Source organism: Pholis gunnellus, assembly GCF_910591455.1.
Source record: "Pholis gunnellus genome assembly, chromosome: 13".
Classification (NCBI taxonomy): domain Eukaryota; kingdom Metazoa; phylum Chordata; class Actinopteri; order Perciformes; family Pholidae; genus Pholis; species Pholis gunnellus.
Window position 1 is genome coordinate 10,628,574 of NC_136540.1, and position 144,179 is coordinate 10,772,752.

Below are 144,179 nucleotides of genomic sequence, written 5' to 3' on the forward strand. Positions count from 1 at the left end.
AAAACAAATCTGATAATTCAGCATAGTTTAACAAGGTAGAAACGTACAACAGTGATGAAGCATCTACTGTTCTCTCTCACTTCTCTGAATTTCCTTTAAAATATTTCCTTTTCCTTCAGTGGAGGACAGGGGAATTAAATGTTTACTTTTCAAATGATCGTTTACGGAATAGATTTGAAATGACTAGATCTGTCAACAAGACAGAGTAGTACACAGTACTATTGGAGGAGACACTATCTGGATGCTATTTGACGTTACTTGGAAGTGTGCGCGTAAAGTGAAGCGGTCTAAACCAAGTGATGAAACAATTCATGGACGCAGTCATTCAGTGGGCGTGAGTATGTGAACAAGAAAGGCTGACAACTTTAAAGATGGCTGCATAATGGCTTTAAAAACTAACTAATGTAAATATGCATTTATATCATTCTACACTATAGGCATCACATCGTTTTTTTTTTTCACACAACACACTACAGTCACCTCTTAGAAAATGATGTAATCAATCAGCAAAATAGAAAGTTTGCATATTTTTGCATTGTTATGATCCTCCAAAGTTTCACAGCTATTTCGTTTATATTGTCTAGTATGTTCTGCACTGTTCTCCACTGAGCTGCTTTCCTGCTCTCTGTATGGGAATGTTCGGGGGAACTGGTAGGCTGTATGTTAACATGTAGGCCGTTTCTTAACTGAGAACCGTAGTCTTGGGTAGACCTTGAGTTGAGGGAGAGGGTGAACAGGGTTTAAGGTGGAGGGGGGTAGAGAGAGGGGGGGGGGGGGGGGGGGGGCGGGGGGGGGGGGCGTGTGGAAATCCTGAGACACTGTGTGGCCGTTAACACAAGCCACAAAAACAGAATGGACACAGAAGGATGACGAGGCATGGGGCTAGGGGCCGAGTTGAGTGGAAACAGATGCAATCTTTTTGTTTTGCCATCACCTCTGATGGCAGGGGTCACCCTGTGCCAGGCGGCTCAGTGTTTGTTGGCCTCATAACACACTAACATGAGGGAAAACCTGCTGGGAAATAAAAGGGGAATTAACTGGGCTGGGGGAAACGGGCAAAACAGCTTTAAACACATCAAGCAATGAGCTGCGTAACACACAACCGTACAGCAGCCTTATCTGTCCATCTACACTAGGGGGGTCACTGTTCTGATAAAGCACTATTCAGTGAACTGCTGCCACACTCTTCTGTCAGCTTTGGTGAGACACCAGTAGACCCACACGCTTGATGTCACCACAACAAACAATGAAATTCATCTAACGATCACAAATACATGCAAGCAAACTGACATGTGCTTTCACACCTACACACACACACACACACGCTGGCATTTACACACACATACACAACCATACAAACTCTCTCTCTCTCTCCTTTTCTCTCCTTTTCTCTCTGTAGACATTAGTCAGAGGGCAAAAAGGATCTACATTGTATGTATCAGGCGTTCTATCAGATCCCAAATCATAAACCCTACAGGCAAATCATATTAATGTAAACATACACTTTATGTTGAAGTGGTTTATATTGCGTGACATGGAAGGGGTTATGTTCCAGTTGGGCTAGACTCCTCAAAGAATGCAACTTGGAAAGAAAGTAAAACAGGAAACCAGAGAGGAAAAAAACATAAACGTGTATAAAAAATGAGGCGTCCATATAAGAAAGGCTACAAAAACCTCCACTGGCCCTCTGGCATCGGCATACAGCAAAAGGCACCACAATATTACTCTATTTTTTTACGTTGTGAAAAAACTGGCACATCTTTTTATGCTGTAAATCAAAATGTACATATAAATAGAGTTTTCCCTATAAAAAAGTCTTTGCTGTTAACTAGTAGACAACGTTTGCTAAAATGAAAATAAATATTTCATTTGTTTAGAATATCTGTCAGTTATATAAAATAAAAATATTTCTTATAGATGCAGGTCTATACTATATTGATTTTTGTTGGTTCATTTTCACTCTTTAATGGGGTGTATTGTCCGGTTTGGAGCGTGAGTGTGTAAGTCTTGTATGCATGTTTCCATGCCCACTGTGCCGCCCCGATGAGTGAGAAGTCCGACTGTCCACCGGCCTGTAGATGGTGGAGGGCTCGGCATTCATGTTCTGCATACTGAGGAAGGGCGTGCTCTCCCCGTCCTCCTCTGACTCACTATCTGTTAGGCAGCTTCGAGATCCATAGTCCCGGGATGCCTCATATCCACGTGGGGCCACATGGCCATTCAGTCTGGATCTCCGCCAGCGCCGGCTACCAGTTCCACTGGACCCACTTCTCTTTGGTTGTTCCCGAGAGGAGAGATACTCCTGGGTGGTCTCATAGTCTTCTTCTTTAGCCAGCCGGTAGGGGCTGGAGGGCAGGCTGCCCCTGCTGTCATTTAGATAGGTACGACGCTGCTGCCGGTAGGGCTCCTGGCACTGGGCATCGTGTAGGGGCACCTGGTAGCGGCGCAGCAGCGGCTGGTCATCCTCAAGAGGGTAAGGGTTGTGGACAGCAGGAGGGAGAGACATGGCATGGCTGGCATTGGGGGATGTGATCTGGAAGGTAGGCACCTGCGAGGGCAATGAGTAATGGAAATCCACTGGGGAGAGGCGGGCTGGTGTCGTCAGAGCTGACACGTATCTGCAGGAAATACAGAGAAGAGTAAATAGTTAAGCAAGGAAAAGCAAAGAACAGAAGTGAGAGAGACTGAATGAACATTGCACCTTAAGTGCCAAGCTACTAGCAAGCTGTAAATGGGCACTAAAATATTCAGGAAGGAAAAAAAGTATTTTTCATACATAGAGTTAACTTGGGTTTGCCCTTTAGCTGAACTGCTGTAAGGTAGTTTTCACACTGGGATAAGTGGCGCTACTTTTTAAAATCTTTCCTAACCATTCACATACTTCCAATTGAATTGAGGATAGAGAAAATTCTTTTATAGGCGGAAAGGTGAAAAAATTACTCTGGAAAATGCGTGCTGGTACTGCTCAAGCTTGATTTCTTCCTGTCTGCAGAACGGAAATCTCTGTAATGTGGCATCCCCCAGGGGTCTATTCTGGATCCCCCTCTATTGTTAATATCCTTGGGTCTTATGAAACATAGCTGCCTATTGGTTGATGCTGATGATTTCGCAAAAGTGATTCAGAATTCAGACATGAATTAGACATAACAGATTATCTTTACAAAAGATTACAGTTTTGAATGCTCCAAATTTGCGGCAGTTTTTCGACGACAACCTGTTTACATCTGAGCCGCTCAGTCAGTTTAAGTCAGCGGAGGAGCAGCTGTTTTGGCTGCTTTAAGTCTATACTGAAGATTGTTTGTGAGTGAACTGTTTTCCTCCGCACCCCTAAGGCTCTGGACCAACCTGCCCAACAAGATCACCTAGCCAACCCAGTGTCCTACTTCATAACACCTTTCAAGTCTGGCTTTTACTTGGAAAACAGATTAACACTTTACTTCACTGGTCTTTTATTTATATTCGCAATAGTTTGAAGCAGCATTTCACCCACTCTGTGTGTGTTTTTTAGCAAGTTAGTGTCACGGTTGATCACCATGCAGACCATACAATTCCAAATCCCATTTTTTAATTTCAAGATTCACTCATTGTTACTGTGGTTGACATCTCAGGAAGCTTTGTTCTAACATGTGCCATGACCATGTAGGCACCATGGCTGAATGCCGAAGTCAATGTGCAGTTTCTTGAAGATGCAGAACCCCCTAATGACTCTTGGACTCTAACTCTAAAAACCAGAGACACTAATACAACTTTTTCAGTCCCGATACCAATACTGGAGCTTTACGTATCGTCTGATACGGAGTATCAATCCGATACCAGTATTGAATTAAAAATGTATGCCTCACTGTGTGGAAGTGACTGGGATCAGTCTTATATGTGTAAGGCAACACAAGGCTTAACTTAAACATTGTTTCCAAACTTCAACTAGATCTGCCCATTGTCACGTTACCCGATTCAGCTATTTGAGTCAGTATCAGACCGATTTCTGACTTGTGTCTCCAAGTAGAAAACCAATCTTAGACTTACTACTGACTTACTAGACTGACAGTCGTAACAGTTGGTTAATCATAACCAACTAAACATGTAATGTCAACACGCTTGAAAAGCAACTCCTAATACATATATGACCGACTGTGGATGAGAATGTTTGTATCGACTGTTTATTGCCTTTTAAGAAATGACAACATGCCGTGTGAGACACAAGCCTGAGACATTCCCACAGCACTGCTGATTCAGCTGAAGCGGTCACCATGATGGAAGAGGCGCTTGTTACCTGGAATGACTCGAAGGGGATGTTGGTTATGCAATCTGGCTCTGCACAACAACTCATTGGCCAAGGCTCTGTTTGTGCATAGATGATTGCTGTATGCTGACATTGTTGATACCTTCCAGCTCAAGCACAAGATCTTGTCTGGTTAGTTTTTGACAGTCAATCATGCACTGATCATTTGCTTGTGTTGCCAGCACTGCATAATCTAATTCATTTTTTAAGTTCCTGTTATGTGTACCATATTTACACTTTTCCTACTGGACACTGTCAGTCATACAGTCAGTATTTTCAAACAGTTGATGGATGCATGCAGCTATATACCTCTTTGGAACTCCTTGCTCCATTACTTTCATTTTGGCTCAGATGTTAAGGCATGACTGAAGCTGCCATGTGCTGATTTGCATATTAAACAACTAAGTATTTTGCAGCATTGGTTAATGTATTAGGTATGTAAGGTATGTCTACATCTGGTCCCAAGTGTGCCTCTGGCTGGCCTGAACGTTATGTACCTAAAACCGCAGAGCTAGTGGAACCTTGTTAAGGTACCAGTTGGCTCATCCAGTTGCACCTTTGCTGCAGATTATCACTATGCACACTGATCCAGTGAATACTTCTTAATGACTGGAAGTTTTATGCATTTGACCAAGATTGTTTTTTATTGCCGCTTTTTGTTTGTAAGAAGGAAAGGCGGCTTCATACCTGCGACCAGTGCACCTTTGACACATTTAAATAGAGGATACCTGGGCTTTGCATTTGCTCAATCAATTGTTTGCTATGTACGACCACCTTGTGCAAAGGATTAAATACCTCAAACTTCCCACTCGTCTGAGAATGTGACCACTTTTTTGTTTGTTAAAAAGCAATCTCATAAAGGATGTCTACTTTGTGGACACCTTTTCTAGCCTATTGTTCAGTCTCCATTGAATGGTACCTTTTTTAATGGTGACCCAACTGAAATGGATTGGCTGATGTTGAGCATAATTGAGGTTCCAGGAAGGAAGACATTAGGGTTAATAGTGATTCCAAAGACTTAAAACAAAGGTGAATGAGGGCCAACAATACAGGGTCAACAAAGACAGACTTCCTCTACCTAACTGGGACGTTTTTCCTCTCCTCAAAAAATATGTGTACCTTGAGCAAAAATACCTAACTGTTTTATGGGTGTTGTGTAGATGGTTAAACGCACACTCCATCATTTTAGTACAGGGTCCTAGTGCTCCCATTTCCCCAATTTTCCACCCAGCTCAATGTTAATGCAGGCTTATGGAGTGATGGATGCTTTGCTGTGAAACGTGTTGGAATTCAAAACATCAACAGTGAGTGGGGAGAGCATTTGGGGATTTGGAGCATTACTATCGGGCCCTATAAGAAGATCAGGGGGTGTATCTTATGCACTTAAAAAGCAAGTTCAAATTCAGGCCATGTGTATCATTAAGAACTACTAAAGTAGAGAGCCCGAAGAACTGAAAGCACATAATTTAGAGTGAATCAATTGTGTTTGAGCTGACATGTTCTAGTTTGTGTTGAAGGAGCATTCCAACCTTTAGGGAAATGTGCTTGTTTGCGATCTTGCCCAAATGAGAAGATTGATATCTCTGTGGCTTCAGTACGGAAATAGCCGCAGGATAGATATAGAGTTGTTGAAAGACATATTTCCTCACTTCTGACAGACTAACTAACTGCTTATTCTTACTTCTACTCTCTGTGCTAAGCTGGAATAAACTCACACTGACCCTTTTCTGTGATGCAGAGATAAAAAAAATTCTGGACAACATGGAAAATAAGTGTATTTCCCAGAATGTCACATTGTTCCTTCAGGAAAATGAAAGGGAACGCTAACCAATCAGAATTGCAAACTGGCCATGGGATAATGTTTTAGTAACTGTATGAGTTCCCATTGAAAGAAGTACTGTCTTTCACTCTTGCCTACCTTAGCGTATTTCATCATCTGCTGTGTGTCAGTTTCCACTGAGTTTCTCAGAGTGCCCTAACTGGCCTCTAGAGGCTTCTCAAAATGTTCACGACAAACCCAGTGCCATATTGGCCTCACAGGCCTGTTTCCCACCTGTCGCTGTGCGGAGAGTCTCCCAGCGAGTCAAAGGATTCTCCGTACTGCAGGCCCGGCCGATGGGGGTCAGGATAGCCACAGTTTGCAGCGCGCCGGGCCCGTGCCTCCATGCACGCAGGACTGCTGCATTTACTGGTCCCCACGGATGATGACATCATTCCCGGCGAGTCAGAGAGGATGCTGTCAGAATGTTCCAGGCTCCATGTCCGTTCCTCGTGTCTGAAAAATAAAAAAAAGGTGTTAAGACGCACACACCCCAGCATGTCCCAGTGTGATTCTTTTTTTTTTTTTCTATCCTTTTTTTTTTTTTAAATGAAGTGCGTCTTTTGATAAAAAAGCTTAACAAGCCATGCACCTGTTTGCACAGGGCGGGCATTTACCCAATTAACCGAATCAATCAATGGGTTTGTGCGCGATTGTGTATTCATATAAAAGGACAGTGCTGAATTTGAGGTAGGCACGAGGGCAAAGACAAGGACTGTATGGTGCATGCTTACCTGTGAGTTGATGAATGGGCTCGTGTGGAAGAGTTGTGAGATCTGGAAGAGGTATGGCTGGCAGGGAACGAGCCCTCCGTTGCATGCCGTATGACTCGTTCAGTTGCAGGGACATTCTTTGATATGTACTGTGTCGGGAAAAATGGATTTGGCAGATGGAAAAAAAAGGTGAAACAAAAGCTTTGATTGTTTAACTGAGCATGAAAACCATTTGGTGTACATCTGTGTGCGTTTACTTTAATAACGTTAGGAATCTTTTCAGAAACTCACGTCTACCATTGGGATTTCCTCTGGGCCTGGTCCTGGGTGATTGGGTCCGTTAGCAAGGTTACGATTGGGATGTTCTGGACACATGTTTTGTCGCAGATGATTGTGCATCTTCTTTCTTTGTTTCCTGTTGAGCAAATCTCGGTCATTTTCTCTCACGGTTGTTTTGTTTAGATGCCTTAAGTATTGATTTAACATGATGTTTTTTTTACTTGAAGTAACTAGATTAACTATTACAAACTATACCTAACTATAAAAAAAGGATACATTTTAAAACAGTAAACACACTAATCTATTATTCTCACCTACGCTGCGTATTACAGGCACTGCAAACAGTGCGGCAGCAGCTTGAGTATACAGTTTTTTCCTAATAAAATGCAGGTGATGATAGAAATCTGAAAGGAAATGTGACAAGAGCTGATCCATTCATCAGCAGGACTTACTTGGTTTTACAGTAGGCAACCACACACACGATGCCCACCACCAACAGAGCCACACAAATACCCGTGATTGTCAGGACTCTTTTCTGGTAGAGTTCCTCTGCCTCTGTCAAGATCACACCCACAAATGCACACGCACACACACACACACACACACACACACACACACACACACACACACACACACATTACATGCACACAGTGAGAAAAAATAACAGGGAAAAAAAAATTAGTTTCTTATTAAAGGTGCAGGTTCCCACTTTTTTTGTCTGTAAATCTACATATTTTCTTTTAACAATGCGGAGCAGTATGAAGCTTCATCGTCCCTTCTCTGACAACTCTCTGCACAGTCTAACCTTTCCTCACTAATAATCACAAATACAACAGAAACTGTTGCGGCCTGCGTCGCATTAAGGCGGTGTGGCTGAGGGCAGGGGCTCAGCAAGAGTTCGACTAATCTATTAAGCAACTGTATACCATGAAGTCATTTCAAATTATATAACTATACTATAAAAGTGTGGGCCCCTAATGGATGACCAGTAGAACCTGCAAACTGTGCAGTATAGCACCAATGCACACGAGATATAGAAATGTGCAATTATTGACATGATTCTCATTTACTTATAGAAGTCTTCATCAGCTCAGGCATTCAGTAAGCACAGTGATTAGATCTTATATTACAGTAATTTATGATGCAAGTGATTTTTTCATGAAATATTAAATATGAAACAAGAGAAATCTTGACTGAAGCTTTTTTTTCCTTTTCCAGAGAAGAGCTTGTGTGAGGTTGAGACAGACTTTTGTTTCTGACACAGTAAATAAATAATATTCAGAAATGGTATTACTGCTGGTATGACAACACAATGTGGTCCAGTGCTGAAATGTACTCGTATAATTACATGACCTGTGAAATGACGCCCTTTAGCATTTATTCTACACTCTCAACCACTGAAGCACTTTTCTGGAAAAGGTAGCAGCAAACGAGAGCTAACAATGAAGGAGGATGGAAATAGCGGCAGATAGAAGACAACATGAGTTTAGGTTCTAAATATAGCAGTGCATGCTCACATCACAGCATCTAGTCCTTGAAGGGTAATTCAAGCCAGTAACGGTTATTGTATTTCACACTTCAAAGTTACATTTTGCTATGCTAACGACGGGGTGATGCAAGAAACAAAATCACACATAAACAAAAAGAAAAGAGATGGCATATCAAAGGAAAAGACTACTAGGCATGAGACTAATAGGATCGGATAGAGTTGAAGATTGAGAAAAGACATCAGGTAGCTACATACATGGTACATAATGCTTGTTACAGACGGAATGACAAACCAAAAATCAGTCCAAAAAGGAAAGTATTCTACTGTGAGTGAGAGGGAAACTCTGTTAATAGTTCTACTTTTCCATTGCACATGTATGAGAGGTGCAGGTGATGACATCCATGTTAATAATGATTGATGAGGAACAGTTGCATCGGCTGAGGGTTTGTCATTATAATGAGTTATGGTATGAGCGGCTGAGAGATTGATTGGTTAATCGAGGGACGATATGATTAACAGTTCACACCACAGACGGAACGGGAGCAAGTCAAAACGAAGGACATCTATTTAGTAGCTATGCTAGGCCTGAGAGGAAAAACGGATTGTTCCATACCCATAAATTCAATCCCAAGATGCTCTGCCATTGCAGAGGGTTGACAGTTGGAAGAAAAACAAAAAGAAACAAAAGACCAGGTTAAGAGAGTGGCACCTTCTGACATAAAGTGGAGCAAACAAAAATAGGCATTACGGCAACTGAGACAACAAACACTTGTCAGTGGTCAGTAAAGACGAGAACACACTCACAGCATGCAACACACACTTCAAACCACACAACATGAAACTACATGGCTACACTACTGACATTTAAATTATGAATATAATATAAATAATAACTACATGTCTTGAGTTTGGCTCTGCATGTTCCTCTTGTGAGCAGTTTCAATCTACCGTATGTCTCAACTCAGTCCCTTGGTACTGTTTCTTTCTCCTTACTTTATTTTGCAAGTGATTTTTTAACGAGGTTTCAGATTTTAAAAGTGCTATTTCATCACATAACAAAACTAAATCTCCTAATGGGAATAGGAGACGTTGGGCGCAAAGCCACTATCATTATGTACGGGGAAAATATGCGTCATCTGCTGAGATTACCTGTGATTTCAGTTTTTCCGCTTTCTAATAACGCTACACTGTCAGTTCCCGAACACACCCATCACATGAACGGGCAAGTTCAAGGAGTGTATTTGTACAGTATCGGTATAATCACCCTGAATAAGAAGAATTATAGATAGACTTTACATTATGTGGCAGATTGAGGCCAAAGGGAGGCTGCACGAACCAGCTGAGTCCATAACTCTGGCAGCTCACTTGCTTTGGTTGAGTTGAAGTAAGTCTCAGCTGTTCTTATGACAACATGCTCTTGTAAAGCCAAGCCCTTACGGCTGAGGAGCAGAAACCATCCTCCTTCTCTTTGGTATCTCCTGGGGATGGGAGGTGCCCCTCCAGGAGGTGGGTCTTTAAGCACAATGATGTGTGTGAATGTGTGCCTGCTCTTTGAGAGACTATGTGATTTATTCTCCTTAACCGAGTAGAAAATGTGAAATATGTGAGAGGCCGTCAACGATTGCAATGTAGTTTTTCAAAAAATAAAGCTCACGTTAAAGCCTACATCCATCACATCTATCATGTCTGAATGTGGCTTTCAGAAACCTGATTTCTAACGTGAAAGTGTATTTTTGAACCAATGAGATGATATTACATCATACACTTGGACTGGAGTGGAGGCTTTTCGATTTCAAATTACAGCCTTTAATATAAGCGGTGATGCCTAAAATACAACATTACAAGCAAGTTCTTGATAGATGATAGTTTCATCATGGACAGAGGACATTAGATCTGATGGTTTTCACTCTCTTCTTTCAAATATTTTTAAAGGAGCAGAATGTAGATGCGTGGAGCGTCATCATTTGAAGCTTCGGGCCATTGACCGAGTGTCGATATTTAACTAGTTCGGAGTGAGCATGTGCTGACCGGTTAGTCTGCAAATTGCAACCAACTGAAACTTCTCCTGTGTGCCAGTCGTATAAGAGAACTACGTTGGCGGACGCAAAGACATGAAAACGCAATTGGCCCGATCTAGAGCCAGCGTTTGGTTTGTCCGTTCTGGGCTACTGTAGAAACACGGCGGGCGATTACGTGAAGAGGACCCGCTCTCCATGTAGTGACAAAAAACAACGATTCTACTTTTCAGGTGATTATACACTAAAGAAAACATACTTATTAATAATTTATTCCATTTAAGCCTACAAATAGTCAGTTTATTGATTTGAACACATACACATGTAGACTAAGTAATCAAAGCCTGTTCTGTGTTCGTGTGGCTGGGTGAGAACTGGAAATAAATGTCCTTGATGCAGTCGCACAGCTGCACTGAAGTTAGACAGAATGCAGAAAACTGTGTAGCTCCCACACAGCACTGTCTGCTCTGCCAAAAAAACAAGTAATTTCAGCACAGTGCATTACGACTTAATGCGAGATAAAATGACTTGCAGTTAAGAAGGGGGTTTTCGCATTGTACTCTGAGCCAACATACAACAAACAGTATGTGTGAGCTCTACAAGTCAGACTATATGGGATGAGACTCTGTAGGCAACATCCGGCAACTCCAGAAGCAGATGCAGTTAGTTATTCAACTGTAATGTTACATCGAATGGGACCCACATGTGCTTGCAAAGACAAGACGCGGACAAATATGCAGTAAGAATTATAGGCTTTGTATTTAATTCTATATTATTATCACACAGTATCTTTAACCTGGTGGTGTATATGCTTCCTTCAGAGAGTCCAAGCTACCTGAGTTCAAATCAGAAGACCTTCAAGGCAAGATCAACAAGCCGTAGTTCTCCACAAAGCTTCATCTAATCGTGGTATCATTTTACAGTTGATGGATGTGTTTTCTAATGTTGCCGTGTGGACGGGTGCAGCGTTGGCTTCTCTTACCCCAGCTCTTTTTGACACGGCACTCTAGTGCAGCACATGAACTCTTTGCTGAGGACATGTGCTGTGAGAGCACCATTTTGTTGCTATACTTCTGAAGCAAAGTTAGCACCAAACGCAATTTGCAGAATTCGCTGGTGTTTATGAAACTGAGGTCTTGAGGCAGTTGTGCGGCTGATTAGAAAGTGAACAAAACATTTCTGCGTGCTTGTTTGTGCATGTATATTCTACTTCAATAAACTGAACCATTGAGCACGAACACCAACGTGATGACGTCTTTGACTTTGATGATTAAGATAAACTCATATCAATCAAGAACGAGTGGAATTTTGTCATGCTAGCTATTGTTTCACCTAAATACTCATAGATGGCCATTAAAAGGTGTCACATTTTCACATTACTATATTTATGGAGAAATTCTACATGACTTATCTTGTTGGCCCCCAACAAACAGTTATTTATCAGAGCACCACTTCAGCCATTCAGTCATTTGACATGCCTATTACTTAATGCTAATTGTTCAGACCCATCTCTCTATCAGCTCCAAAAGGATTGGACATGCTTGTGTTTGCAGCTGATTGCATGAACAAGCATCATTAGTTAGTAAGATAAAGTTAGGGTTTTAGTGTTTTGCCATTTTACTGTGTTGTTACATGCTGCTGACTTTGTGCCAATCAACTTCCACAGAGCACCTAAATTCAGCCGCCTACTTGTTGCCATCAAACTAACTATCAGCTCGTATTCTGAGAGTGTGCATGCAACACACTGCGAGTTAAAGGGCACACAATATCACATGCAGACGAAACACAACAACAGACTGTACGATACTATGCCAACTTGTGAATGAGTCATTGGAAAGTCACAGACGCAACTACACTATTAGGTAATAACAGGAAATGAATGCAATCTCTCTACACCCAGCATGCACGCATGACACAAGGACAGTCTGACAGAGTGACAGAAGAGGAAATTGACATACGGTAGAAACTGGCCATAACGTAGGTTTGACAGCGATCACCAGTAAAGTCATTTGGACACCTGATGGAAAGAAACAAAGCCACAAAAAGAGAGGGAGGAGGAGGGTGGTGGGTGAGTGAGAAAGAAAACAGAAAGAGAGAGAAGGCAAGGGTGGAGTGAAAAGGAGAGTATGCGTAAGAAAAAGTGAAGAGGGGGAGGGAGGGAGGGAGGGAGAGAGAGAGAGAGAGAATTAGACCAACAGCACCACTACAGACAGCAGAAGCAGAGTGTTCCCATGGATGACACCACCGTGTCCATGGCGTAGTGCACAGCTCAATGCGTGTTGACCTGAGAAGGAGAAGGAGAAGGAGAAAGAGGAAGAGAACTGGGGGGGCAGCAGGAGTCCACAGATGTAATCCAGTGACAACTGTGTCTCTGTTCTCAGCTGCTCATATCAAGTGGACATACTTTTGAAAGGATTGGGCATGTACAACCGCAGTGGTTCAGTCTGTAAGCATCGTGGGCCGAAGTATCCATCCGGACATCTGGGAAGGAGCAGACAAGTGTTATGAAAAGAGAAAACACAGGAAGTGATGTGCACTGTAAATATTATGGGTTTAAATCCTTTCAAACATAATGGTGAAGGTCACAGTGAAGCCATATGGATGCTGCAAGAAACTTTGTCACTTCCAAAGATGATCCAACTCCAGTGATGAATGTGGACAAACGATCATATTTCAATTAAAAATGAATTAATACAATATTAACAACATTAATTGACATATACTAATATAAGGTGTGACACTTAACAGCCAATAAACTTGTTTACCGTCCAGACATTTTTTTTTAAAAGAGGGAAAAGACAAGCTATAGAAACAAAAAACTGCTCCTCAAAGTGACCCACAGTATACTACAAAATATAACGATAAAAAAAATGATATGTAAAAATGACAAAAGTAAACAAAAGGCATGTTTACAAAAACAGTTTTCAAATGATATATATAAAAAGAATTATATAGAGCTCAGTCTGTATTTTGGGGGATGAGAGAAATGATCATTAGTACATATGAAGAAATAAGTTCAAGGTATCTGTAAATAAACAATACACTGCTATATGATTAATAACTCAAACCTAGAAAACCGAATATGCTTTCTTCTGCTGGTGCCTGTCGAGAGCCTGGTATGTGTTCATAACCTCCAAATGTGACAAATGGCCGATACCAAAGGACAGGGAGGTAAAGTGGTCAAATCAAGAAGAAATAAAATCCTGAATTTCCAGTTCTAAAACAGCAATTTCATTATGGAGATCTCTTTAAAGGGGAAACATGACTGGACAGCTCTCTTTAAATTTGGTTTGAGATATAAATCAAGAGTCAAGAAAAATGTTGTGACCTGTAGTTTGTATGTATTTTTGTAACTGCACACAGACTACTGTAACGGCACCATCAAGTGCGTTGAGCCAAACCATATTTCCTTATTATAATCCCATTAGGATGAGCAGTTGGTCTTTTAGGGGCACCGACATTCCACTCACATTCACAACTAGACCACCAGTCCAACAAAGGTCATTGCTGGTGATTTACTGGTTTCACACAACGCCTCCCAGGAGCACCATAACATTCAGCATTAAATTACTCATCCTGAGCGATGGTGTTTAACTGGGGGGATAGCACCACCTAGACCTAGGAAACTTGGCTGAAAGATGAAAGAAATAAACTGTCACTGCATCATTTAAAAATCAGATGAGCGTGCAAATGTCCGCAGTGGCGCAGCTGCAAAGTCTATTAGCACTCTTTTATCTTTGGTTTCAAATAAATCACTGTCATTATTTATTATTCTTTGATCAATAATAAACATTTTGGAGGGAAAAACCTGAAGGTTGTACCATGTGTTAGGAGACATGAAGCAGGACCTATAGGTATATTCTACATACTGTATATACAGTAGAGTTACACAACCCATTGCTCTCTCAAGTCCCAGACAGAGGTCATTTGTTAAAAGTTCCCAATGCACCTTGTTGAGGATTCTGCTACACTAAACGTGTTTAACTGTGAAAACAATGACTCCCCGTATATCACACCATACAGACCCATATAGATAATATGTTAGATATATAATACTAAAAAAGATTTTTTTTAAATTTTTTTATGATTGATATGCTCAAATGAGGCTAAATTATTTGTGTACAAGTCATTACCAAGAAGGAAATCATCAGAAACAATGTGTTTACTTGAGTGAGTTACTTACTTTGGGTCGTGTATTAACCTGACGTCTCCCTAAAACAAAATGTATACTTCAAAGTGAAGGAGCAGGGCATTAAAGTAGGGCTAGCTGTCTGCGGGACTTGTTTAGCCAGTGAGTAATACCCACTGAAGCCTGGCCTATATTGAATGAGATGGCTGTGGGGCAACAAATCCCTGCAGGCCTTCACTGCATTATCCAACTTTTCTGGACCCATGCCCCGGCCATGAGTGAATTAGCTGCCGCAATTGAGTTATTGCTGCCTCCAATTTGTACACAGCGTATTGAACGGCTGTTACAGCCATGTCCTCATTGCTTGTCGAGCATTCTTCCTTGGGCCAACTGGGCACAGAAGCCTCGCCAGTGTTTCAGTTCTATATCAAACCAGCCAGAGGACTTATGCTATCGTGACATATGGTGGAACAGAACATGCAACAGAGCCTTTGACAACCATGGCGGAGAGATAATGTGAATATTTTGTGTTATAAGTTCATCTGATGATTATTGTCTGAACTAAGTGATATAATTTGGTCTGTAAAATGTCATGAAATATCTAAGAATGTCAATCACAATTACCAAAAGCACAAGTTGACATATTCAAATAGATTGTTTTGTTCGACCTATTGTCCAAAACCCAAAGATATTAAGTGTAATATGATGAAAAACAGCCAATATTCACATTTGGAACTTTGTTTGGAACTTTTGTTTTAAAAATGACTTAAATGATAGATTGATTATCAACATTTCTAAGAGATAAATGCCGATTGAATCAATGCATCTCGACACACTTTACTCTAAAAATCTGTTTTCTGAAAAACAGAAAGAAAACTGTTGAGTTTGAACTCCTCCTGAAGATTGTGCCAAATGAAGTCTCTTCACCTCGAGTCTAACGCCAACTGAAATGTAAATCTCAAAGTTAAAAAAGAGTGATGATGTCAACCTGTTATTTCCTGAAAAGCAGAGATACAAGGTCGCTTCAGTGCACTTTACACACGGGTCTTGATCCCTTTTGCCAAGGACCTCAAATGTAAGCAATGATTCTATTTACCTCACTGGGGGCCTCTAACAGGCATAAATATTTGCTCTCTACTAAACCAGTGACTCATGACATTTTAAAAAGGCTTTTCATGGGCAGCCCTCCTGTACACTAAACATGACTTAAAAGGATGAGCACGCCACCGCCTCACTCCATTATTAGTGTTAAAATACACAACAGGTGGGTAGTTAGGCAGACTGGCAGCATTTTCCTGTGATGTGTTGCTGCTGCTGCTGAAAAGAAAGAAGAACGGAAATCAAGTGCTATCAGGAAAATAAACAGCAGGATAAAACAAATGTGAGGTTAGGAATATCACTAGAGCAAAAAAACATCATGAAAGGAGTTCACATTAAGACTGCGGCACAAAGGAAGGAAGGTTGACAATGAAAGTTAAATTATCAAGGTGAATACAAAAGCAAAAGGAGGTAACTTACTTGCAGGAGAGCTGATTTATACCATGTATGAAGTAACAGTCGCCGCCATTCACACAGTAGGCCTTCTCTGTGTCGTTGCATCTTCTGGCGTGGCCTGAGCCTGGAGATGTCGTTGTGGTGACTGAGAAAAAAAAACACAGAAAAAAAACACATGATTGTTGAATTCATCTTTGTTTTGTCCATTTTACTTTCTTCATGATGATGATTTTGGAAGAAAATATAGAGGCATCATGATACATGATCGCACACAGGACTTTCCTTTAATGAGAACCTGCTTGTTATTTTTATCAGTATGATAGTCTTGCATCTCTACAAGTATTCCCAGATTTACTCATATTATACACTTGTATTTCCAGGAGAACTCTTAGTTTTCCATCCACAAATGTAATTGTGCCTCTAAGCAATGTTGACACTATCTCAAGAAGTTCTATGAGGAGAGATAAATATTTCCCTGACATGGCGTAGGAGTTGTTTACACGTTGACTCAGGTCCTTGGAATGGCCCTAAATGTCATGTATCTGCACTTAATCCCCCCGCCTGAATAGATATAATATGTTTGGGATGAAGCCTGCTTATCGGGACCAAAGCGGGGACATCTGAAGGGAGGGGAGTGCTGAGAGAGGTGCGCGGCGGCAGGATTGGGCTTGAGGAGGGAGGAGTGCGCTCCGTATGTCAGATGTCGAAAACATGATTGCAACTGTGTGCGCTATTAGCACCTTAGCACGAATGTGTTGGTAGGAAGAAAGCAGATTGGAAGACCTCTACAATCACATCAGCTTCGGCAGCTTGATGCTCGTGTCATGATCAATGTTGTGACAAGAAATTTGCGGGAGGATTTTACTCAGCTGGGCCATTGGCTCTGAATAGATTTCACAACTTCCCGTTTGTTACACGCTCTGCCTTGCTCACAAGCACACTCCTGGTTTTAGCTAAAACAACAGAGGGTTAATTCTCATGCTATTTAGCATTACAAAGCAAACAGACGACACCCGCGTGAGCTTCACTTGCCGGTGTGAGTCAGCACTTTGCATAATCCAAACACAATATTAAAACTAAAATTAGAAACGTTATGTCTTATTAAATTACCTCTAATACCAACAAAGGATGTCAACTTCCTTTGGGTGTTTCCGTTGGCATGTATTGAGGTGGTTCTTAAGCTCTGGCAGACATACAGGTTTCCTGTTACGAACGTCCATCCAAACAAAATAAATAAATAAATCTGCAGCTGGTTTAATGGGATGAGACGCGCTGGTATGAATTGTGACCTTTTGTTATTGGAGTTAAAAAGGTGTTATATTTGTTATGATACAAGTAAGTCATAAGCTGTCATGTTATTCTTCCGCTAAAGTTCCCTGAAGACGTTTCAATCTTTTCAACACAACACAGCACTCATCCACTGTCACCTCAAGACATTTTCCGAAAAAATTTCCAAGTCTACCAGTTAATCAGAACTACCTCATCGTCACACCTGACCTCTCGCTCGGAGTGCTGGCGTGTAAAACGCCTCGTAAAAAAGATCAGACAAAGCTGTTGGGAGGAAGGAACCTGAAAACATTGTAAAAAAAAAAAACCCTCCTACGCTCAAAATAGAAGCCTTGAGCAGTCTTCAACTGTAAAACGCGCCACACAAAAGGCAGCGAAACAAGCTGCGTCGATCTCTATCTGGGGCAGCGGCCCGTCCCAGAACGCACTGGTGGAAGGGAGGGGAACGTCCCGGACAGATCATCAGTCTGCAGGGGCGGGCTAACACGTAGACAGTCATGCTCACACATCATCACAGTCCACCTGGTTTACATGTGGGTGGACTGTGGGTGAAAAACAGACGACCCGGAGAAAACCCACACAGGGAGTTGGAGAACATGTAAACTTCACACAGAAAGGATCAAGGCTGATGTTTGAACCCTGGACAAGTTTATTTGGCTCCTGGTCACACTAAATCTCTTTCACTGTACTCACCGTTTTACTGGTTCTCATAATTTTTTGTCAAAAAGGTAACTTCTTTGATGTTGTTCTTTTTGAGAATGCATTTTAGTTGAAGTGATTGTTGCCCCAAAATAGCTTATTGCACAACCTCAAAATGATACTCTGACTACTGGGCTACATGACCTAATGCTTTTGCTCTTTGAACTCCAAATATATTCCAACCAGCCGCAACTTTATTTTTGTCTGTTTTAAGGTCACAGGTTTCTTTTTACACAGCGGTCCCATGGGCATTGATCTCTATATTAACATTAATAAAATATTCAGCGGGCCACCCACTGCACTTCGTTGGCCAGATTTGCATGACATTCGGGATTAGAATGATCCGGAACCACATTAAGGTAGAATACTCTCAGATAATTCAGTGTCCAGAGATAGACAATGGTGGAGCTCAGTGATTTTAAAATGCATTTGTGGTGACATTTTTGTAAAAAAAATCGTATCACTCTCCATCACTGTAAAGAAAGACTTGAGTTCGTATTTGGATGATGACATGTTGGTCTGCACATAGGATAGGATATTTGTAACATTTTCCCCACAACTTAGAAACATTCAACAAACTGCTGCAACTAGCTTGAGTTTGCACGTAACCCAATAAAAACAATCTATTTGCCTGCAGTCACCAACTGACCACTTTTTTTCCTCTCTTCTCCTTTTCTCTGCCATTCTCCCTTCTTTCCTTTGTGTCCTCCAATTACTCCCCCATAGCAGACACACTGTTGTAGCACAGAGGAGTGAGGAAAAGTTCTGGTTTCAGTTTGTCTATGAGCACAAAATCACTGAAAACTCGAAGGCAACAGAAAATATCAACAAGTGGAGATGCAATGATTCAGATTATTATGTCAAGTTTAAGTTTGGCTTCTTTGATTCAAACAGCTGGAGGCGAAAGCGAGGGAACTGTATAAATCACACGTGTATAAATCACACGGGTGCACCGTCTTCAGGTTTTATAATAAACCTGTAAAACTTGACAATAGTATGTAAAAACCTGCTGAGCAGCAGTAAAATGTTGACGACACTGAGATGCCATGGACTTTCTGTATGAGAGTCTGGTACTGCAGCCAGTGCCTGTCTGGCATATATGATGCACACGATGTGTTCCTTCAACAAGTTATGTTTTGCAATAACAAAGAACAACATTCTGTTTCAAAATCCTTATCCAGAAACAATATTACTGTACAATAAATGCCATGTACTGACTGAAAAACGACTGAAAAACATCGTGCATGTTACGTAGAAGTGAAAACCCGAAATTAAACACAAAATGCTTTCTCACTCTCTCTTCCCCCTTTGATGTTTTCACATAACAAGGCTTTCCACAATCTAACGACGGACAAATAGCAAATGTTGTAGTGACCCTGAGCGTTTTTTGAGTCTGAGTGCACTTTAACATGACAAACCAGAAAATTAGAACAGAATTGCCACAGAAATCGCCGGTCGTCACTTATGAGAAAACCCATACAAGGGAAGGTACATGCAGACCCTGTACCCAGTCATCTGGCTCAGCCAACACACTGTTTACTCAGGTTGCACCACATGTTTACTCCAGATTAAAACTAACGACAAGGCCTTCAAATTTATTAACAGGGTTAGAGAGACAAACACAAACAACAGAGGAGCATCGCATGTAGGGACGTGTGGTGGGAATGAAAAATACTATTTAAGTTATTGTACAGTGTGGCTCACAAGATAACTTTTATGGAAATACATTTCCTCAATAACTGAAACTGTCTCCAACTGAATATAAGACATCTGCAGTTTTACAACAATGTTAGGCACTAAAACAACAACAGCTAGCCTTTTTGTTTTCAACATATCACGACCACCGTAGGACAACTTTGTTGTTTCTGAGGGTTACATATATATATATTCCATAATCACTGACTGCGACCTCTGAAAGACTCGCACTTTGTGTCTTTTCTCAATCTGTGTTTGACTGTATGTGGTCTGTGTTGGTTTGTTTTATCCGAAGCAAGTTATTGCATGTGAACAGCGTTGGACTCATTTGTGATCATGCGGTGGGGCTGCTGTGAACAGACCACAGCAATTCCTGTTGACAGTTGGTATAATAACATGTGTAGTGAGTCATTGCCATGTAGAGCAGCTGTTTAGCCGGGTTAATGTGGCAGTGATTCCAGCATGTGTCCAACAAAGACAGTACATTGCACTGTCATGCATCAGTAACATATATTGGTTTCAACCCCCCCCCCCCCCCCCCCCCCCCCCCCACACACACACACACACACACTGTGTAATTCAAACAATTTATTTCACGAAGCAATCAAGACACAAATTCTGTCTGTCCTACTTGATCTCTTCTGTTCCACCCGCTCCAGTTAGTCCTGTCAACTGTTTCGACAGGATTGTTTCCTCTAAATAGTGTTTTGAAGTGACAATTAAGGGACGGACAACAGTGGGCAGCACTGTTAACTGAAATAGCTTTGTCTTATTTGGAAATTAGCAGTTTTTGTTCTTACTCCCCTTTTGTGTTTTTTTTATTGGTTGTCATCCTCTTTCCACAGACGGTTCCTTTTATCTGCATCCCCAAGAGGCGAGGCGGTAATGGTGAGGCTAAAAATGGTTGATTAAAGAGAAACCTTAGACCTTAATCTCTGTGTTTCACACTCGTCTTGCGAATGCATTCAATCACCGCAAAAGGATTTAAGTCATGGCCAGAATGATATCAAACTCCATTAAAGTCTTTAACAGAGAATCCATAAATATCACGCGGCACAATCCCTCACTTTACATAGGGGACAAGAGTTAAGGTGTTTTTGTGAAGGTTGACTCTGCTTTCCTGGCTGGATGTCGGACACAAATTCCTTTAACCCATGGAGGAGATCAGCGGCTCTGCTAAACAGAGTTTGTTTATTTGCACTTATGTGGCCCAGGGATTAGTAAAGTTTGCTTGGTTTTTTAACCTTGGGTTTCAACTTTCCCCGGCCCTGTAGCCCTGGGGCTGAATCTGAGTTGGAGTTGAAGAGGGGTTTCCTCTCGGTTAGCGAAAGCCACAGTGTTTAGCCATCAGCCCTTTGCCGCTGACTTTGATTAATCCTTCATGGCCCGAGAACTGAAAAGAAAAGCTGGGGGTGCAGGCAGGACCATCTGGAAACCTTCATAAACATGCCTGTCTTTCCATGCTCTCCAAAGGATTCTAGGAAAATCGTAAAAATGAAAAGAGAGGTCCCTACTGCACAGTTTTTCTTCCTCTTGAGGCACCCGTGCATATGCAGCAGAAAAAGAAAAGCGCTCACACTGAATCCTAGCCCCGCGCTGCAGCTCACAACCCAGCACCAAACGCTGAAGTGTGTAATGAAATACGTGTTCAATTGGCCTGTCTATGGTGCAGAGTTCTACACATGTCCCCCTAATTTATGACAAATGTTGATAATTTACCTCTGGTTGGCGTAATCTTTTTTACTTCTGCGCTGCAATTGAACAGAAAGCCATCTCAAAACATGAGACGGAATCTGATTCTACGCAGGAAGACAGCCAAGGCAGTTATTCAATCGGCGATGGATTGGTTCCTTCTGGACTTTGTGTGTTTTCACTCTTAAAAGCAATGTTATCAGGATAAAATGTATAAATTATGCAGCCTATTTGGGAGTTTGTCAGTGAGCGAGAACAGTGCGTCCGTGAAGAAAGGAAGATAAAGGGACACAAAGGTCCAAAAACTCAAATGCATAGCTAACATTAAGATCTTGACAATTGTTTTTTTTTTTGTATATAAACTAAATTAAGTGCTAGCTGGGCAGTAGTGTGTCAACAGGTAGCAAAATACAGCAAAACCACACAGGGCCTTTAACTCTTTCCTTCATCGTATCATTTCCCTCAACACAATTCAAACAAGGAGAAAAATGTAAACAGTCTGTCAGATGGGAAAGTGATGAACGTCTTAAGTACAGACCCTTCAGGAGACGCATAAAGAGGACGGTTTCTGTAATGGCTCTGCCACCCAGACATGCAGAGCCATTACAAATACAAGTCAGTTTTATGTACCAGAAAGAAGTTGGGAGCGCCCCTCCCCTCACCTTTAGACACTTGCAGGGAATGTCTGACATGTCTCCTGTTACAACTGGGACCAAGATCTTTTATCTCTATACTAAAGGGCTAATTCATATTGCATGCATCCTTGCTACACTTGTCTCTAATCTGACAAGACTGTCTATCCAGGATGGAATGAATAAATAAGATAAACAGATAATGAAAAAGCACAAAACACCAAATATGTGTGGTTCTCGTTCAAGATGAAGTTGTTGACAGCTGGTCTGATGTGGTGAAAGAGGATGTGCAGTGAGGGTTAAGATCATGCTTGCATAACATAGATGTTTAGCTATTTATATTGTGAGAGTAGTGGTATTGAATGGTGGTATTATAGTTCTATAGAAAGTGAAGCCGGAGGAACAAATGCACCAATACCAAAGAAGATACATGTTCTGCCTTGTTTGCAAAAAAAAAAAAAAAACAGAAACAAATGAGAAGGAAGTAAAAAAAAATAAAAAGCGAGATGGATACAGGAGTAATGAAGGGAAGGGGCGGGTTGAGAAAGAAGGTTTGACAACAGGATCTTAAGTTGGAAAATGTATTTCAGCTTGCCAAAGCCAACAGAAAACATGCACGCACCTTCTTCCACACATACACTATACTGTCGGCACACCCAATCAATGGCAACATCCAGCATCTGTGTCTTCCAGCATGTTGTACAGAGTTCAAAATGAGCAGGAAAGATTTCATACAAATACCCAAAGAGGAATTAAATTACTATTTACTGTAGGTAGGACTCACAAAAGAACCCATTATGAATGAGAGAGCACTTAAAGCTTGTTTTTCAATAGAAAATTATCCACAATTCAAGCACCTTCAATATGAAACAGGAATGTTTAGAAATGAACAAAATGGAGCCTGCCAGGAGCATTAATCTACCACCCACTCTTCATCAAGACTGACACTGCCACAACCAGTGTGTCTTCTTTTATATTCTTGTCTCCTATTACCATTTTTCAGTCACATAGCTGATATGCCTGGTCTTGCCTGCCTCAATCGTCTCAGCACTGAAGTGAAATCAAAGAGCAGCCCAGTGTGTGATTGCACAACAGCTGCGAATGCACTGCAAAGAAGCAAAGTGCACTTAGGAAAGGCAGGCTATGGTGCGGCTGCACAAACGGGTGCTGGTATGGCCGCTGGCCTGGCGGGCACCAGAATGTGTGCAGTTGGCAAACAAAGTGACACATGGTGTTTTCGGCGGCACAGTTCCAGACAGGGCTGCTCCATGCTATGTCCTTTCAAAAGCAGCTCAGGCTCAGCGTTATGTTACTGCGCGTCCTTGTTTTTGTTCTGAGGATGCCTGTTGCTTTAATTTTGCCACTCTGACCTGAGAAACTATTGTTTACTGCATCCTTATTTAAATGTTTCCATGTTATGCTCCTTTATGCTACTACTCCATTACATTTTAAAGTGAAATATTGTACTTTTTTACTTGATTACATTTATTTGATAACATGCGGTTCTGAAAAGTGAAGCCAATGCAAAAGTGCCTTAAATTTGCATTCTTTGTAATGGCCATCAGGGGGCGACTCCTCTGGTTGCAAAAAGAAGTGTGATTGTATAAAAGTCTATGAGAACATGACCCAACTTCTCACTTGATTCATTACCTCAGTAAACATTGTGAAGAAATGTCAAGTCTTCAATACAGCATTATGTTCATTTTGATGATCCCATTTAGAGTAAAATAGACAACAAAGCAGGATATGCTTTAGGGTGCGGCTACTTGACAGGTCACTACCGCAGCGGTTTCTGTGGTTTCGTCTTTAAACTTTTAGCCTTTCACAGTATGATTTCGGTTCATGAAAATGCCTTATTTTAGCGTTTATATGTACTTAGCTCCACCCTCTCGTGGAACTTCTGGTTGGAAAAATCCAACATGGCGACTGCCAAAAGGTGAAATGTGAGGCTTCAAAACGGCTGTGCACAAACTATAATTACTTGTTACTTTGCAGAACAAGCTTATGATTACAAAACATAATCATATAATAAATTATGATTTATTATTATGGATTAAGTTACCCAACAGTAGAAAAATGTGTTGAAAGCACCACCATTGCCGGGTGCAACTTTAAAGTGATGCTTACACATAATGCATTCAAATTCATAATCCAATATTATATTTTGATGCTAATACTTTAGTACTTTTACTAACATTCTTAAATTAGGACTTTTACTTGTAACAGAGTATTTCGAAACTGTGACATTGCTACTTTAACTTAAGTAAAAGATCTGAGTACTTCTTCCTGCCACTGTCTAAATGGCATTTCATGACCATATTTTAGACATATAACCGGTTCTACAGGACCTCCTGGATGGAGTTCTGGGGAAAGGCACTTAAAAAATGAGATCCTTCACATATATTACAGTGTTATATGCAGGTTTATAAGTTAGGTGCCACTGCAGTAATGTCTACTGCCACATACACCAGAAGCAGAAAGAGAAGCTTGTTTGGAAAAGTAGAAGAAATGTAGGACAGACAAAGAAGTCACCTACAGAAACTACCATATATTGCCAAAAAAGGTTTCGCAAAATTATTCTTCATATTTCATCACTTTAAAAGGACAAAACCTGAAGCATCCACAGCTCTCCTATGCCCTTCATCTTCAACAGCTGGCCCTCATTTGTGAGGAAAGGCAGACTTTGCAACCTTGTAGCAGATACAGAAGACATATACCACAGCTCCATATTTGGGTCTTGTGCTCACAGCTTGCTCACAGCTACAGTAGTGGCCAGCTGCTAGGACTAAAGGTTTCCCCTCTGCGGTTCCCCAAAAGCCAGAAAGCACACGGTCTGCTTGTATGTGTGCGCCGCAGCCCTCCTTCACTCATATACACACACACCACCCACACTCGCTGTACATCCTGAACAAACGGCCAATGGAGGCCCGGCTGTTTTGTTAGGCTGCCACCCTCTGTATACTAAAGGATGAGTTCACTGTGAGTGTACCTGTGATTAAAGTGAGGCCTATTCCATCCACACTTCCCACCTACACACTCAAAAGGAAATGGCCTGTACGCTCTGCTGACGTACACCATACAGAAAATCACCAGGGCTTACTCACCTCAACGGTAGTGATGTGACGAGTACAGTTACACAATCCCCAACAAAGCAGCAAGGAAGCAGCGTGATGGAGTAATGGGAGGTTTGGGATGAGAGACAGCTGTGGCAACCAAACTATAGTAGTACGCTTCTGAGCTTTAAGCAAAGGAATGGTAAGTATATGTTCCCCTCTATGCTCAAAGAAAACTTTGAAAAAGTTTGAAGACACACAGGATCGCTCATGTCCAATTCTGAAACATGCAAAGTAGTAGGAGGAGCGGGGAGTTTCTTTGATGTGGGTGAACAATAGTTCTCAGTGAGCTGGCTTTTTTCACTGGCCCTCCAAGAGACTGCTAAATATTACTTACTGCAAGCCTTTATGACGCGATGAATCATTTTCCGGCCATAATTTTGCCCCTTTCAAAGTATTAACAAACACAGCAGTGTTTATTAGTTGTTTGGCAAGTTAGAACAGAATCGTGCACAGTCATCAACAGTTGGGGTCACCATAGGAGAAAGACCACCAGGACAGCTGAGGGGGGCCTGAAAGGGAATCTTTTATAATGCTATTAATGAAGTCTCAGATACGTTCTGTCTCGGTCTGTCCTGGAAGAGTTAACAAAGCCCTGCACACAGTAATACCTCATGTCACCTCCTGCTCACATCACTCAGCTTTTCAAGTGTAACAGCTGCTTCCTTCCACACACATAGCAATAACCTCACTCATTCACACTGAGGGCTTAACTGTCCCACATAACACAGCCAGATTACTGGATATCCTACAAAGTGAGATGTGTTTTGATTTTCAATGACTTACTTGTTTTGTTAAAGATTTGGTTGAGGGCGCCCACTTATCGCGTCGGATCGACGAGATGAAAGTGAATTAAGAGAGCAAGCGAAACGTGATGAAAGTCTGAGAAACGTTTCTTTTTATTTCAAATCTTTTACTACTTCTTTTTTTCTCTGATTCTGACAATGATATCATTCAGCAGCTGCCTCGTCTCAAACACATTACCACATACGTACAAAGCTAATAACTCATACCATGCATAGCACTTGTCGAAAAGCGATATAATTACCGACATATTAGGGGGCTGGTTTAAGTGTCATGAGTCAACCACCTAACATTACTTATCTTCTACGACGATAAATTGAGGTTTTTGAAGTTAGACTATGCTTCTGTTGCTATGGGGGAAATACATGAATACACCTGAAAACTGGGCGGAGATTTGAAGAAGGGTTCACGAAATGTGGTGTACAAGACGCCACCAAATGTGCGTATTACACGCGTGATGAAAACAAACGAGCCCCAGGCCTAAATGCTCATACAAATACCTAGATGCCAAACAAAAGCAGCCAAAACATGGAGGTGTTTGTTTTCTTGCAGGTAAAACAAGGCTCAGCGCTGCTGCACGATGTGTGCTTACGATGCTGTGGGTGTTCATCCGCTCGTGACATAAACTCTTCCATCTACTCTGGATCTTCCCGGCTGTACCGGATGCTGCCCGCTAATACAGAAAGGCCCTGACGATAAACAAAAACAAAGTGGCAGCGTGGGTGAAGTGACGGTTTTGTGACTGCCTCCAGAACTAAATATTATTGTGGATGAAAATCTAAACAAGGTCTGAACTCTGACATGCTCCAGCTGTTCGTGAGGTAAGACGTGATAATAACAAAAGTGCATGACATTTTAGCTTGGAATGTGAAAATACTTGATTGATTTTTAAACTGCTGGTTTTGTGTGGTCATTGTTTTGCATTTGCTCAGATATTACATTTTGAGCTTTACATCAAGGTTATTTTCAATGCCCGTGCTAACAACAACTTGTTTCGTGCTATGCGTTTCTTTTAGATTACCACATCTTATGTGCTCTGTCCACAGCGCATAAATTGGATCCTGATTTCGTGGTCAACCCCGCCAACTGTCAAGACCTGAGATTCTGGTGCAATCAGACGGCCACCTCGGAGGAATGCCTGTCCAGACCCCGGGACTGAAGATAATTTTGAAAAAGTGGGCATGACTAATAGCACTGCGGCTTGATCCACAGAACCTGACAAGCTGTTCTCCAGTGGCCTGTAAATACAGAACGCTTGGCAGATGTGAAAGGTCTGTTCCTCTCATGGCTGCTGCTGCTGCTGCTTACCCACAGCAATCAATAGAATTGATTAGCGTACAGATACTCCACATTCAGCCACGACCACAACTAACATCCTTTTGCGTCATTAGAAATGAGTTTATCTTGTCGCTTGCGTAGTAAGAGTCAGTGAGTTTTGTTTTTACTACGCAGACTAAATGGAGACATAGAAGGAGCAAAGGAAGTTGTTGTTTATCTAGTTCAAAGTAGTACTTACTGTCATGCATATTCTACAAACCATGAGTCAGAGTGTCATCACATCAGTTAATACGTTTTTCTCTTGTGTGTATGAGGGATGAACCGGACCACAGGCCATTAAACATGATTTCACCTGTCTATAGGTTAATATGACATGTGACAATTAGGTCGCTAAAATATTAAAACTCTTCTAAAAATAATTACAGTAGAAGCTGACTGGTTTAAATTATTAACAACAAAACACATCTTTTACTCAAGGATATCTGGAGTGTAACACATCGGCTCTAACAACTGAGCTTAATTTGAAATTAATGGTTATAGACTCTTAGTTGTGTCCTCTGAAGGCAAATTCAGTATGAGGAACGGTTTTATGATGTAATGTAATTTTTGTTGTAATGGCCAATTGGCGACTTTACTGCTCACTAAAGGTGCAACATGTTCTGATTCTTTATCACTTTCAGATGTTTTTCTGCTGTTGGTCTGGTTTTCTGGCATACACTCGATGGTGTGACAGTGTAGTGCCAAATCACCACCAATCAGCACCATCCTTTCGTTCTGTAAAGGTTTGCATCAACAAATAACTTTGAATTGTGATTAGCAGATTATTTCTGGAGCTAAAACATAAGCAGTGCATGTGAATTCAGCTTCCCGCAGTGGCCTGAAGTCAAATTCAGCATATGGTATGTGAGAGTACAAACTACTTAAAGCAAAGATCCAACCATGGTATGTGTGACCAAGATGCAACACCTTGTGTAGTCTCAACAAATTGACCTTGCCACGTTGTTGCGGAGAATTATTGTTTGGTCCACAATAGTTGTGTCATTTCGAGTTAGTTAAGCATTAGCTTTGTGATGGAGGTGTGTGTGTGTGTTTGACTCCAGGATGGGGAGTGAAAACATACATGTAAAGGTGTGTGCACATGTGTCTGTGTGTGTATATATGTATATCTGTGTGTGTGTGTGTGTGTGTGGGCCCGCGTACGTGCGTGCATGCGCGAAATTGTTGCTGGTGGGCCCCAGCATCACTGCTGAGGTTGGAGCAATCATATGTTCAGCTGTGATTTCCATCAACACATTCCTGGACGCTCACACACTCTCTCAGTGGAGCTGCGCACAGCACCCCCCAAGGATGTGACCTGCAGCCTGCAGACACATGGCTGCCTCACAAGCGCTTATCACAACACAGCAGCCTGTAGGATAATGGGAGGCCTTAATCTGAAGCCACGTGGAGCCAAGCAAACTTTGACTCGTGTTGCTCCTTCACACGGGCCTTATAGAAAGCAGTCGATGATATACTACACCGTTCTGCAGAAGGCCACCAGGTCTTACCATGCCGGACTGATTACAGGGTAGAGGTCAGACCAAATGGACAACAAATGGTCCCTGGTCCTCTACACTGGGGGTTGGGCATAAGGCTGCAAACACCACTCTGGAAAAAAAGGCAGCAATTGTTACAGAAAAGGCTAAAAGGACATATTCCAGACCACCAGGAGACACACACACTCACACGCATGCTGTACACTCGTGTGCATTCTGTCACAATGCCGAAGTTGGCAAAACACAAACAATAAAACGGGGAGGAATGTCTTGTGGATTCAGAAAAGAATGAACAAAATTGCTCCACTGATTGATATCACGTTTTTTAAAAGCAGCTAAAGTGCAGCCACAGTAAAAGGAGAGAGTATTAAAACCAGTCTTAAGGCTGAAACATTGACAACAAGCAACTTAGACGTTCACCTCAGCAGAACATCCAACCATCTGTGCTGAAGAATTGCACAGTAACTGGCACTGCCCGTTACTGACAGAGTGCGTTTCTCTTCTCCTGGTCAAACAACAAAGACATGAGTAAAATCCCCAAACAGGTCCAATCATTCAATGTTATTGGCAAACTGCATGGCTGGCATGAAGCCAAAATGTACTGCGTGCTTTAAAATGCACGAGGGGTTCACTTTGAGTTTAGGTTCAGCCTTGAACCTACTATAGTTACTTTTCCCGCCCAAGGCAATCTGCACACCATGCTCCATGTCTCAGCTCAGAGTTGCAAAGGTGTCACATTTGTCTTGCTACACAAATATTGTTGGCCGGGCTGAGTAATGACTAGCTGTTATGTGTAGTATCAATAATGAGGGTTTATATGTTTTTTGCTTTTTTCATGGCAAGTGGCAGTGATTCTTGGACTCCTTTACATGACACATTTTGCACTAAGTGGAGCTATCACCTTTTATTTAAGGAATGTGTAGGCAACTCCTATTTAATCACACCTCAGGGCTACGTGTCAGGTTTGTCGAGCACTCCTTGTGTAATTGATGCTATGCATATCAACTCAAAGTGACTATGTTCAAACTAGTTGATCAAATATTTTTGCTGCGTTTGGTACAGCTGAAATTTAATTCGTGAACGACTATTTACTGAAAGAATAGAAATGCAGAAATATCCCCTGTCCCCCTAAATTAAGGGGGGGCAGGGGGGGGGGGGGAACCCTGAATATTGATCAAGAGCTACTTCCACACTTCACCTAAGACAAACGCAGCAACGACTCAAAACAGTGACTGGTACAGTGCAGGAGTCTGCGTGAGCTGCTGAGCTTGTGGTGGCCTGTATTCACCATGTGGTGGAGCTGAGTGATGGTTTACCAAAAGTCTGCCTTCACCAGAACAGACAGCAAGGCAGGCACAGCCATGTGCAACGTTCTCTCCCTCTCGCCGTGAGGGTGAGGATGATGCTCCTGTTTGACTTTCACTTTCTGTCTTGAGCGAGTCAGTGGGAAAGCCGATATTTCTAATGATTGCATTTTCCTCAGAGACTCCACATTGATGAAGCAGGTTCAAGCCGTGTTAGCATGCTTTGTAGAAAAAAAAGCCCAAGCCCTAGTAGCTGACTGTAGACATACCAGATACAGTAGGTGCCTCGGCAAAGCTAGCAAGCAACAACTGCATTCTAAAATGGGTGTGAAAGTCTCCTCTGCAACACAGCGGGCTCTTGTCTTCCTCCTCTCCATACTTTTGTCCCTTACTGTCTGTCTCTCTTTCCTCTAGCTGTATCCCCCTCTTGTTCTGTAGCGTAATGTCTTTGTCTGCTTCTTGTCATGCATTCCCTCGTTTTGTCCCCCCCCCCCGCCACCTTTATTCACGCTCTCTTCTTCTTTTTGCTCTCTCTGTCCATCTACATCTGCACCCCTCCCCTTGCTCTCCCTCCCTAAAAGGCACACATACACAGATAATACTGCGGCTACATGCTGCTTCGGCAACATACTGCAGCAGGCAGGCATACTCCACTGCAGCCCTTTAACACAATAGTCATATATCTTATGACCTTAGGATGCAAAGCAGCTTCTTGGTGGAAATGAATTATGTGTCCTCTGCATCCAAATCTAGCAAATAGCACATTTCCCTCGAACAGATGTTTTTTTGAAATCCAACCTGTTTAATAGGCAGAGAGAGCCCATTCTAGTTACAATCATTATCTGCAAATGTCATGTGTCTTTCTTTACTCAACATCTGCTGATTTCAGCCTTTCATCAGCATATGACAATCACAGCAACATGCAGTTTGCTGCCATTTCCTTTTATTGACGTACTGTATGTAGTTTCAGTGAAGCCCTCCCCCTGCCTATGGACATACCACCCCGGCTTCGCCCTGTCTTGCCTTCTCCCCTGAAGCGTGACAGAACTAGGCGTGCTGCTGTAGCACAATGGGACTTTTTTTTTATTTAACAGAGAACAGGCACATTCGCACACACACACACAAACAAAAACACCTCGGAGACAGACATCTGATGATCACGGCACAGGATAGGACATACAGTGATGCCATTGTTTGAGTATCCAAGAGTGACTAAAGGAAATGTCAGTGCTGACAGACAGCCACGCATAGAACACGTACATGAATGTGTAAAAATGTGTGCCACAAATACACACGGTTTTAACATCAGTGAATATTTTGGAGCAGAAGTTAGGGATATCATGTTTAAAAGAATGTGTGCTGGAAGTGAAAACAGTGTCTAGTGTACCGTAAAATTGCTCAGTCAGGTTTGATCCATTGTGGCTACTGTACGCCTCAGCCCACTTGTTCACTGCTTTGTAATATTATATTTTCTTTCATATCGTTGCATTACGAGCCCTTTTGCCGGCTAAGATCATCATATAGAGTTTCATGGGCCACCAGTCACATGTTCATAAGCCTTCATTAAACACTCAGGCAGACAGGTGCTACCACCAGGGATTCCCCCAACCTTTGCAGGATGTACAGCACAAATTAACCTATTTTATTTAATTGCCATTAAACATGACTCAGTGATTACCGTTTTAATTTTTCATAAATGTTAGCGCCGCATGTCTGGGGCTTTGAATTTTGCACGCTCATGAGTAAAAAGAAATATATCACTGCGCTGGAATAACGCCAAGTGTCATAACATGTGCACAGTATGCTGTATGTCACATGATCCAGCTATAAAACTCAACTGAAGCTTTTTTGATCTCGGGAAAGAAAAAAAAGAGGCGATGTGAGGCCCTGTTTAAATACAAGATGGATGACTTCTCTTTTGCACTATTGTTTGCTGGAAACCAAACTTGGATGTTGGAAGCACTGAGAATCTCTCTGTTTTTAAACACAATGGGCCCTTTCTTTATCTGAAAAGAGCTGCTACTCTGATAATGCAGCTCAGCTTAAGTCTCCCTTAACCGTAAACAATAGCGCTAAAGGGTGGCCTTGACAAATAAAAAGGATGAAGGGGGAGTGATTATTGTGCCTGAATGTGAACACAAGGACACTGAGTGATGCCTTCCTTTTTCCTTACCAGCTATATACCTCTCACGCCAACGTGGGATGTTTACGGAAGTCATCGTGGTGTCATGGTCAGCCATGAGAATTAGAGTATCTCCTCTCTAGTGCCACTGTGTTTTCTTCATAAGCGGAGAAAGTAACAGATATATGAATCTAGCCAACTCAGACATGGTTCACCTGCGGCAGAATGAATATGTTGTCATGCACGTTAGGTTTGACGAAAAGGAAACGCTATCTGCACTAACTCTGCTCAACATCACGGCCCCTTTGTCTGCACAGCATCAAAGTCTTGAGACATTACGTAGCGGTCTTCGAGTCTTACAGGTGAACATCCGATTTCTGACTCATGCGTGCCAGACAATCTGCCGTATAGTTCTTTGACAGTCCTGAACCAGATAACATCAAGTCCTCCCTTGATCCAGGCAGAAGCAAAGCTACATGAATTGTATCTGCTCTGTAAGGTATTTATATGCTTTTATATATATATATATATATATATATATATCTTTCATACTGGCTTCATCCACTCAGACAACAAGCCACCCACAACAGCTACACACTCACTACCCGCACTGCTTGGAACGAACTCAAACTCAACACCCAACCAAAAGGAAGCAGCTGCTTTCAAAACTCTCTCATCTGCTACAGTACTTTGCAAAACTCTGCAATGCACACACACCACTGCTGAACGAGCCTGTTAGATTCTATCACACACTCTAAAGACACTTTCTTTTTCTTTTTTTTTTTTTACAACTTTCATATACCTTCATGTTCTTGCATTTTACAGTCTGCTGCTTTTGTTGTGTGCTAGTGACGGTCAAAGGCACTGTGCAGTATAGTTATGTTGGATTTTCACATTGCCAGCAGACTGCAGTGAATGAAAGAAATAGAGATCACACCATACATTGCATTGAAATTCCACTCGTCTTCAAGTACGATGTACTGTTCCACTGATTAATGGGCCACAGACACATGTGTGGACAGTTGCTCTTCATGCATGTTACCATTGTCGCATGCCTGATTGCGATGGCTCCTTTTCATCCCTCATTTGGCAAGAGCGCAGTCATAAGAACATCAACAATGTACATTAGTGCCTCTTCACTTGTTGCTTAGGAGTCAGTACTCACTGCTTTGGACGTTGACAGTGCCAGTGGAGTTGTCCTTTCCCAGTAGGTTCTCCACCACACATGTATAGTTCCCAGAATCCTCCAGTTTTGCTCTGTTGATCTGGACTCTGGAGTTTTTCCTGTGGGAGACAACACTTGCACAGCTGAGTCAGGGGAATCGGGGCAGGGAGGAAATAGCATGGAAACGCAACAAGTGGAAACATGGGGGACAGAGAGGCAGACAACAGGGCACGCAGCAGCATGGCAACAACTCTTTGCTTGATAGGTACACATAATCTCTTTCTCTGGGGCCAAATTTGAGGGGAAAAACTGCTTACAATAAGCAAGCATAGCACCAAGGGTTACCTAGCATTCTCTATTATAAAGGGGACTCTGGGTTTTACAGCCCAAGTCAATATCCAATCTATAGAGCTGAATATGGCGGTGCCAGTGCTGCTAAGTTCCCCCAGTGGTCGACTGTAGAACTGCAACAAAATAAGAAAGAACACCTCAAACTGCAAGGTCATTTATGAATCTTTATGTCATGACTTATTAAAGAGCAAAAGGCTCATTTATTTGAGGAATGTCATCCTATTGTAAAGTCTATGGGCTGAGCAATGGGCCACACAGCAGCTTGTTTGGCTGAGCAATTTTTATTCAAACGAAATGGGCACCATGTTTGAGTCTTGTATCCAGCTTTTTTAATACATCCATGGAACAGGACCCCAACAGGAAACAATAATTGTGCAAGGCACTGTGGGTTTTGGTCTGGTTTTACTCGTAATTAAGTCACTGAAAAGTTTAACTGCGACATGCTAAAATGAGGTGTTACAATGACCCTGTAAGGTCAGTCATATAGCCGGCAATGTTTAGCTGAAGATTAGCCAGAAGTTGTATTCCGTCAAGCAAAACGTGACTCGTGGTACTTTGTGAATGTACTGAATTGAGGGTGGATGTGCTTTATTTCCTCTAAATGTTGCTTTTTAACTGTATGAGAAAGACACATGAGCATAAGGAGGGCTGGTAAATTGGCTTGATTTAGTAATAATCATTACACAATAAGAAATAAACCTTGGCAATCCCAAACAATAGATACATGTTTTGTTTTAACTACTCTATTGATAGAGATTTTTGAATTGGTTTTAAGCAAACACCTGTTCAGTCTTCCTCAGTCTCTTTTCATCTGACACTGTTTGCGTTAGCTTTACAGGACATGGGTGACTTATACTCACAGGCTGTTCCGTATTCTGATTTTTTGGCTTTTCTTCAGCTCGTTGCCATCTTTGTACCATCTGTAGGTGGGGTTCGCTGGGTTCCCTGTGGCCTCACACTTAACTATGAGCTTGCTTCCCTCGTCCACTGTTATTGGATTCTTCATTGGTTTTAACTTGGGAGCCGCAGCTAAAAGGAGAGAACGAGAAATAGTCAATGTTATTAACCACCATAGACACACACTTGATTATGGTTTGGTTTGCACAGTTCATTTAGGCTTGTGTGTGTTGGTGTTTTAGGAAAAACAGCGAGACAAAGAAGGACAGAGCAGAGGAGCCAATCATCATCTCTACGGACTGAGCCAACAACTCTCTCATGTGACCACCAGATGTTGTCACTAGAGACATTATCAACTTTGCCTCAGACTAATAAACAGGCTGAATTTCACTCCGTCTTTGCTGCTATAAAAACACCTGAAGCAATATTTAGCAAACATCCACTAGCTCATGAATTTGCAAGCACCAGCTGATGCGCAATTAAAGGCACGGGTTCGGCACGAAAAGCCACTAAAACGTTGACGCCATAATAGCTAGTTTGTTGTGACGAAAACATCAAAAAGAAACTTCTTTTATTATAACTCTTTCATCTGCTACAGCACTTTGCAAAACTATAAAACCTGTTCCATCACACATTTTGAAGACTCGCGTCAATTTTTACAACTTTCTTATTCTCTTGAGCCTGGTCATATCGTATACTGTACTGTTTATTACATGTTATGTTTGAAAAGAAAAATGTAGTCTTAAAAAAAAACGGTATATTCCCTAGTTTCCGTACAGTTTGTTTCTCAGGAGAAAAAAACCTAATTGAAATATGAAAAATGATCTTTGTCCAAACGCACATACACGCACACACAACACACACCAACACTTGCCAGCTGACAGCTGCACACATGTTTAGGAGAAGACTCATCCAGGGCGGAGGGAGAGAGAAGGGGTGAACAAGGGTCAACCAGGGGCTGGCCAAGATGCCCCCCCCCCCCCTCTCTTACACACAAACACTCCCTCTCTTTACGTGTAACATATACAATTTCATGCATATGCTAAACTGAGCGATCCTACAAACTACAGCTGTTTGCTGTGCCTCATCACTATGACAAGCAACGTGAAGAGTTTACACAGGTAACGACTTCAATTAAACATTGAAATAGAGGTGCACTAAAATAATCCCCTGTCGTCCTCCTTTTTGAGAGACTGTCCTACTTCACTGGCCTGGTAATGACGACAAGTCTGCATGAAAAAAATAAAGAAAAAAATGATGCTGTGTTTTTCTTTTTTCTTCTGGGATTTAAGTGGACAGTTATTTTCTGGGGTGCAGTTGGATCTAAAACAGCATTTTCATACTTCACATTTTCCGCTGCCATGACAAAGCACATACGTTAGCTATTGGGAAATAGTCATTCTCATGATTCTGCATTCTGTTGTTTATTATTGATTCAAACTCGGCTCACTGTATAAGCCACATACACAAGTGATCACAATGCAAAGAGCTTTGTCCGGCACATACGGGTCTATTCTAGAGCTCCGCAGTGAAGTACTGCGCCATGTGAGTATGTCTTGTGAGACCTGCCACTTCTGGTCGCCTGGCACTAATACTCCTGATAGGAGCCAGAGGTTACAGCTCTCAGTTACAGCCGTGGATCTCTTTGACATTGAACAACTTTCAGTTGATGCAGATCAAAAGTCTACCATCATCCATCTTTTTACTGCATATACATTTTTTGTCTCACTTTGAGGTCTGATGCCCAGATATGTAGATGTTTGCCTAGATTATTTAAGAAATACATATGCTATTGGAATTAGCTTAATTTGTACAGTAGCATGATCATGGAGTGATCTTTGACAGCGCTGACGACCTTTAATGTTTACTGACATTTGGACATGTAAATTAATGCAAAATACTGAACACCACATCTACTAAAAGAGCTGCCTGTCTGACGTACACTTTTCCATTGGAAGCACAGATAAGGAAGATGTCAAATTTAAAATAGCTCAAAAACAGCTCAGATCAATGGAAAAACAACTATTCTTAGTTCAATAGCATCTATTTGTTACTAAAATTATTCTGTAGCGGGTAAGACAGTGGACTTTTATCTGTGAGTAGCTTCCTGTTGGAAAATGTGAGGGACGATATTCATGGCGTTTGGAAAACAAAGACAAAGATTCTAACACAGACGTGCATTTGTGTCATGACACTTTGTAACCTTAATGACCTTATTATCAGGACGGATCTTTGTGCTGCGATTGCTCCAGCTGTTAGTTGGAGATTTCACTGTCCCAAAAGGGTTTAACACAATACCATTTTTTTTTTTAAAAAGGCTGAAATCATAACATTATATGGGCAGCACACATGCCGTGTATCGCCATTTCAAATCAACTCTGCATGGCGAGGGTTAATCGATAGCCTCCAGCAAGACCATATACTGAACATGAGACTCCTAATACTCCAGATGTTCTATATTAAACATTTACTGGTATTTAACAAATGCAACTGACTATATGGGACTTGATGTTAAATAAAGATCAGACTGCAAAATGCTCCATGGTCTGCTGATCCTCCTAATTTTCACATTAGGCGGGCTAACTGAATCAGTTGTACTGTACGTAATGACACAGATGTTTGAAAAGCAGCTTAATCACACATTTTCATGGGCTGCTCTAAAGTTTCAAAACTTAATTAAGCAGGAAAACTTTTCTTTGAATCTAATTAGGAAAAAAAAGTATACCGCTGTATTTAATGTCTTACAAAATGTCCATGCTCTCAAAACTGCACCTAAACATGATTTGCATACACACAAAACCCAGCACAATGCCCGAGCAATGCCGCGTCACTCATAGTCAGAGATCGGCAGGAATGAGTTTGCGCCATAAAGTAAGAATATTTTGTATTTCGTCTGGACACAGTTTTGTCCTTGCCAAGCAAATTAAACAAACTTTGTCCTTGCCTGGAATAGTTACAGAAACACAGGACTGCTCTTCTCATCAGCCCAGCAAGCCAGATGTGTAAGAGGGTCTGCTCCATCTACAGCATGCTAATGAAGACACGGGAGTCCATCAGACACTCCAGCTTTCAGATACAGATGTTTAACATTATACTGCATCAAGATTAGTCTTCACGGTCATGCCAAGTATTTCCAGCTCCTTAATCTGCGCAACATAAAATAAATTAATAAAGACGAATGCCTCTCAACATCCATAAACTTCTAAAAATCATAAAAGAATGTACCGTGACAGCGTGGTCTGTGATTTACAGTAGTTTCTCATGTTTGGAATGATAGATTCAAAAAACAGAGTATCATAAAGTTGATACTTTGATGGAAAAAACTTAAGTACAACACGATCAAGTCCATCGTACTCGAGATAAAGCATCTTCATTTTACCAACTCTACTTTAATGTTTTCCAACAACATAATAAAGAGTCAATATCATTGGAAATAGAATAATTTCTCCGAGACAAATGGTTATCTCATTTTCCATTACACCAGTGGAAAAAGTGTCAGGCAGCAACGACAAACCCCTGCCCGAACAACAGCCTGATTCTCTCTTTTTGAAGCGGAGGGGCAGCTGCAGACATGGACTATAAAAAACAAATTTGAGAATAGAAGCCTAACCGGCGTGTCAACAGCTCTTGCCTTGGGTAACAGTTGGAAACCTCAGCCCAGAGAGAGGTTCAAAAACAAAGTCACTTGATGAATTAACAATGGATTGCTCGTATTATTGAGTTAACAATTCTGTTTTACTTCCAGGGGCTTAGAAAAGGAATCTGAGGCATGCCTTTGTATTTCCCCTTCTAGACAAAGTATCCCTGATTACTCTGGTGATATGTCAGTTCACTGCACGTTGTCAAAAGACAAATTACATGGCGAGACAGCAAGAGAAATGGGTTCTGCATGTGGGAATGGTCTTCAGACACTGCACTTGAGTCACTGTAACACAACATCTGCTCAAACAGATCATTTCAACAGCCTCCCACCACAACCAATATACTGTACTTTCCACGAATAATGATTTGCTATATTGTTTACATGTTACTGAAAACACTCTCCTTCTCCTTCACTAAACTCTGCAGACATGCTACTAACAGGGTTTCACTTTGGGTGAGTTGGGAACAAAAGCAGCCAAATCATTTATATTTGCATACAAGCAGCAGAACTGGTCAGTTTGGTGCCCTCAACATGTTGAAACCAAAATGTTACCAATCGACCACAATCACTGTGTTTCTGTACATCCCTGCCAGAGAATAGGTGTTCCTCCACACAGTGATTACAAAACCGTTTCTACGTTTGTCTCATTGGTTAAGCAATCAATATTGCAGTTTTATCTGTGAACTGTTATTTTTGAATGTTTTGGAATATTCAAGACAATTCAATATTCAGTATAACTAGGCCTGTCACAATAATATATATGGACATGACCTCAAACATTTTTGATGATAGACTAAACTTAACTAGACAAACACTTTGTCAACAGAGCCTGAGAGTCCATTTTATTAATTTATGTTTTGTTTATTTCATCTATTTTAATATTGTTCTCACATTCCAATTCTAATGCAGGAATATTTTGAAGAATTAATAGTGCACTGCACTTTAAAAGACTTTCCTTGATTCAATATATTATCATTATAACAGTATCATAAAATGACAATTATATTGTTTATCGCAACACAATTTATTATCATGACAGGCCTACGTATGATAACTAAATGACAACAAGTTATCATAAAGGGAGAACATATTTGCTAACAATCATCTCTATGGCCACCACATCTTGTAGTGCTAAAACAACACAGTCCAAAGTTACCATGTGTTAAACTTCAATAACCTTCACAAAATCTATAATTTTACAGCAAAATGATTTCTGCCCAAAACAAAATTACGTTTCATTGCAAACTGTCAAAAGACTAAAGTTATATTACTTTTGCACAACCTAAGTAGAAACTCAGTTATAAGTCCTAGCCTTTAGTGGTCTCACTGCCCTTTCGTAATAATGATTATTGTGACTACTTATGAATATTTCCAGAAAACAATTAGATAAACAACTATAAGTTTTGTGGATGTTCACTGCATAGAGACAATGTTAACTACAGGCTGGGGAAGAAAGCCAAAGAGATATGTTTCTCATGAGTTGGTAGATCAATCCAGATGGAATCCTGTATTCCAATTCAACAGTTACAGAGAAGGGGACTTGTTGCTCTGCTTCTGCTAGATGTGTAATCAGATGGACACAGTGATTTGGATTAAAACTACATCTGCCTTCTTTCTAACCCGGGCTTCTGACATTGATCAACAGGCATTATTGTGTAATACTGCCGACTAATTTACAAAAGAAACAAACAAAAAGAGAAGGATAGGGAAAAGTGGACACACCAAACATGCTACATCTAATGTCTTGAAAGATATGTGTATTTAATATCTGTTGGTATAATGAAGTGAAGGTCACTTCTAAAGTAATTGTCGATAATGGTCAACGCTAACAGCACTGCAAATCTATGTGTAGAACATGCACTCACAACATTACATGGAAGCTCTTTGGTAAACCAGCGATTTCAAAAGTTTCATTCTTAATTTGTCTCGAGACATTTCCTTTGAGAACCACCCTTCAAGTTTGCTTACCAATTAGTGGTTTTGATTCGCCATGTTGAGACTATGACAGCAAACTTAACACAAAACATTCTCCGTGCACGGATCTCCAGGTGTTTTATAGGCACTATAATGCTGAACGTATAGGCCGGTTGAAGTTGTACTAGCTGGATTTCTGATTAGTTTTCCAGGTGTTCTTTTGCACCAGCACTCTAAAAGCCAATGTTGTAAGAGCAATTATAAAAAGCAAGATCATACCTGAATCGTCAGCTGAGACTGTCTGAGGCATCACCACCTCCTCTGTCTATTGGTTGTTGATGAATAATTTGAGTTGCTCTATTTCAATTATAAAGGTGTGGTAGGTGTTAGTACATGATAAAGAAGCATCTGGCACAACATGAAGGAGCCTACTCTCCGCTTCCACAGCTAATTATTACCACCGTCACTACGCACGCAAACCCAGTCAGAAAACAAACTTGTTGAGTTTTGTCTTGAATATAAGATGGATGGTAGAAGTGAAAGGATTACGAAATTATCACCAACACAAGGATATTCAGGCAGACTGTATAGGGATTTCTAACTACTCTCCTTGTCTTATTCATACCAAAGTTTTTCCAACCGTCGGGGGTATTTTCCCTCTCTAACCCTCGGCCTGCTTCATTAGAAAAGCCCTGAAACATTATTTAAAAAGAGTGTCAACTTTCAGCCACAATACACAGGCCTTTAAAAAAAACGAGAGACTGGAGGCAGCAGAAATCCATAAATCAACACTTTGGAAATACTTTCTGTTCCAAATCCAGGTGACGTCATAGCCAGTGAAAGGGCAATTATAGCTGAGAAGTACCTGCTGTATAATCTCCTTTAATAAAAGGTATGAAACTAAGTTCTCTGGGAAAGTATGGTACAGTGACATCGCAGGAACGAGACAATACTGTCTCGTTCCTGCGATGTCGGTGATGGTTGACTGACAGCCTAACACCCTCAACGAAGCGCCCATGGGCTAGATTACATACAATTGTACTTTGACTCCACACGAGCACATGTACACGTTCACGCAAACATACATTGTATATCGCATTATCCAAAATGCAACGTACTGTTGCATCGATGCAAAAAGTTTGTAGAAATAACATCTTGAAGTAGTTGCAATGAATATCAAGTCTAGAGTTTTAACAAATTAAAAAATGTAAAGCATATGACAGCCATACTAGCAACTACGACTACTGAGTGCTAAACAACTTGACTGCAATCAATATTCAGGGAAGCATCATCTTATGTCTGGAAACAAAACCACACACATGTGCCTTTCATTTTCTTACCTTCAGATGCTTAAATATAACTGTCAGGTAGCACTTTCAGACAAATGGGAAAATTGTCCAAACTAAACTATCATATATCCATATTTTGGTGGATGTACGCAATGTCCATGCCAAGATACAAAACAGGCGCTAACCTCCATTTGTCTGTTTGAGCAGATTTCACTACATTTGGGTTCGTCTGAGCTGCTTGGTCAGAACACCAGCAAACTAGCTAGCTAAAGGATCTTTGATTATCTTTTGAACAGAGCAGACAATAAAGGTAGTATACAGGAAGCCGGCATACTGTTCTGATGCTTTATATTTTAACTACTAGAGATATCACGCATAGCCGCACTTCTGGTTGTGCAGACTTGTTTCCAGGTTTGATATTTCTTTTGAACATGATTTATTGATAAACCACATCCTCAACAACGTGATGTCATTTGTGAATAATTACAGGCTGGCAACATATATTAAAGAGCCAGATCAGACTGAAGTAGTGGGTAGAGGATCCATCTTTAAAAGTGGTGTTTAGTTCCTCTCCTTTTATTTCGGATGACCCATTTTGGGAGCCTTAGGCCCAGAGCACCTGATGCGTTCACGCACCACACGTGAAGTACGACTAGTGCAGACACAACAAGCAACACCCAATGTTGTCATCATGGCCTACTTTGAAAGCTCCATTTTACTAAGGGTAGTAAGCATGACGTTTCACACAGGTTACCCCATTCACCCACGATGATGACACATCTCATTAATGAGGAAATTGATGATTCCAGATCAGAGTATCATGCTCTGGATAATTTTGAAATTTGAATGTATTGAATGGGACAATGCCATATAACATAGCCCTGCAAAGACGTTTGCTGCAAAGACAGTTTATATCTATTGCTAATTATCCAATCTTGTCCCTGTTTGGGCTTTTACATGTACAGTTTAATTAAAATATAGATCATAAAACCACAATACACCTTTTTAATTTACAGTACAATCAGCTAGAAAATTGGTACAGCTCTGGTTTGCTTTTAACCAGCACGTAACCTTTGAAGTAAAATATTCTTTATCTGGAATGAATTGGATTTCAGTTGGTAATGGGCTGACTGCTCTTTATGGAGAAAGCTGATTTAGATCGATGTTGTGGTATTTTACAGTTGCCATTGACCATGCGCCTAGTTACTGTCTTCCTATCATGTCTCTGGGGCTAGACTGTTAATCTAACAAACAATGAGAAAAGCTCCCAAAGCCTGTTAAAACTGACATTAGAATTATCAGCTGACTGATGAACAGCAGTTACAATGTTAAATGCGTATTGGTGAAATTAAACAATAGACAAGTATAGTTTATTTAGAATTTGTGAAAAGAGAAAATAAACCTGACTATGTTCATCTCACGCGCCTCTTCTCTCTGTGTACGGCAGCTGTGCTCATTGATTAACAAAGACGCCAAAAAAATATTCTGCGCACATTCTGTGTCTCTTGTAGTTCGGGGAGCTGTTTATCGCACGTTTATAGATCACAATCAAACTTGGAACGAGGACCAGCAATTATGTATATTCAACTTTTCATGAGTAATAAAACACAAAAATGAACCACGGATGCCAGAAACAGCTACAATAGCACATTTAAGCTGAAAAGAGGCATGAGTTAAGCATCTAGAACGCCTGCAAAAAAAGATCTTAAAAAAACGCTAAAGCCAGTCTTGAGGTTTATCTGTTGGAAGCTGACAGTAGTGACATCAGCAGGTACAAAATGGCTACCATCATCAAGAGATGCTGTCTAAGTTACAGCATATGTTCACACCAAGAATGAGCAGTCATAGTCGCTGCAGTGATACTCATGGTATTGTCCTTAAAATGTCACTGAAACGGGGGTTGGGCTTCCCCGTGACCTGAGGTCAAACTACAGTGACATGCTGCAGCTTGTAGGATCCACCACTGAGCCAGCACAATGCTACGTTCAAGACTCTGAGAGACAAGCTGCGCTTCAATTCAATGTCAAAGTAGCTTCCAGCTAACGTACAGACAGACTTTTATGTTGAATGACTCACCACATACTCACAATTAAGACGAAAGCAACTTGAGCAACTGTTAACCCCGTCACAAAGTGTGGAATGAAACATTGTGTTCCGCTATACGTACATCACTGCTATGGAGAAGAAAAAAAAAACGTTCAAACCTGTGATATGTGGCAGAACATTTGTGAAAACTATGCCATGAATTAACACAAATCCTTAAAGCACGGTTGAAGCCATTCATTCGTTTTTCAGAGAGCTTATAATACAACTGTGCTTTAGCTGTGTGAGGTCCAGAGCTGGTTTAGCTGAAACTTCAGTTTTAGTTGATTTTTGTAATCAAGTCATATCGTTTCACTTCCTTGCAATTCCAAAGTGCTGCCAAAATCAGATGTGCCTCTACACGCTGTCCCCATCGGGAGCCCAATCCACGTGACAACCTAGCAGCACGCTTTGACGAGCCAAGGGGATACTTACTTTGTCCCATACTTCCGTGAAAGAGTAACACAAACTTAATCTCACTCTTTCTCTCCAAGACTCTCTCTGTCTCCTACACACACACACACACACACACACACACACACACACACAAATGTAATGTACAAAAACATATATGTATTTGTATATACATACAATGTTACACAGAAACCACCTTTAATTTAATTTTACCTGTTGTTGGATCCCTTTGTCCTTTCTTACCGCCCTTCTTTCTCCCTTTCTTATCTTTCCTCTTGCTCTCCGTCATGCTGTCAGAAGAAAGTAAATCCTCTCAGGAGAAGACACAGAAAAAAACCCAGGTAGTCCTATTGGGAACGTGTGGCAAGTGGGCACCACCAGACTCTGAGCCTGTTAGAGCGTCTCTCCTGCTATATAGACTCACACCAATCAAGTAAAGCAAGGAACCACCTACTCACAGCAGGGCAGAGGGAGAGAGAGAGAGGGAGGAGGGAGCGGGGAGTAAAACAGGGAGAGAAAGGTAGAGAGGCACTGCTCAAGACACTCCAAGGAGAGAAGGGAGAGAATACAGAGGGAGGGAGGGGAGAAAGAGGGAGGGAGCAAGTAAGGCATTTCCCATTGCTTTAAGGCAATCAACTGTTCCCTTACTAGATCTATCAGATTAGCAGTGGCTCTGCCAGGCCCTGCAGCCACCGCTGAGGACAGACAGAGAGACCCGGTGGTCCACACAGAAATCTGCAGTCTTCCCATTCAAGCTCCCCTTGGCCCTGCTTGTAGCCAACTTTTCTAGTTCCTACCTCGGGAGCATCTTCTCTTTTCTAATGAGCCACGCAAGAAAAGTGCAGCGAGACCACTTAAGTTGTCCCCTCTGCACTGCTGACCCCACCCAGATAATTCAGGCGGAGATTTGCCCCTTGCCAGGTTGATGTCGGGGTCCCAAAACATTTCACATCTGGTTCAGATTTGCCGAGCACAGATTCTGTGGACATGTGCAAGAGAGCGGCGTGTGAGGTGCCGAATGTCAGATCACAATCTGCAACAGACTGCTGCTTGCAAAATTAGACAAAATCATCTCTGGCTTCCTTTGCTGCTCCCCTTCCTCACCTCTCTTGTCTGTCAGCCCCCTCTCAGTAGTACAGGCGAGTTGCAGCTTGTTTGTGGTTGCATCTCGCTCTTTCACTGTCTCTGTTAGCCAGGTGTCATCAATGTCCACGCAGCAGCAAGGATATAGAACTATTAAACCAAGCTTTACCAGTCCGGGGCCTTCTGCAAATCAGTCAAATCCTTTTTTTCTATTCTGAAAGTTGGGCATCTCAACCTTCTGTACTTTCTATGTATGTCAATAGAAAGTTTGAGGAAAGTAGGGCAAGGGGAGACGCGTATAAAGGTGGGGCAAGACTGAGCTGAAGGCCAGCAGCAGCACATGTGTGGCGGAAGAAAAAAAGCCCAAATCTAAGAACAGAATTTTCAAAGAGTGGCGATCGATTCCCTGCCTGACTTAAATACAGCAAGAGAATATTTGAGACAATATCTAATGCAAACATGACTTCAACAACAACGCCACAGCCCGTCTGTTTGTCTTCATGTGACGTGGCCCAAACTGTGACTACATGATGATCGCAGTATTATGTTAAGCTGCTGTATCAAAGTAAGGTTTTTTTCAAATTTCATGCTGACTGAACTCGGCTGTCCTAAAGTGGCAACAAAATAAAAATGCATCGAAACTACAGCAGAGTGAAAAAAAGAAATCTGTGGGTGAGTCATCTGCGGGGCCCTCCCAGGGTTGGTCTCAGTTCAGCCCTCCGAGGAGACTACACGTTTCTTTGGAAGCGGCGGCAGAAGCAGGGATTGGAAAGAGGGCAGCAGAAGGGTCATGTCTCAACAGGTCAGCACACTCAATGGCATAAGCCCCATCTGTGGGCAACACAACTGGAGGGGTCAAACCGAAGCCGAGGTTTGACACGCCATTCAGGTCCAATATAGGGCTTTTCCCACTCCACAAACAAATTGCTCTTTCCTCTCTCCTCTCGTCCCGGTGGCTGTTCTCGATGATCTAATCTGTCAGCAGAGGTAACTGAGGGCTGGCAGGGGCCACGGTGTGTCAGAGAGCTGCCCCTGCCGCCCTATCTCCCCCCAACCTCAACACTCACTTCCTCCTCTACGTCTCAACAAGATGAGACTCGTTCCCAGGCCCGCGTGTCTCTGGGTGGGAGTGTGGTTTATGTATGTGTCAGAAATGTGAGTATCTGTGACGTCAGGACAGAAGAAATGGCACTTTCAGGATGATGGAATGTAGATTTAGACCATCTGTGTGCTGCTCACAGCTATTCTCAACCTGCTCCTTCAAGAAGAGCCACACAAGATGCTAATTAGTGAAATGTAACATTAGCTGACATGAGTTATGAGGGTGTACTGCACATATAGCTGCAGGAGCATTGGGAACAGGTTAACCTCGAGGTTAGTTTGGACATCAATATTCAGCTCTTGTCTCAAAGTTTTCACAAACTTGTCGAGCTGCTGCTGAACTGTGAAGGATTCTCAAATTTGCATCATGTAGCCGTATGGCTGCTAAAATGTGTGAGTTCTGTGAACACAACTCGCCACAGCTGTGTCCCACTTGGTAGTTACATAAAACATGGATATGCAAAAAGTAGAGGCACACACACAAGGAAAGGGGAAGGAAATGGGTTCCTGTTAGACTTTATTTTTGTCCAAGAGCCTTGAACAAGGTTGAGCTTGTGGAGTGTCTGAAATGAACGCCATTTTTCAGACCCAGACACAAATATGGTTATGGACATGTGCATCTAAATCTCTTTCTCTTTTTTTCTAGTCTACTCAAAAGCATCTGCTGTTTTTCAACAGCCGTGGGGCCGTCCTCGGATCAGGGTCTGGAGGTGGAGGGGCACAGTGGGCCAGTGTGGGAGGAGCATCACTTGAGGAGCACATCCACACACAAAAAAAAAAGAAAAAAAAAGAAAAATGAGGCCAAGCCCTAAAAGTTCTGCTCATAAATGCTCCACAGGCCCCATCTCTGCCTGCCTCCAAATCCCTCCTCGCTGCCCCCCCTAAAAAAGGGGAGACAGCTTTCCTGTATGATGGAGCTGAGCAGCTCCCTCCTAACAACAGCATACCTGCACATCATCACATTGATACAGCTCAACAGCACTCCTGCCCTTTCACAGGCACCAGAGTTTATCTTTTTAGACATAATGGCTAAACAGCCATTAGGTTGTGTTGTTTACATCTGTCTGCTTTTTGCAAAGTGTATAGGGGTGGGGGTGGGTGGGTGGCGGAGGCTTAAAGGAGCATATAGTGCCTGCTTTTAACACATGTCTGTGGTCTTGACTATCAGAGGTGAGGTATGGTGGTGGTGGTGGTGGTGGGTGGTGGGGGGGGGACAACCTCTAAGATAAATAAATGGAGAGGACAAGGGGGAAAAAAAGAGAGGAGGGAAGAAAAAGGGAAGGGTAAAAAGTGTGAAAAAGAAATTTGGCAATGAAAATAATGTCCTCTTCATCAGATGACAGAAAACAGCCCCACCTGCTAATATTCACCTTCCAACAAGGAATCTGCTTCAGCATGCACTGAGGTGTGATGTTGGAATAACACATGCAGGCGGCCCGATTACTTAAATAAAAAGCTGCACATCCAGCAGCAGTTATCTGTTGTAGTACAGACAGGAGATTGCGTTAAATACAATCTGCTTGATAATGCCAGTCTTGCTGCTTTTCTGTTTAAATGCATAGAGTCTGTGCAAGTGGCTCTCTGTATAAATGGCACAACATGAGACACTGAGGACGTGTGTCACTGGGCAGGCTGGTGAAGCCCCCTTACGGACAGACACGACACAAATCGGTGTCGGTGACATCTGGAGGCCCGAGGAAGGGGCTTTATCCTCAAGGTCAACTGAGATTCCAGATCTGAGTGTTACTAATGACTCTGCTCAGCAACAGCTGAGATCAGGAGCGCAGAAAGAGACCAGATATCACATCCAGCGTCTCGCTTACCAAATAGCAAACGGATGGGCGAATTCAAACCACGCATGGCTGTTTGGCTAAAAATCATACGAGAAAACAGCAAGAAAGCATTTAAGTGTTAAACAAGGAAGTGATCCCGGGTGGATACAGCTCTTTGACGTTTCCGCAGCACATTGCTGTCACCATGGTAACCACAGTCTTAAGGGTAGCAACTAGAGTATGTGAGAGGGATGTGGAAGGGCGGATTGAGGATGAGAGACGGGGAGAGAGAGACCCGAAACAAAAAGGACACAAGCGAGAAAGTAGAAGATAATGTGTAAGACATACAATGAGGGGGGGGGAGTGGCATTAAATAAAAGAAGGGGTAACACGGGAGAGCGGTGAAGAGAGGCAGAGCGAAAACCCGAGAAACAGAGAGCGAAACAAAGAAAACACAGAGAGAGCGGTATCCACTGAGCAGCTGCAGCCTGGCCACTGTATCGCTCCACAAGAGAGATGTCCACGGGGTAAGCCTGTGCCAAGCCTGCCGGGAAGCACTGCAGTAGCATCTCGGAGAGGGAGACATGACAAACATCAGCACTGAGCATGCTCCACTCTCAAGGCCACGGAGAAAATGAGATTTCAGCTCTTTAGCCTCTCAGTTTGTTCAGTTCTCCAGCTCTATCCCAGCCTCCATCTGTCACTATTGAGCACATCACACACCACCAGAGCCTCTCCCTGCGTTCAGATGTGGCTCCTCGCTCGGATCAAATCTGACCGATGTGTCAGATAACTGACTGATCTAATGGTAAGAGGCATCTTTCCCACTTACGGCCACACTGACTCATATTGTGACAGGTTTGATCGGGGCTGAGAGGAGCAAGTGATGAGCATAGCAACTCATCAGCCAATGGGGCATGATACTGCAATAACAGGCCAGCACCACGGCAGCCTCACACACACACACACACACACACACACACACACACACACACACACACACACACAGCCCCGTGGCCTCCAAACTCTTACTGATCGTCTTCTTTATCTGGACGGCTGCCTGAGCTGCATCACAAATGACAGCCATGCATTTGAGTCAGACCTGCAATTAAGCTCATGTTGATTTATTTTCTTTTTGTGCTATTTCTTGTTCTGCCGGCAGACAGACGGACACGCCCATGCTGAGACACAATTGTGTGCTTTTCAGTTTTATGACTGAAAATTGACGCCTCTTTATGCAATCAGTCATGGCTGAATGAATGACGAAGTATGCAAGAGAGAGCGTGCCCTGTATGTGTCCGATGTGTGTGTGCGAGCACATAGCAGAGGCTTTAGAGGATGTCGGTTGAAACTCAACTTCCACTTTGGCCGCAGTAGCGAACACTGTAAAATGATGTCCCCCTCGCTGGTTAACATTGGTGATAAAACTTTGCATCGAAGTTGACGTGCTACATCCTCATTTATATCTTTCCTCACTGATAACAAAGAGCCTCTCATTTGGACAATAATAGCTTATTGCTGCGATACCGAAATAGCACAAAAATCTTCAATGACAGATGCTGTCTGAGCATGACTTTGATGATCCTCTTAAACAAAAAATAAATCTGCTCTATCTTCTTAAGGCCGCCTGATTGAAACTCTCTTTCACTCTGTATTTTTCCTCTTTAAAACGTATTTATTTTTCTTCCTCTCTGTCTGTCTCTCTCTCTCTCTCTGCCTGTCTCCCTCCCTTCAGTCCAAGGGAGAGATAAAGAGGTTTGTGTGACTGTGATCAGATTGACTTGAAGATAGGAGGCTGGAAGCAGATCTCTTCCACCTCCTCATTCTGCTCTTTCTCTCCTGCTCTTACCCAGATGAATAGACAAACAGTCTCCCACATGCTCTCACAGTTTATCAAACACACACCCACATAGAACCAGGTCTTCATGCAAACACATATGTGTGCTCTCACCAGAGAGAACAACACGCACTCAATCTAAGTGTCCTCGGGCCGACAAAGTATACACTGTCACACTCAAACACAAACATACCCCCTCAAACACGTACATACGCATACGCATATAAACACACAGGTGCATCCACATGTAAATAGAAGAAGCACATGGGTCATTGATGCGTTCAAAATGGACCCGATTTCCACTCCTGGTGGACCTAATACAAACCATTCCCCTGTATTTCAATTACTAAACAGACTTTTAGGACACCGCGTCTGAATCACAGCATAGCGGGCTTGTTGCGACTGTGTTTTTTTTCCATTGCGCACACATTTGTCATTCAAAACCCAACTGACTAAACTTTTTATACGTCTTACATGTCGTCATTGCATATCATGTGTGAAACAAATATGTGAATAAAAATCCAAGAAGCTACCGAGTTTTTTTGAAAAGAGAATTTTCAATGTTCAGAATAGCCATAAATGATATATGTTGTAACTGTCTGTACATGCAACACTTGGACACAATGACCCTGTATTATACACAATGCAACGCCTTCACAAATTTGTTCGAGCAGAACCCATGACTACAATCGTAAATAAACATTTAAATTGTGGATTGAAATAAGTCCATGATGAATGTCACTTCAATCATCAATCAGCGTTTCATACTTTCTAAAATTCACTTTAAACTGCAGTAGTGTAAATTACTACGAGGCAAAACAAGGGAAGGTTGTGCTCTTATCAGTAACCGCCCCCCCCCCCTTCAAAAACATGCGTGCATCCGCTCTCTGCTTGGCATTCTTCACAACATCAAATCAAATTCCTTCTGCGCTCTGCACTTGTCCTTTATCTCCAGAATGTGCTTTTAGAGCAGCATAAACATGTCACGATGGGGACACTGTGAGGAGTGTCACACAGAGTGAAAGCAGCTTCTTGGTCAAATCATTTGCATTTCTGCTTTTTGCCTCTCATGGCTGAGCTTGGGCTTATCGACAGTCTGTCTTATCTCTTTGTTTGTTTTTCACCAATGGCTTTTCCTGGAAAACAGGCCACTACGCATGTGTAAGCTCAGATCACGCTTTGGCGGCATTAGCCCAGATCAAGGCGGTCTCAAACTGAGTGAGCTTGATATGTGGGCAAGAGAGTGGCCTCGGCGGACGGTGCCGTGATGGCCTCACACTGTGATCTGGCAAGTCAGGCATGGCTGACAGGAAGCCAGAACCGTGGTTGGGTCATCTCAGAGCGACAGGATGACTGCAGAGGAACCACAAAAAACCCTGCCACCCCTCCAGAAGCAGTTAAATTCATCGCCAAGCGCACCAGTGACTGACAACCCCGGTACTAAGAAGGAGGATAAAGCTATAAAGCTGTAATTGTTCTAAATAGGCAAGCCACTGCGGTTTGAGCAGCTTAGCGAAGGAGGAGCGGTGCAAAAGCTTTAGCCTAAAATCTAATAGTTGAGTTTTAGCCAACAGAGTATTAATTGTTGCTCAAATGGCATACAGTAATAAATACAAAACCATATTTGCAGACTGAGTGGAGCACAGGTTAGTGTCAACCTGTTGACTGCAAAAAATAAACTCAAACTGTTGACCAATAGTTTTATCAGCATGGCATTATAGACTTTTCACAGGATAAAAAAAGAGAAGATGTCCTTTGTATTAGTTTTCATGCTACTTTCTTTTCTTTTTTTTTGCAATGCTGGCTTGCTTGCAGCGGTTTCCTGGCCCTTGGCCATTGGCTGTATGATAACTGCCTGCTTGCAATCCTAATGTCATGAAGACAACAAGGGAATGAAAAGAAACATGCCTAGACAATGCGTAGCAAAAGCACACATCCCAACAGATGTGATGGAGGAAAAGCGGAAACGGGGCTACAGGGCTCACACTACAGGGACTTTCTGTAACACTGATCTTACTCGCTTTTACAAGTACAACAGACCTCTGTGAGGAATGTTACTTTCTCATTTAGGGTAAAACATCCCCGGAGTTAAGGGCTATCAATATCACTAGGGAGATATATTCCTCTTTTGTCTGCATTTGCTGCAGTGAGGTGATGGTTAGTGTGCTGGTCTGTGGGCCAGCTGGGACACATCTCAGTTCACCCGTGCACGCACCCACACACAAACACGCGCACATACTGAAGCTTGCTCTATGCTGCTCACTATCTTTCAACAACAAGCTGAGCAGGGACCAGACGGAAAGAGGTCCTATTTGTGCAGGAAGATAAATACACTTCTGCACCCAGTCCTGTCCCCTCCAGATTAGAGCAACACAATAACGAGCAGAAGCACTGGTGGAAGGTCAGAAGAAAGCAAGGGTAAAGGATAGAGTAACAGCCGACTACCAAAACACTCACCCCCGCACACATACATGCCGGAGTAATCACAGACAGACACGCATGCTTTTATCTTTATTTATCAGAACTTAATATTGTCTAACTTAGCAACGGTATTTTGTCCCTTGTACTTTGCATGTGAATTTAACCATCAAGTGTGTTGTTTGTGAAGTTTAAGTATGTCCCTTATGAATATAGATGACGCCCCTGTGGGGATATTTTGCTATTATTCCCAAATCAGTCACTCTGGAAGAGCTCCAGGACTTTACAACTTGACGGCGTCACAGTTTTTTAGGAACACAGACAGCACGCATGGGGCGCTGTGGGTGTCAAGTATCTGGTCATCCTGTAGTGGGACGACGGTGAATCAAAATGTGTCTAAATATCCACAAACATACTGTAGATATCCAGGAATGTGTGGGTCGAGTTGTTTACAAGTCATTCTATGAGTCAGCAGTGTCATAATCTTTTATCAGCTCCTCCTCTGTGTTACGTTGAGGAAGGTATCGCTCAATCACGGACCACAGAATTAGGCAATTCATCTCCGCTCAGCTATGAAAGCACGTATTCTCTTGAGTCTGCTGAAACAAAACTCTGGCTCAAAGTAGAAGACCCCTCCACTGTTGAGGGAAACATGATTTTTCTCTTGGTCCACTTCCAAACACTGCTAACAAGCCATTCCATTCTGTTTAAAGTCTTTTCATGTTAAGACACACATCAATCCACACCTACAACATACCTGAGGAAACAAACCTTCTCTCAGGATATGTGCTGTGTGTGTGGGGTGAACATGGCCGGACACGTCCCTTAAACACACCAGGAGGCGCCCAGCAGGAGTGCCGGCAGCCCCTCTTTTCAACACTTCGGCACGCTGCACACAAACACAGTTGCCCTTCCCATGGTCCTTTTGTTCCCTATCGTTTCGTTGAAGTTCCTGTCATGGACACTGTCAGCTTTCTCTGGACATTTATAAAAGACAGTTACATTACACTTTTGGACAAACACTCACTTCAACGTATGATATTTTTTTTGATCATGCTTTTTTGATCTGATCATGCTGCGCAAATGCAGAAAAACTAGCCATCTCACAACTGACGCAGGAAAACATGCATAAGCTTGCCGACACCGAATTATAACGGATGCACTGAAATTTAGACAATTATACAAAGAAAAACACACCCAAGCACTGGCAAGCATCTACACAGACCTGGGAAGAAATGTTCTGTACCTTTTGAGACTCCCTGAAGCTAAACTTGATGCAGACAAATATAATTAATAAAGAGTTTTAGGTTCATGTATGTTTTAAAAAAGGTGGTAAAGGTAGGATATCTGGGTAAACACCGTTTTGTATCTGAATATAAGTAGCATGCCAGTCCCAGTAAATTCTCAGTTTCCTGTATTGGAAGAACAAACTATTACCATACCATGATGTAAAAAAATGGCCTAAACACCGCCGTTTCTGATATTGTAATCATGACGTTAACATAACATTCTCAAATATAGCAATAAAACCAGGAGTTGACGCAGAAACGGGTGCATGGCGAGAGTGAAGAAGTGGCCTGGGGGGCCTCTGGTAAATGAATGAGTCTGCAGTGAAAAGGCTATCTCCTGCACTGTCCTGCAGTGTCACGCTGCTTCCTGTGAATCTACCTGACACCCCGGTGAGGAGCCGCTGCAAAGAGGAAGCCCAAATGAATAACTGACGAGCAGGTTTTCGTGCACAAACTGCTGTAATGAATCAATTCTGCAAGCTTCGTATTCTAAACAGCGCCGACTTACATTTACACTTTTAAACAGCATCACCAAAGCACCTCTCAACCAAACACAATAAGATGCACAAACGCGCATCAGAAATGTAGACACGTAGCATACCGAAATTGCAACGCTGCTCAAGTTTTAACTTGTGTCTTTCATTGACATTGGCAACAAGACAATGCACTTATTCTTTAAAATGTTGTGTGACATTGCACTATAAATAAACTAAAGCTGAGGTTGACGTTGACGTTAAGCTGTTTACACAAACCTTAGATACCCTGCGTTTGAGGATCACTGTTGACATCTATAAACCAGTTTATGGAATATTATGGAATGTGTTTTCTGTGGTGCTACGCCCACAGCTAGAAAGAAGTGAAAGAACATGAAAATGTGTGCCCGCCAGCTTCACCCTCCTTCCTTGGACAGAGCAATAGTAGGTTACATCAACATGCCAAAACAATGTTGATCTCAACAGTAATTTGTGTGATCTTGACAGTCCCCAACAACAAGCCTGGTGTTATGGGCAATTATACTGTTCATAAAAAGTATCCATCAACTGCGAAACTAACCCTGCGTCAGTATGAGTTTGCAGAGATAACAAACACCACCAGTGGGTAGAAAAAGATTTCACATGCCACAGTAACCAGTTTCCTTTTAGAGGGAGCAAAGCGGCTTGATCAGGTTTCAGATCGGGCTTTTCAGAGTTATGCCGTTTACGTGCATTGATCCAGAGCCGGATAACCGGACTGAACAGGGTTAGTAATGAAGCGCTCAATAGATGTAAACAAAGCCAAATGCATTTGAAAGAATGTTTATAGCTCTGAAAGAAATGATTAGCAGCGTTTTAACCCAAATATTAGTCAATCTTTCAGTCACATATGTGTAGTAGAGCTCAAGGGCAATAAATACTTTATTTTCTGAATAAAACACATTCCAGACTCCATGCCAAAACAGACAGAAAATAATGTTTTATAAATGGAGGTGAATGATTGATTTGTTTGTTTTTTTACAAAAAGACCTTCTTTTCTGTACACCTAAGTTAGTTGTACAGTACATTTGCCTATTTTTTAACTTCCCTGATTTCTTGTTTTAATACTGTTACTATTTGTGACTGTAAGGGGTTAATTTTGTCAACAATCTTTCATGCTGTGCACAGAAAAAAACATGTTAAATATTTAATTACATGCACTGGCTGCAGCCTGTAAAAGAAGAGTATTGCAGCCCAAGATAGCTGCAAATGACTGAATGATTCAAAAGGCAGGGTAAACTTAAACTGCCTTCACGAAGCAGAAGGATACAAGTCGTGAAGAGCAGGCCAATATGAACCCATGGAACAGTTGCATCAGTTTGGGAAAAGCAGGTTTCTGCTCAGCGTCTACGTTTTTTTGTGATTCATCTGCAGTGATATTTTAATGTTTGGCACTTTCCTTATTTTGTTCAATGTTTATTGAAATTAAAAAAAAGAAAGAAAACTGTATTGAGGACATCATGTTTGAAATGTATTCATTTAATCTAATACTGTTGCATGTAAAAGTTACTGCTCCTTTGTTTTTTGGTTAATATATACAGCACTGGAGGCAGCCTGGGATTTTTCTATCTACACAACGGCTCAGAGTTATTACTGGACATCTTTTTGACCTCAGTCCAACACTGTACATGATGGCTTCTCCCTGAGGGACAACATTATGGTTAGTTTAGTCAAAAGAAAAGAACACAGCGGCTTAAAGCCAACTGCAGTATTAAAAGCATAGCAGTAACACCAGAAAGATGACTTCCTTTTGTGAACAAAATACAAACCAAATGGCCGTGGCTTTCACAGTTGTTATCCTGTGCATATCTCACAGCCTGTGCCGTGACTGTGGGCTTTTGAGTGTTTTTGACACAGCTCCAGCCGCAGGGGCAGGGAGTCTAACAACTGCTGTGGCATTCCCAACGGACTCATCCCTTTCAACTTTTCGGTGTTTCTCCGGCTTCCTGATCCTGATCATATACTGCCTCATTGTGGTGAAGGCAACATTCTTCAGTGGGCTGAAAAATGGAGTCCTAATTGTTGAAAAAGCAGAGAGACGGGGTGTAAACTGTGATCACAGAAGCTAAAGACAAATACTGCAATGTTTTTTTGTTGGACCCCTGTTCTGTTTAGTGTGACATTCACTGTAAATTCTTCTTTGTCATTTCAGAGTACAGTTATAGTCAATAAATAGAGGTTTGGTTGTTACTGAACAAACAGCTGCTTGCTGATGGGCAGTGACAGTAGGGACAACGCACAAATAGCTAAACTACATAAAAGGATTATGAATCTTTTCATAAATTTCAGTTCTGCAACTAACAAAAATATCTACGCATTTTGACAGTGTATTCTTATTGTGCTTGCAACTTCAATGCAAGGGACTGTGTTTCCTGTTCAACCGTTTATCTGAGAGATGAGATGAAGGGAGTGAAGGCTGGATGTAAATACAGCTTGATGCTCTAGGTATTCTAGAAATGTAATGTAAACCTCAAGTTATTTCGCAGATAATGGAACTTGTGACATCTGTGATTGAAAGGCATACTCACAACAGTAATCAAATGTCCAAACAACCCTCCAATAATGAAGTTAGACCCCGCAATAATCCATCACAAATAGATAAGATCTTAGTAACGTGGTAAAATAATTGCTTCAAGGTGTTTACATGAGCTGTCTTCATCTTCCCATAGGAATATCAAGGTATATTCTTCATTCAGGCCTTGTGGATGCAGCTGTGGAATCACACACAAATACCAAATGATCTCATGGCATAATACTGATAGCATCAGACAAATCCAAATGCAATTTTATCACCAAACCCGTAAGACATGTGTCCCTCCTGAAAACAGTCAAAATTCTGTTTTGCTGCTCCAAAAGCAGCTTTCATCCCATTTTATGAATTTAAACCAGAGATTAATGGAGATTATTGGTTGTGACATTATGTACTAACTGTAAAACTAATCTGCATTCTCGCCACCACCAGCCGACCCAATCCTGCTCCTCTGTCTGATTTCAGCCAGCTGTTCTGCAAGCTGCAGTGTTGCAGCTGTAGCATAGATATATACCAATGATGGAGTACTATATAAAACAACAGGGTTTCTTTTAATGAAACAGAACATGATGACTTGTTTCTTGTAATGTGAATGCATGTAGCCGTGGTTAATAAAAGTTAGCAGTAAGTAAGAGCCTGGCTCTCATTCAGCGGAACAAGCAGATGAACTGAGAAAATATCAACCACATTCGTAATAATATATTTCCCTGTTTGCTCTAATAATTGTACCTACAAAAGGACTTTAAAAATAGAACAACTTTGTATTGATAACCTGACATTTATACAAAAAAGATTATTAGTGGTTATTAATACGTGTGTGAACACTGTAAGGAGCTCAAAACAGGTTTTAAATGCACGATGCATATTGAGCCGGAAACGATCAAACGATCGGCCCCCTTTTTCACTGACATGGTCCTTTGCAGACTATTACCTCACCAGTCCCCAAGATCTGAGAACTGTTTTTTAAGTTCTTTAAAAAATTGACTGCAATTTGAGTAAAATTACGAGCTTTCAACTGCATGGCATTGCAGACTTGTTCCCGTTGTTCTTATCCGGCTGAATTTAGAGTAATCCCATTATTCTCCATGAACCCAGACACAGTTGTGGATTACAGCATGTCAATTCATAATCATCCAAAGCATTGCTTTGGAGTGTGTGAAATCAAAGGGCATGTTAGACAGAAAAGTGTGTGGAAAATGTCTGTCACAGTAGAGTGGTTAAACCACTCATGTAGAACTAAACTCATGTTAAACCACTCATAACGGCTGGTAGTGTTTTAGTTCTGTGGTGAAGCACGTTAGAGCAGAATTAGGAAGTGATGACAACTTAGTTTTGTGTCATATCCAGAGCTTTCACAAGCAAACAGTGCTGTAACTCATCAAAGGGAATAATTTTGGATCTTTTGTTGTGATATCAGTATGTCGAGTGTAATCCAGGGTTTTTAGCCCACTGTAGTCTGTCAAAACACAACTTTGTTTTCACTTTCTCCTTTTTGGTGTTCTAGGAGTGTAATCCAGAAAATCTCCACAAATCTCACACAATTCCTGTTGGAATTCCATAAACCCAATATGAACTCTGGAGCAATATAGCTGTAACATTTTTAACACAACATTACAATTGGAATAAAAAGGTAATAAAACGGAATATAATCATCTTACACTTACTGTACATCTCACTTGTTTATAGTCCTGTTATCTGTTCGTTTGTGCACTTTATTTTATATTTCACTTTATTTTATATTTTACTGTAACTTTTAATATGTTTCTACTTTTCGCACTGTGTTGATTATTGTTGATTGTTTAATGTCGTGCATCACCCGTCATGTCAAATTCCTTGTATGCAACATACCGTGGCAATAAATGGTTCTGATTCTGATTCTGATTCATCAGATACAACATGATCTGCTTGAGACACTGGCAGCCAGTATGAGAAGACAGATTTGATAGTTTAACATGAGCCTGTGTTTGCATATATTTGTTGTAATCTATCTTCATCAAAAGATCATTTCCTTGTCTTCTTTGGCAGGAACCCCGGGCTCCCAGTTTATAGATTGTCCTGGAACATCGGAGCAACCATTGATACCTGTTACACCTGCGCTTGTCTTGGTATGACAAGTCAAACTGTACACGTTGAGAAAGTTCTATTGTCAATCTGACTCAAATAAAGATACTCCATTAGGTTTCGAAAGAACTATAGTGCTGTCAATTCTCTAAACCTCTGTGAATTTAACAAAACAGAGGTCTGGCTGCATGGAATTATTTAACATCACTGTAGCTGTCATTATTAAGATGACTTGTTTGTCCAAACTACGTATGCTGCTAATGGCAAATAATCTTTCTTTCTCTTTAAGAAACGCCAAGGTACAGAAACAACAAGAAAATGAAAGTAGCAGTGAGGCCATGGTCAAATTTCTGGCCCAAGAAAATGTGAAGGAGCACCGGGTATGACAGGCGAAGCTGAACGTGGCCAAAGTGAGGAGCGAGACTTTCAAATAAAACCTGCAGTGCCTGGCTCAGTTTAACGCTAGAGTCAAGATACATGCTATCAAATGAAACGACCTGGAATAAGTATGAATGAGGGGCACAATTTGGTTGATAATGATTATGCTGCCTTGCGTTAGCTGGATGTATTAGACAACTGTTAAGTTACATTGTGCTATTTACAAACTATTGATATTAATTATATTCCTACACATCTAACACTGCAGTTGTGGGACTTTGCTTTAGTGTGCTGGCTTTAATATGAACTAGCACAATGCTAGGTTGGCCTGTAAATGAAAAAAAACACGGGTTAGCCTGGACAAAGCTCATTACTCATACTGATCACATCTATGTTATTTATGTGCTCTCACTTTTATATGCCACAGATGTCATATACTTGTGTTTAACCACATTTAAAAAATCAAATCGAACAAAGGGGTCAAGCTGCTACTTGTTACAGTTCCAAAATAGTGTGTGGGTAAACGGAATGGAGGAACATACCATGTAAACTACACAGAGCTATCAGTGGTATCTTTTACATGCAAACCTAGAAATGCATTGGGCAATGCCGGCAAAACATTTTGGTAAGAGTGTTAGGACAGCGAATGACATGCAGCTTAACTAACTGCAGCTTTACAGACTAGATCCTCTTAACAATACACACCCCTGATTATTGCAGGGCTGTATTAGTTTCAGCTGTACAGCAGATCATGCACACATAAGCACAATGTAGAAAAGTAGAAAAGATAAATCACACTTTACAACACGCTACAGCATTTGTGCAGCACTTTAGTATTAAATGTAGTGTGTGTATGAAATATTAAGACAAATAGTTATACTCCATGGGCTTTAGGTCCAGAAAAATCCAACCGGCTGATGATTGATTTATTAACAGTACATTTGACTACCGACAAGTAACTGAAAAATGCAGCCTTCCTACGCACAATACCTACAAATTAGACATTACGTCAAAGAAAAACAATGGCTCTTTTGAAACATACCTATACAATAGGTTACGTACAACGACAACTAAAGGACTAACATCTGCTATATATGGTATCACGGCACGTTCTCATTCCATCTCGTCACATACGGACGCTTTGTTAGACCCCTTGGCGTAACTTTAACTGGGCTACCCGTTGCGTGGTCGCACAGAACACCTGGCTATCGCTGTGAATTCAAACAAAACCAGTTAGGTTGCGGAATAACATCATGTTTGGGCCTAAAATAAGTACGTAAACTAAGTAAAACGTAAACAACGTAACGCAAGTACAGAAAACAAGTCACAAACATCACTAATGTAACACCGGTCTCTAACAATGGTCTCCAGGTCTTCCTGTGATTGTTTGAGCCCTCCCTGTATGTTTTTTCGGCCTTTATACTACATCATAACACACTCGGAGCATTTTCTCTGAACGTCTAATAATGGCTTTGTAGTAACATGCGGACGCTAAAGGTTGCATCGTGTGTCAATATCAGACGGCGAGGAGTGTGTCAAAGCGTCGGTATTTGACGCACTGGCAATGAGAACGGGCCGGCTTTCATTAATAGAAAATGACCTGACTATGACTAAAACATCCACAAATTGAAAATGGGAAACAGATTTAGGCTATACTTATGATGAATAAGATTCATAACATTTCTCCCATGTGTCAGAGATGTAGAATGACAACAGGAAACTACTACATATGCTTTGGAATTGCCCAATGATAGAAGAATTTGGGAAACATAGAATTGCATTAATGTTAAAGATAACAGGATTTGTAAATTAGGCAGGACCCCAAACTGTGGCTATTGGGGGGAATGAGCTCAGTTAATGTGAAGTAATAAATACTTGCCGTGAAAACAATGCAATGCATCTGAAGATTCACCTTCACCAAAACACTGTATTGTGTTTATTTGTTCATGTTTCCTTTTATTATAGGTTAGGATTTGCTATCGCTTATAATTGGATCTATATTTAAGTTGATGTATCATTGTTATGTTTATAATGTTTACCTTTTTTCCACAAGTACATTTGCGTGTCCGTTTATGTTTATTTCTCTTTTTTTAAATCTTTAATACAAGAACAAATGGAAATGTCTATGAACCTAACTGCACTGTAAGTTGAGCATCATCTATTTTTTAATAAAACAAAAAAAAGAAAATTTGATCCAAAACATTCCTGCATTTTTAGATGGATAATGAATCCTACACTGATGCAATTTTAAAGTACTGCTGAATGTGCAGCGCTTCAAAGTGAATGCTGAGAAGACCATAGTTGAAGCAAAACATGAATTTAAATTCCTCACTCCTGTATTAGTCACATAACCTCCGCAAACACGCATCCTTCTTAAGAGCTTCACAATACTTTACAGAAATAATGAATCAACTAACACTGTAGTGGGCTAGACAAAGTATTGGCTTAGACAATACTACTACCGAAACACCAAACGCACAAATCTGTGCTCTGCAGACAGGTATCAACGCTGAATCACTAAACCTCAACTCTAGCATGAAAACGCATCCATCATTGCAGAATTGTGACATTTGTTGACACAAAAGCGAGAGACCCAACATGCTCACTCTGCCATAATAATAGCTCCTAAAAGTCTGTCTTTAGAAATTTGGAGTAAAAGACTGAGTGTGAGAAGATGCGTAATAGGAGAGGAAAATGAGGGGCCAATTACTGAAAATGGTCATGCCCTTTTTTTTCATACATCTTATACTGTAAATATACATCAAGCTGTCTTGTCAGAGTAGAGCAGCCGAGCGGCGATTCACCAGGGCCCAAAGTCTACATAAAGGACCCAGTGAACATATAAAACAAGCCCGACGAACATACAGTCGAAACAAACCCATGCTTCTTGCTGGCCAATCTCATTAGCCTGTTCCTCTGCCCTGGGCTATAGACACTACAGCACTGACAGTTGAAAACACTTCAATCAATTCTTATCTAAACAAACACATCCTGTTCTACAATAATCTTGGTGGTGAAATACAGTAAATGAGTGCCTTTGTCACAATCAACAACTGTTTTCTACATTGCCCTTGAGTGCGCTATCCGAGTATAATGACCAGCCGGTAAATGCTTGTTCAGCCGGATAAACTTGTGGTTTAACAGCAGAACCCAGTCGCCATCAGCAGCTGTCATTCATGTCCTATATCTAGTTCTTCTAAGGAAGTCTCTCAATTCACAGAAAAATGCACAGCTTGAGGCAATATTCGGCCTGTCCCCCACCTCAATGCAGCAGCTGCTACGTGCATACAATGAGACCACACGGTGACAGATTAGTGATAGAGTGTGCATTCACAACGTCAGTGTTACATTAATCTACTTCAGAGACATAAACGGGCTTAATAATGAGCAATAAATAAATCTGCAGAGTGAGAAGTATGAAGGTGGTTTTAGGGCGATGTGTTACTCCTCGACTCAGATGACCTTTTTCTCCGTGCACAAGTGTTTGCACCGTTTTTACGGACACAATGCTCCCACCAGTCTGCACACACCCCCACACAAAACAATGCAATTCTGTAGGTCTCTTCCATGAGGTCTTTGGATAGACAAAAAGCTAGGAACCTCACCTACCACATTCATTCCACAGACTTTAGATTTAGACTGAGCCAAGAGGGACAACAATACTATTGTTATGCTAAATAATAAAGGCTAAAAGGCAGATGTGACACACTTGCAATTACAGTTCTAAGTACAGCAATGTCAGACTCTGTTCAAATTGCAAACATATCCACTCTCATTGAGGCAGATGTCATTTTTCCTTTGTGTCATAGCACAAAGCACACAATGAACAAAGTTTGGTAATAGAGGATAATCACGACATGCCAACTTGTTTAGATGGCGGCCTCCTGGTTCAGTGCTTTCATACCAAGACTAACAACATATATTCATCAACAGCTAAATAGGCAAGGCAATACAAAGTGTGCACTGAAGAATAGGGCCATATAATGTCATTTCAGGTGGCTGTAATCATGCAGCATACAGTCCACTGCATGTGAATTGTCTTATTCTTTAAAACAAATATTTCAAATAGGCATGTGCCTGGATTACATTTTAGACACATTTCCTCTTAAAGATGATGGTGTTGTTTAATATGACATGTCACAAAGCAGCACTGGACTGTCAGGAAATACTTGCTGCCATGCTTTTAGATACAGTACTGAGATGTTTACAGTCTGTACTACACGTTCTCTTTACTTTACAGTACAATAGTGTTGCAGTTCCAGTCAGATACAACTTGATCTGCTTGAGACACTGGCACAAGTATGAGCGGACAGATTTGATAGCTTAACATGAGCCTGTGTTTGCATTTGTTTGTTGTAACCTCGAGCAAGAGAAAAGTATTTCCTGGTGTGTTCTTTTATTTTTTTTTGGTAGGAACCCAGAGCTCCCAGCTGAGTCCTGAGGAAGGGGTGCAGGTGGCAAGCACTGTAGGTAGGCTGTTTTTCAGGCAGCCGGAACACAACACCTGCATCACTTTGTATCTACGTTCAGTGCCCTGGTTCACACACTGGGGAGCTAGTGCACCAGAGGGATTTAAGGGAAGTTTGGGATGTGTGCTAAGTGGGCCTGAAAGCAATATCTGGACCCTGACAAAGCTGCTTATGCAGCAGTTCAAAGTTCAAGGCCAAGGCGTAATGGCCTAAAATATAGATTCACTGTTTCGTTGTTAGGGGACTAAATATGAGGGAAAGAAACAGTAAACAGAACATTGTTGATCTTGAGTCCCTGCTGAATAAATTAACTCAAAGGGACAAGCTGTCAAGGGACTGACTGTTTGTCTGTCTGTTTAAAATGGCGTGATGAGGGAGGAGGGCATGGTCAGAGGAGATACAGCGAATAGATCAATCACACTAAGTAAGAAGCCCCTCAACTACAATGCCCACCAATACAACATGAGCTATGTTGTTGGGTGCTTTGAACTAAATAAAAAAGATCAACGAAGGCCCTGAAAGTGGGCGTGGCAACTCCCTCAGGTAATACAGTGGGGTGTCGGTGCCAGTTTGATCACGTCACTGATAAGCTTATCTAAGTGGCAGAAGGGGGATGTTCAAGGAACTCAAGCGGTAATAAGGTCCCTTTTGTGTCACCTCTCTATTGGGATGATGAGTTTAAAACCAGAGTGGGTATGGCAAAATCAAGAGGAGAGGGAAGCATTTGTGTCTCATGAGTGCAGGCTAAGAGGATGTAAGAGGGATGCACACATCATGTTCTAGACCACAATGCTTGAGTGGAAGAACACCTGTGTGTGCCATTCAATGGTTGTAAAAGAGATGTTTTATTATACGTGTGACACATTCTCTAATTGGCTAAAAACATTCAGAGTATTTAAGATGAGCTGCCTCACATTTTGAAGTTGTGTTGCAGGCTGACCAACACGGGACATCAGTTGTAGGCACAAGTAAGAGAGCGGCTCTGTGACAAGCGCTGTTTTTAAGATCCAATTGCAGAGAGTGACACTACTTTATAATTAAAGCAGGATGGAGACTCATATTACCCTGGTGAAGAGCAGGAAACACACTCTCTGTGGCGTTTGAGCTGTTGCTCGAGCAAAACTACTGACAAAATGACCCATAAGTTGCTAAACAATGCATCATTTTGAAACACAAATGTGTGTGAATTCACGGACACATGCACGTTAATGACAGTATGTGTGTGCAGCCGACTGCATCAACACCAGTGCAACAGTATGCTGCACTGTTCTCAATCAATAGCCTAAACAAAATCATTGGCCTCGATTTTCATTGGTGAAATCTCAGAGCAAGACATGTGGGCAAGATAAACTACTGTCCATTGAAACAATCTAAATACACTTGAATACCATCATTAACAATGGATATACTAAATAACACCGTATCATAAATAAATTGTGCCTGGTGGGATTTAAAATGTCCACCTAAGGGTGACATCTACTGACCAAAGTCCAAACCTGAACCACGTGTGCATGAATCTAAAAAGGAGAAGTATGGGTGGTAGAGTTGATAATTTGGTATTTCTCAACAACAACCCCATGAGTTCCAGGTTAGGACTACACCACACACTGCTAGCCCTCTGTTTGCACTGAAGACGCATGTGTGCACACAGGACTACGATAGCCTAGGCCATAGTGTGGGGTATTAAAGCATTATAGCAGGACGGGAGCCTAAATATAGCCTAGGAACCAGTTTGCTTAGGGCAGCGTGATTTTCAACACGTGATACCGGCGATACCGGCCGCTGTCCCTGGTCCTGAAATTATACCGGGTCCATGGACTGCATGTGGTCGATGTTCACATAAGAAGCCGCTACAATCTGGGAAAACACAAAACTGCATACGAAGCCATATGAAGTAAAAACATGCAATAGAATGTGCCTACAGCGTTTTAAGTATAATGCGGGTTTGCAGGATGCAGATACAGTTCGATACACACAAACTGCAATTCCTCACAAGCAACAGTGTGAGGCGCATGTCTGATGCGGTTCAGGGGAGAGAGAATGGGAGAGAGAAAGAGAGAAAGAGAGTTTGATTGATCATGTGGGCTATGGGAGCCTGCGAGAGTTGTCGAAAATTGCTGCATAGACGCCCCTTAGGCACCTATTTGGTACCCAATGACTCCAAACCATGTCTGTGGCCAAAATAACCACAATTCACCAGAGTGGCCGTTACCAAAAGCCCTAAACCAGGCGCTGTTAACAGACCGTTCATTCTTCCGGGTTGGACTTCACCGGTATTCCACAATACATCAACTTACCGCAGTCCTCACACAAGATCTTTCCAACATCCTTTTTTAGGCTCTTCACACTCGTGTCCCGAGGCGCAAACGATGCTTTGAAAATCAAGGGCTCGTCAGTGGGGTCCATGAAAAAAATGTACTTGTGGTTTTTCTTCACTTTGGTGCACAGAGCCTCAGATCCAAATTCCCCCACGGTGACGAGCTGTTCTCGCTTCAGACCCCCGCTGTTTAAGGGCCAAACATCTAGCACTTTGACATTCACACGGTACGGCTCCGCGGAGACGTTCACAGGCGTAGACTGCACCTTGCCCTCGATCACCACGGTGGATTTGTAAACCTGGTCCTGCAGGGAATCCAAACTCGGGGAGTAGCAGGCGAATGAGACCCCGATGACCAGCATGGATAAATGTACTGAATCAAGCCTCATGCCGCCTGCTTTGGCTCGGTGGTCGCTGGGCGCGTTGCGGCAGGGCTCTCTCGGCTGCGGGGCGATGGCGATGGAGCTGGGTTAAATGAAGAGACAGCAAGTAGGCTCCAGTAGCACGGCAGCGCGGCAGACCTTGCATAAGTGTCCATGCCATCGGGAACCACTGCTTTTTCGAGCGCTTTCCAATGGGTAAACAGCAGCTTCGAAACGGGGGAAACCGCGGGATGATGCTGGGTTTCAAATCCAGTCTCTGCTTGCTGCTAATAATAAGGCATCGTAGATATAGGCTAAGCGAGGAATTGGCGGATTCTCCCCTCCAGAAGATGCCCCCCCTATGCTGCCATAGTAGCCTTAACTGCAAGACGACGCCACTCTTATCTTTGCCCAAAAATTGCAGTGGTGGGGTACTGCTATGATGGTTTTCTGTATCATCTGCAGCGGAGGGAAAAGACGCAAAATGCTGCAGTGAACCACAAGTTTGGTAGTCCGGTCGCAAAACATAAGCCACGTTTCATTCCCCCCCCCCCCCCACCCCCCAAAAAAAAAATAAAAGAATATTTCTGCTCGGCAGCTATAACGCTAATACGGCGCCTTCCACCGTGGCTCTCTCTCCGCCTCCCCACTAGCCACAGACGGAGAGAAAATGCCGATTGCCAAGGGGCTCCGTCAACAAAAACGCAGGCTCGGAGCACTGAGACACAGGCAACCGACGGACCAAAGGGTCGATCTCCTCTCTCCCGAAACCCAGCTACTGTATGTCAATCACTCCATGGTGTTTTATCAGCGGCGATCTCACGTTACAATGAAACAAACGGAATCCTAAATCCATGACCGTCCCTCCTCAAAATCGCATCTCACTGTAGCCGAGGCATTACTCCGATAAGGAAATAGGTTCACGTTGAAAAATGCATCCGCATATATAGTCCGGTGGGCCTAAAAAAAATCATATGGCTGCGATGACTAAGGCTGCGAAAGCATTTCAGATTCTTCAAGAGACTGTTTTGAATGAGTTTTGCGTCTCATCCCATTAAGTCATGCCCTGCATTCAGGTCACATTCGCTGCTCTGCCTCTAAAAAAAACTGATGTTGAAGCACCGCATTAAATCCATACAGCTAAAACAGCTGCAGCACGGGGTCCAAATTAGAAAACAAACAAACATATGAATCACTTTAGAAGGAGAAAAAAATCAATGAAAGTATCCTTCTCTGTGTTCTTAATATGATAATGTAATGTGTTCACGTGATATTATGGCTCCGAGGGAACACTTTGCCATAAGACCTAACATAATGCAACAATATTAACAGGTCATCATCAATAGCAATGCTTATGATTATAGTTATGATTGTAATGGTTTGGTTTAAGCCAAATAGAATGCGGGTACAGGATGTTGAACTGACAGTATTCACAAAGAGCGACATCTGCCGACCACAGTGTATTTATGAGCGATTAGAAACATACTTGCTGTAAGTGTTACTGTAACTCAAACGGTAAATGTACTAAATTAGCAGGGTACCACATTTTACTCCTGTCCAATAAAATGTGTTCAGCGTGGACCATAGGGCAATACGTGTTTGTATTGAATTTGGGAGGCTTAGAACAAACTAATGTGTATAAAATACACCCACAACAATACATATGCTCTTTAGATCTGGCTGCTCTCCGTGGTGCTGAAATTCTACCAGGCATATAAATGTCACTCTCGTAAATTAGGGCCCATAGAGTGCTGATGTAAAACAATGTACACAAACATGTATTAGCCTACTGTGTGATCTGAAGCCCTCTTTGCTGTATCAAGAAGCGCCAATGTGCTGTTTAAACAACACTCATCGCAGCATGGAGCACAGGATGTGTGCGTGGATGTAACACTCATCTCCTCAGAGATTCAGCCGTGTAGATTGAAACACGCGTCATAATATCGACCCCAAAGGACACGGTGTCGACAGGCACCGCTCACTTTCTTCCCTCACAGTTGCAAAGACTGTTGCCCTACCTGTTACCGCCACAGCAAAGCTGCAATTCCTCGATCGCACCAAGGGGAGGCGCGTGTCCTCTGAGTTCCTCCTCAGTGCGTGTTGACATCAGAGGTGAAGCGTGCGGCGTTGAACTTGTGCGTGTGTTTCTCTCTCCGTGCCACGACTCGCCGTTCCTTGTCCATTTTGTGAAAGCAGGCAGAAGCGGTCTGCTGCGGTGTCACAACGGCCTCCGAGCGCATTCACATGTGCCATTTGCCTCGTCTCGTCCTCTGCGGCTCGCGGTCGTGTCTGTGAGACGCTGCCCACTGCGGACTGAGCGGTGTAAGGTAGGTTTATGGGGGGTCTCGCTTGGTCGGATTGACGCGTTATTTACATGTCATCCCGGATTGTTAATGCCAATGCAGCATTTAAGTGTCCTAACGTGCAGCCAAGCATTATGTCATTGCCTCGCAGGGTTGACAGAAGCAAAATACGTGCTTGAGCATTACAGCCGTGCCTGTGAAATAATAATAATGGAGCTGCATTTGGAGCAGCGCCACTGCATTCCGGTGTTGAGATGTAGGGCAAAACTTTGCGAGGTGATCCCAGCGGCAGCCTGTTACAAAATGAGACGACACGTTTTTGTTTTTTTGGGGCTGAAATCTGCATTGGACGTGGCTTCGGCATCCAATCACAACCGATTTGGCTGATTAATATTCATGGTTAAAATTGGTCAGAAAAATAGGCGTATTGATGATAGATTATTAAATTGACAGGTTATTTGAGGTCTGTTGGAGCATCTGAGATGACAGGCTATACTGTTGGGTAAGTGAATTAGGCAGAAATGTAACATGGTGAGGTTTTGGATTAGAAAGCCGGATTATATTATAAATGGGTACATTTTATGGGCAATATAGGCCCCAAGAGGAAAGCTGATATTATATTTTACGCAGGTAGGCTTAATTAAAACGTATATCTCATACCAAAACAACACCATAGTTAAACTAAAATAAGCTATGTATGAATGGCTTACCTATTTTGCATGCATACATACTGGTTAAGAAAAAAAAAGAACAAAAAGAAAGAGCACGTCACAAAAGAGTGACACAATAAGGTAAGGCCAGTCGCTGCTTTGCTGAGTTGAGGATAAACGCATGCGTAAGTTTCAGCATAGTAATATAATTTTGATTGCTGAACATCAAAATGATATAACAAGCTTAATTGTCCTCCTTTTTATTATTTAATATGTTTTAATTTCCTTAAGTATACGTGAATGTTGGGTTGTCTTAATACGATCCCTTATAATTTACTCACTTTTTTAATTCCCCAAACATTATTGATTTTGTGAGACAAGACGTGATGTCTGTCGTGGAGCAGATCAGGAGGCCGCATGACCTTTGCAGGGCACATCTTAATGATTTTATACAATAAATCTAATTGATTAGATTTAAGGTAAATACAAAAGTTATAGAAGAGACTAAACTATGGTAACTCCTTTTTATCCGGCATTCTCACCTCGCCAGAATTAAATAAGCAGAGTAGACGTAATGTTATGTCAACGTTATTTTAGGCTTAGGCTTGTTATCAATAAATGAACGTCACTTATTTCTTAGCATGTTTATTAGAGTGTTTTAAACCTAATGGTTGTTATATTATCAATAATGGACTTAAATATTTTATTTCTCTAATATGATAGTATTTTTATTTATTTATTATTTCCTTTTACTTCATAATTGCCAACATACAACTTAAATAATTAGTTCTCCTTTGGCATTCAGACTATCCATATCACAATATTGGCCTAAACTTGTCCATTTAATATTATTTTATGTTATATGGTCATTCACTTTAGGATTATGTCAGTGTTGTAGGCCAATGAATTGTGGAAAGCTTTATTATTTACAAGTACAAAGCAACATTTGACATTTACAATTATTATAAATATAATAAATGTCTTAATATTTCACTATTTGACATAATTAAGAGTTATAAGTATCTAGTAGGCTTATAGAATAAATGAAAGGCATCGTTAAATGTAAACAGATTGGAAGTATTTTCTGGGTTCGACTTCCTATACATGTTGCTGAACTCCACTCAGGACAGCCTGTGGGACGCCTACACTGAAGAAACGTTCACGTTTCTTATCTTTTCCCGACAAAACTGTCAATGTGGTATTTTTTTAATTTTTTTAGGCAGAACAATAAAATGATAAGGATGTTCAAACAATGAGATCATAAAAAACTCGAAAAAGGATAACAGACAGTAACCTATAATAATCAACTCGTTTTAAGCTAAATTAAATGTTACGGATCAATGCTTACACTTTTAAGACGAATATTTGTGAAGTGCATAACGAATATTGACTGCAAGAGTTTTGGACGAGCGTCTAATTTAAAAACTGAACGCTTATCTCCGAGATACATCGGTACTAAAAAGGAGAAGGCGTGCGTGCATGTTTGAGATAAGATTCTGCATCTATGTAGCCTAAGGGTTTCACAATGTGAGGCTAGAAACGTACGTGAAATTCTCATATAGTGATAGACATTGTATTACTCTCATGAATATTTAAATATGACTTTATTGGCACAAATTATTAACCCGTAGTATGTAAAGGCCACATTGAATAATAAGAAAAAAAGTCTTATCTATTATTAGTTCTTAACATGCAAATAAATTATCGGTTAAATAACTCAAATATAAAAGTCTGACGTCTTTCTTACAGCTATTTTCAAAATAGAGTACTAAGCTTATTTATCATTTTCTTATATATTTTACAAGTTTGTTGGTTTCAGAAAAATATTAAACGCTCATAAATGCATAGGCTATATAGCAGTAGCAAGTTTACAGAAACGAATTTAGGCAACATTTTCTAAAAGGCCATATGTAGCATATAGATGGTTCAAGTGAAAGGTCTGCGCAGGAGGACAAGAAGGACGATATGCTGTGGAGAAAGTATCACCAGCATGGGAACAGTATATTTTCACAAGTGACCAATAAAAGATGTGTTGTGTGAAGCCTATTAAAATGTGTTAAAAATGTGTTGATTGGTTACTTTTTATTTTGGAGTATACATAAATGCAAAATTAGAATGCTCTAATTTAAATTTGAAAGCTGTTTGCAATCAGCTTGGGCATGAATTACACCACATCATCTCATATACAAAGATCTAAATAGCCTATGAATGTGTAGGTATAAACATTTGCATGTTTTGGTCTTTTTAAAAACAATAACTGTCTACGCTGTACTAACGTCTAAATATGCACAATAAGAGCACAGCAAATTATGCGTATAGGCGATCATTTGCAGGCGTATCCAACACAGATTTATCCAAATAGGCTTCTACTTCATGATATGCATGCTGTAGAAAAAAAATAGCTGTACAATTAACATCACTTGTCGTTTAATGCGATGGCAGCATGCAGTCAGTAGGCCAGGTAGAAGCCCTAAATATAAGAGGTGGGCCTATTAGCAGCGGAGCCACTACTGCAACACACACAACGGTCAGACCATGCGGACATTACCTGGGTGAGGACACATTGAAAAAAAAGTCTCCTGTCGGTAAGGTGTGGACTGACAGTACAAAATGACGTGACTTGGTGGTTACAAGGCCGAAGATGAGCAATTATACTTGTATGTGTTTCTCGTGAGCGCGCTCGTGTGCTACAGGCACTTGTGCCGAGGCTACATGAGCATATGGATGGAGTTGTTTTAAGTTTCTAAATGACGCTATTTTCCATGGAGAAAATGTTTGCGTCTGAAATGACTTAAAGCTGAACACAGCTACACTTCACTGAAGGAGTTTCTGTTTTCTTACCTGTTATCTTTCGTACCTTAAACAAATGGATATCTGTATTGCTTTTAATCTAACTAGATTGGCTGAAACGCAAACGTAACAATCACCTATTTGACACAATGCAGGGAGGTAAGCTTTGCGTCCCTAAAATAAGTTCCTAAAAACATTAACATGGGCAATACTGCAAGTCATTGTCATGCCAGGAAGCACATTTTCAGTTGTGAGAGAACAAATTATAAATAGACAAAACAAATATTTGACATGAATTAGAATGCTGTGTCATTTCTATGTTAGCCTATTCTATTTAGGCCCTAAAGTTAATATAGCTTAAGATGAAGTAACCTATGAATTAATTAGCTGTGGGTCTACAGGGCTGATAGTGGGCGAAACAATGATTCACTCATGGTTATTAGTCTTATTGTTGATAGTAGTTTATTAGTTTACTAGCCTAATACAATGCAGTTGAATTATTAAAACTATATTTCATTTTGTTGAAGTTTAAGCTACTTGAGGGACTTGATTGCTAAGACTTCACATGAGTTTAGTCGTAAGAAATCAATGAGCTTGGCCTCATTTTGTATCTCTACACAAAACCCTTAAACGTGTCAATCTACCACAACTAACTTATTTTTTGTAAAAAAATTAATTTATATATATATTAGCACATTAAACTTGCACAGACACTTGTGATGTATTCTTCCAGTCCTACGATGGAAGAATAGGTGTTTCCTACTCTTGCTTTAAAGCAGAGGGCATGCTCGGGTCTTTCCAGGTAGCACCATGAACACCATCACTTTCAGAAGCTGTTTCGACGAATCGAAACTTAAGCAGACTCCGGGAGACGCGTTTCTTCATCCCGTTGGTTTGGTTTTCGATATGACTGACAGCTCCTGACATTACACCGTATGAGAAAACACAGCGTCCTCGCTCTGCATTAACGCCCCCCCCCCCCCTCCTCCTTCGCCTTTATATTCCTTTCTGTGTAGATCTCGCGAGAGCTCCGGCGTTCGCTGTAGCTGGCCGTGGCTTTGCAGCAGACAGAGGGAGAAGGCAGGCAGGCAGCATCATGGCGGACAGAGACAGTGGTAGTGAGCAGGGAGGAGCAGCGCCGGGCCCAGGCTTCGGTTCCATGCAACCAGCGACAGGAGGGGCGGGCTCGGCTTCCGGGCTCCAGCACGAGACACAGGAGCTGGCGTCGAAGCGGGTTGACATCCAAAACAAACGCTTCTATTTGGACGTGAAGCAGAACGCGAAAGGCCGCTTCTTAAAGATAGCAGAAGTCGGGGCCGGTGGAAACAAGAGCCGCCTCACTCTCTCCATGTCCGTGGCGGTCGAGTTCCGTGACTACTTGGGGGACTTCATCGAACATTACGCCCAGCTGGGTCCGAGCAACCCGGCGCTGGTGCAAGACGAGCCCCGGCGAGCACTGAAAAGCGAGTTCTTGGTCCGGGAGAATCGTAAATACTATATGGATCTGAAAGAGAACCAGAGGGGACGGTTCCTGAGGATTCGACAGACCGTTAACCGGGGGCCCGGTTTGGGATCCACGCAAGGCCAGACGATCGCTTTGCCTGCACAGGGACTTATTGAGTTTCGTGACGCTTTGGCTAAACTTATTGACGATTACGGTGTAGAGGACGAACCTGCAGAGTTGCCCGAAGGGTCATCATTGACTGTGGACAACAAGCGGTTCTTCTTCGACGTCGGATCCAATAAGTACGGGGTGTTCATGAGGGTGAGCGAGGTGAAGCCAACGTACCGCAACTCGATCACGGTGCCCTACAAAGTGTGGTCCAAATTTGGGAATACTTTCTGTAAATATGCCGAGGAGATGAAGAAGATCCAGGAGAAGCAGCGGGAGAAGAGGGCATGCGAGCTGCAGCAACAAGAGGAGATGCAGGCGGACGATGGAGACGAGGATTGATATAGATAGCAACAAAACAAAAAACAAAAAAACATGCAAGAGTAATGAAAATAACAAGAGAAATATAATTAAAAACTCTACTGTACAAAGAAAGAAATCTAAAGATTTAACTGTAATGGTTTAACTCCAAGGGAGCATCACCCACAATATAAGAAACCTCCACAACCTGACAGTTATGACATGTTGTCACTCATCGCTGGATGTTACCCCACTTATCCACCATTAATACAGTAACAGGCTGCTAAACGAAGTAATAACATTATATTTGAACATTGTTTCCTACTTGACAAACAATATTGAACTGAGTGTTTATTTCCCTTATTAACAGAAAACTTTTGTACCAGTTAAAGCTATTGTAAAAAAAAAAAAAGAAAAAAGAAGTGTCTGCAATGTTCAAACCGGAACCGGAGGAAACCCCTGTTTCCTGTTCTCACGTGAGCTAATGACTTCAGCACAAATCAGATATTCTTAATTTTCAAAAACCAAAATTCCAAAAACTCTGTAAAAGGTTTTCGCGTGTACTTGCCATCCTATTTCCCTTTTACCTGTGAGTAGAGATGTGTTTACACATTAATCATATGAGGGCTAGGCCTGCTTCGAAAACTGGTTTTAGATGTCATGCAGTATAAAAAGGACCATTTAGGCATTTTCATCCAATGAAATAAGTGCTCTATCTGTCGTGCAATATGCATTGCATAAAAATCAAATATATATTGAACTGGTCAACGGCTCGTGATGACGTTTGCCAGAGGCATTCAAAGAAATATTAATATTGTAGTTTTGTTTCAGTTGACATTGTTGCCATGCGGATGGATATATTATAGACTACCTTTGTGTCTCGTTGTTAATGCAATGTGTTCATTTTAAAAAGGTACTAAATGTGTAATCGATAGAGGAAACGCAGTGACGACGTGTAGCAAATGGCCTGAATTGCAGATTTCTTAACAAGACAAACACCCGACACACTGTGCTAATTGGCGTAGTGGTCTGAAAAAACAAAACAAAAACAAAAGAATCAAAATATTCAGCAGAGCATTATTGGTTAGTACATCTGAAACATCTTGTGATCTTGTTCAAGTCATAAAAGTCCAAATGGGGCCAAGGAGTGCTGTTGCTGCATGTTAATCTGCACTAAGATAGATTTCGTTGGTTTTCACCAAAATATTGGCTCAAGGACTCTTCCATACGTATCTTTATCCGCCTGTAGTGTACCAATCTCAAGTTGGAGTACTGAGTGATTTCCATCCAAAGGCTTGGTGTAGTTGTAGTGGAAGTTGTTTTCAAAGCGTTGATCGTAAAAGGAGTGACCTTGCGAACAGAAATCGAAATATCACCATCACGTTATGGAGGGGGAGGGGGGGGGGGGCACTGAGTAAGCCGAGGTGAAGAGGGTTCAGTTCACCCACTGGTGAACCTTCAGCAGTGTGTCAGTAGATTTGCCCTCCCAAGTTTAAGACCTGAAGGTGTGAGGTTCAGTGGACACACATTCACAGCCCCACTTTAGATTTGTAAGCCCATATATATGTTCTGTTTTGGTCTAATTGTAAATATTTGGGCTGCCACACGGAAAAACAACTGGTTTCCAGACCAGTTCGGTCGCATCTCATAGATGTGTGATAGCAGTTTTATAAACTCTGTCAGTAAACTCCAGAGAAACTGGCAACAATCAGATAAATGTCAGATTTACCTCAGAATTTAATGATTGCTCCCGTGTTTAGACTGACTGGAAACCAGCAACCTAGACAGTCCTTGACCACCTGTTGTTGGAGCCTCTGGTAGAGCCTGAACGATACCTGATTGGGAGCATCCTCTTCAGCATACAAACAACCTGGTGCCTTAGACGCGCCGCATGCTTACACGCTGGCCTGGTGCTTTGGATCGCAGTTTGGCTTCTTTTCGTTATCGTTTCCTCTCCTCTTCCTTCCAGTTTTTTGTTTTTGTGTCTCAGCCCCCTTGTGTGCTAGCGCACGACTCGTGGTGCTAAAAGGGTTCGTTACAAACCCTTATGAAAAAAGCTGAATTTCTTTTTTTTTTTTCCTCCTGCTACCTTCCTTCTTTCCTAACCTCATTGCCATCCCCATTCTCCAGCCATCCAGGTATCGGCCTACATGTAAACATGGAAGGGGGGGGCGGTCACCTAGATGCAAGATGTTGCAGAGGAGTTGGCTCTTCACTAGCTCGGCGCTTTAGCGGGGGCAGAGCAAGGGGCCGATTGGGAACATCAGTAGTAGCCTGAAATAATATCAAGTACCGTTTGACAGGCCCTCCCCTTTTGAAACGCTCGTTCCACGGCTTGGGTAGTTATGTGTAAGTTGTGAGTCGCTCAATTAATGGGGAGCAGCAAGCATGTCTTGCTTTCTTTTCTTTTTTTTCTCTTCTTCTTCTTAGTTTTACCTTTTCAGCGTTATTCCACGTTCTTTGTAATTTTGGAATGTTTTCGCCCACAAAAAATATATCTATTTTTTCTGTGCAACATTTCATCACTGTGTGCAATATCGTATGTGCCAATGGTGGCAATATATGTATATCAATTAAATATATGATTACTATTTGAAAGCATGTGGCTGAATTCCATGTTTATTTCTCATGAAGGAGTTGTATGCCTTTATTTGCACTCAAAGCTCCATCCTGGAGGAAAATATAGTAAACCAAGGTCTTAGCAGCCTGCTGGGTTAAGCAGTTCACATAAGTACTTTAACTTGAAATACTCACTGCAAGTGTATGCCTCTTTTTAGGAAAAGGCCCAACTTGGCTCTATGGGTTGTTGAAGGTAGACTATAAACACACAATGGAGTTTTTGTGAAAAGGAAAACTTAAAAAAAAACAAACGAGTGAAATTTCCATTTTAGCTTTAAGCTAAGAAAAGGTGCTTCAGTCCAATTCTCATTAAGGTGTATGGTGAACTGTCTTCAGTGGTTGTCGTGTGTAGCACTTTGCTTTCCCAGGTTAATGAAATGCCTGACCAATACTTGTTTAAAATTATCTCAACAAAGAATGTCTCTTATTTTTTTCTTTTTTAAGATAAAGAAAGTATTTGATTTGCTCATTTGGTTTTGATGCATTCAATATAATTTATGTACATTTGACAAATTTCAAAAATAAATTTTATTTACCCAATGAGGGAAAAATCTACATTGAAAATGTATGTGTTCTTTACGTTTCGTTTGTTGTTGGAGAAAAAAAATAGAAAAAAGACCTTCTCAAAATGTCCTCAATTCACTGATGAAGAGTATGTTTGATTTTGATGTAGTGTTGTCCACAATGTCTGACTACATTTACAATGATACTAATTACTAAAGCTTAATTTTACAGCCTTTAAAATGCAAACTTTGCAATGACAAGTTACTGATGACTCATGTCTTCTTAGCGATTTCTACATTAGTACTGTATGTATAATACTGGGCTGTAAAATAAAGCATTACTTTGTTCTCTAATCAACCCGACTATGCTATTTGTGATCATCTGTATGCAACGATTGCTGTTCTATGAGCTTTACTTATCATTTGAAAATTTACAGTTTATTGACCCTCTAAAGTTTTGTTTGCAAATAGCCATTTCTGATCCGGGTTTTCTGCTATAGTGATTCACACGAGAAAAGCAGGTCACAGAGTTTATTAACACTTTAATTAACTTAATAGCTATTTACAAGTTCGATAGGTCTCTAGTCCCAAGCTACAGTTCTGGTGTAATGCTTATTAATGGTGAGATGTAGAAGAAGATAATGAATAGTTTATCTGATCAATATTAATAAGAATAAGCCAGGCATTATCCTGCACCAGATCGTCAGCTGCCTCGGTGTTGTGTCTGCTTCTAAAACGAGTTGCTATGACATGGGGAGATGTCACCAGGGCCTTTCACGTCGAGAGGGTTTTTATTACTTTAAAACAACCTTCTCGTCGACCACCTACTGCGTCAGAAGAAACCACGTTACAAAAAAAACTTCCCACCACCAGAGAGGTCAGAGTGCAGGGCCCGGACATGCTCAAAGGCGTTCCTGCAGGACATTTATGTGTCTGGGCTTTGTGGGGGGAAATCGAGGGTCTCTCAGCCTCTTGGCCCCCCTGCTGGCCAGGAGGAAGGGTGACAAAAAAGAAAGGAGGAAGGAGATGTGCTGAATTGAAGATGGATTCCAGCCCAGATGGCAACACAAACCCACACAGAGGATTGGTTTTAGGTCATCACCGCTTTGGAAGCACGAGACTATGCTTGTGAAAGCACAGTGCACTAAATCCTTTTATTTTCGATTGGGAGTTTGTCAGCCAGCAATAATTGCTCACAGGTATGCTGCTAGGGAAGATTAAGAAAACAGGTCCAGCTGCCACACTGCTAGCTGTTCTTATTTAAATTGAAGCTGCAACATGGTCGGCATCACCTGACAGCACTGCACTCTGAGTGTCCTGCTACATTGTGCAACATCCTGTCACCTTTTACCTTTTTTTTTGTGTACGAGCGCCTGCATGCGGGTTTACTCGTGCTGTGGTGTCGCTGAGCTTTCCAGCATTATGTTGGGAAATGCTGCCTCCTTGTTACCCGTTGCTGCCATTTTTATTCATCTTTCTTATTTTGTGCAATATGCTGAAGCAGTTTGGCCATGGTGGTGGTGACGTAATTCTTAGCAGGCTTCTATGGTTTTGACCACTAGAGGATGCTCTTTACCTATAAATGAGAGGCTCGGCAACAGAAGGGAGAGAAGATGGCTTCGATGTGGTAGAATTAAATGCCTCAAGGCACATGGACAGTTTTTTTTTTACCAGAGCTTCCTGAGCTTCTTCCTGCATATGTAGAGAAACACTACATTCACGATAGGCCACTAACTAAGCTTGATTGCTTAGTTAAAATAAACCCTCCTTGAACACAATGTAACATTTACACCACCTGAGCTCATGTTTTTATGTCACAGTACTTGGCATTATATCAAGACTTCCGTCATGCAAATTTCTTAAGGACAAAGTCGTCATTTAAAGGAAGAAGAGGCGAGAAGGCGTGGGTGCAGTATGTGTAATAATGTACCACATTTCAACGTTTCTCATTACTGGACAGACTATTTCCTCTAAGGCTGATTCAGCTTTTCTGTCACAAGGACCGAGACAGGAAATCCTTCCTCCTCAAAGCAATACGCCTCTACAACACCTCACCTCTGTCTATTAGAGCTATCTCAGCTCTTTAAATGTCGGTCTAAACCACAGTCCACTCTGTTGTTCTCCTTCAGTAACCTTTCACATGGGGAATTCACACATGGTTATACTCTCTCTCTTTACCTCATTTTAATATATATATTTAAAAAAACTGCAATCTTATATTCTAGTCATACTAGTTATGGTATATTTATGGTGTATATATACTGTATATAACCTGTATCACAATCATTTGGGATCAATAAAACATCTATCTATTACTTTTTCATTTTTAAAATAACCTAACTAAATGTAGGCTATGTATAAACTACTAGAATTTTTTTTCTTATATATATATATAAATGCACTGTTGATGTAAAATGTATTTAAATGTGGATTTTTGTGGGTGGGAGAGCAGTTACGGAAAATGGAGCTTGAAAGTTTAGGTTATATGGGAATTTCCGCCCTTTTTTCTCTTTTTTTTTTTACAACTTCTTTAATGTGTGAGTTCAACTTCCTGAATTGCTGTCTTCCCCTTTTTAAAATGAAAAAAGAGTGTTTGTTAGTGTATGTGCCTGAGAGAGAAACAGAGAGAGAGAGAGGCAGAGAGAGAGGCAGAGAGGGAGGGAGATTATGGAATGCTGTGATGTCATCAGCCCAGTCATACACACAAAGACAAGGAGGACCCATAGCCGCTCTGACTCTCTCAGCTTAGTTAGCATACTCTGCTGTGGAGCGGCTGTCTACATCCCACTGTGAGTACTTCAGCGAATTCTACCCTTCTCTTACAACTCCCCTTTGTTTTGTATCACTTACGTACTTTCCCTTTCCCTGGGTTGCCTTCTCTGCACCCTACAATGTGTTTAGCAGACACATCTGTATTCCAGCAGTGTGATACTTCTCAGTCTGAGACAAGCTTTTTTTCCCTCCAAGTGCTGCTTATGTGGTAGCCATTGTTTAACTACCCACTGTGATTGGAGGAGTCCATTGCAATCTCCTTATTAGAGAAACCGGCTCATGCTGTCCTGGCCTACGACCCCGTTGTTGTTGTTTTTTTCTCTTACAACCAGAAACTGACAATGTTAAAATGGAGCCGCTATCTCACGGGAGTTTGGGGGAGAAAGGAACAGGGGTTTGGGAAGGGATGTGTGGTGGGGAGGGGGAGGAGGAGGGCGGTAGGGAGGGAGGGAGGAGGGTTACTGATGACAGAAACAGTCCCATTGCTTTGGAATCTCCTCCCATTCTGGGCTACAGTCTTGTCAGTTTAGAAACAGGGTTTGGGCTCTTCCGTATTCATGAAGGGAGGGACAACATAGCCAACTGAAACCGACTCTCTAAAGGAATGACTGGAAGGAAACAGTTTCTGAATGCAACAAAGGTGGGATCAAGAAATATATAGGACATAAGAAAACAATGTAGTATCTATAGCACACAACTTGATCTTCCAAATGTTTGTTTCAAGTGTTTCCTGTTTTTCTTTTCTTGTAGAAAGTCCCAATGATGACCTCCAAAGACAAAGAGTACTGACATCTCAGTAGGGTGGGGAAACCGTCAGCACAACACAGAGAGGAAACAGGACTTTGTGCGTGAGTTTGTACCTTATGTACAACAGTGTGTGTGAGGATGAGCATGCGCCTCGATTGATGAAGAAGAGTTTATGGGGGTAAATACGAGTGATTTCAGGATCAAAAGGAGCTGTGAAAGTCTTCTTCGGATGACATGAGACTATAAACCAAACGCTGTCCACCTCAAGAAGCTGCTGGCCAAGGGGCAGCACCTCCTACCTCCAACCACTTGGCCAGGTGGTGCCAAGTTAACCCACGACTCAGCCGCCAACATGCTCCAGCAGATTTTAAAGGACATGTTCATCGAACCCGATGTGCTGAACGCTCTTAATGAGGACCAGAAAAAGACTCTGTTCCTGAAAATGCGCCAGGAGCAGGTACGACGCTGGGAAGAACGGGAGGAGAAACGAGAGAGTGAAGCGGGGGACGCTGAGAGCAAACGAACAAAGCCAAAAAAAGGTAACCACACCAACACATCACCTTTGTGAAGTTGTCTTCTTCCTGTTTATCTACCGTGTGCTGTTGGCCAAGACAGGCACAGCGTTTACCAGAAGGCCATTTGGCAAGTTTAAAGTTTCCTGAAATGAAAGCCCGGGCTAACAAACACCAGCTGCTCCACATTAATGTGTCTGTAATGCAGCATGATATACAGACAGAAACCAAAGTGAGTTTATACTTCACTCGCATGGAGTTCTATTTATATCCGAAGTCCTAAACAATTACAGCAGATTGATGATGTCGGTGAATTCACGTTGACATCACACTCGCAGATGACGCTAACATTTACACAAGCAAAGTCAATTGGATGTCATGGTAAAATAATATTCACTCTGAAATGAGTGTGTGAGGAGACGTGTACTAATAGTGTTTGAAGAAGTGCCATTGTGATTGAGATATTTACGTCACGGTGACTGTAAAGTATGCTGGCTGCGTGAGTACGTGTTCACACAAATATTTTGCTCTCAGGCTCTCACTTAGATCATTTTGTTCCCTGTCACACCACACCACGGTGTGTGACAGGGTCAGAGGTGTCGCTCATGTGTGGGTGAGCGTGGGTTCGATGGAAACTATATTGACAGAAAAACAAGTCGGCGAGTGTGGGTGGGGGGGGATGCAGAGGTAGTGTGATAGCTAAATGGGTTTATCAGGAACTGTCTTCTTCTCTAAAGCGAGAGTCTCAGTCAACAGCATACATGCAGCAGTCAAACAAAACAACCAGAAACTCAGAAGGCCACAAGTCTTTCCTGAAACCGGTTTGACGAATGGTTCAGAATCTTGCCTGTCTGCATTTTCTCTTTAGTGGTAGCAAGTACTATGACTCTGACATAATGACTAGTTCTATTTTTATTTTCCAAAGGACTCCTACTGTCGATGTCAAAGCAGACAACCCCACTTGAATATTACTTATAGCCAATCAACAGCTAGCACACTGCAGTTGGAGCATTAACTGATTGACGTAGTAATGTGATCAGCCTTGTCTTGGCTAATAACAAAGCACTTATCAGCTGTGGCGCAGAGTGAGAGAACAGTGGTCTTTCTATCTCTTAATGACCAATGCAGCTGTCCTGAGCAGGCTGGATGGAGACTGCAGGCTGAAATCACATGGCCACACGGCTCCTCTCCACACAGGCTGCAACGCAGAGGAAGTGGTGGATAGTTTGTGTTTCTGTGTAAAAAATAGGAAGTGAGTCAAGACTCAATCCCTCAAACAATTAGCAGGGAGCGAAACAGGAAGCATGCAGGAAATGTATGTGTTTTGAGAAACAAAGAGAGAGTTATCTGGACGGCCTTGTGGGAGAGCTGACATGCCAAGTTTGTTTTCATGCGTTGAATGAAGCCGGCGTCTCTCCCGGCTGCCGGTAACAGTTTCAGCCTTTAGCCTTTTTTTTCGAGCATGGGACTTTTTCTGTGGCTAGGCTGCCTTTATGGTCATTTGTGTTTATGTTCTCTCTGACCCATGACTATATGCTGCTGCGTTTGTGTGTATGGTATGTTATGTTGTGTGCAAACCGGTGACATTCACACCAGGCAGAGACATGACTCAGATCAGTTACTTTGGCCGTGTTCTGAAGATATGCAAAAAGTTTGAAAATGATGTCTGTCAGTGGGGCCGAGGACATATGCCAACACAGTCACATTCATTTCGTCCCTTTACTCAGCTGACAGGATTCATCTCCCCTGACAAAGGTGTTGTTGTAGCTGTCAGATTGGGCTCATAACTAGTTTACCAAGGTATTCTCTGACTGCTGCGTTTGTCATCCTGGCATGCCCTGCTACGATACGATCCACAGGGCAAGCTGGCAAAACCAGTTCACTATGGAAATATGTTAACCTATTTTAAACCCAACAAGCTCTCTCCCTCTCAGCCAACGTCAGCTGGTTTCTCTCTATGAAGTAACTTCTGTATGCTCCCAAACAGTCACAAAACAGTGGAAATTGTTATATGTCGCGGAAGTGTGTGCGCCCTATTGTGCTTGCATGTAGACTCAATGTCCTCGCACAGATTGTATCGATAGTTTAGGTTTAGGAATTGGGTTTAAAAATGTGCCGAACTTTGCTGAGATTAGGGAATGAAATCAGTAAGTGGAAGGTCCTCACAAGTATATTCATACAAAAGACGAGGGTAGCGTTTCCCTGTCAGCTCTGCTCATAGCATCTATATGAAGGTCTGCTCTCATTTGTGATTTGCAGCTTGGGTCCCACCAGCTGTTGCACCGGTTGGCCTAGCAGCCTCAATTTATCCAGTTTTGTAGGTCAACCTAGAAGTTAGCATCACACCAGTTCCCTCATCAAAAAGCCAAATGGGATTCGCAATATTCTGTAGAAAATAAGCTTATAATACTTACACGTTTTGATCAGCAAGATAGTCTTTACAAATGACTTTTATATCGGCAGATGTAAGAAGCTAATGTAAGGCTAGAAACTAGAACTACACTAGTCTCATGTCGCCACTTTAAGACACTTAAAAGCTTCAAATTTCACAAGAGGGGTATTTACTGATGTAATCGTTAAACATAAACAACAAAATCTCTTCAGCTTGTGTTAACCACAGATCTGATTTCAGGGATCTCCCCAAAAACCCATTCAAATAAAAACATTGACTTCGAGACGAGGGAACCAGAAGTGCAAAAATGCTGACTCACTCACCCTGTTTTCAGACTCAGCCTTTCCTGTAAAACTATCATAGAGTGCTTTTGTATAAACATTTTCATGATCGGTGCCAAACTAACTCTATTCGCTATTTTGTGTTTGTGTTTCCTCCAGCCAAGAGTAAGAATGTGAGCTGGCTGCTCGGTCGGGATGGAGATGTGGCGGTCATCATGATCGGGGAGTTGGATGAGCTGAGCTCCAAATTCATCTGCTCAGGATTTGGAGAAAAGAAGGCGCAGAGTCTTCAGAACAATGCATAGTAATATACTTTTGTAATATAACACAGTGTTGTCTTGTTTAATTACACGCAGTGTACAATATGTAACATGGAACAATCTATTAGTGTTTCAATGTTGTTTACAGACTGTAGTTTGACGGGTTATCAGGGCTTTCTGTTTCCTTAATCATGAGGTTGGCATATGAACGACAAGTATGGCTTTTTTAAATGACACGGTCGGTTTGTGTTTTGCAGCCATCAAACCATCTTGAAGAGCAGAACAACCACAGAACCTGTCAGAACTGAAAGAGAGAACCTCCCTCGTAATACCCAACCTGGAATTTCACTGAATTTAAAGGTGTGTAGCCATTTGTCTGTGACCCTAAGAAACCAAACATGTCATGATTCTCAAGCTGGGGAACGGACACGATTTCATACTTTTGCTTCTGTTTATTTGTTGTTTTTTTATGTGAAATGATTGTCTCATGGCCTCTTATCATTATTTGATCAAACAAAACAAAACAATATAGGAAAATCATTATTCTGTTAACTGGGCTGGTTGAACAACTTACCACTCCGTATATGAATGCAAAGATATAAAAAGACTGATAGAAACAAAAGAGATGTAAAAGACTGGCATTGTGAATCACTGGTCAGACCACATTGTTTTTTTTTGTCTCCTCCCCTCAATCAACCCGGTCTCACTCTCAACTCATCAAATGCTGATATTTGGTCAGCTCTGATACAGACGCACCACTCTTTCAACTAACTCCAATGTAAAGCCACCCACCCGCGTCATTATTAGACGCTCAGAGCAACTGACTATTATAAAGAGTGAGATAGGGGCCGTTCACATGTTGCTGCTAAGAACGTGTGGAAATCGCCAGCCGTGCCGTTTTCATCCTTTTATCCAAGGCGTTTGCTGTTCGCCGTGTGCAAAACTAAAGCTAAGAGTAAACATTGACATTTTGTTGACATCACGTCAGTGGTTAGTCATGCGAGTCAAGTTAACGTAAAACCACTCTTTTCCTAAACAACCTTAGTGAGTGGTTTATGTTGCCTGAACCCTAACTTCATGTGAAGACGGAAGTATCTTTTTGAAAAGACCAAACGCATTTAACAAGAAAATGTGGGGCCTTTTCCACGCTCTCTTAAAAAAGAGATTTGCTGCGTTATCATGGCAACCTCGCACACACTGAGCCGGAGCGAGCCGGGTCTCATCTGGCCTGACCGCGACGGTTTCTCTGAGCTAAAGCTGCATGCTGCTTGCACAGTGGAAATATGAGCATCCCAGCCAGTCACTGATGTTCCTGCACTCGCATCATCACACTCACTGCACAGATATGTTTCCAAAATAGTCTACTCATCATTTGGAATATTTATTTTTTTCTACGATCAACTCTTACTTAACTTCCCTGCTCATTAAAGTACCGAACTGACTCAGAGTTAAGGAGGCTGATGTGTCGCCTCTAGTATCCTCCAACATGTCGCTCTCTCTCCCTACAGGGGAAGTGTGAGGAGACCAGCGCCGTACCCCCTCTGCCGGTGAGTTGGAGCAACTGCGTGCTATAATTGAGCTCTGTGTTCCGGGGTTGCATCATGGCCTGTAACACTCATGTAATGTCTTCGTTAAACCCACAGGTGTCAGTGAGTGAGCATTCATCACCTACAGCAGCAGAGAAGGTATTTATGAATCAAAGTAATTGTATTTTTTTTTTTTTTTTTTTAATAGTTGCTGCAATCCAGTTTTAGCATTTTGACGCTCTTTGTAAACATTCTAGATGGTGTATAAAGCAAAAGAACAGTTTAGGTTCTAGTGTCGTCTGCACCGCCCCAACACGTTTTTTAAAACAGGTGTGATTAACAACGTGGCAATCAGCTCTTTGGGCTCTTTGAAATGTGGCGTTGGTGTGCCTACGTGTCTTTTCATGGCAGTTCCACCCTCTGTGAGTAACAGGAAATGGTGGTTGGGCCAGCTGTCCCCTCACTCCCAGCCTCTCTGCGGATCGTCTTTCCCCTCTCTCTGTGTTCCTGCTCGTCTGAGCCGCCGCACCCCTCACAGCTCTCTCCGGGGGAACAGCTGAACTGAACTGTCCTCCCACTGGCTCCATCATCGCTCCAGCCTTGGGTTGTCTGGGGAGTATGCTCTCCATCTCCCCTCGCTTTTTCCTTTCTCTTTCTGTGTTCATGTGCACGCAAATGTGTGCATGTGTGTAGGTGACACGCGCTGCAAGAACAGCTGAATCACAGAGGCAAGGCAGGATTTCTGGACTGCCCTAGAACAGATGGTTGATGAACTTGATCAGGGAATTAAAACGCCAGAGATAGAGAATGCGTCAGTCGCAGATGGATGGGATTGTGGGATAGTCTCTTGAGGTTTGGGCGCGTGAGCTCTCCTCCGTTCTCTGTTTTTCCCTCCTCTGTGCTACACAAGGAGACGTCTCTCCCTCACTTCTTATTTCTATACCAAACTCTCCATTTTACAGGCCCCAACACATCGCTGGGCAACCCATGCCGATGTGGCAATGAAAATCCACACCTTAGGTGGTTTGGCCAGTCTGACAGCCTGAGCCTCCCCTTGCAAGATTCATTATTCTGTTGAATGTCTTGTACGTAGGTAGAGTGATTTGTTTCTGGGGAACAGGAAGGGGCTGGTTTGGTGCTGCAGATGTATTAGTGGCTGTTGCTAGCCCTGCTGCAGATTTTCTCCAGTTGATTTAGAGAGGGGAAGGAGTCAGCCTGGGAGAGGAGGAGAGAGTGAGATTGTTGATTAAGAAGGCGTGAGATCAGGAAGGAAGATTAGCGAGGCTGCTTGATTTCCAAGTCACCTTATAATTTTCTCTCCACACGTCCTTAAACTCTTAATCAGTGGTCATAGTTCTGTGTGTTTCATTATGTAGTCTTTGGAGAACTGTAATTTGGTGAATCATTTATCCAATGATTTAATCAAACATGACAGTTATTTCACTGTATGTGAATTAACCGTCAACGCTGATCGCGCTCCTCTGTCCCCCTGTTGTCGCTCTTCCCTCTGCAGCCCGAGTTGAAGTCAGCCAGTGTGACTGAAGAGAAGTCAGTTCCCGAGCCCTCCATCTGTGCCAGGCTTCTCATGAGAGCTAGCCCTGTCAATGTGAGACCGGCTTCTGCAAATGCAGCACCAGTCTCTGTCAACACGAGACTCTGCCTCGCAAATCTGAGGCTGGCCGCCGCCGCACCGTCCCCTTCCCCCAGCAGCACTGTCAAAATGGACTCTGGAACAACCAAAGGTGGCCTGTCCTCACAGGAAGCTCAGAAGCCCAAGGAATCGCAGAGCGGGAAAGGTGAGTGAGCATATAGATCACGGGTAAGGGTACATAACGGGTCTGATGTCAAAAGAAAGAAAGAAAATCTTCCTCTATGTCCATTAAATGAGCTCCTATCTTTCCAGTCCACACAAACGGCAACATTAATGATGGCTGGTGTCATCATGGATAAACAGTCAATACAGACATCCATGAAATTGGGATATCCATAAATCCTACCTGTTGTGTTCTTTTAGTTAGATGTTGCATATGTAATGGAGAAAGACTGGATACAGATGCGGGTTGAGAATGAAATCTACAAATCCACAACTGTAGCCTACATGACAGTCGTCACAAGTTATTGCTTCTTCTCTGTGAGCAACGATGGCTGCAGAGAGCTGAGCAGAACCAGTCTGAACAAACTTCATACTACAGGTTTGTTAGTACTGCAGCAGCACTGAAGAAGGATTTATTTCTGCAAATCTAACGTGCTCGCCAAATAGTGCCTCAGCCTGCTGGAATCTTTATGGTCTGGCAGAGTAAGTAGAGGCCAGCCAAGAGGGGCAAAAAAGCTTCTGCGACTGGGAGTTGTGTTGAGGTGGCACCGCATCGCTCCCACACACCTGTTTTGTTTGGTAGCTTAGCACTATTGTCAAGGGCGAGTGTTAGCAGGGAAACTGTCAATAAACACTCTAGCTTGGCTTGAGGTGCATGGTCATACAGCCAGATCAAGTCTGACAGACTGATGGTGAGATGGACCACTGGTCCTCCAGAACAGAATTACAGGATTTGTGATGTGGGCTGAACGTCTCAAGACGTCATGGTCTCTAACAGCCATGCTATTTTAGTAAATGGTCAAATTGAGCTCAATTAAAAATCTTACATTTCTCCCCTGCTATTCAGTTATTTGGCATAAGTATTAACCCTGCACTTGGTTGATTGTTAATTGGTCAATAATCACATCATTTTACTTTAATTAAATATCTTCGTAACAGTTACCCCCAATTAGTAAGGAAATAAGGTCATATGTTTTGGTGGATTGGACACACTGTTTTGGGCACATGAGCCTTTAACCATCGCATCTAAATTGAAATGTTGTATGCCTTACACAATGTTGTCTCTGCTATTTGGCAGCCTTTGATGTCAATAAAGCAGTAAGGACTGGTAACTTTGCAATGGGGAGAGTGGTGGCAAAACTAACTGATTAACTACACCCATTACAGGCATTACATTTAAACTGGTCACCACCATTTTACACAAACCAGTGGGATGATGTATCTCTCTTTGTGTCTGTTATATGGTCGGCGTTACTTGAATATCTCTGCCTGGCTCATAGATAGTCGGGATCTTTTTCTTCTCAACAGATATCTTGGGCCTTGATATTAATGTTATTGTCACCAGGTCTTTCAGTATGCTGTGCAGATTACCTCTAGTTTGAATTATCATTGTGAAACCCAGACGTCCTCTTTGAACACAGCACCCAAATTCATGAATTGACCAAACACTCATTCACCATACATACAGTGACCCAGATATTTAGAAAAAATGGGTAGTGTAAGTGGACATTAGCACCATCCAGTGGAAAACAGTGAAACTGTAGCAGAAAAGTGCAGTTGGGTAGAAATCCTGATCTCCATGAAAAGGTCCCTCTGCTGGAACAATGTTCATGCTACAGCACATTCAAACTGCAAACACATTGCTACTTTTGCTGGAGGTTAACTTGCTCTGGGAAGACATACTTTAGTTTTTTTTTTCAGAATAGCTTAAACGCATCATAAGATAATTTCAGTATTTGAATATTTTGTGGGTTAAGAGTCCAACCTGTCAGCATCATCACATATGTAGCTTATAAATAATAACACAAAACGAAACATATAGCATTCTGTTCTAGCTGCAAGATTGCTTTGAACACGATTGTGAGATGCTGTGCTGGGTCAATGCCGTGTTTAACTAGTGTAGTTTGAAATGTATGAACAAAAAAAAAAAAAGACATTATCAGTTTAAAATGATCAAAGTCAAAGTTTGTCAATGTAGATTCTTTCTTTCACAAAAAAACGCAGCCTGCATGCTTTCTAGCATCTAGACAGCTGAATTCATTTTGAGCGTTCCTGGCAGGTTATTGTAGATTTTGGAGGCCGTGAAAATCTCTCCAAAAGCCAGACACAAGAGAGCTAACATTCTCCTAATATTGTCACCAAGAGGCAAAATCCTGGAAGCGTTTATAAAATCATGTTTACAGACGGCCGAACATAGAATATGATAATCAAATAGTGAATTCATGCTCTCAGTGCGTGAAGTAAGAAATCTGTTTGTGGAGGCATGTGCGGTGAGTGAGGCGGATTATCAATCGGATCAGTTTCACAGATCACAAATGACCAAAACCTGGATAGAAAGAAAACAACAACAGATACGACTCAAATGAATCATGGTGGCACAGGCATGTTTATGTGTGTGTGTGTGTGTGTGTGTGTGTGTGTGGGTGCAGTGGCTGGATATGAGACCAGTGGGCAAGGCCAATGCCAGGGCAGCAAATAACAGACAAATGAAGGAAAAGAAAGGGAAAGGAACAGCTGGCGTGATGGGAAGTTGAGGTGGGCTGAACACAGTGCCGAATAAATGTGTCCTGACTGTGGACAAAAAAAAAAATACTGACAGAGTGTCTGTCCTTGACAATGGCAGGAAGCTTGTTCCAAAGGGGAGGAGGAGGCCGATTAGGATAAGGCTCATGCCTCAGCTGTTTTCTTTAGAATGTGGGTGATGGGCAAGGATTCCTGCATCCTGTGAGCAGAGACCGTGGCCCACACAACAGTTGTAGAAGATGAACTTAATGATCTGCGTTAGTGACACTCATTTATCGGTACAAGTGCCCGCTGGAGCTGGACTGAACTTGTTTCGACTTCTACAACACTTGAGAATTCGAGAAGTTGTAGAGCAGACCTTGTTGTTTCATGTCGGAACTATTTACTCTCAACCATAGCAAGGTTTGTGGAATATCTTGAGGAACCTGGTCATGATTTTTTGGAAAGAGCAAGCGACATTGCTGTTGAGTATTTCAAATGTATTTATTTTGGCACTTTGAGCCCAGTACCATTATATTCAAGAGAAGGCAGACATCTTTACGGCCAATATTTCCGAAACCAGGCAACTCGCACCAAAACATTCTAGATTGAAAAACAGCACTACAGGTAAAAATAGGTATTTTTGATTTTGGGGTAAACTGTCCCTTTTAAGAGATTTTATCGTTTTGTTCTACAATATAAAACACTTCAGTACATAGCCCTCTTGTGAAGCTTTTACGTGTCTTTAAAAAGGCGGTTGCCAACAAGTGGCTAAATGATACTACAAAATATCACGCCGACAGTCTGCGTTCACAGCCTCGTTGTGCCGCGGCGTACTTAGTTTATAGCCCTAACGTTGGCTTTTTACTTCCGACGATTGAATTCACACTTCAAAAATCACAAAAGTGGCTTTCATTTGTGAAGATGATCTTGCTGAACAAAACGTGTACGTATCAGAAACCGTGTTTATTTACTCTGTGCAAATGATTCGCTCGTAACTAATCCCTTTTTTCACAATTTCTCTCTTCAGTGTTTATTACCTGAAGCATCTTCTGTGCTGTCAATGTCACAAAGAGGACCTCATTTACTGCAAACTGCTATGATCAGTGTCCTCTCTCAGCAGGAAACATCACTGTTTAGGGACAAGGGCTTATACAAACCGGGTTTTTCCTTTAAAATCTGTAAAAAATGATGAGGCTGACTGATAACTTGTTGCTACGTTAGTGTCATGTGTCATCTGCATGAAGACACATTACCAGATAATACGATGAGCGGGTAGTGTAGTCAGTGGAAGAGTCATACGATTTTAGCATATATGCGTGAGCATGAAGGAGTATGAATCTCCAGCAGCTGGCGGTATGTGTTCATATGTGTGTGTTCGTGTTTATAAACCCTTCGTTGTCTGTCTGTCGGCCGGCTTTCCTCTCCTCTCTCTTCACCTTCAGAGGGAAGGACACGCATTCCAGCGCTGCTTCCCGACTCTAGCCCTGGGCGACGCTCAGCCAGAGCTGATAAGTGACAGGGGCCCCAGCCCCCACACAGGAGGGCCACCCCCCCCCTCCTTGCTTCCACACACACACACACACACACACACACACACACACACACACCTCCTCTCCTCCCTGCCCTTCAGTCCACAGACATGCTGCTCGGGAATTCTGCCCTCTGCCCCACCTTTGCCCCCCCCCCCGTCTCCCGAGCCCCCCCCCCCCCCCTTTCTGCCAGAGACGTGGAGGTCTTTAAAGAGAAAGATTGGTCTTTAATTTTCGCGCTAGCCTGGTCAGTGACAGCACTTCCCGCCCCCTCCTCTTTGTCCTCCCTGTGCATTTACGAGTTGGACTGAGATGTGAGGAGTGGCGTTCGAAAGCTCAAATGGGAGATTAATCAATCTCGGCGAGTGATTTAATGCAGAGATTCCTCTTTCATTTTAATCGGTGTTTTCGCAGGTAGCTTTAATGACGGTTTCTGCTGACAGGGCTAAGAGTGCAGCTGCTGGGGAGAGTTTCGGGCAGAAAGGCGTGGGGCTTGAGCATTTTGTAGGTGTGTTAAGACAGGTTAGTCAGGTTACCTGTGACAGAGAATTAGGGTTTTACTTCAAGAAATACTCTTCAAATGTGTGTGTATCCGTGTATACACACATAGACCTATATATTTGTATTATTTCTTTACGACAGTCCAAGCTCACAGCAGCAATTCTCCCTCTCCTCCTCTTTCTCTCTCTCCGTCTCTCCATTAAGCATTCCACTCAGACCCTGCGCCGAGGCTCTGAGCTCAAAAAACTCTCTGACCATGGGTGTGTATGTGCCTGTGGATGTGTCTTGTGCGCTGTATGTGTGTGCTCGGTGCGTGCCTGAATGTGTGTCAGCCTCAATTGCTGGAGCCTATCCAAGGTTTCCGTGGTGACCACACAACACAACGAGACAATCAGAGGCAAGCCCACGCAGCGCGGCGAGAGGACATTAACACAGGAACTGCGGGTCAGGGGGCAGAGGAAGGCAGGGCAAGACGGGGGGAGAGGAGGATGAAGAGGAAGGTGGAGGGAGGTGTTGGAGCCACAGAGCGAGGGGGAAAGAGAGAGCGAGGAGAGACGGTAAACAACAATAAACAATAACACAAGCTTAAAGGCAACTTTAGGTCTCCCACTCTCATGCCTGCAAGATATCAAGAGCTTTAAAGGCTTCCTGGCCCCGGGAGTGCCTGCGTGGTTTTGGCTGTACCCCACCTCTGTGTCTGTGTGTGTGTGTCTGTGTTTGTGTGTGTGCGTGCGCGCGCGCTATGCGATGGTGTTAGTCAGAGACGGCTTCATGCGTGACTGAATCCATGAGCAGGAGGGCTGTGCGAAAGTGCATGTTTGTGTGCGAGCATGCACGGACCTGAATGTAACATGAGAACATGCGTGTGTGTGTTTTCAATTCAACCGTTAGAAACTGTGTGTATGCCTGTGCATGTTTTCACTTCAATTTGTGTGTGTGTGTGTGTGTGTGTGTGTGTGTGTGTGTGTGTGTTTGTGTGAGTCTGTAGCCGTGCACGCGGGCGCTCTCACATATCTCTGTCCCCCGGGGATGACGCTAAAAATATGTGGCTCCTCAAGCCTTCTGGTGTCTGAGCAGCGTCTGTCTGCTCTCCATTGCCGTCCCTGTGGCACCCCCCCCCCCTCCCCTCCCTCCCGCCCCTTAGTTACTCCTGTTCCCTCCATTCCTCCCGCAATTACACCCTCTTCAAAACACAGTACCTCAGCAAGCGCAGACACACACACACACACACACACACCAACTACACCCAGCTGTGTCCCTACACTTCCAGTGAGGATGACCTCTGCTCAGCCAGAGTGGGATAAAGGCAGGCGAGAATAAAGCAGGTAGAAAAGAGTGAGGAAAAATGTAGACGCAGTATTTTGAGGGAGAAATTGATCAGGTAGCGTGGAAAGACTGGATTCCTGCTTTTGCAGCAATGGCATACATGCGTTCAATGTGTAACTCTCATTGGTTTATGGTTAATGGTTTTAAACTGAATTTCACCTGGATTTTATGTTCCCATGCTCCTTAATGGTGTTGTGTTTCCAGCTGCTACGAGACACTGACCGCTGTAGTTTACAGTAAACAATGTCCCCCTGAGGCACAGCCCAGAAAATCGTCCCATAATACACAATGAAAAGAAAAACAGAGAAAATGCTAATGAAGCAACGATTATGTACCAAAATCCCTCGAAGGAAGTTAGGAAAAAGTTTATTTCAGGATCTGACAGTTTATAGCAGATGCAGAGTGTAGCACTTAAAACAAAGAAACTGAAATTGCAACTACAAATAAAGTTACAAATACAGTTTAAAGAACATGTATTTATATAAACTTTGGCAATATAAATTCTGCACATGGTATTTATTTTTTAAAGCTAGAGTTTTTAAATCCAACTATCAGCCAATTATGAACAACAAAAAAAATGCACACTCCAAATTCCAATTTGTTTTTATTTGTTTCACTTTTTTTACAAAACCAAAATAATTTAAATGAATAACCCCTTTCTGTCAGGTTGTCCCACATTTTAAGGAAATCTAAATCTCTTTTTGTCAGATATTGGTGCATCAGAAGCGTCTCGGAGGGCTGCCTCGGAGGAGGCCGGGTCATCAGGGAGCGCAGGGCGCGGCCGGGTGGCCCAGCTGATGAAAACCTTCAGCGTCGAAGGCGCTACAACCCCCGCACAGACCCCCTCTCGCGGCGTCAAGCCACCTCTACCCAACAAGCCTGGCCACTTGCGTCTAACGACCACACCTACGGTCAGGTAATCCTCACACACTGATGCACAGACGCCCGCCCAGCTTCACGCATCCCGGTGAATCAAATAAAGCCGCGCTGAACAATGTCGGACACCTAAGGTGGAGCCTCGGCCAGCGGGTTTAATGGGATGAGCAACACAAAAGCGAGAATGAAGAAAATGGTAATGTTCACAATGTTGCCATCACTCCCAAAGCACAGCAATGGAAATGCTTGAATGTAATGGTTTTGTTGTATTTTTTGGAAGCTTCAGTACTGTAAACACTCTTCGTGGGAAAGAAATTCCAAAGCAATTGATTGCAAAGTGTATGTATTTTTTTTTTTTCTCCAGGGAATTGATGTCTATCACATGTTTTCACTTGATGTTGATGCTTTCCACTTTGTGTAACATGCGGGAAGAACACACGTTTTTTTTTTTAATGTCCAATTCACAAACCCTATACACACACAATATTGTTTACTTACCAAGGACATTATTGTCAGACAGTTTGTATGAGCTCATATGCAGACACACGTGTGTGTGGTTCAGGACAAAAGACTGGGCATGGGCAGGCATAATGGGGTAGAATAAGGCACAGTAGGGTCCTCCTTCATCTTGCTGTCTCCTCCTTGGGAATACTTTAGGGTTGTTTATTTGTCACAATGCAATGTATGTCTCCCTCTGCCACCTGGCAGGAGCCTCACTGCGACCTGTTGTGGACCAGTGACAGTGCCAAATGCATCGTCTGCCACTCCCAGTGGATCAAGTCAGACAGTCGCTGCCAAATAATCCAGCTCCGTGTTACTCTTTCTGCAATATTTCCAGTACTATTTTAGAGATGCTGGGTTGTACTTTTTCAGTTTTTTTTTTTTTTTTCACATTTTAAATAGGGAGAAAGATGTTTTGTAATGGGATATTTAACATTACTGCGATGTTCACTTGTAAAGTGAGAGACTTTTTTATCTTTGTTGTCAAGCTTGTATGGTGCAATCAAAGAAATAATAAAACTGTCTAACTTGCACCTTGTATCTTTTAAGTACTCTCTTATTTTCTATTGTCATCTTCATAATTCCACACTGAAATGAACAGATTTATTTTTAATGTCTTGTATGAGATGAGAAACGTTGATTAGCAGAATGCAACCCACAACACTAACATGCCATAAAGGTTGCAGCGAGTTCACTGAGAATATGTGCAATATTTGAAATGTCCAGCCTCAGCACATAGACCTGCATGCTTCACCAGAGCCAGTGTAAAATTTGAATTCCAGCAGGGCCACACATCCACCCCCACGCTGGTTATTACTGTGCTCAGACATTTCTTGCTTAATTTCCAGCGATGCTCCCCAAGCTTTGAATTGAAATTCAAACGTTTGCCAATGCTAAACTTTGAAGGCGTATTTTCACATTTGTATCTGTAACTTCCATTGCAGATCGCAGTTACCTCAGTTAATGTTTGGCAGCAGGCTAATCTGTACAAATCAGCTCGCTGGGGTGAATAAAAGCTACACTCGAATATTGTATACGTCATTACAGTAATGAAGGAGTGAGAAAGGCCCTCTGCTGTGGTAAAGTGGCAGAATAATGTCCATTAATGAATCTGGTTATGGTGTTAAAGCAAGAGTAGCACCACCTGTGTCTCAGGAGCGATTTGCTGTCAGATGACAGACGGATTTAAAAAGTATATAACTATACTTTATACTGTCAATAATTACGAATGGCATATAAGAGAAAGCAGTAGTCCTATCAGAATTAGTTGCACACTGAAGTTAGAAAGAAATATCACTGGACAAACCTCATACAATATGGCCAACATGTTCTATGATAATAGTCAAGATCAAGATTTTTTTTTACTGACATTAAAGTAAAACTAAATTACACTGAAAATGTACTTTAAAATGCTTCATTTAAAACAAGTTGATAGTGATTGTTACAGGGGGTGAAAGTGTGTCTTGTTCACCTCTGCAGTACACATTTACCAGCTCAGGGAAACATATTTCAAAGTCAGGCTGGTGACTCTTGTAGAACCGTTATACTGCTGCCAAAACTTCACTTTACTTGCTTTACAATTATGTATGAACATATGTAAAATCATTGTTTTGTTCGGTAAGACAATGTCTAATTCTACCAAAAAAAGCGTGTCAACGGTTCTTCTGATGTGGTTGGAAATGTTGAAGTCTCTGTGTCAAAGCATGAATTCCAAAAGACTGCACTTCTGTCCAAATACACATGGATCTTGAGCACACACACACACATTATTTTTCACAAAAGTGCATCTTGCTTTGACAAACAGTCCGCAGGGAAGCAAATTCCAGAAAACGCGCATATGTACCGTTTACAATCAACTTGACAGTAGGCTGCTCAACTTGAAGAGTCGCAGCATAACACAACATGAATCATATATGGCTCTATACTGCACACACACACACACACACTGTAAGTGCTCGTGCAACACGCTGCAAAATGCTGAAACACGCAACTGTGCGATGCCGCCTAGATAACCCTTTCCCAATGAGCCCAACAATGGCCGTGGCTGTTCTCTGATGCGCACAGACATCGTCGAGCAGTTTCCAGGAGATATCTGTGGCAAGTCCCTTGGTATGCCCCCCCCCCCCCCCCCCCCCCCCCCCCCCCCCCCGCCCCACACACTTCTCTTCATCCACCGAGCCTGGCCACTGCTGTCGTCAGGGCCCTCCGACGGGAGATAAAAAAAAAAAAAAAGAGGCTGTTGTTGTCTCCTTGCAGGAGAGACGGACGCCTGTTTCTCTCTTTCTTTTTTTTTTTCTGCCTCACTCGCTTTCACACCCACAGAAGGGGAAGTGAAGGGGGAAGAGAGGAAAAAAAAAAAAAAAGAGAAAGAAAGAAAGCTGTACTGCGTGCTGTGGCGTTCCACCGCACCACCAATAACCCCCTCCGCCTCCTCCACCACCAGCCCCCATCCACAGCACCCCCAGTAGAGAGAGAAAGAGCGAGAGAGGAGAGAGGAGAGAGGAGAGGGGGGCCAGGGCCATGTGATACGGAGAGCATGCGGGCACAGCTTCACCCCCAGGCAGAATGAACGGGGGCCTGCTGTGTCTCTCCTGCATGATTAGTCTGGCTGAGGGGCAGGAGGACTGCCACAGCCCTGCCTGCATTAACTCCCTACTATCCAGGTCTGCATGAACACACACACACACAGACACACTCACACAGCAGCAGTAGACCCGTGGTCAGACACAGGTTGATATGCACACAGGGCTGTGTGTGTGTGTGTGTGTGTGTGTGTGTGTAGCTAGTAAAGGATAGTGACTGCCACTGAAGTGGATTCTTATTGAGGTATCACATTCCGGCCCCATTAAGTTTAACTGTTTACTTGCCTTTTGCCAAGGGCACCGTCTCACTGCCGTTTATGCACTGACACGACACTAATCCTTCTGCGTGTCGCCAAACTGTAAAGAGCACCGCGACAGCGAGGCCGTTCGATAGCGTCGGTTTCTAGGTAGTTCTGGGTTCCTGTGACTCATCCTCTCATGTGACCTCTGTCTCCCAGGCAACATTGTGGATGTTTGCTGGTGCCGGTCTTGTCTTTTGTGTAATTCATACGAGGCAGATGGTCCGGGAAATGCAGCTTACTCTTCAAAATTCTCCCAGACAAAGAGTATCTGGCATGTGATGGTCAAATTTTCAAATCATCATGACAGCTTCTGAAGATTGCACAGCAGGCCTGTCATATTGTCTCACAGTATTACACTCAGCTAATGTAGACATGATACCAGAAAATAATGTATACTGTAAGCGTCCCTCCCACGACTGGCAGGACTGATATCCTCCATGGACTGCCGCGGAAAGTTTCAGCCCGGCTGTAAAGCAGGAAGTGTTTGAGGACATATTGTGCAACAGTGGAGACCGAGCATCAAAAGGCAGGCTAAGGGGTTAACATCCTGCAGTCCGCTCCACATTAACTGGAAAGGAATGAGGTGTCAAGCATGTTTTCACCACAGCGAGACGGTCAAAACCCGACCCCCCCCCTCCTCCTCCTCCTCCCACCAACCAGTCACCCCTCAAACCTTCTCCCCCACATCACCCACACGCCTCCCACTCGCAACAACCTCCCACAGCCATGACCAAATTATTTTCCAGCCTCCCGAGATGTGCCTTGCCAGACAAAAATCTGCAGCGCAGTCCTGATTCAGTGCGCAAGCACACTCCTCCCTAGTCTCTCGGTGCCTTTCTGCAACAATCAACGAAAGTCTTCCTTTTTTTTTTTTTTACCAACTTGGCCTCTGTCGAGACGGCCCTTTGTGTGTTTACTTGACAGATTTAAATTGCTACCAGCCAAACAAGTTGCCCGTCTGTGTGTTTTTACTTTCTCAAATTGAACAATGACTTGTTAAAACTGCCGTGTTTTGCAAGAATGAAATGAATCTAAATACAGCTATGGCACTAATACAGGTGTTCCGGTTTGAAAGGGTTGAATGAAAATATTGAATGAGCGACGGAGACAAGGAGAGAGGGGAGGAAGCACAAGACAGAGGGAGAGGACGGACACTCAATGATTGAGAGAATAAGTGAAAAGGGGAGTAGAATGAGAGTGAGGAGAGACAGAACGAGGGAGGGAGGGAGAAAATAAGCCCCACCAGTGAGCAGGCCACACAGCCCTGCCAAACTGCTCGAAAAAAAAAAAAAAAAAAAAGCCCCCTCTGTTTTATTTATAGTGCGCTGTATCCATGGCAACCAGAGAGGTCAGGCAAGCTGGGCCTGCGCTTCACCCTGCTCTGGGGATTAGGATTTCACAGAGGTTCTCAGATGTGAGGAAGGTGGGCTAGAGCAGCTCGCTGTTCGCCAACGCAGCCCTCCTGCCTTTTTAGTGGAGTCTGGGCCCTTCGAGGGAAGAGAGAGGGGGGGGGGGGGGGGGGGAGAGCAGCCGAGAGTCACGGGAATACTGTGGGAACGGTGGTTTGTGGTGACGGGGCTGGGAGGAAGGGGACTACAGCACGGAGGGGGAAAAAACGTGCACGCATGTTAGCAGTTGCGTGCAGAGGGCTGTTTTGATTCGGTACCTTCTGTCACACGGGGGCTCATTGGAGTTTAATCTTCTTGCTGCTTTGTTTCTTAAAAAGGCAAATCGGAAAGGTCATGCACGGTCACGGAAAACTTTTGGCATCATACATTAGACACATATTTTTGGTAATGTGGTGATATAAGAGTAATGTGAATAAAATTGAGAAAATGGTGACAAAGAAAATCTCAGCTTAAGTTGTATTCTGTGCATTGGTCTCATGTTCACTTTGCCAAAAGCAGTTTCTAAGAATCCAGGCTAATTCACTTTCCCCGCTTTTTGTTTAGCTTTTTTTTTTTTCTTAAATTTTGCGGGCTTGTTATTTTCATCCCAAGAAAGACTCATTCCAAAAAACAAGCTCAGCCAGTTGGAATGAAGTATTTGGATGCGAGCAGCAGTGAGACGTAGGGCAAGAGCGATGGGAGTTTGAGAAGAGATGAGGAGAAGCTGATTGCCCTCCAGGAAATGCGCGGTGTGACTACAGCAGAGACCTCCAGATTCCTCCTGGGGCAGAGGACGTGCGTTGCTAGGAGATGGTTGTCGGGCTGGTGTTGCCATGCGTGGATGCTGTTCCCTGCCATGCTTCGATGTGCAGAAGGACAAGGATTCAATACTCTTTCATGGAGCATGTGTGAAAGGACCCTAAGAGCCACGGAGAGAGGAAAAACTCCCGTCCATCATTGTCGTCATCATCGTCGTCATCAGCCTCATCAGGGACTTCTAGTAATGACTTCCCCCGTCCCTAGGGGGCGCCCTCAGCACCTAAGTCACAGGACCAACAAAGCCAGCTTTTACTCCCTAGAACGGTGACCAATTCAACATTAGTGGTCGCCAGAAAAAGATGTCACAGGCACATGATCATTAGAGCTGCCAGGTCAGTATTTCCTCCTTGTAGGAGGTGAGGAGGAAGAGGTGTCGAGGTGCAAATGAGGCAAGTCATTCAAATCGCTTGGAAATTGGCTAAGGGCTACGGGATAGGTCGCGAGTGGGAGATTGAGGTACAACAGAAGAAAAGCAAGCCGGGTTTGTGCAACCAGTCACCCGTGAGATTGGAGTAAAGCATACAAAGTTGTGAAAACTTGTGCAGCTAAATACCACACATATCGTTCCAGCAACATGAGAGAAAGCAAGAGTACCAACAGTTCAGAGATCAGGGAACAATGATCGCACTTATTCAGATAACGGAAAAATGTTCCCACACATACCTGTGCATGAAACGTACACACATAGTAAGAGATAGCACAGAGTGACAGATAAGGCAGTGCTTCATTCAATAAAATAACCATTCAGGTGAGTGATGACCTTGTCAATCTGAACCTCTTAAAATTTGAACAATTTGTCAAGCGTTTGAAGATGAACTTTAGTTACTTTTAAATAATTTTCATTTTTATTGTTGATTTATGAATTCTAAGCGTTGAGTTGTGAAACCCACAGCTCAAGGTATATTCACTCGTGTGACACCATTCAATCACATTTTAAAACCATCTCAAGAGTTTTGACTTTTTCCTCCTTTTCAATGCATTCAAAAACATGAAAATAATGGACATTGTTACAGTACAACAGCCTAAATAGCAGCTTTAATAGAAATTTAGTGGGAGTTATGAACTGAGAAATCTGAAACAGGGGAACTAACACAGAAGTTGAATGAAGAATGTTTGAATCATATTTCGGCTGAAAGAAATCACTATAACCTCACTTATAAGTGATGTCATGCTCTATATTAGATGATATTGAGGTAGCAACATCTTTACAGCAGAGCCAAGTATACTGACACACTTTCTACAAGGTGTGACGTTGTGTTCATCTTATTTCTACAGCACGAGACAGCCTGGCAGTACACTAATCTGCCTCAAACACCGCATGGTGGCAAACCAGATACAACATTGTGACTGTGAGCAACAAGACGATTATATACTATAGGTCTTAATGATATTTACACTCACCCAGGGTCACAGGATACTAATAATATCGCACATTACTGCAAATAGATTTTCAGGGGAGTCTGTGTGTTAGAGTAACCGGGTTCAAGGCCCCCCATTGACTCACAGCTCACCTGCTCCCGGCTGATGTTCTGCAGCCGACCCTCTAGTCTGACCTCCCCGTGGAAGAGAAGTTTACTCTAAAAGTTTCTACATTCATTTGTTTATTTAAGAAGTCGATATACAAGTACATGTAAAGGAGACTTAAAATCTAAATGGGATTGTCCTGGATAAATAGAGGTTAAAAGTACTACTCTGACATACATTTCTGCAGTTTTCAAAGACTCATTTAAACACAATAAAGGCCAACTCAAGGAAGGTCTAACAGTTGTTACTTTCGCTCTTCTGAACAGCTGGTAGTAGCTATACTGTAGATATTCATTCCTGGGAATAATCCTCTCGGGTGCACAGGAACTGATACGTTACCAAAAGCAACAGCAGCAACTTGTTTAAAATCGGAACAATAAGGTCTCCGCAGTTCGCGTGAGCTATCAAAGCCACCTTGGCTGAACAAATGAAAAGACCGGTCACCTGCAGAAAAAAAAAAAAAAAAGACAGCTCTCAGATATTCTAAAAGCCAATCAGAGGCAAGAACCTTGAAAGCTTTGTGGGGACAAAGAACAAGAGCACCGATGCCTCCCATTTGTCCAAACTTTCACCGAGTATTTTCACTCGTTTCTACTCTGCTGTTGCATAAAAGCTCAGAAACACTGTTGAAGTGTTGAGACAGAATGACGGCACTTTTTATGTGTGAATGCTGAGAAGCATAGGGGGATGAAGCAGTGGTTTAGGGTCTGAGGGGCAACAAGACGATGCAGATCCAATTACTGAAATACACACAAGGTCTTTTGTGCACCAAGCCTTTCTGATGAGTGGAGCCTCTCATATCTACTCTTACTGAACACACATAACGCCATCGAGGCAACCTGAGACAGATACTGCGAGCAGCTCTGGACTTTTTCCCACAATCAGATAACTTCATGTGATTCAACACCCATGAGTATCATTTACTTATTTATTCTCCAACTCAGAACTTCACTCAACTACAAATTCTGCTCTCGTTTTATTAATTCTCTTCCTCTTTTTCCTTATTTACGTCATACATACATATGTATGGAGGATTAATATTTGGAAATGAGTAACGGAGAGTACAGGGGATGAGTAATGTTTATAATTCATTAAATTGCATTGTAATACGTTTACATATTTCCAATTATATCTATGACATATCTATATTTACTTACTTAGCATTCAAATTTCCAATCCAGTTTTGGATAAGATGGAAAGGAATAAATACAGTAAAGATGTCTACAACGGCCGCGGAGCTCCTTGGCCAATCAATCTAGAAAAATGTGCTGTTGTGTCTTTAGCACAATAATTTACTCCTTTGTTCTTTTGGGCATTTATTCCCCATTCAAAATAAGACATCTTGTGAGTGAAATGTCCCCTTTTTCTGTTGTAGTTTTGGCCACATTGCTCTGTGTTTTTCCTTCTGTCCATCTCTCTCATTGGTATTGTCCAACCATTCTGTTGATGTCTCTCTCTGTTTTGCTCATTTTTCTTTTTCCTTTCCCAGCACAGGGTGATTGGGGACTTGTGTTGGTCTGTGGCGGCAGGCTGTAGCCAGCTCTGTGAAGGGCTCAACTTGGTTCTGCTCTGGTTCTGGTGCTGGCTGACCAGAAGGCCCCCCCGGCTCAGGCCCGACTCCAGGACGGGCAGGACGGGCAGTAGTGGAACGGACAAAGGACTTCATTCTCTATGGAGGGAGAGGAGGGGGAGGAGGGATGAAGGGGGTGCAGGAGATGAGGAAAGTGAGAGAGGAAGGGGGGCTGGCGAGCCCAGCGCAAGGGGTCTTATCCTCCCGGCTCAAACACATGCCACCAGCTGCTGCCCCCTTCCTGGGCTTTCATTAAAAAGCTTCCCTGTGCTCCGCTCGGTAATCCACATGCTTTACTGAAAAAGTGTGAGGTAAATATACAGTACGTCTATCCATTCCTCTCCCTCTACCATCTCTGTTTAGCCATCTCCTTCCCTTCGTCGCTCCCTCTTTCTCTCTTTCTATGATGTGCTCTGCTGGGCAGTGGAGAGCAGACCATTCTCTGCATGCGTGTGTGTGTGTGTGTGTGTGGGGGGGGGGGTTTATGTGTGTGTGTACCTGTACATGCGCCCATGGATTCTGTCAGACTCTCAGCGTTTCCAGCCCTCAGCCCAGAGCCAAGGCAAGCATTGCCAGAGGGAGTGCCTGCAATGTAGGGCGCCCAGCAAGCTGGACGCAGGCAGAATATCAACGGCACACGGCAGACACTCCTCCCAGCAGCCCACCTGCTGACTTACGTGATCCAAATGTGAGGAGGAGGGGGGGGGGGGGGGGGGGGGTGTAGGTGGAGAGAAGGTAGTGGGGGAGGATGGGCTGCGGGAAATTGCCAGGTAGTTTCCAGACCCACTTCCCTGCGTTGCGCCCAATTAATCAGGGCTACATCTGTGTTGGATGGACCTCTACCCCGAGGGGAGGGGGTGGAGAAGAGACGTTTGGGTTTTTTGTCTGTATATGCACACGCATTTTGTGTACATGTGCATGCGAGTGTCTGTGTGCATGCTACCTGTGAGAGTGCACGGTGTAGATGGTAGTGCATGGAGTTGGGTGTGTTTTGTGAGGATTTGCCAGCGAAGACAGGAGCAGGTTGTTGATGCTGGGCTTATTCCAGCCTTGCGGTCCAAATAGAGTCACGGACAACCTTCCCTGGTTCACTGTCCTATCCTTTTCTATTCTATTCTCCTGGTTTCAGTGCCCCCACCCACATCCACTTTGCGGGGAAAAGGATAATTTTTCAGCACCTGTGCAGCTCAGTGCCTGTATGTTTACTTCCTGGAGCTTCTGGCACACCTGGACCCCGAGCTACCCCTCCTCCTCCTTTTTCTTCCTCATCCCCTGTTTGTCTGTTATGTCTCCAGCCTCTTTCCAGTTCTACTAAAATGAATAACGAATGAAATTGAGTAATACGAGGCCATGTGTAAGTTTCCACAGAGGAAACAGCAGCTTCTGCTGGTTTCGCTTATTCTTACTAGAGTCTGATTGGGTGGGAGCGTGTTTTCATATTACATCTTTATTCTAATTAACCCTCTTTGTCCTGACAGATCTCACCTTCTGAATAAGATATATTTAGTCCAATACGGCGTGTGTTGTCCTGAAAAAGGCACGACTGTGTCAGTTTGACAGGATGGAGTTATGAGCACATCTTGGTGTCATTGGGGGCTTTTAAGAAAGACTTAGTAACCCCTTGGTTTGAAAAGTGTATTTCTTTCAAATGCAGTCTTTTGTAAGATGGAGTCTGCAGTCTGGGCAATTCACTGCTCTAAATCAATTGAGAAAATCTGGCTTTTCAATTTGAGAAAATCATTTGACTTCACACAATAAAACTACGAGGACATTTCCTATCGTGTCTTGGTGCGTATTAATGCAAGTGTGTGTGTGTGTGTGTGTGTGTGTGTGTAGCTCACGATGTGCTCCTATGTGGAGGCCTGGCATAGTGTGGTGCAGTGCAGAGTGGAGAGGAGAGACAGCTGCCCTGACAGATGCCGGGAGGCAGGACCCCACTGGGAAGCAGAGGGAGGGAGCTGGCACTGTCTCACCCCAGCGGAAACACCATAGGCTGCAGAGGAAGTGGGCAGGGGGACAAACCAGGGGCTCAGTGTGTGTGTGTGTGTGTGTGTGATCTACTTTAAGAGGACTATGGCACTTGGTCATGTATGCATGTATTTACTGTATGTCTGATGCATACACACACACAGAGCAGTATATATACAGTATAAGTCCAACCAATGAGGCAAGTCACACACTGCATGCTGTGTCCACATTAGTCCAACCTACTGATAACATGCAGGAACAACAGATCCAATCCACAGCCATGCTTGACCCAAGGTAGTTTCCCCTTATTGGGTTGTGGTTAGGGTTTGGGAAATGGCCAGTGTGTGTCAGAGTATATGGGTTTAAATATGCATAAATCTTGGTATGAAATACTTTCATGTGAGACATGAGATACCCAAGGCTCTATCGAAGCTTGTTTTCAACCTTTAGAAATGAAACCAACTTAATTAAAGCATCTCAAGATATCTTTGAGCGGTAAATAAAAGCACCCTCACAGTTATCGTCCATAAATGTCTGAATGAAGTCAGAGTGACACTTAAACACGTATGTGGCGTACAACAAGCCTGAGATCATCGGGAGCCGCCGGACTTGAATTTACATCTCACCTCTGTGATGGCTGACGTTTAACCACACCTTCTTTGAAATGACATAAACATGCTTGTTGGTAATGCTTGCATTACAATGTGTATACAGCATAGACAATTGAATGCATTTAGTAAATGTTACGTTTTGGACTTTTCCATGTAATGTGTTGTGACAGACTGCATACAAATGGACTGAATTTGTTTTTGTTTGCAATTTATTGTACACACTATACAACACCAATCTTGAAATGGCTGGCACTTTTAGGTTTTCAAAATGCATTCAACTTTGTGTCATTTCCCCTAGCACGTTTGTAGAGAGTGAAATATAAAAATCTCTGTTTTCTTGCTTTTCAACCGACTGTCAAAGCACCTGGCAGAGATTACAACTTTGGCTCTTGACCGATATATTTGCAAAAATGTTCTCCCTTGTGCATCTCCTTTGAACAGCTGCTAACATTAGCAATGGTAATCTTTTCAAGGATTTAAAGTATTCTAAGTAAGGATTTAAGTATTAGCCACTTTTACAGTTTATGTCGAACCACATTTCTGGATTTGTGATAGTATTAATACAAATAAGTTGGTTAAATAAGCCAATAAAAATGTAAAACGCAGTATTATGAAACCTTATTGAGCCTTAACAGCAATGATTTGAAGGCTCTGAATTTAAATGTATAGGTTAGTATGTATAGGAGGCTGGTGACAGTCATCTGATACAGAGAGAAAAGACTCAACATTGCAATAAAACTCAGCCGATACTCAGATGATACTAAGTTAGGAGTAAAGACGAGCAAACCAGATGTAGTCAGTGCATTCATTTACATCGCCGAACCAGTTCCAATCAATTGCAGTAAATTGATTTGCCTTTCGAAATGTGTCCTACGGCTATATTCTTCGCTCCCTTGCCTCCAGAAACGATGACTGAATCAGAACAGCACACAGAGCACAGGATCCCTGTATGATTATGTTACTCTAGTGCTGACTGCATGTATGTAAGCTGAAATGTTAGGAGTCTCTTCTTTTTTTCCTAATTCATCATAATTGTTGTGGAAATCAACAGCTAAAGCAACGAAGGTACAAAAATATCTAATCTGTGGCAAGTGTGGGATAAGTATAAAAAGAAGTGTACTCAAGTATACTTCTATACTGTTCATGTATTCGGAAGTGGTATGCTAAAGTTGTGTTACATTAGTTAATTAAACATATTTGTAACGGACCAAAGGACATCAATCTCATAACAGAAAAGGATTTATCTGCAGTCCCTGCGCTGGTAGACACAATTACTAAAACAATTAATGCAACTAACACAAATATAAGTCCAATATACAATGCATATTTAATATTAAATTAAATTATAGATCTTCACATGCATACACATTTCAATAGTTACATCCAACACTATATAAATAATCATTCCCACTCAGCCCACTACAATACGTTCTATTAAAACCAGTAGTACAAAACCAAAGCTGTAATCCAATGAATGTGCCAGCACTATACGTAGGCCTGTCTGTGTGTTTGAGAGGTTTCACTTTCTTTTCACTGGGAAAACTTGTCAAAATTGGATTCCCCCCCCCCCAACAAAATCAACATGAATGACATGAAGTTGTGCTCTGCACGGGAGGGTACAGGCACATTTTAAGTCTACAGTGAAGAAATAATAGAAAGTTTTAATATGCTCAATATCATTAGAATATACTGAATGATGAATGTACACTGAAATGTATTGAAACAAAGTACACTTTTTGTGTACTTTCATAAATGTTGCCTGCTTGACACGTTACAACACATTATTACAGCCAAACTAAAACTCTACTTGACAGAGACCATAAGTAGACTTGATAAATAGCTAAAAATGGGTCACATTTCTTTGACACTAATGATCTACTGTTAAACCTTTCACACATTGTGAGCTATTTGCTGCTCAAAGGTAATACAGCTTACATATGGGTAGTGAAAGTCTGTGTGAACACCATTATCACCCCAAAAACCTGTTAGAAAATAAAACCCTGTAGACAGTAAGATACAAAGTTCAACTAACAAGGCCACAATCACAGGTGGAGAGGACAACATAGCCTGCCTGTCTGGAGTGTTTAAAAGGGTTGATGTTGATGACCTGTCTGAACGACCAAGTGCTTCAGTAGGTAAGCATCATGTTCATCCTGAAGGATCTTTTCACTCATTTTCTAAGTTCACAGTTTTTACTGAGATATGTCATGTTTAATATATTTGTAGTAAAAACTCTCCAGTACTCTCCAAATGTCTTTGCTTGATGTGATAAGAGGAAACGATTTCTCTTTTATTTAAGACTCTACCGGGTGACCTACACGCGCCAAAAAGTGGTGTCTTTTACAGATGTTGCTTTCAACGTCAGTTTGGCAACAATACAGTACGACACAGTAATTACAGCGCATTATGCGTATCAAATATTCAGAGGGAGAGTGTGAAAAGCTGCCTTACATATATAGCCTCAGAGGACACAAAGCTGATTTGGTGAAATGTCATCTTCTGCAAAGTAACACAGAAAAGCATGTCACAATCACAAGTGTAAAGTGTAACCACGGCCAAGTACCTCGGAGTTCCCCCGTGCTTTCATCAAGTTGTTAAAAAAAAGTGGTTAAAAGAGTAGACGGGCCAGATAGCAGCAGGTGGCTCCTCTGGTCTGAACTGCGGAGGCAGTAGCACGGCTTGTAGGCAGCTGCTTGCTCAGTGTCACCGACCAAAGACCCCAAGTACTTTGAACCAAGTACAAAGCATTGATTCAACTCTTTACCCTTCATCTTTGGTAAAATACATTTACAAGATACAAAAGAACATTGAAACACTTAACTAAAACTAAACTGAACGCATGTAAAAGAACGAGTTTAGTTTTTTCTTTCATTCTTGTTTACTCTATGTTCCACAGAAATAGGCCGCGCCCATTAATAATAATAACTACTAACTGATGGAGTTACCTTCTGAAAGTTAAAGGAAACGGCTGCTTTAGTGCGATTGTGTATGTTGCCTACATGTCCATGAAGGGAAGTGTTATACATGTACTCTTTATGGGGTATGGATGTGTGTTACGGGTGCTGGAGGTCTGGTTTGCATGCAGTGTGCAGAAGACTAATGCAGCTGCAGGGCCAGCACAGTGGGAAGTGTTGCCATGGTGAGCAAGGCTGTAGAGGCCGAAGAGACCATCCTCACAGTCTACACGGTCATTGCAGCTGTAGAGGCTAAGTGCGTTCTAAATATTGGGGTTTTAGCGCAGTGCTGTCCACAAGCACAAGTACAAAATACGACTTATAATAACAGAACGGTGGTTTAAATTCTTGCAACAGAGTAGCAGCTGAAGTGCTAATACAGAAACTCAGTGGCTGCATCAAACTGTGCTTCCTTCCTCCTCTTTCCTCAGACAAAGCAGCTGACAGGGAAAGAAGTCCTCAGAGATCATGTCCACTGGGACCAGTACCGCAGGGGCAGAGCCCACAGAGAGCCACAGTGACACTGTCCAAGTACAATTGGTCTGTTATGGTCATCCATGTGTGATGAGCTAAGGAGGAGGAATCTTACAAGGTTTTTGTTTCTCAGAGGGGCGTCAAAGAAGGCAGGGTTCTGGGCAAATACGTGCAAATACTAGGACATTAAGAGTTGGACATTTTGGGTTAGATGAGAAGAGTGATAGCACCATGTCTGTTCACTAACTATGTAGCTGCAGCCATTAGCCCGTTAGCTTAGATTAACACAAAGACTGGAAACAGGTGGGAAACAGCTAGCCTGGCTTTGTTCAAAAGGTAAACAAAAGAATTCATCCTTCAGCATTTCTAAAGTTCACCAATTAACACATTGCATCTAGTTTCGACTACTGGCTGATAGCTTGATTTCTATCTGCAGTGTTGCAAGCTACGTGGCACATCTTTTAACCCAATTGCAACATGTATTTCCTTTTGTGTTTGCATGTACATGGTTGTAATGAAGTGAAAAACATATCTTAAAAATGCAAGTTATTTAGATTATTGTGATTAGATTGATTTAAAAAAGTTAAATAGCGGTTGTTTTTTTAAGTCATTTCATTATTTTAAATTAGCCCTTTTATATCTTCCATAAAGAAGGCAGCATCAGAAGAAAACTGAAACTGGAGCATATACTGGAGCTTTGACTGAAAAAAATGGACTTCGAAGTATTTTCAAACTAAATAATTTTAACTCAAGGCACACTTGCTAGCTTTTTCCAAAGCTTTCAACCTCAACGCCTGGCCTTTATCAGCAGATGGAGTTGGCTCAGATGTCATCACATCATTTGTCCGAACTAAATTGTGGATTGTCTAGTCAGCAGTGCCAGATGACCTTTTGCCCTCGAGTGCTATTAAGATTGATGTGGAGTATGGATATTATTTGAGATATTATGGTCCGAGTGAAAGAGAAAGTGTAGGTGCCGTACCAATGTGCGACAGCGTAATGATTATACCCTCACCCAGCCTTTGTCTATCATTCGACCTGCAGGCGTCCACCTTAGTTTGACAGCATGAGGACTTGGTAAATCAGACCCTGAGTGCTGGTGAACAGCCATCATATCCTGTGTGTCTGACTCAAACATGGTATGACACAGATGCTGAGCACTCAGTACATGACTTTATAACAATTTCAGGTGAGATTTGGCCATCTTGGCAAGACTTGAAAACATGACTCATGCCGACTCCTTCTCTTGCCTCTTTGGTCAAACCTGCAGAGGTTTTAGGCCCATGTACTGTAGAAATCTACACAGAAATGGAAACATGCCATCAATGTATTTATTCTACTATTGTGTACTTTGGCAAGTTTGTCACAGATTGAGTAACCTAATCCAAGCATGCTAAGGATAACAAATGCCCTTAAATTTCATTTTATTGGAAAACATTACTGGCTTTATTGATCAAATTAGTGTCTGAGATGCATCTTTTCACGGTACAGCAGATTTAACTTTCAGTCAAGGAAATGTATTCCCTGAGTCTCGTGTCTCAGGCATTCCCAAACAAGCCCCACCACTCAAATCCTTTAGGTTTGATCTAGTGACTGTGGGGTTTGGCTTAGGGGTCATAGACTGCTAATCCTACTGAAGATGAATTTAGGGCTAATTTCAGAATAAAATAACACATCTTTATATAGCAATAACTGCCCCTGTGCAATTACAAAATGTGTGAACTGATTTTGCCTGTTAAAGTAAGTGAAAGAACATTTGTTACCATGGTAACTCTGGAATATTTGACGATCAACTGACCCTAAATGTGTTTGTGTAGAGTCAATCCTAATATTAGTCAAAATTCCAAACTATTCCAGTGTTTCCCACAGGATTGTGCGAGACTATGGTGGGTGGACCTCAGGTCATCTAGTCTGGGAGCATGCTCATACATTTTGAAATCAAATACATCAATCCAGAAAATTGAGAGGCCAGTTCTATGAAGAACAATACTATTGTACTTTTACTTATGCAACTTTTCGGTAACATTTTGAATGCGGTACTTTTACTTGTAGCAGAGTATTACACCGTGCTCTCGTAAATAATTTGATCATTAAAACTTTGGTTGTATAAAAATGAAAGGTGATAAAACGTCAAAAATGTCACACTCATTAAGCATGGTAAACGAGACGGGGTCCGTGTTTCGACATCGCCGCAGATTGCAGGGGGGCTACGTCACTGCCCGCGGGGAGAGAGCGTGCAGCGATCACTAATTTCACAGCCCCGGAAAGCCGAGAAGTCCAGGCAAGTGGTGCTGTAAAGCTGACAAGCCCGAAGCTGCCAGCCACTTTCACTCTCCAAGCCGAACTAGAACCGGTAAAAGAAGAAGAAGAAAAAAAGAAGAGAGCAGGAACGTTGTTTATTAATATGGCTGACACAAAATCACAATGACTGTCTCTGAGAGCAGAATTGTGCGAGATTCTTGGTAATTATTTTGGCATGTTATAGGCCACGTTATTGCTCTGAAATGACGCACAACTGCTCGCAGTGATAGTCTTGATGACTGCTGTCCACTTAGGATGCTTTATCTCTGAATCCATTTAGCTCGAGCTGCGACACGTGAAAACATGTGAAGCTCTGAGGTGACGTGAAGCGCCTGAGCAACTGGCTTTTCCTCAGGCGTAAAAGTCAACATGGCATTACCGCTACCATTGGCAAAATGGCACAGTGCGGTACAGTTGGAACTGGGAACGGGTATTGGCAGACATTTGAGAAATGTTCTGATATTAATGTTTTCTTGAGAAACTCCCGTTATAGAATATGATCATGGTCAAACAGATTGCACTGACTCACTGAGCTTTTGTAGCAGTTAGAGCTGTTGTGAACATATTGTGGATCAACCTTTCACACGACAAAGCTTTCAAAAGCAAAGCAGTCTGATGAGGTCAGGCACCTGCCCGGCTTGTTGCACCATTTTGACCTCGTTATTTTTAACGTTTGCACTGTCGTGACTTTTAAGGTCCTAGATGTGTTAAGCACTTTCAAAACATATAATTCCCACAGTAAAATGATACCGGAACTGCTCATATCATGTCATTGTGGATGAGCACATTCGCTTGTCGCAAATGATGACATTTAACAGAAAGCAGACTTTGCAAACATCAGAATATAGCTGAGATTCGAAATATGACTTGCACACCATGAGACCAAGCAGTAATTCAGCATCACAGAGGACTTTTTATGCTAAAATGAATCGGAGACAAAAGAGGTTTGTCCCCCTTGAAATCACAGAAATGTCATACACCCTGCTGCAAGCATCAAGGTGGCCATTGTCAAACCACATTAATGGTGCCAATTCTAATGTAAAGTTGCCCATTGTGATATAAAGGTGCATAATATGATATAGGGCTATTTGCTTGTGCATTAGCATATTTGATATTTTATAAGACGTTGTTTTTGTCTTTGGGCAGAATGAAATATAGCGATCATGAGTCTGAACAAAAGAACAATACAAACAAAACTAACATTAATCAATTCCGGAAAAATACTTCCACACTGATTTGTTGTTTTTGTTCAGGAAGCCTTTTATACACTTCAACTCAGTGAGGGGTTGAAGTCACTGATTGAACATTTCATTTTCTCAAATGTCTCCATTTTATTCAGTTGCCATTTAAGTGGAAGCATGACGAAAGTTTGCCTGTGAAGAACATGCGGTAAGACACAGAGAGGCTATGAAGATAGTTTACAACATTAATACAGATTTAGATTTAGTCCCCTTAGCACTGCCGTTCATATGTGTATCATGACTGAAACAGAGAGGTTATATACTGTAGCTTTATTATCATCATATTAACGGGTATAACAAAATTCTCACATCTTGAAAAAAGTTAATAGGTTTTCTAAAGGGACTCTGATGCTCGGAAACCCTAAAGCTTTTGTCCACAGCCACTTTCAAAATCCACACAAAATAAAAGTTCCTCATTGTAGCTTCAAATGGTGTCTAATAGTGTATTAGAATATCCTATTTGCTTTCTAATTAAAGTACAATTTGTTATAATAAGTATAGTAGGCTATATTTTGGGTCTAATAAGGCGTTATAATTGTTGTAATTGTTGTAATTTAGGTATATGCTATCTAGTTAGGGTGTTTGTTTACTGTCAAAAAAAGAACATTATTTCTAGGTTTTGTTGAGGGCAGCCAAGCCGAAATAGACATATGACAAGAAGGAAGAAAAGTATTGCGAAGTAACACAAAAGTATTGTAAAATTGTAACGCAAAATGTATTGTGAGAATGCAAAACATATTGCGAGGGAACACAAAAGTCCTCAAAAAGAAAATCTATGAGTGACTCTTAAGTGGCTCCATAGTTTAAGGTTTCTTAACCAATTTAGAAATTTAAAATAGACTCTCTTGGATTAATGTTTCTAGAGCCTGATGAATGATGCATTCAAATTCAAGGGGAACACCACTGATTTACACGACAAAGACTGTTCACAGGTGTTGGAGAGTACTACGTCATATTTGAAAAAAGTTACATGGCCTTTGTCGCTCCGGTAGGAACTGAGTGAAGTCTGATTAAATTGCCTCAAGTGAAGTCAGCGACGCTTAGAGCTGTAAACTACAAGTTTGAACATGAAAGAAATGCGGAGTTGTGGAGTTAGAAAGAAGTGAGCTTACCAGTCCTCTTTAGACCGCAACTCATCTCAGCTTGAGGCTAACAAGCCCCCAGGAAGAGAATCTTGCTTTGAAGCAAAGATTACATAGTGGCCAAGTGATGGATTTACAATTCCTGGGTCCGTCACATGATGCCATGGGGCCCAAAAAGACTTTTTCCCCCAAATATCAGCAGATAATCTTTTTTAGGTATATCAACTTACCACTACGAACACGTGAATAATCCTTTTTTAATTTATTAGGTCTTAAAGGTTGTAAATGCTCTAATGGCCGAATTCCAGAGTTATTTTTCTTCCTTTTTTCATGTGAATAAGCCCTAGAGCAAGGCTGGACCGATGGCTGGGCTGGAGCAAGGCTGGACTGAGGGCTGGACTAGAGCAAGGCTGGACCGAGGGCTGGACTAGAGCAAGGCTGGACCGATGGCTGGGCTAGAGCAAGGCTGGACTGAGGGCTGGACTAGAGCAAGGCTGGACTGAGGGCTGGACTAGAGCAAGGCTGGACTGATGGCTGGACTAGAGCAAGGCTGGACTGAGGGCTGGGCTAGAGCAAGGCTGGACTGAGGTCTGGGCTAGAGCAAGGCTGGACCGAGGGCTGGTCTAAAGCAAGGCTGGACCGAGGGCTGGACTAGAGCAAGGCTGGACTGAGGTCTGGGCTAGAGCAAGGCTGGACTGAGGTCTGGGCTAGAGCAAGGCTGAACCGAGGGCTGGACTAGAGCAAGGCTGGACTGAGGTCTGGGCTAGAGCAAGGCTGGACTGAGGTCTGGGCTAGAGCAAGGCTGGACTGAGGTCTGGGCTAGAGCAAGGCTGAACCGAGGGCTGGACTAGAGCAAGGCTGGACTGAGGTCTGGGCTAGAGCAAGGCTGGACTGAGGTCTGGGCTAGAGCAAGGCTGGACTGAGGGCTTCATTCGGATTCTATACTTGGAAGTCAGCACCACTGATCACCTTTCACAGGAATGAACGGAGCGCCGCCTCCAACGCTGTATCTAGTTCTACATCCATGCTGGAGGCTACAGTGGCTGATATTGGCATAACACACCCTTATCTCCGACCAAATACTCACCTGTTCAGTTGCATTGTGGGTAATGTAGGTGCCAGGTTCTGACAAGTAAGAAGAATGCAGGGAATACAAATATATCTGGCTCTGCTGCATTGACTTTGATCATTTCTTTTTTTTTAACTGTACTGTAACTGTACATCGCGAGTTCAACAATGTTACAGGAATGCAATGCTCAATAGACGGAGTGCTCTTTGAATTACAGATTATTGGATTATTATAATACATCATGAGGAAATGTTACATTATTTTGTCGCAAACAAGTTAATTTTAGGCATGTAATGATATAGTCATTGAAGATGATGACCGATACTCCAAACATCTTTTGGATGCTGTGTGTGTGTGTGTGTGTGTGTGTGTGTGTGTGTGTGTGTGTGTGTGTGTGTGTGTGTGTGCGATGCGTCTACATAGGCTCACAGATACCCGAGTGTTGTGTGAGAGGACAGACTGCAGCAAAAGTATTGTAGGGACATTCACACACACATCTCCTCCCTGCACTCCTGGGGGAGGATCCATTCCCTTCCAAGCACACACCATAGCCTAAGGGGCAGAGTGACCGCTCAAGCAATGCCTGCCTCAACACACACACACACACACACACACACACACAAAAACACAGGAACGTTCATGTAATGCCGTTGCAACATTCTATTCAATTGATTAGAGAATACTGAATGCCAAATGGACTGACCACCCTATTAATGTATTAATGATTAGCAGCTAACCGAGCTGCGTAAAAGATCCGCTGCTCTCCAAACAAAGGGTGAATTTAGCTCAACTGCGGTACAACATCACACTTAATCTTTTTTACATTTTAACACTATAGCCCTATTCATCCATCATTTTCCATTTCAAAGTGAGACCACATGCTCCTGCTGTCTATATTTCTTTCATGAACAGAGCTGGAAGCCTCATTAGCTCTTAAAAACCTGAATCCACCCAAACTGTAAGAACACAAGCACTCTTTTTACTCCCCTTCCCCACAATCTTTCTCAGTGGCCTGTTGTTTATATCTTTGTCTTACCCTCACTTTGTAGTTCCACTATCTCCTTCCTCTGCCTCTGCTTTTATTTTTTTTTTATATAGCTGTATACCTCCTCCTTTCTCTGCCTCACGTCATCCTTGCTGACTTCTTCCCTCCAGTCTCCCACTCTTTGTGGGCCTTGTGCCTGACACCTTCCCCAGCCCTTTGACATGCTCCACTTCATGTTACGAGCATCACGCACCACCTCGCTGGGTTTTGTGCGAGTGTTCATGTGCGCACATCTAGATTGCATGTGACCATCGTTTTGCGCAGGAGGTGAGTGTGAAGAAAGGAGAAGAGAGAATGAGGAGGGAGAGTTTACGCATTTAGCCCGAGTTTGTTAATAATTAATGTGTCACAGGTTTGCAAAATTGCCTCACGCTCCTTCTGCTCAATCCTCCCTTCTTCCTCTCTCCCTCTGGCTTTCCTTTCTCTCGTTCACTCCGTCTTCTCCCTACCTCCCTCGTGGCGTGGGCTACCTCACCCTCTCCATCTCAATCTTTCCCCAAACACAATGCTCAGTCTGGTGTGGCTGTGTGCTTTTTAACGGGAAGAAGAAATGCTAATATACTCGCGGGGAGGCATGCAACAAGCGTCCAGCCAAGATGCCCACCATGACTCCGTCTGCCTGACCAACAGTGTGGGCAGTCCCGGTGACAGTGTGCTGCCATAACAACAGGGAAGATGTCAAGCTCACAGCAAAATTTGGTACCACTGTCAGTGAAAATTTAGGTGCTTTCACTGGCTCAAATATGCTGCGTAGGACACCCTGCTGATGAGCTGCTTGCAGCCTTCCAGTTAAATTTACACATGGAATGATCCACAAATGTGTCGACATGTTAAAAGCCTACTATCACAACTAAATGAAAGACATTATGTCTCTCCCAATCTCTGCACTCACTGCAGTGCCCGTCACTTTGCCAGCCGTCTAATGCTTCGGGGTGCTGGACTGCGCAGGCGGCAGGTGACACGGATTTCAATAAAAGGGATTATAGATGTGGGGACTGCAGAGAGGAAAGAACAACACATTCATGTACGCATTTGGGGCAGAAGCATGACTGTGAATATGCAGTAGGCATATTATGCAGTATTGTGTTACGATTATGTAGCCTATGTTTTATTTTAGTTCATTAAATTGTAGAAAGAAGAATGATTTCTTAGCAATTACAGATTCTTACCTGCTATTCTTTAAAAAAAAAGAAAGAAAATCTGGTTTAAAAGTGCAAACAAAAAGCAATATGAGACGGTAAAAGACTTCACACAACCTGAAACATAAAAACTCTAATCACCTGATTGATTCACAACATGAGTGTGTAAAATATATTTTCTCAGCCGAACCAACTCGAACACATTTCCGTCGACATCTTGAGTGCTAGCACTGGACAAATCAATTAAAAGGCAGGTGGTGCGTGATCAAAATGTAAATCAAAAAGCTTCCTTTAAACACTCATTTGTTGCATCCATGGGCTGTATTTTAGGGCCGTTTAATTATTTTGAAGATTACATATATATATATATATATATATATATATATATATGTGAATATGTATTTTCCAAAAATACTCATTCCACCTTTAAATTAATTACTACCATTAGGCCATTATGTCACCTGCTCTACAATTATGCTTGGACACATAGAGGCCAAGTGAGAGCAATTTAAATGAAGAGCCTCTCAAGCTTTTCTCTTATTTGAAACCCTTTACAGTGTGTCCATTGTCAGGTGCTGGACTTATGGGTCTCAGTAGGTGGACAGAGGACCATAGTGTGACCTGCTCAGGACAGCTGCTGACATAATGAGGCCAGTAAACAAGCATCTGTCTCCCCCAGTGAAAAGTGAACCCACTCAGACCGGGACATTCCTCTTCCCCTTCTCCCTCATTGTCAGTGTGCGCCGGGTTGCTGCAAATGGTCAAACTGGTGGTGACCATACAAATGAACGAACACCTTCGAGATTATTTATGGGCATAAAGTTACAGTATTGGCACCCCTCGTCTCAGGGTTAGGTTAATGTGGATGTTTGAGATATTATACTTAAGCAAGGAAGAGTTTTGTAAAGTACACCTGTTGTTAATTTCAATGGAGAGATGTGCTACATCTGATGTTATTTGGGATTTTAGATGGATGAGTGCCAAAGCTGGGTTTGATGATTACAAAGCAACAACCCGTACACAAAGTGACCAACCATGTATTGTTATTATATTAACACAAAGACGTTTGCATTTATTATGGGTTAGTGTATTTGATGAATACCAATTGGTTCAGTTAACCAGCTGGAAAGCTTCTTTTAACTTCTCCTTATGATCTGAGAATTATTTTTGTATGAATAAATACACTCCCAGGTTTACATTTTTACGCGGATAATAGTTGTTTGTACAATTTATTGTTTTCATTAGAAGACTATTCAAACTGTAAACGTTTTTAGTACAACCATGAACATCATTATTTACTCACTATTGTTCTTGTAGTTTTGCAGTCCCAAATGTATCATGATTATTTTTGAAGATGAGTTAAAAAAGAAATCAGCCATGAATAAATATCACTACAGCTTCTTTTTTCCTTTAATAGAAATAACTTTGTCATTTTTGCTCAAACTGTCACCATATCGTGACAGTAGTACAAGAGACAGATTCGCTGTGAAAGAAATCACAGATCACTTCAATCAAAAAAATAACCTTTTAGTGCTCCTAATGATATTTCCAAAATTCCACAGTGGCCAAAGCAAAACAACCAATCAGAGCCAAGCAGTCTCTCACAGTCACTGCTTGTAAAGCTCATGACCTCTGATCAGCTGTCAACTAGGCTCTGCTGATCAAATATGAATCAAGACTCTGATACTGTATTGCCCATTGTTCACCCCAAATATTGAGAGAAAGTTTAGTGCACTGTTTAGGTGTAAAACGATAAAGTACACTCCGGTCAGTAGGCTGTGCTTTCGTTTTGGCTCCACTGTTTTATAAAATGGCGGCCAGGTCCACGAAACGATACACTAAAATACGTTTCTGAAAACATTTGAGGCAAAAAATAGACAATGCTGTGACAGAATCACGATTCATATTTGATCTGCGCTGCCTCGTTTGACAGTTTGATGGGAGTTCACAAGCAGTGATTGAAACTACGTTAGAGACTCCTCGTTCTCACCTATACTGTCAGCAGGTGTCCTTGCCATGAAAAGCATCCCACAGCACAAACTGCACAGCTATTCATTTCCCTAAAAAAAAAAAAGGTAATTTTAGCTACACCTGGGTGCATTTGCATCACAGCGACACCACCCTTCTCTACAGAAGTGAATCGGTCGGCGGGATATTTTAAAACTTTGACATGTGATCCTGAAAAAATGTGACTTGATATGCAAACAACTGTTGCTTCTGATGACACAAATGTCATCTTCTGTGGTCAAATAGATTAGTTCTGCTCTCTGTAGGGGGGAGGCTGAACGGGGGGGAGATGTATTGCTCGGTTAGACAATAAAGGGGGTCTGAGGTTGTTGGCGAGTGAGTGGAAGGAGAACTGTTGAGTCTTTTCCTGGAGTATGAGTCATTGTTGGCAACCTGACTCTCCAGTCTGATTGCCTTGTTGAGCTTGCTTTTGGCTTGGTGGCGTTCTCACTATATCCTCTCCTGAGCGCCTGCGCCATGATATTCATGAGGTTAGCAAGTGCTAAGTCACGTCCTGTAAACAAACCACGTACCTATGAGCTGTGCCATCCAGATCAAACTGTCGATGTAACAAGTTTAAAAGAAAGTGAGTTGTACTTGCTACCTTCCGACATTTGTACGTTTTAAACAACTTTTTATATTCTTTTTTTTTAAATGTTTTTATATATATATCCAAAGCAAGCGACAGGAATAAATAGAGCGCAGTGCTCCGTAGCCTGTGGACATTTAGGGCACAGCTTCATGGACATAATGCTAAAAATAGATATTGGAATAGTGTTTTTAAGAACAAATATTAAAATGTAATTTTTGGTCAGTTTTGTCAGCTGTATCAAGAACTGAAGTTCAGTTGCCTTTGACATGGTAGTTGCGGTTATCCACTTTGAAACATTTTATATTCAAAGGCAAAATGAGTAGGATTTGTCGGTTGCTGATTGCAAACACAACATTCATTCCCCGGCTCAACGAGACCATGAAGCTTGGCTGCGTGCTTACATTCAGGCACCTGGTCCCCACGTTTCTATCGAGGTTGATGCCCAGAAACACCCTGAACACAGCAAAATATGGAAACACAGGCAAATAAGGACACCGCGATACACTTCTACTCTTCTAGTTTCAGTCTATACATCGTTTTTTAGGAAAATACAGGTATTTAGGTAATATCTCCATTTTGAGAAAGACAAGGTACATGCAAATGTGGCCAAAAATGTATACATGCATGTACAGTAAATATACTTTAGAACGACTTTGATTAGTTAAGGGTCAGGAGTGCTGTATGTGTAATGGCATGTTAATGTGACTTCATAAAAAAAGACAAAGAAGAGCTGTGATGAGAAGCAGGTGAAATAAGAGCTTTGGAGACAAAGGACTCCAGAAAAACAAAGCTTTGAGTGTAAAGTATTAAATCTACAATAAGAATAACTAAGGTTTTGCAGGGTTTTGGAATGGTGCTGGTTTACGTGATACTACATGGTGGGTGTTACAATGCATCTGCTGTTCAGGCGGTAGACGGAAGGTCATTCCAGCGTTTGGGAGGTATACTGTAGGGTAGCAGAGTTGGAGCCGGGTGGAATGCTAACCAGAGAAGGAAGGGCCATGCAAGAGAGGGAAGCAGAGCGTAGAGTTCGAGCAGCGTGCAGGGCTGGAGCATCGCCTGGAGGTATGGGGTGCGGCTCCCTCGGCTGCCTACACCAGGGTTTACAATCCATTACGAGCAACCACAGGCAGCCAGTGGATGGAGTGATGCACAGACATCGACAACACAGCAAGCAGCAAGGTCTGTCAGACAACGTTTTAACCCAAACATGGTTGCTAGTTTCATAAAATGTATTCTTTATGAATAAATCTGATCGTAATCGTTGAGCCTTTGTTTTGTGCTTCTGTTGGGTGCGTACTATAAATAAGCTTTAAACTGGATGAGGTTCACACTACATCGAATGAATAAAGAACTCCACACAAAAAAAGAAAAAAGAGATCACACACTTCTTGCTGTCTTTTTTATTTTGTTTTGCAGCAGTACTCCACTTCCTAATAAATATGACAGCAAGAAGTAATTCATGACGAACTCTTCATTCATTTGCTGGAGGGCCAGACTCATGCTTTCAGCGTGAAACATAATTAGTTTGAAAATGTTTGAAATTCCATGAACCCTCCTGCATTCACACAGGGATGGATACATAGTTTGGTGAATACTGTTCAGGGGTCAAACTTTATTAAGGGCTCTTATTTTGCATTTTATGTTCATCAAGCTTCACTACACCAGGCGGCTTGGTGGTTCGATCTGGAGAGAGACTCGACCCCAAGTTTAATTTTAAATTGTAAAGCGCTTTGTCTGGAAAGGTATAAAAGTGATACATAAATGCAGTACATTTTCCACCGGCCATAAATATGTAGTTGAAAATTCCATTCATTAGAAAGGGTTTGTTAAAATTGTTCCGCAAATGAAAGGATGGGTAAATCAATTGAGGATTTGTGTAAATTCTTCTTCTGTAAAACGTTAAATTTGTCAAGGTTGTTTTTCCATTGGTACACACTAACTCCTACTTCACAGCATCATATTTAGTGGGATTGTCAGCAGGGACACCTCTTCTGTGTTTTGACAGTACAGCAGTAAAATGCTGCAAGTGTTCAACATGAGCACTAAACTAAAGAGCTCATCCTTCATATTGAGTCACTTATGTTGACATAATTGACCCTTCACTAAGCCATGCCCAACGCTGCAACTCCACCAACTTGGCAGAGCTACCCTCATCTAATTTGTTTCCTAATAGAAGCCAAAGCCTACAGATCACAGTGTAAAAGTGAACCACCACATCACCTGACGATCTAGACAGAAGACAATGCCATTAAAAACACTGTTCCTGCAAAGCCGGGTAGATCGTTATTCACTATAACAATCCACGGCTCGACATTAAAGCTTGCACAGGGAAAGAAAACTCTGTGTTCGGGCAAGTTGAATGCCTCGTGAAGTTGTCCGATCAGAAAAGTGAAAAATAAATGTGATTGTTGTTATGGGCCGATGTTCAGTCAAAATATGGCATTGGCATGAATGCTGTCTAGTCGCTTTATGGAGGAGAGCAGTAGTTGTAGGACCCTGGTGAGAGCTTGCCGATGCTACGCTATGATTGGCCAGTCAGTGTTTGAGGGGCGGGACTTAGCAAAGGGTCAATTGATAATCAATGAAAATAATGGCAGCCTAACTCTGTGTATTAATACTGGAAGAAATATAAACTCTGTGTGTATGTATCTAATGTTGCCAAACCCTTAAAGCTCATTCCTCTGTGCCATAGACCTCCATTGTTTCCCAAAAACTATTAAAAAAACACTGAACCACATCTCTGCACTGGGTGCTATGTTTCTTCATTAACATGGGCACTGTAGACTATTTTGAATCAGTCCCACATACACCGTCCTGCTGCCATAAATACTCACTCGAGTGCCAAAGCTGTGGCTGAAAATAGACCCTGAAGCGTCGTTGATTTTGGTCTTTTCATTTCTGAGAGTATATCGCCATCCTTATCCTTTAAGACTCAACTTTAGTAGGCCTTGAAGTACAAACAGTAGGTAAGCAGTATTTGGTTAACAGTGAGTAAAAAACACTATTTATTACCATCAATCAGAGGCTTGGAATACAATCTGCGATCAAGGGCAATACACAAATGTTCATTCAGAAAATTAAATTAAAATTTGTGGCAAGTGAGAGAAAGAGAAAGAGAAAGAGAGAGAGAGGTTAGCAAAGCTTGGGGCAATCTCAAGGTGCTTTCTTTAAAAAATAAAAATAAAAAGGTGTTTGGAAAACAACTCTGCCCGCTTAAACCACCAACACCACACACATCAGTGTCATCTATTTTTATTCAAAACTCAAACTAACATCCTCACGTAGAGGGAAACAATATTTTGTTCCTAATTAGCAGGAAACACTGAGGCTTGTGGGAGTGTCATTCATTATTAAACTAAAGTAAATTTTTTTTTTTTTAAAGTATTGTTTTATGACCAAAATTGTTGTCGAAGTTAAATTGTTGTTGTGAAAGTTAAAGTTAGTCGGATTCATCCTCTGGGGACACATTAATGTCCCCATTAATATCCATCCAATAGTTGAGATGTTTCACTCTGGACCGAGAAACTGACATTACAATCCACGGCTAAAAAGTCCTGATCCTCCCGTCCCTCCTGACCTTGTTCTTGTTATCAGAATCGAACAACCTGGATCACAGCAAACAAGACACAAAAAGCCACAATAGCCATGGGATGCTAGTTTTACACCGCAGCTACAATTACAGTTACCATCGCCAAAACAAAAAACTTTCTTTCTTCATTTTTCAGAGGAGCGGAGTGAGAGTTGCACAGACACCAGCAGAAGATCAAAGATGCAACACAGTGTTTTCCCATTTGACCGAGACCTGGAAAAAATAAGTCAGATGGAGCAAGAGAGAACAGAGTGGAAGCAAGATAAGACGAGAGTAGAGAAGGACAAAACCCGGCTGAGGACACGAAAGGGGCAGGGTGGGGGGCATCTCATCTGGGCATAATTGGCAGTGGTTGTCAAAGGGGGCCTTTGATTTAATAGGCGGGCCCAGTGACTAACCCACTGGAGTGCAAACAGTGAGGAAAGAGCTGCGGCGGATCCGAGTCCTCTGGCCGTCCACCCCTCCCCCCCTCTGTCTCTGTAGACAACTGGCTCACAGCCCGTTTTCCTGACTGCTTTGCCCCCGAGCCACACCGCATACCTCACACCGCCGCGGACGGAGCCAACTTCTACACACGACGCCGCGGCATTATCAGTTCCTTCAGCTTATTAAGAGTTCATCTCGCCTGATGACAGGTGGGAAAATGGCTGAGGGAAGGCTCTCCTGGCGTCTGTGGTGACGGACACGTCCTGGGATGTCTCAGAAAGGGTATGCCACGAGTTTGTTTTGTATAATGCGTGTAGCTGCTGTGAACCTCCTCAAGAATTTAACCACAGGTCTGGAGCTATACAGCAGCTACGGAAAAGCCTTGTGGGGACCGTAAGAACTGTGGCGGGTCAGCTTTGGGCTGTTGGTGTTTTCTCCTCCTGGTGCTGGTGGAGGTTGTTGAGAACAAAAAAAAAAACAACATTAAGAAAGTTGAACGAAGGCTCAGTAATGGCCTCCATCTCAGTAACACACACGTTAGTAAACGATCTCATCTGCAAACCTTCTGCTCAGCACAATGAATGAAGAACAGAAATACGGAAACGGAGTGGAATAGACTCATAATCACAAGACAAGGCGGACCTCCTACAGACACCGGTATCATACAGAGAATGCAAAAATGTGATTGGTCAATTTTCACCTATTGAACATGTTATTGATGACAGCTGGAGTAACTAGGGCTGCACGACTATGGCCAAAATGATATTCACGACTAATTTGATCCATATTGGTTATTCATCACGATCATTCGCCGACTTTAGGGACAAAATAATTTGATTGCACTTTCACATGTATCTCAACAGAGCACTGCTATGCTAGTTGTGCTACATTCCTTGTAATAACAAATATTTAAAAAAATCTGGGTCTTCTTCTTCTTCTTCAGTGCATGTTGGTTTTGCCAATCTTTTCTCTGTTGCACAAGAGCCGACAGCTAAAACAAGTAACATACAACATATTTAGAAATTCAGGAACGTTTTTCACAGGCTGCCACTAAAGAGTGCAGCGGCATGACATCATTGTCATGATGTGATAAATAAACGTTTTTTTCTTCTTTCACGTTTGATATCTTGAGCTGATTCGGTGTGCCACATGCATTATATTCTTAGCAATTAAAAAATTGTACAAGCAGCAAAGAATTAAATATTAAGTGTGCTACATGCATCGAATTTATATTGATCTAAACATTGAATAAAAAGCAAAAATGTAACATGGTGCACGAGGATTAGCGTGTCTCATACATTCCTACCCTCCAGTCCAGAAGGGACAGCTATGCTGGTAACTGATGAAGAAGAGATTTATAAATAAACACAAATCAATACAGATGTCTTCTCACATTAATTCAAGGCCCACTGGTATCTAGTGCTGTGTGTTTGCAGTATCTCTGTTATTAAGTCTTGACAGCAGTTCGGGGGTTAATAATAGATGTCTATAGATGACATCACCTCACCATCGCAAACAGAAGAAGACGTTCGCCAAAATCTTATGCTTACTGTCAGGGCTTTTTTGATATCAGTGCACCTGATGTTCAAAACTGTTGATCATGCATCATTCACAACTGCACACTGAGGGTCAAATTCAAAGGAAAGGAAGTTTTGAAACCACCCACAGGTTTCACAGTCTAGGCCGTTAAATAGAAGTCTGAGGAACGGAAAGAAACAATAGGCTGCACCTGAAATTTCCACTTGAAGTTACCAAACCTGGGCTTCGGTATATTCAGCCTCTTTATCATAACACACCGGTCGTACTCACCCACATCTTGGAAAGCAAAAATTGCACAATTTATTTAATTCAACGTGATCTAATGCAGTATCTCACTAGCTATACATCACATGAGTGCCCGCAATATTTAATTATGTGTGTACAAATCAAAATAATATGCTTAATATACAATAAGTGTAACCTAAGGATTTATTACAGAAATACTCTGCAAAGCTCTATTATATTTCCCCTGCACGTGCATGCTTTGAAACATGCAATACACTGCATACAGATGTGTTTAAACCAATTTTTGTCTAACAAGAAATAGAAATAAAAAGAGAGAGAGAGAAAATGTGCTCGTGCTCTGGAATAAGGGAGCTAAAAGGTGGAACAGGGGAAGGTTGGTGGGGGTGTGTGCTGATGGGGGGTGGCAGGCCGTGAGGCTGCGTCAAAGCTATGATTAGCGCCGACCAGGCTACGCTCTTATTGATTGGCACAGCGGAGACACTGGGCTGCCTTCCACCACACTCTAATGAGAAGCCCTGACCTCCACTAGTCAGCAAGGTCACCAAAGCCTACTGTAATTGCACTTCCTCTAATGGCGTCAGTCACGCACGCACTCCAACCCCGGTAATGACAATTACCATTATGTCATGGGCTCTGCCGGGGCCTTCCAATCATCCGTCACTTTGGGAAAGGGGATGTTAGTCAACGACCGCATTTGATTACGACAATGAAACCTCTTTCTTAACCGTCCTGCTGCAACAGACTTTATAACAGCCACGCACTTTACCTGCCTCACTTTTACTTTGTCTTTTCATGGACGCCATATCAACTTTATTTTCTATTATGAATTGTGGTATTGTTCATCGCTGGTTTGCTTATTTCTTTTCTTTCTTTCATGTAAATGATCTGTCACAATGTGAAGTACTACACAGTGCCAGCGGAGAGATTTAGGTCATTTTCATACTGGATTTGTTTGTTTTGTATTTCAAACCTGAATCTGGGTGCCCCTGCGCTCTTGTTTACTGTTGTCCTGATTGAATGTTATCCTGTGCCCACACATGTGTTAAGCACTCCCTCTCTCTTCTACATTTCAGTAAGACTATTAAAAAAAACAAACATTGCAGACTATCGCAGCAGAAATCCCACCATGACACCTCTAGCTCACAAGCACAGACATAAAATGGAGATGGATGGTGACTGAAAAGTACTAACTAATGTGTTTAATGTGAACCTCTTTTAGTAAGTATGGGACTCTAAGCAGCTGCAGATTTCTCGCCTGCATGTACGCTATGGTGAGGAAAGTTGCTGCATCTGCAGCAAGAGGGGGAGGTCAAGAGTGAGTCAGGAGGTGGTCTGATGTGTAATGACTGATTCACTTTAATGGATCGTGTCTGTCAGCTGTGAAGAAGAGAGAGATTCCAAGGAGAAATCGACTGTGTGAACTATGTTTCTGCTTTAATCTACCATAACTGCACTATATAAAGTTTAAACCACTTTACTATCAATCATTTGTATTTCTAATGTCTGCTAACCATCTTCCAAAGCATATTATATGTTATACTGTCAACTTCTAGGCTACACAAGTGGAACAACATCTATTGGACACACGGGGGTCTTGCGTAACCAACAGTTAATACGCATCCAGTCAACTTCAGTGTAGCCTCACAAGAATTAACCAGAAAAGAGACGAAACTCCAAACGAGCTGTGGACATCATGGCGCCTGAGAGGTGTTTACAATCAACAGTAGAATAAAACAACACCAAAGCAGACAACGTTTTTGCAGCCGCAAGCAAAAACAAGTGCCAGCAAAGGATAGACCGTTTTTGCTCACCGCGTGGCACGCGCACCTTCCAGCATGTGCCGGACCTACTACGTTGCTAGGCAACAAAGTGGTTATTGAAGTTGTCGTCTGCAGAGATCGACAGCGTGTTCTTGTTGTTGTTGTTGTTGTTGTTGTTGTTGTACTCACCTGCAGGCCAAAGGAGGATCCATGCGCGTGTTAGCATTCAGCGTGTTAGCCAGACCCGGATCCAGAGCGCTCCTACTGTACAGGTCACGCGCAACGCAGGTGTGTCACTCAGCGTGCTCACCAGGGGGTGCATGAAACACGTCATTAATTAAGATAGATGCAACACTATTTATCAATCAAACACAGCGTTGTGTTTCACTGGCCCCGGCGCGTGAACTCGGCGGCCCGTGACCGCAGACATTTATGACGTTTCATTTCCGGAGTGTCACCTCGCTGTACGTGGAGTTCTGCCCTCTCACGGCCGAAGACACACCTGCAGCTTCTTCTCTGCTGCAGCTGCTGATTTATTATTATTATTTATTTATCTCCTGTCTTTTTTTCCATTCTCTCAGTTTATCAGTAGCTTGTGCTAAATAGTTTTCAAATAAAAGTTTCACTTTGCTACAGTAATAAGAGCAAAGTAAATTAATTTTAACAATCAACTTGCAGATTCGAAACATTTTGTTACCTTTGACATTTTATTTTTGTGGAATCAACATAATGTGTTAATAGGAATTAGAAGTCGCTGGTCCTGTTCGCTTTAGTTACTTCCTGCTTGAGCACAGAGATGATATTGGCTGTGATGCAGTACAATCAAATAAATATGATCTCTTTGAATACAATTTGTTAGCCTTCTGATTCACACTTACCAAAAATACACCAATCTGAACTGCTGATGATTACACAGGGATTTTAAAAGTAGTTGTTGCAATGGTCTTGCCAGAATGGAGAGGGTGGCACAAACGACAAAAACACAACATTTTACTTGCAGCAGTAAATATTGTATCTATGACTCCGAATACACGTGTCACGACTCACAGATCACTTGCATTGTATGTAGACATTTTATTTATTATTCTGTTGTTGGTCATTGGTGCTTTTTATATTATTTATATAATATTTATATTTACACCTTTTGTTTCACTACTAACACTCCTGTCTATTCTTCACCTGTACTTGTCCAGCTTTGTTGTCCTTGTCCCAAGCTGTTATTTCTATTTCTGTGTAAATACATTAAGAGAGGTGCCAAAAGAACTGAGTCAGATTCCTTGTACGTGCACACGTACTTGTCCAATAAAGGTGATTCTGATGTGTCAGACTGGGAAGTGATTGGCCCAAGAAGTTGTGAAATAGATTGTTGAGTGTGATCATCACACACACGTCAATCATCTGATAAACCTTACACTTTATTTCAGACATTCTGTTCATGTGTCTCCTCTGTTGTTTCATATAACTTCTCTTAATACTGTTCTGCTAGTTAAAGCAGATGAATTGATTTTGGAGCTAAAGATAGTTTCAGTTCTGATTATCAATGAGTGGCCAACATTTTGGTAAGAACACAGTTTTTAATACAGTTTGTTTGTTTATCCCCACTAGATTTTCTTTTAGTGAAGAGTAATGGGTTTCCAGTAGAACAATGCCAAATGGCTCTGTGGGTGTTTTTAATGGCCTACTGTGTTCGCCTTGTGTTTGCTATTCAGTTACTATTGAACAATCAATATTTCTTTCTTTCTTTTCCTAATATGCATCATGGTCATTGAGTTTGTTTTAGTGAGAAATGAAGAAATTCTTTGTAATATTCTTTGAAATATTTGTCTGCTGAATAAATTGTTGTTATAACTTGAGTTTCTCCTACTGTTAAGTTTTTGCAGGCCTTCGTGTTTGACTTACAGTTCCTATGGAACAAGGAACACGTTTCTTTGTCCTCCTTTTCTATTTCTCTTGGTACAAAGAGTGTGAGTTGTTTTGTTGATCAGTGGGGGGAACTGGTACCTTAATAGTGGAATAACAACAGATTTCACACTGCCATTATTCCGTAGCAAATTTAGTCTAATAACAGCTGCACCAGTACTAATGATTTCTTTCAAGAAATTCTCTGATGAATTTCTTTGGATGAAGTGTCCAAAGTATTAAAAACTCAGCAAGGATTGCAGATTAGTAGTCAAGTAAACAACTTGTAATCTTTACCACGGGCAATACTTAGATGACATTTTATTAACTCTTTGGCTGGAGGTCTGCCTAAATGAAACCAGTGGGAAAATATTTTTGGATTAAACGGCTTAAACGTTTCAAGGATTTCTTACAATGTTAGACTGCCAGGCTGTGTTGATTTTTGTGACAGGGTGTTCATTCTGACCATAATGACGTAAACGACGTTGGAGTAATCTTTCAGTACATGCACATGTTCGTATTCATGTATAGCAGTTCATGAAAGCATCCCAAGGGTAGACGAGTGTCGGAACAGGTTAATATACTTATTTTTGTAAGGAGGCGGACCTATTTAATGCAACAAGTGCTGAAGGAGTTTTATTTGGCTCTGCTTCTCAGGTTTCACTGAGGCCAAATTCAAGTTCAAGTGTGCTAAGGGACTGCACACAAAATATCAGCGAGGGTTATGTCCTTTTCATTTTTGTATTATTTGTTGGGAGAGCAGGGAAGGGTGTTTTAACTTGTTCTCATCCCAGAAGGCAGCTGCAGCTCTTTATTCAAATTTATGGAGTGGTTGTATTTCCACTATTTTTGTTGTATTTGCCATAAATATTTTATTTTTAGATATTGAGGGAGGTTATTGCATTTTTTTTTAAAGTCCAAAGAATAATGTTGTGGAGGGCCTTTTTTATATTTATATTTTATTCAATTTAATTCAGATTCAGGCCCCATCCTAATCATTTTCCTACAGAACAATGAAAGGGGCTCAGAGCCGTCACAGATTACACAGAGTAAGGAAGGAGAATTACCTGGCGACCTAATATTAACACGTATATACCAATATATACGTGGGTCGTTGAACTCATCCACCCACATATATTAAGAACAGATTGTTTCTGTGTAAAAACCTGTGCAGACAGGGAGGAGTGGTGCAGGAAAGCTTCTAAAAGACCAATCATCATCATCATCATCATCATCAGCAGCAGCAGCAGCAGTGCGAATGTGCTGCAGGAATGAGTGTGAGCCACTTCGGCATTTACAGACCAGCTTATTGTCAGTCTGATCGTAAACTGTGTGCTCGTGGGTCAGCTGATAGCATGCATGGCTGAATGTCCTGTATGAACTGCTGCAAGCGCCATTATGTCAGAGTTTGGACTTTTTAGACTTAATCTAGCCCCATCTACAGGTGAATCAAACTGAGTCCATTATGTGGTCAGCCTGAATCGGAAATATGCTTAACTACAGCGTTATGTTGATATGTGCTGTATTTATAGTTTCTCTCTGAGGTGAATGGATTTTCTTTGTCTCTCTATCAGCGAATGAAACAGGTGAAACGTCATTTCTGCAGACAATAGGCCACCACAGCCATGTGCATACCTGATGAGGGGCTATAGGGTTTATACCACTTGGCAGAGAACGTGCGCTCTGCCCCTCAGATTTACTGCTGAGTGTCTAATTTCAGCAGGTTCACGTATTTAAGAGAGAGTTCAGGGTCATAAAAACAGGGAGGGAGAAAGAAAAAGTAAAAAAAAAAAAGATGGCCTGGGTAGGTGGTATCTAAATCAGTGAGAGCACAAAGAGGCAGGCGTCTGAGAGGTATTGACCCTTCATTGATCGTCAGAAGCTGCGTGGTGGTATTGACCAGATAGAGGAGAGACCCGGGGAGGCAGCACACAGCTCCACCGCTGAGAGAGAGAAAAAAACAGGGAAAAACAACCATATACACTGCCTACTCTGACCTTGTGGGCCGTGGCTGTCCTACAGCCCACACCACTCTCCCCCCACCTCGCACACACACACACACAGACACATGTGTGTGCGTGTGTGTGAGACCCCTGCAGAGCATGCAGAAAGCTCAGTTTTATCGAGCCTATTAGCCTTATTGAGGCCACTTCCTATCGTGCATCTTACGAAGCTTTGCTGTAGCACGTAGCACCGGTAAACCCTGCGGCAGTTCACCGTCCACAGGGCCTTCAGCTGCCTCTGCTACACACACACACACACACACCACACATATACACATATGTAGAGCTGGACCTCTAAAACCACCGGGATAGGTCAATATGTTTGTTATGATCCTGATTTATGAATTATTACAGATACTTGTTTCCATAACCGCAGTGATTTTCCACCTTTTCCGAAACAAAGCATCACTCTTTTTTTTTTACAGCATAGTCCAGTGCAAAGACTAATTCAAATATCCTTCAGCTTGACAACAGGTGTTGCGGCCATTTTCCCAGAGAGAAGGTGGTGCTTACACAGTAATTGGTAAGCAAACATAGGTAGCAGAGAGTTGGATCATTGATGGCAGCGATGGTTGATTGTGGAGGTGGAAGGGGGAGGAAGCGAGGAAAAGGCATAGAGGGGGAGACTGAAGGTGCATTCAGTATTTTGTCACGAATGGCTTTAATGCTGGTCAATAAACAAGCATTATTTATGTGCACACACGCATTAATAAGGTGTGCATCAGCAGCGTGCATCCAGGAAACTGAGCTTACAGCTCAAAATCTAGGAAAGTCATGGGGTAAAAAAGCAGGGAGAGAGGAGGGGGGTCATTAAAGTGAAAACCAGGAGCCACATGGGAGGCAGAATTTTAAATGACTCCCCTTGTAGCAAGACCAGCCCAACAGAAGGACTAAACCTCTCTCCCGCTCCCTCTATCTATCTCCCCCTCTCCCTCGCAGAGATGCAATTAATTCGGATAGAGCGTGCCAAGTGTGCAGAGATAGAGCGTGATGCGCCCTTGCACATGCCGGAGGGAGGACCGTTTTGCATTCCCCAGAACAAATACAGATTTCGGGGCTTTCGGTCCAGCATGTCATAACCAAACTTCAACTCATCATTTCCACCTTGTTTCTCATCGAGAGCTGAATCCTTCAACAGCCCTGACAGGAAGAAAAAAAAAATCTCCCTTCCGCCTGCACTGCTGCAGTAACACACCCTAACTTTTTACACCTACCACGCTCACCAGCCCATCAGTTAAAGATACTGCATCAACCCAGATTTGAATCTGACTGTGAGAACATGGAAGTGGAAACATTTGTTTTGTTGTTATTTTATAGCTAGATTATATCCCTCCTGTTACAGCTGTTGATGTTTCCTCAAGGCCAGGTTAGGTGGACTGCAGGTGGGAGAGCCAGGGGGCTGTGGATGGTGTGGTGGAGTGTGAGTCATGACATGGTACACAAAGCACGTACCATGCAAAGTGCAGGAGGGAGTGTAGCTCAGGGCCAGCGAGGCCATCGATACCAGGGAAATTGATCGTAATCAACCAAGTTACAGAGACTGAGCAGGGATTGGCCGACGACTATCTTTCCCCTCTTCTCCTCCTGCTCCCTCCTCTTCCTTTTCCCTCATCTTCCTCCTCCATTTTATACTGATTCCTAATGCAGTTTTCATCTGGACATAAGAATGAAAAATATCTGCAAGCAATTTAAAAAACCCCATGATAGGTGTATATGCTTTGCTCATCCAATCACACTGACAATTCTTATATTCTTCATAAGTTGATTTTTTTTTGTTGTTGAATACAACTTGTCTGAGAGAATTCTCACATCCTCTCCGCACAAGTCTGTTTGATGAAACAAATCAAAATAAGGAACCACACACACACAAAAAAAAAAACATTCTTGAAAATCGGACGCATCCTCTCTGCTCCGGCTCCACTATAATTTCTCATTTGAAGACAGTGGCATACCTGGCAGTGCAGCTGCACCGTTAAAAAACGCTGGCCCAATTATAGCATATCACCTAGCCTTATGGTTTCCATGGCTGCACGATGCATTTTCCCCCGGGACGCAGCGTGGAGAAACGAGTGTCTTATCAACCATCACCCTGGTAATAACACTCCCTCCAGCCTTTGCCGCATGTGTCAGACCTTAACGAGAACCCTGGGTGAAATCTCTCTCCCAGTCCAGCCACAGCCATTGATTTGGACTTAATCTGTTCCTACGTGTCCTCGTGATCGTGTGTGTAGATGTGTGAGTGTGTATGTGTGTGTGTGTGTGTGTCTGGATGTGTGTGTGTGTGTGTGTGTGTGTGTGTGTGTGTGTGTGTGAGAGAGAGAGAGAGAGAGAGAGAGAGAGAGAGAGAGAGAGAGAGAGAAAGGGAGAGCATGTTTTGTGTCTGTTTGGAAGTGTATGTGTTTATGTTTGTATATGATTTAGTGCATGAGTGAATTTCAAGCCTTGTTTCTCGTACTATTTATGGTGTGTTTGTGTGTGTGTGTGTGTGTGTGTGTGTGTATTAATTTGACTACACTTAAACCATTCCCTTTTGCACACTCAAAGGAGCTTCCATAAAGTATGGATCTGTGCTTCATAATTGAACCATGGGTCTTGTATTTTATATCATATCATTGCATGAGGGATTCAGGGGTACATTGAATAAACAAATCGGTGAGCCAGGTGAAAAAAGAACCTAATAATTATATATATTTATTTGCCTTTTAGGCTTTAAGTCTATTTGCAGAGAATAACTATAGAAAACATCAACATCCGAGAGGTTAAAAATGACTTATTGAGATTTAGTTATAGTTTTAGCACAGACCTGATGGCTCTTGTAGTCAAAGACTGGAGCAGATCTTGTGCACTAACAGTACATCTGTCTGCCGAAGCATACAGACAAATGCACATTAAAGCAGCTATATTTAAGCCCTATTCATTGACGGCCCCGACCTCCTGTTTTTCCCGAGGCGGTGTGACTTCACTTCGGAATTACATCAGGTGCTTAAAGGTCAAGTGTATTATGAATTTCAAAATTGAGTAATTTCAAAACATTTTATGAGTTAAGATGCATATTGTAATGGATCATGCATTAACTACAATTATCACACAATCACTGTGGTTGTTATTCACAGCGCTTTAAGTCTAAAGATTCTAGTGTGTTTTTGACCAAGCTTCTCCTCGCTAGCCGGACATCGCAAGATCATTTTTACAACGTTGGTTATTGACCTGAGAGTCATTGCGATTGCATCAGATGTTTAAATACAGTTTGAATTGCATTTAACTAGGTGTGTGACACAGGTAAAGCATAATGGCTTAAAGCCCCCCTGAGCAAGGTCACTTGTAAACTGTGCGGATCCTCTGTAATTTTCTCTCTGATGAACATGCCCCCAGACATCCCTAAAGCACTGCTGATCATCAATAATATATTCAAATACTACAAACTGGTAGAGAAGGAAGTCTGTCAGATGTAACTTCTATTTGACTTATTAGTTTTTGTCTTGTAAGAACATCCAGTTCTTAAATATCTAAATATTACATCATTATGTTGTGTTACAAAGGAACAGCATCAACAAAAGTAAAGATCACTGAGCGATTAGCTGTACGGTGACCAAATGAGCAGTTGTCACGAATCCCGAAAATTTGACTAAACTCGAGTTTTGATTAGTTATACCCTAAAAACAAATTAAATGCAGATCTTTGTGAAACATTATTTTGGCGTTGGGCGCTGTTATGTCTGTAGCCGACATGAATTACGATTGTATAGCAGTTTTGAGAAATTCATAAACAACAAAAGAATGCTGCAGCGATGGCGTTTTGTCGGCAAAGTTAGCCGGCAAAGTTAGTCGTAAAGTTAGCATCGCACTGGTTCCCTCAAGTATACACAACAAGGCTGTGAAGGCGGGCTGTGAAGGCGGGCTGTGATGACGTTTTGTAGTCTCATTTAGCCACTTGTTTGCGTCCACTTTTATAAAGACACGTACAAACATTAATACAGTAGAACAAACTGTTAAATTATCTTGTTAACCCCACACCGTATATCAGGCATCTAACTAAATACCCATTCAAAAAACCCATTGACTTCGAGACGAGGACACTGACTGCAAAGAAGGAAAGAAAAATGAAACCATCCATCTCTGACATGGAGCCCTTTCTCAAGATCTTAAGGCCAAATTTCGGATCATTACATTACATTACATTACAGTAATTGAGCAGACGCTTTTATCCAAAGCGACTTACAATTCAGATTCTATCCCATTCATACACCGTAGGCACGGGAGCAATTTTGGGGTTTAGTGTCTTGCTCAAGGACACATCGGCATGCGACTAGTGGATCACCTTCTGCCGGATTGCGCTTTAATTGAACCACTTTTCAAGTTACTTAACCTGTATTCCGTTTATAGAGCAACACATTCTCACTCCCATCTTGCCAACTTGCCTACGCTTCAAACTATCACGCTCTACGTACCCCTCTAGCGTCAGCTTTGGACGTGTCAGGTACTGCGTGTCAGTTCCCACTCATTACATTTATAGCGTCTTTTCCAAATAAACGTCCATCTACAAAGGTTAGGTTTAGGACACGTTTACTTTTAGTGTCACATGGGACAGGTACAGCGGATTCCTGGATGAAAGTCCTATGTGTGTTTGACCCCGACCTGTGTAGACTATCTCACTCAGTCAGCTGCTCTGAGCGTCTCATGACATGGGTTGACGAGTTGGGAGTGAGACCGGGTTGTATTGAGCCATAATATAGTACCAATGTGTTTATTGGTCCATTTAAAGATCGACTGTGAATTTGATCAATTGATTATATGAACTATATGGAATATGCAGTACAGTTAAGTTTGAACAGAAAGTTGTCTTACAGCTCCTCACCGCGCCAGCTTTTATTGTATTAACGTCAACAGAACAGAAAGCATTGAGAGCTCAGCATTTTTGCATTTCTTTGCATTTTTTACAGTAATAGTCACCACTTAGTACTAAAAATTATAAATACTCAAAACGAACAACTCTCCACTAAATACAGATTGTCGCTGGCTCTTGTTTTTAATGTCGTTTCAGCAAAAATACCCAGAAAAATCCCTTTCCTGATTCCATCTGTTCGGTGCTTCAGGTTAAAAAGGTAAAACAGATCATCAAATGAGAGCTCAGTGAGACTCTAACAACTGAGAAACGTGTAACTCCAATATGTTTTTAGATATAGCCTATTGTGTATTCATTAAGGCATTATTTAGACATTACTTTTATATTATGGATTCACCCTGGAACAGCAAGTACTTTGCATTATCTTTGGATTTAATTAAGCATTTTCTTAAAGTACAGACGGGTGTTACTATCATGGCAGTAAAGAGATGCTTTCACAACTAAAATAATTAAATGAAACTAAGACACAGATGGTTTCTTGAAACAGCACAGCTAAAGTAAGCCTGTGTTAGCTAAGTGTCAACTGTATGCTACTATTTGAAAGCATGATGAACACAGTGTGTTTGCGCAGGTGACAGTTGTGTGTTTGTCATAAATGAGTGAAATCAACACATTTGTTGTAATATACTAACAGCTGAAAGTCATTTTGTCTCAACCAAAATATATACGTGTGTGTGCGAGGTGTGTGGGCGGGCCGCAGTGCTGTGTGGTTGAGAGAGTAAATATTCATTCATACCCAAAGTGAGATTTATCCTTTGTTATTTAACACATTTACCTCAATAAGAAGCCTGATCTCACTGGGAAAATCTGAACTGTTCCTATGAAATCATATATGTACAAAAGTGTGTGTAGTATATTACCTCACTCAGGGTGGTTAGGGGTTAAGTAAGTGAAACCAGACTCAACATGTACCCAAAACTAAACCAAAATAACTATAATTTGTCTAAAGATATTTGACAAAACATAGGAATATGTAGTAGTATATGTATATTCCTTCCTGGTTAACTCTTATCTTCTTTCCTAATGTGACACATATATGAATGACAGCAATACAAACCACATTTGTATCGCGTACAGCTTTTAATTAATTCCACTTTGTTGTTTTAAATATATTGATGGGCCTCGTGACACAAAGGAGACCTGTTGTTTGTTTACATTCTACGGCACGTGACAAGTTTCATACGTGACGAACATCCGTCCTAATTGTGGCAGATCAAAAAATGACCTCTTGTAAATTCTTTAGCTTTCTCATAACACACTGTTAATACTTTGAGCCACCCAGCACCCGTCTGTATCACATTATCATCACTACAGCTGTCGTTGTTTCTAGTAGGTTGAGCAACGTTGTGCAAAATTCATCAGAGTTCTTTCATGTTCTTTATACTCAGTTATCAAATCAATTGAATAGAGAATGCACCAATTTAAAAAGATCAATACTCAGCAGCAGTATTGGCTGCATTGATTTCATGGTTCAGTGTTTCAGCATTCTGGCAAACTGCAGTTTCTTTTCAATTAGCAGATTAGTCATGACTTTTTCAGAATGACCTCAAAACTACCTCGACATTTATGTGAAATATTACGAAGACGTGTATTATCAATAATGTCCACATAGCACCTTTTGTACCTTTTAATACTGTTGCAAACTGCATCATTCATAGCGTCATAGATAATGACTCAATACAGGAGCAGTTAATGTTAATCATATCATACTTATCATTAAAAATAGGACCAAATATGACTACCTTTGTTGCTACAACAGTTGGCATAGCAATCAGTAACCTGCTACCATACTTTCTTTATGAGAATGAACAGGAGTACATCTTTGAGAAGTCAGATAACTTGAAAGTCTATTTCTGGATAAAAGATAATTGTTTTAAACGCTTTGAACCAGTCCAAAATGAGAAAGTGGCAGACTATAATGCACAGTGGAAAATACACATTTGAACACCGTTACATCATGTCTGACCTTTGTTTTTGCTGCAGTAACATGTGGAGAGACAGAGAGAAATGATGTGAACCCTAATGAGACAAACGTCTTCACCCTTATTCCTAATTACACATAAATGTGACATCCCTGGATAGGTACAAGTCATTGACTAATAACATTTTACATTATCAAGATCACATTGTATTTATATTAATGGGGCGTCATTCTGTCTAGTCTTTGCTCGTGCAGTCTGCATGATACTGAAATGAAAATATGCAAAACATCTAAACCCCCGGTAACAATGTTGTTTTGTAAGTTTACTTTAAGTGACTTTAAGAAACTCTCTCTCTCTCTCTCTCTGCCATTCACACATAGCACATTGTGTTCCTCACTGTGACTTCATGAACTTAAAATGCATTTAAAAAAAAAAAGAAAAGGGTCACTGCTGACTCCCCAGCACTCTGGCCTGTGTACTCACTTGCAAAGCTTGTGTTTGCTCTTCCTGTTAGCTGCATTATACAAGCAACATTCTTCCCTCCTCAACAATTGGACTGCATCAGTTCCTGCTATCTCCCCGTTCGAGGAAGGTGGCGAGCGAGCCGAGAAGGGGCCAGCCTGTGCAGGGGCATTTGGATGGGGGAAGGGCAGGTCTGCTGGCAATGAGGGTGAGTAGATCAGTGCGGCTCAGAGTCTGTGAGGCGGTGATAAGATTCCAGGATTTTCCCAGTGTGACAGGCCTGCTCACCAAGCCGTACACCCCTCTCTGCATGAAGACAACCTCAACCACCACCTGACCTCCTCCCCCTCTCTCCCCCTCCCCCTCCCCCAGCCCCTGGGCCGTTACACCTCGGCAGGCAGGCGCCACAGTCACCTGCAACCACACCCCGAACCGAAAATCGTAATCTCTTCTTTTTTCCGTCTCAGGTGTGGAATAAAAGTACATGAATGAATTTCTACTTTCCAGTCGTGTGCTTCCACACTGCACACTAGTTGTGCTGTATCTTTCTTTCTCTCTGGCTCACTTCTCTTTCTTTATCTCTGCCTCCTCGTCCCCCGTCCCCCCCCACACTCCCCCCCTCCTCCCCACTCCCTCGGATGGCAGGTCAGGCAGTGAGCTGTGCGGGCTCAGAGGAGGTAAGGACGCCGCGGTGCACATTAATAATGAAAGGCCTCAGCCATCACCCCCCCCCACACACACACACACACCCAACCCCAGACACACACACACACACGCACACACACTCACGCACACACTCCCCCCATCGCCATGGCGATGGCACTAGCCCAGCACTGTCACCGGGTGGGGGGGGGGGGAAGGCTGGGAATATAGCTACACTCGCCAACCCTCCGCTCGCCAAGCTGATCACGAGCTCGTACACAAGCCCACCATACTGGGCCTTCCACCGTGGATATCCACTAATTAAAAACACTCAGCGCCACGGCTGCGGCAGAAATCTGCATCTACTTCCCCACCTGGATATGAAAGAGTGACTGTGGAGCTGTGAAAGAAAAATCACTGAGAATCCTCACTTAGCAGGAAATGGAAATTCACTCTAGTGTCACAGACCTGAGGCATTAGAATCAGTAATTACACTGAGACCCGTGTGAGATTTTTTTCGAAGGTTTTAAATCAGCACTGCTCTCACTTATCTGTGTCTTTATCCAAACTCCACTCCATGTATGCATAACACATCCAGCCCTAAACACAGCTAGACACTTTATCCGGATTCTTCTCGATAGCCTTAATAGGTCTGAGGACAACAACTTCCCATCAGCATAATCCATGACTATTAATGATTTTCTGACTCTAAATGTTATGGAGTACGTTGAATGTCACAAAGATCTTAGAGAAGAGTAAAAAAAATCTGGAAAAAAAGACATTTGGGGGAATTTTCAAGAGGCTTCGTGCATTTTGAAGAAACACTGCAATCAAAATTGTTCTTATTCAAACATCTTTTAAATAATTTTGGTTACATTTTTAGCGCAGCAAGGCTCCATCAGTCATTCCACTATAGGAAGATATTACACAGGCCGTGAGAGAAATATCTCAGTCAAACCAAGGACATCTTGGTGATCCGTACCACCGCCTGATTTACTTTTAATGACTTCTGCTCACGTCAGAATCTTTAAGAATTTCCCAACACCATCCAATTATCAAAGAAAAGGGAATACTCTTTTCAATTCATGGAAAATGTGTACTTAATGTTTCTTTTTGTCAAACCAGCTGTTTTAAAAAAAAACTAAAAACATGCAAATAGACAAGTAGACAAACATCAGAATTGTAAATTTTGACACAATTACATGCATTCCTTTTTATTCACAAAACCAGTCGAATTTTCTAAACAAATACAAAGATTGGTTATTTCAAAAAGCTGTAGCTACCCAGCAATATAACAAAATCATGAAAATATAGCAAATAAAAAAAAAAAAAAATGAATCTTGTCTCAGTGCGTTCAGTAGGGTAGACTCAGAGCAAGTGCTGTCTCTTAGTGCTATTGCCCTGAGCAGTATTGGCGCATGCTCAGTGGGGCCACAGTAACATAAGGCTGCCAGTATCACTAAAGGAAAAGTTTGGAAATGCAGAGGAGGGCTGATTGAGGAGACTACAGACTACAGTAGTGGGCCGATAACATGACGTTTAGTTTAAATCCAAAATCAACAGCGTCACAATTTTAAAACATTTTCTTTGTCTTTCAAGGACAACCACCGATCCGTCTGAAAACTAGACCCTTCAACAAAGAGAATCATAAAACGGACATGTTTTTAAGTAAAAATAATGGTGAAGAATTACAATAATGTTTGCCATTAGCCACTAGTTTTGAAATATAGCTGTAAATTTACATTCTCTACACAAGTACTGTATCTTTCCACACATGAACAACATTAACACCAAACACAGAAATTAGTTGATTGTCCACACTCAGTCCGTCATTTCTGTTTCTGGCAATGAACAGTTCCATGTTTAAGCGACAGAAAAAAACCTGCTGGAAAAAGGACAAAAGGTACCAAAATGGAAACATAGAAAAGGGAATGAAAGTTGCCATAGATGCTTTTCTTTACGTTTCATTTTTGGTTCAAGGAATAAGTAGGTGCATCCATTACCCGATTGATTTTTTTTTTTTCTGCTTTGTTTTTTTTTGTTATTTTTTTTTCTATAATTTTATTTTGTTGCTTGTTTGTTTATTAGCCAGTGTCTGTTCTGGAGACAATCCAGGAGTTGGCATTGCACTTGATGGCAGAGCTTTGGGTAGGGAGTGGAGGAGGAGTCCTACTGGAACCACCGGAACGCCGCTCCTGTAGGAAGCATCACCTTCTTGGAGAAACAGAAGACAAGGAGGGGAGGGGAGGGGAGGAGAGAGGAGGAGAGGGGAGGGGAGAGAGAAGAGAGGGTTGGAGTTGTTCATGAAAAGCAGCACATATTTTTAAGTGTTTGCAAATATAATCCCAAACCTACTCCTTCACTGAGAAACTATAATTTCTTCACACCTTGACAGAGAGGCTCTCATGATGTTGCCCTCCTGTTTCCTGCATTCTCTGTTGTTCACAAGGTTACATGTTTTTTTATTTGTCATTGTACGACAGGGTTGCACAACGAAATTTTAGATTGCATTCCCTTTGTAGTCCGGCTGCAACTAATGATTATTGTCATTATCGATTAATCTACCGGTTGTTGTTTTTCTTTAAATTACAAATCAAAAGTTATCAGAGCTCGAGGGTGAGATAGAGTCTTCAAATTGCTTGTTTTGTCCAATCAACAGTCCAAAGATATTCAATATGCAATAACAGACAGAAGCACAAAATCTTCAGATTTAAGAAGGTGGAACCAGAGAATGTTTAGTATTTCTAGTTGACAAATGACTTAAATTATTAATGTCCACCAACTAATCGATTAACTTCTATTCCTCTCTTTCTCCCCGGATGAGTCGTGTGTGTGGGAAATCTCGACATCCTGCATCGTCTGGCCCAACAGCTGCCCCCCCCCCCCCCCCCCTCTCGCCTCAGCACCACCACAGGAACGGGCTTCAGTCCTGGCTTCACACAAAACCCGATATGCCACATTTATTATTTAGCCACCACACGCGTTGCTCTCCCACGCCACCGCTCTCCGTCCCTCACTCTTCTCTCACTTTGGTTATCTGTGCCTCTGATTGCGCCGAGCAACAGTGGCACACATGCATGCAGCTGCAGGGCTCGGCAGCGGCCTGCCAGTCAGGAGATAGAGAGACGCTCGTGGCCCCCGGAGCCGCAGCGCGGCTGGCGTCCTGCTAAGTGCAACTCGATTCTGCAGCGAGGATTCTTCCGTTAGCCAGCTCTGCCTGGAGCGAGGCAGTAGGAGCTCGGCAAACATTTATGCACCCACACACACTCTCACACCGAACCAATATGTATTCAAGTACAGTCACACACCTCCACACACAGTGGCACGTTAACCGACACTCACAATACACCCCCGAAATCACACCAAACAGTGAGACCGTTGAGCTAAAATTCTCAGACGCGATGGATTCAGATTCACTTTTTCCATCAGCAGAGGGTTTACTATGGAACCACACATACTGTGAGATACACACACCCATGCAAACAATCACACTTCTCTAATGGAAAAGGTAAACAGAGGATGTATGGCTTGTTAGTGTCATACACCATTTACTGAAGACATTCAAATGTTTCAATGTATAACGCAATTCAAATAATGTGTAACCTCAGTATAATTAGCCTTAACATTGTGTGCATCTGGTTGCGCCAACCTTTTTTTTTTTTACAACGGCATTAGAAGCAAATGGGCCATTAGTTCAGAGAAGTCAGCTTGAAACCAAAAACAATACAAGCCCTAATTACTTTTCAGGCCCACTTAAACCATTTCTATACCAGTGAATCAGCCGTACAGTGTTCTTTTGAATGCTTTTGTTCATATCTGGACACAAAACTGAGTGACAGCGGGGTTCGTGCTCCACAGGTTTCATTCACTTTCATTTTGAAAGTTAACTCCAGCTGGGTTACAAAAATGAAACATTTTCACTCGGGTAAAAAGGCTTCAAACAAAGGTAATTAATCTGGTGTTCTCCGCCAAATATAGCCCACACTGTGCTTTATTTGTTAAATTAACTCAATCAGGAATAATCTAACAGCAGAGACAGCTGAATGCCACTGTGCTGTTCATAGCCCACATATGCCAGTTAAATCTCTCAAATATATGGCGTACATAGAAAGGAAATTCTTTTTGGCTCAAATGAATATTAATAGGAACCACAAACCTGGAGGTTAACAGCCAACATATTGGCAACATTATTTTATGGTCTGTGTGTTAAGTATCTCTGGCCCGCCATCCATCTGTGGTGACCTTTCTACAGCGGCGCTCAGCTGTTAAGGAGACAGTCAGAGGGCAGCAACATCTGCCGCTGCCACAGATGTCGAAAAACCCGGTAAAGGCCGGACTGACCGTGACATAACGCGTGGGAAGAAAAACAACACACCCGCTCGCTCGGACTGAAAATGCTGTTTTTCCTCATTATCCAACATGAGCAATCAATGGAAAAATGGCAGCAGTTCAGGAATAGAAAAGCCTCTCTTCACCAACACTGATTGCAAAGGTTCAAACGGATGGAATCTGTGGGTGTGAAGTGGCCAATCACTAAAATCGATGGATGTGATTTTTTTCAAACAAGGCGAGCACATTTATCTTAGCATAGCACGAACAATTTGTGTGTAACATACAACAAAAGCAGAAGAAAGAGGCGTCCTTCATTTTTCTGACTAACTGCCTCTGGCTAATGCAAAGCACCTCCACATGCATTCGTACATGTGGGACGTAACACTGCCTGCCGCTCACAAGGGGCAGAAAAGTAAACCTTTAAAGCATCTGAATCAAAACACCAATGACCTCCAGCTGTCATAAACACTATTTCTCTGACTGAAGAGGTGAAGCATTATTTTCCTCAGCCTGCTCTGCCTTCCAGAAGTTAATCAAGATTGATAGTGTTTATACGTTAATAGGATATATTTTTCCTGGACGTCTTGTAAGCAGGTGCATTAACAAACAATTTGATTCATTAGTTCAACCCATAAATCCTGTATTTTCTCAATCAAATAATTATTTTGTCTATGAAGAAATCATTTATTTTCAGAGTAAAAAAAAATTGCCGGTGATGTCTCCAATCAGCTCTATTCAGTTTACATGTATGACAAAGGAAGAAAAATAACTGAAACGATTGATTTTTTAAATAGTAGCCGATACATTTTAGTTGTGAATAAACAATAAAGCTAATGATCCAGACCTTTAATGCTAACCCTCGATACTCATGCCCTGTGATTACAGGTCGAAATACATACTGGTATCTCGGTTAAAACTGGCTAAATTGATTGAAAATTTAAAAAAAATGTGGATGTCAATGTTATATATAATGGTATTTTCCACAGCATGATTATATTTGACCAAAATACTGTTAAAACAGCTGGTATTTGTAACATAGATGTCTGAATAAAATAGTTTGATAGACATCTATACGTATTTTGACTTACAAATTACAAGAATTCACATTTGATAAAGGCGGCCTATGACAGTTTGATCAGAGTTCATGAGCAGTGATACTGTCAGGATATGGTGCTACAGCTACAGTTTGAGCAAGTATGAGAATAA

General features: G+C 42.1%; 4 protein-coding genes across 6 annotated transcripts in view; 2 read left to right on the forward strand and 2 right to left on the reverse strand.

The window, feature by feature from the left end:
* Positions 1–804: 804 nt before the first annotated feature.
* Positions 805–66,289, reverse strand: nrg2a (neuregulin 2a; the record flags this gene model as incomplete). 2 transcript variants are annotated; one of them, XM_079171379.1, is made up of 10 exons in its annotated part: positions 805–2,618; positions 6,333–6,554; positions 6,833–6,960; positions 7,103–7,226; positions 7,543–7,645; positions 12,999–13,075; positions 16,242–16,362; positions 33,544–33,662; positions 34,755–34,923; positions 65,881–66,289. In XM_079171379.1, 10 exons carry the CDS (start codon positions 66,287–66,289, stop codon positions 1,964–1,966), a joined length of 2,127 nt encoding a protein of 708 aa, XP_079027505.1. In that variant the 3' UTR covers positions 805–1,963. The 2 variants fall into 2 exon arrangements, with proteins under 2 accessions (XP_079027505.1, XP_079027506.1); XM_079171380.1 differs by lacking the exon at positions 65,881–66,289 and adding an exon at positions 44,347–44,527.
* A 2,172-nt stretch (positions 66,290–68,461) lies between these two features.
* puraa (purine-rich element binding protein Aa) lies at positions 68,462–77,393 on the forward strand. Its single transcript, XM_079171376.1, has 2 exons — positions 68,462–68,589; positions 73,022–77,393. The coding sequence occupies exon 2, from the start codon at positions 73,102–73,104 to the stop codon at positions 73,957–73,959; it is 858 nt and encodes a 285-aa protein (XP_079027502.1). The 5' UTR covers positions 68,462–68,589; positions 73,022–73,101; the 3' UTR covers positions 73,960–77,393.
* Positions 77,394–79,743: 2,350 nt separating this feature from the next.
* On the forward strand, positions 79,744–95,118 carry LOC306705421 (uncharacterized protein). Of its 2 annotated transcripts, none has more exons than XM_079172177.1 (8): positions 79,744–79,828; positions 80,562–81,097; positions 83,903–84,047; positions 84,261–84,363; positions 85,512–85,550; positions 85,647–85,688; positions 87,043–87,325; positions 93,912–95,118. In XM_079172177.1, exons 2-8 carry the CDS (start codon positions 80,911–80,913, stop codon positions 94,121–94,123), a joined length of 1,011 nt encoding a protein of 336 aa, XP_079028303.1. In that variant the 5' UTR covers positions 79,744–79,828; positions 80,562–80,910; the 3' UTR covers positions 94,124–95,118. The 2 variants fall into 2 exon arrangements, with proteins under 2 accessions (XP_079028303.1, XP_079028302.1); XM_079172176.1 differs by lacking the exon at positions 79,744–79,828 and adding an exon at positions 80,317–80,451.
* A 44,788-nt stretch (positions 95,119–139,906) lies between these two features.
* Positions 139,907–144,179, reverse strand: part of cxxc5a (CXXC finger protein 5a) — an 18,361-nt gene continuing 14,088 nt past the window's right edge. The window contains exon 4 of the mRNA XM_079171542.1: positions 139,907–140,852. Coding sequence (XP_079027668.1) covers positions 140,811–140,852 — 42 coding nt within the window. The 3' untranslated portion in view covers positions 139,907–140,810. The remainder of the gene's footprint in view (positions 140,853–144,179) is intronic.

Excerpts from the sequence above, each read along its gene's own strand:
- LOC306705421 (XM_079172177.1), top strand. The coding sequence starts at position 80,911 with ATGCTCCAGCAGATTTTAAAGGACATGTTCATCGAACCCGATGTGCTG. Across the intron at positions 84,048-84,260 it reads AGTCTTCAGAACAATGCATA|CCATCAAACCATCTTGAAGA; the intron begins GTAATATACTTT and ends TGTGTTTTGCAG. Across the intron at positions 85,689-87,042 it reads CACCTACAGCAGCAGAGAAG|CCCGAGTTGAAGTCAGCCAG; the intron begins GTATTTATGAAT and ends TTCCCTCTGCAG.
- puraa (XM_079171376.1), top strand. The coding sequence starts at position 73,102 with ATGGCGGACAGAGACAGTGGTAGTGAGCAGGGAGGAGCAGCGCCGGGC.